This window comes from Phyllostomus discolor, chromosome 1 (genome assembly GCF_004126475.2).
Source record: "Phyllostomus discolor isolate MPI-MPIP mPhyDis1 chromosome 1, mPhyDis1.pri.v3, whole genome shotgun sequence".
NCBI lineage: Eukaryota > Metazoa > Chordata > Mammalia > Chiroptera > Phyllostomidae > Phyllostomus > Phyllostomus discolor.
In genome coordinates this window covers 189,480,371-189,623,182 of record NC_040903.2, presented here as the reverse complement: position 1 = coordinate 189,623,182, position 142,812 = coordinate 189,480,371, and the positions used below count along the sequence as shown (strand labels likewise).

The window sequence follows — 142,812 nt, the reverse complement described above, 5'->3', positions numbered from 1 at the left end:
CTGATGCCTGCAAAGTTATGCTAGGTCTTTCAGAAGAGTGGGGAAACTCAGTGCTATGAACAGATCTTAGATATTTTCACAGAATTTTTAAAAATAAAATCTAGACATGGCAGCTTAATTTCTGTTAATTGTCAGGCATTATTATCTTTATATGTTCTCTTGGTTTTTCATAAATAAGCTTCATTCATGTTAACTTCTTCAGCTCTATTCAAGGAGTTTTACTCATGCTTTCCCTGGAGTGAATAGGGGTGCATTTTCCCCCTAGGCTCCTAGACAGTGGGGAAAAAAGAATCAAAATGGAAAGAGGTTAAAGGAAAGGCAAAAACTCAGGGGCAAATATACTTATTCTGACAGCTAAGCATCAACCTGGCTCAACTCTCAGGCAAGGGTTCAGTCTGGATCAACTCTCAGAATATAGCTTTCCTTTTTGCCTCCCACGGTTCTCCCTCCTTCAAAATCCACCTCATGGCAGGACCTTCTGGCTACGCCCATTCGTCTGGTCTCTCTGCCTTATCCATAGCCGGTCTTTCTTTCTTCTCGTGTCCTCAAACACTGTCTTTTTTATGGCTGCAGTTTACTCATAGGCATGTGTTTCTTCTATGTTGTTTGTATAAGTATTCTGTAACGCGGCAATAATGCTTACATTGTTCTATTCAATTGGAAGTTCTTTAAAAGTGAACAGCTTCTATCTCCTTTGTGGCAATATCATTCTTTATAGCAAAAGGATTCAGCCCAGGTTTCTGTCACATTTATATTAAAAGGTTCATCAAAAATAAAAATTTTTATTGTGTTTTTTCAAGTGTGAAATTCTTAAAAGTCCAGCCAGTAAAGAAAGTAAGAAAATTCATAATTTCATCCCAAAGAGAGAACATCCGTTAACAGTTTAATTCATCCTCCACCGCGCCTTGGTCTATGCATGAACATAAATGAACAAGAAAGGGATCGTACTTCATATTACATTTCACATCTTTCTTCTTTTATTTTTATGTCACTACACAGACCTACTTGCTTTCTCTGAATAGGAATATAATATTCCAAGGCATAGATATTTCATAAAGTTATTTGTTTATTAATAGATATTTAGATTATTCCAAATGGGCTTTTAGGTCACGAGAAAGCTGTCAAGGATGACTCCCTTGTTTCAAGCTGGAGTTTCTGGGTAGATGGTGGTAATACCAATCAAGATAGAGAATACCAGGGAAGCAGCAGGCCTCGGGCAGATAAACTGTTTCTTTTCTCTGATTATGTTTTCTTTACGATAACATAACCATTGAAATCAGGAAGCAGCATCTCATTGTCATACCCCATCCACTTTCACTGACTGTCCCAATATCATTCTTTATTACAGCAAAAGGATTCACTCCAGGGTCGTGCGGAGCATTTAGTTGCCATGTCTCTTGCATTTGCTCCAATCTGAAATAACTCCCCAGTCATTCCTGATCTTTAAAAGCCATGACACTTTTGAAGATTCCAGTCCAGGTGCTTTCTAGAAAGTGACTTACTTGGGTTTGCCTGATGTTTTCTCGTGAATAGATTTAGGTTATGCATTTGTGTCAGGGTTATCACCGAAGAGATGCGGGGTGCTTCTCACTGCATTCTACCAAGAAATGCTCAGTGTTGCTGTCCCATTGCTTGTGATGTTAACCTTGATCACTTGATTAGGTGGTGTCCATCGGGCTTCTGCACTGTGTAAAGTTTGCCTAAAGTTTCCCTTTTTCCTTTGTGGTCATCAAGCATTTGTTGGGAGGTACTTTGAAGCTATGCAAATATTCATTCCTCATCCAACATTCATTCACTATGTCTACTATCCCTAGATGGTTCTTGACTGAATTATTATTATTATTATTTTGGTTGCCAAAGTGATTTTATAATTCCATCATTATTTTAAATTCATTAGTTGACATTCCACAGTAAGGAAAAGCTTTCTCCTCTCCCCATTTATTATTCATTCATTTATTTCAGCATAGACTCATTGACTCCCATTTTATTACATGGGTTATAATCTGTAACTAGCCTTATTTATCTTGATGCTCAAACTGTACTGGATTTGGCAAGCAGGAGCCCCTTCAAACTGGTTTCTATGTGCCCTGACCAGGAATCGAACCAGCAATCTTTCACTTTGCAGGACGACGCCCAACCAACTGAGTCACACCAGTCAGGGCACAGTTACCTTCAATTTCAGTGTCAACATCATGGAGTCCATCAATTCTAGTAATCTTCCTCTCCATATCATGATGTCTCTCTCTGATTAGGAGACACTTGTCTTTCATTATTCTCAAAATATTTATTTGATCAAGGGCCTTGTATGTAATGAATCTTTTCTTGCTACCATCACACCCCTGCACAGATGCCCTTATGGTCTCACCTGCCCTGGGCCCACCCTCACCCCCCTACACTGTCACAGAGGACCCCCTCACTCAACTCAGACCCTGACAACCCTATCAGGTCATCACCACCCTGCATTCATAGGTGCTGCCTCACCCCATTTGGGTTCGTGTATCTGTGACAGGCAACCCAACCCCCACTCATGCATACTTTGGCCCGTGCTAATAGTTTTATACTAACTTTTTCAGAAAGAAGGGGAAGAGGGAGAGAGAAAAAATTTCCCTGATTAATTTTTAATTTAAAAAATGTATGTACAGCCTTGACTGGTATGGCTCAGTGGATTGAGTGCTGGCCTGCAAACCAAGGGGTCACTGGTTGATTCTCAGTCAGGGCACATGCCTGGATTGCAGGCCAGGTCCCCAGTAGGGGGAGCATGAGAGGCAACCACATGTTGATGTTTCTCTCCCTCTCTCCCTCCCTGCCCCCTCTCTAAAAAAAAAATAAATAAAGTATTTTTTAAAAATGTTTGTACATATCACTAAAGAAGAAGGAAGTCTGAGAACATTTTTCTAGAATAAAGGAGACTACAGAGACGTGACAGCGAAATGCAGTATGGAATCCTGGACCAGAAAAAGGCCATTATTGGGAGAGTGGTGAAACCTGAGGAAGACCTATGAATTAATTAATATTAATACCAATATCATAATTAGAATCAATATCAATATCAATTTCCTGGGTTTTATCATTGTATTAGGATTATGTAAAATGTTAACATTAGAGGAGTCTGAGAGAAAGGCTACATCGTGTTACATTACAATACTATGCTATGTATTGTGTTATAACCTGCTTCACCGTGTCACTTTTCATTGTGGACACCATCCCATTGTTTATCAGTACACACAAATCTCTCCCATCTCCCCGTCAGTACATCCTGCTGTAAAGGATAGAGTGGGCTTTCCGTAAATGTGGTTGACCTTCTCCACTTGCCACGAGTCAGTTGGCTGGAGAGGGTCGGCCTGACCGACAAGAAGAGCAGACTTACTCCAGCAGCTGTCAGCGTCCAGAGGACACTGTGTTCTTTGGACCTGTGACCAAACCAGCCAGGTCAGTTTCGCCTCCTATTTCAAAGCAAATTTCCTCTCATTCTCCTTGAACTGCCACAGCGTTTGGCTTGTAATTGTGTTATATAGGTGCAAGGAGAAGGGAAGTGTCACCTAGAAGATCTTCCTAGAAACACAGAACAATTGTTTGTACTTTATCCTTCCTGTTTCTTTATTCTAATCAATGTGCTTAGAGCTCAAACAGTTCAGCTGATCCTTGAAAGACGTGGTCAAGGTTTCACAAGCCACTGGCAGTGACAGGAAGGAAGAGGGGGAGATGGCTGCATTGTCTTCAGCCAGCAGACAGGCTGCGTCAGGCACTGCCATCCCCAGGACGACCAGGAGGGAATGGCAGGAGTTCAGGGTTCAGCACTGGCTGTTGAAGAGAGGGCTAGAGTTTTGGAAAGTCATATGACAGCTTCAGCCGCATTTTCCACACTTGCCCTTAGAAAGAGCATCTGAGTGCTCGAGGCACCTGTGTACTTCACAGCCTCAGGGAACCAGCATCTGGAACTGCTGCCCTTCACTGCCCTGACAGCCCTTGAACTCCTGTCTCTGCCAAGTGCATGGCAACTTCAGGCTGTGCTGACTATGCAAGGGTCTCAATTCACATAAGAAATTCACAAGCTGGGGTTCTCCAACTCACTATTCTACCAACTGGAGTAGGCATGGAGCTTATGTAATTTGATAGAGATAGCAGTAACTAGGCTGGGCTTGATTCAAAGGAGTAGTTTGGTATCATGTGACTAGGTCCTTTCCAAGGTTCCTTTCCATTCTAAAGGTCTCTGTTATGTTCCTAATCAAGGCAGCAGTGCCATGGTGAAAAGCACACATTTCAACATCAAAGAGACTTGGGTTCGGGTTCGGGTTCTGCTCCCTACCAGCTAAGTGATGTCGGGCAAGTTCCTTGTCGTTGCTCGACTTCAGCTTCTCCATCTTCACAGGGCTACTGGGAGGGGTCTGTAACCTGATGCAGGGCTAAGCACGGCCCTGGCGCAGCAAAGATGCCCGATGCCATGGCTACGGGTATCACTCTGGTTAAGAAATTTACCTTTCTGGGAAAACAGACAGAAAGTTTTTCTAAAGACAAGGATCCTGCCCTCTAAAACTGTTACTGAATAGAATAAAGGAGGATGTGATACTCTGAAGAGGAGGACTGGTCAAACGGTTCTTTTTATTTTTTTACTTTAGAAAGTTTAGAGTGGCAACCATAAGGAACAGTCCTAGGAGGTAATTATAGAAGAAAAGTGAGATGGGAGATTAAATGATTGCCCAGGATCACAAAGCTTATTAATCTGTCAGCCTGTCCTTAACCACAACTTTCTCCTGTGTCTCGGTCAAGTGTCCCACTTGAGGCACCACCCCGCCTAACTCTACTGTGCTCTGAAAGATGCTGGTGTGAGGAGTGTCGTTTAACGACCCTGGGTTGTATTAATGTCAAGCTGTCATTTATGAGCACTTACAATTTGCCTGGCACTGTGCTCTACTCATGGTTCATTCAGTCCTTAAAACACCCTGTGCATAAGTATCGTGTCCCTGTTTTATGGGAGGAGAAACTGAGGCACAGAGAAGATAATCACCTTGCCCAAGGTTACTCAGCCAGTAAGTGGCATTGTCAGAATTCCGGCAGCAATTTAATTCAGTGGGTCCTGGAAGTCAGAATGTGTGGGCGCTGGGGTCTCTGAGCTCTAAATCACTGCTCTGAGGATCTTGACTCAAGGCACTCTGAGGGACCCAACACTTGAGGCACAAGATGATCCCCCCAAAACTCTGTGTCTTGTGCTTCCATATGGTGGCGGGGATGGACTCACATCAAACCAAGAGCTGGAGAGGAAGAACCAGATCCATCTCTTGGCAGCAGACTCTCAGCCCGACCTTCCCAAACTGGGAGAGAGCGCTCATTCCGCTGGACTTGCCCACATTCAGTTAGATCAGCAAGAGGCTTTCTTCCTAGAAAATTCTCCAAAGACATGATTTGTGACTTAACAGCATAATCTGGGGACAGCCCGTAAGGCTGAGAGCTGATGGCTGAGTCTGGCGGGGAAGCCCTGTGGACTCAGACTGAAAGAGCAGAGTCAGGAAGGCTCAGGGTTACCTGACAGGAAGCTTGGTTCCCTGGTTTGGAATCAACCAGGGAGCTGGAAGCTTGGCCTGGTTTTTATGTGCAAGGAAAAGCAGAAAGTACAACCTGAAGAGTGTTAATAACTTGGAATTATTAGTGGTTACAAGGTCAGCATAGGAGAGCAGTTATGAGGGTACAGTGTCTGGAATCCAACACACATGGATTTTATCCCCTGATAGAGCTCGTATGATCTGGGTTTCCTTTAGTGTGTGTGATTTACCCTCTCTGGACCTTGTGTCCTCTCCTGTATTGTGAGGATCCTTGTAAAACAAGAAGCCCAGTGCCTAGGGCATTGTAAGTGTTCACTAAATGTTTGCCACTATTAACTGATTCTAAATAAACAATATTTTTTGCAGCATTGCTTCCAAGATTAGGTAAACATTCTCAACTGAATTCTGAGGTCTCTGTTGGCCAGTTGGGCAAACCAAATTGTCTCTAAGTTGCCCTTCCCAATCCTGGGAAAATTGCTTTCCACCTGCCTGTAAAAGTGACATGTAGAAATTTTTATTTTCTGAAATATTATCTCATCACTCACACATTACTGGTGGAGATGCAAAAATGGCACAGCCACTTTGGAAAACCAGTTTGGCAGTTTCTAATAAAGTTAAACACACGCCTACCATATGACCCAGCTGTCCCACTCCGAGATTTATTCCAAGAGAACTGAAAACTTACATTCACACAGAAACCTGTATGCAAGTGTTTACAGCAGCAATATTTGTAATTGTCAAAAACTGGAAACAACCCAAATGTCCTTCAAGTAGTGAACGGATAAACAACTAGCAAGTCCATCAGTGGAATACTACCTGGCAATAAAAAGAAAAAAGATCTGGTGATACATACAGATCTGATAACAACTTGGACAAATCCTAAATGCAAAGGGAAAGAAGCCAGACCCAAAAGGCTACATGCTGTCTGCTGCCACTTCTGTGACGTTCTGAAACAGGTTACATTACAGATATAGAAAAGAGGTCAGGGGTGATCTTCAGTGCCTGGGAATGGCAGGAAGTATTTACTAAAAGGGGGCACAGGAGAATTTTAGCGGGTGAGAGAACTGTTCTATAACTTGATTGTGGTGCTAGGTTGTGTGACTGTATGTGTTTATCAAAGCTGGCAGAAATGTGCACTTCAATATAAAGACTGAATTTTACTTTATGTAAATTAGACATCAATGAAAAGAAAACCCCAACAAAATATTGGTGCATACATAATCACATTGTATGCCCCTATCTCCATCACCTGGGGCAAATCCTCTCATTTTTGCTATGGGAAGGTGAGACATCAGAGGAAGTGGTACTCCGGTGGAATCAGAACCACTGCCCAGCCCCCACCTGCACTCCTAACCTGGAGCTATTCCTCACTGATCAGGTGACGAGCTCCAGGATCACAGACACTTCAGTCAGTTCTCTCTCCCACCTTCCCTTCCCCAGGCATGCTTAATGTTTGAAGCCACCAGTTTAAATAACACCAAGAGTTCATCAATTAATTTGTGGATGAAAAGCTTGGTCATGGGTATTTGAATTCCACAAATATGGCTTCTAAGAGCCATATTTCTTCCAAGGTCCTGAGCTTTGTCATGGGGAGGAGACAAAAGACGCCTCTTTGGGGAAACCACGTGCCCTGGCACATGTTCCTCTAATATAAAAGGAAGTGGGGGGTTGTAGGCAAAATACTCTTGCTACGGTAAGCAAGAAACCAGATCAAAACTGCAGAATCTGTCACACTTCCCAGCAGTGACTTCAAAACTGCCCTTGGAATATGTTTTGCTTTTTGGAGAGCGTCACAACGAACACTGATTGAGTTACTATTGCTTTAAATAAAAGGTATTGTCCCGTTCAGCCTCAAACATCTCCGTTAAAGATCTGTGGTTTTTGTTTGTTTGCTGTTTGTAAATTGGGCTTTAACTACATGATGGAACGTTTGTACAATCTTATTCCATTATACTGAAATTTCACCAACAAAATATAAAACCTACTGTATATCTCTAACAGTAGTGAAAGGAATCAGTGAAACAACTTCCATCACCACATTTCAAACATCTGTAAGGAAACTAACCCTAATGCTAATGCACAAAACATCCTCTGCTGGCTCTTCCTTACAAAAGCTATGGACGAATGCCTTTGGTTTTCTGACAAAGGAGACAAATTAATTCAAGGACTACAGGCAAGGTATAGGCTAAATACAAATTGGCACTTGACATAATCCCCTCCCCTCCACCGTGACCCCTAAGTCCTCAGAATTGTTGCAGCCCATTTTGAGGAGAATTCAGAGTGGGGCATTATTAGCGGGGACAGTCCTGCCAAGCACACTGTGCAGAGCTGGACCAAACAAACAGCCTCTTTGTTCTTCACCAGCCCTTGGATGTTTATGTCTGGTAGGGAAGTGCTACTCAGCCCCTGGCAAAGGTAAAACCATCTTTATGATGTTTTTTCCTGGTACTTCTAGAATTGAATTCACATTTATGAACGCGGTCCAAAGTATGACAAGATTGATATAAACGATTGCAAGGTTCAGTGCCACAGTATTTATAGTGCACCGACCACACACCAGCTACCGTACTGGGTGCCAGAAACTTGGAGAAAAATGGGCACAGCCCTGACCTCATAGAGCTTCTGTTCTAGTGGGGTGATTGTCCATAAATAAGTAAACAAACACCAAGTTAAAACAGATGCTGATTTGCTTAGTCCATTTGTGCTGCTATTACAAAACACCACACAGTGGGTGGTTTATAGCAACAGAAACCTACTACTCACAGTTTTGGAGGCTGGAATTTCAAAGGACTGGCCAGTCCACCCTTCAGGGAGGGAAAAATAGGGGAGGGATACTCTGACATCTCTGCCCCGCTCCTCGGTTCCCTTTGGGGGAAGAGTGACTCATCAGTTTGGCAAATGTGAAAGGTAAAACTTGCTGCCTGTGGCTCAGTGCATTCTCCCTAATCCAGCCTTGGAGAATCCAGGAGGACTTCTTGGAGGATGAGATGATGGCTATGCTGAAAAGGATGAGAAGAAAAGGGAGGTAAGTGGGAATAGTTCGACGGACATGCCACTCAGGGCAGAGGGAACAGCATGTGGAAATCCCCGGAGGCAAAAGAAAACATAATCCTTTAGGTAAAAGGAAAGAAAGGATTTCTCTCCTGTAGAGTGTAAGAGAACAGGAGCTACAAGATGAGATCAGTGCCCTGGCTGGTGTGGCTCCATGGATTAGGCATCAGCCTGAGGACCGGAGATGATGGGTTTGGTTCCCGTCAGGGCACATGCCTGAGTTGCAGGCCAGGTGCCCAGCTGGGGGCGTGTGAGAGGCAACCAGTTGATGTATCTGCCACGCATGGATGTTTCTCTCCCTTTTTCTCCCTCCCTTCCTGTCTCTCTAAAATAAATAAATAAAATATTTTTTAAAAAAGATGAGATGGGCCAAGGGGCCAGATTATGAAGGTTCTTATGTGCTAAACTCTGGAGTCCCTGTCTTATCCAGAGAACACTGGGATGGATGGAAAGGCTTAACCAAGGGAGTAAAGGTATGTCCTTCCTGATAGATCATTCTGGCTGCAGGGCAGAGAACAGGCAGGAGGGGTGGCCGTTCCTAGCCTCCCTGAAAATGTGAGAAGAGGTGGAAAGGGTACTTTGCTGTGCCTTAGAGACCTTCCTTTTGGCCTGCCAGATCCAATCAGCCTGGGCTCTAGGTCAGAGCTGCAGTCAGAGGGCCTTCGGCCCAGCTCCGTAACCACTCATGCTCTCCCCCCTGCCGGCCTAGGGATGGGCACAGAGCGGTACTGCACAATCCCTGATAGTTTCTCTACACCCTGCCCACGTAGTTGTAAACCACATTGTTATTAAAAACTCCTTGAATGATTCTAATTTGAGTGTAGCAGCTGGTTCCTTTTGGAAACTGTAAGGTTGTACCCTCTCCCTGCAAAAAAGAAAAAAGCAGGCGGAAGTGACCTGAGAAAAGCATGGAAGTGTCTTCCTAAGGATTGTGGCTTGAGAAGTTTGCTGCTTAGGAAAGATAGTGGACCTATTAACATAGTGGCTGTCTTTTAATAGCCCTACTCTTTTGGTGAGAATGATGCTGCTCGTTTAAAAAGAAAAAAAGGAAAGAGAGAGAAATATCATTGGAAATTCCACCTCCCAAAGGCAAATGCTATTAACATTTTTGCTGTATATCCTCTACACATTTTTCCAAACATGTATACGCAAATAATAATGTTCAGTTTTATATGGATGAATCGTACTCCAAATGCTTTGTCAAACCTACTTTTTCTCACTCACCCATAAGCAGTTGCCTGTGGATTAATCCAAGTAGATGTGTCCAGAAATACAGTCTTGGAGTCACCAAAGCCTCAGGAGCAGAGGAGCCCACCAGGCAGAGAAGCAGGAGAAGAGCAAGGGCCACCAGAGTCCCTGGAACTCAAACACTGACTGGGCGAGAAGAACCAGAAGAGGCAGGGAAAGAGCAGCCATGAAGGCAGGAGGGAAGAAGTAGAGTCCTTGGTCTTCGAGAAAGAGGAATGGTCAACTGTAAAAGGCCATTGTCAGATCAAATAAGATAAGGGCTTTGGATTTAGCAGTAAAGAGGTAGCTGGTGGCCAGGATAAGAGCGATTTTCAGTCAAGTGGTAGAATGGAAACCAAATTGTGAAAGAGGTGAGGAGAAAATGGAGGCAGTCTGCCTGCCCACCGTCCCCACCTACCATCCCCCCTCCTCTCTCATCAGAGCTTCTCCAGCGCTAATGTGCACATGAATCATTGGGCGTATTGTCACTGCACAATGCAGATCTGTTTTAGTAGGTCTTAGGTGGGTGATGAGCTCCCTGGTGATGTGGGTACCACTGGACCCAACTTGAAGAGGCAAGGGGCTAGACCGGGCAGCCCGGTGATGAGACCCAGTCTTGATAAGCTCACATGGCACTTTACCAAAGACACTCAAGCACGCAGAGATAAAAATGAATTCCTAGGGTCCTAGATTATTATTCATATCAGGAAAAAAACACTAAAAAGGAAAACTAGAGGAGATTTCCATTCTTGTATTCTAATTCTTTCCTGTATATATGCCTTGCTCATGAAATCCCTCCATTTGAGCCACTTAAAAGTGCTTCTTAAGTTTCAAACTTATGAGGATCTTCTAGTTATCTTTTAGGTATTAGTTCTACTTGAATTGCATTAGGTCCAAGAACTTGCTCTCTAAGATCACAGTCCTTTGAAATTTAGTGGTGTTTGCTTTATGGCTCATAACATAATCAATTTGTGTTGATATTCCATGAGCACTTGAAAGGAACATAGCCTACAGTCAATTGTTGGGTGAAGTGTTTTCTGTCTCTTAGGTCAAATTTATTACCTGGGTTGATAGGTCTTCATATTCTATCAATTACTTTTTAAAAAATGGAGTAAAATCTCCAGGACTTCTACCTGGAAAGCCTTTCCTCCATACCTCTGCCTCCTTCTCCAGACCTCCATCCAACAACTGGGGATTCACGATTTCCAAAACCTGACCTGGTCTATGCAGCCATCCTTGCCCTGATGGAGCTGATAGCCTAAGAAATCTTACCCGATCACGAACACCTACCCAGCGCACCTCAGACCTGGAAACATTTCTTGCTCCTCTGAGCTCTTACAACATTCACTGCCTGTGTAGCCAATTTAGTACTTAGTCTGTTTTCATTGCAGTTATTTGTATTCATAATTTACTTCCTTATCAGGTTTAGACTCTAAGTGGGCAGGTTATCCTATTTTTTATTTAACTGCTTTATTGAAATATAATTATTGACAAACCATAAAATCCACTCTTGTAAAGTATACGATTCAGTGGAAGACTATCTTATTTACCTTGGATCCTTTATAGCAGTGGTTCTCCACCTTGGTTGCACGTTGGAATCACCTACCGAGCTTTTAAAAAATACTGCTGCCTGGTTCTCACCCCCCAGAGGTTCTGACTTAATTGGTTTGGGGTGCAGCCAGGGCATTGAAATTTTTAATAGCCCTGGAGTGATTTTAACTTGTAGCCAAGGTTGCCCTATAGTGCTTGCCACATAACTGGCACCCAATAATTGTTTGTTGTAATCATGCCTGAATTAGCCCTAACTTCTAATATCTAGCTAATTAACTCACCCAAGAGCTACCTTCCCTGTCTCCCTCATGGCCCATCCGGTCTTATAACATAATATTCTGCTTATTATGTTTATCTCCTCCACTTAGTATGAAAGATAACTAGGAGACAAAAGCATTTAGAAAAGATGATTTGATAACTTGTAAAGACGTGCACACTTCAGCAGGATTGGATCACTGAGTAAGAAATACAGCAGAATATGAAAGAAATATAAATGTGACATATTCCCAAATTTCTGTATTCAAAAGTCAGGGATACCATGGTTTTCCATAGGGAATCGTGGATTTATAGGAAAAGCTCAAGATTTCATTCATTTTGGAGACCAGATGTTAAAGTAGTTCTGCTACTTTGTTTATGTCAGGGCTGAAAGTGTCCTGTTATCTTCTTCCTGTGGGGCTCAATGTTCACTCTTAAACTGGTGGCAGGGCAGTCTCATTTTTGTTTCCACAGCTGGGAGCAGCATGAAGGCTGGGACTGTTCCAGTTCTATACATTACGGCATCCCTGTGCTGGCACATGCTAGGTGTTCAATAAATATTGGTGGAATGGATATGATCACACCTCATGCCACCGCATTTAAATAAGATTTTGACTGCATAGGGAGCTTCACGAGTTTCCTGTTGCGGATGGAAAAAGGGCTTCTATGGAAAGTAACCTCACAGGCTGATCTGATCATAAATTCCTAATTGGGCAGTTCATGGTGGGTCGTCATGTCCTAGGCATAGAACTTCTTTAGTAAAAGGCTTATCTTGGCCTTAAGCAAGCCCTGTGCATTGTTTCTGTGTATCTGTGGAAAGGATAACACATCTTTGAAAAGTCCCCTTTCAGACCCCTCCTAAAGTGCAAGATTAACCAATCCCTGCCTAACCCGGCCTCAGTTTCTCCCACCTTCATGTAATCTTGTTTCACATTCTCTTTTTAATCTCAAGGGCATAATTTGAGATTATTCTCTGGAGTTTTTGAGCTCTTGCTCCCTTGCATATGTTGTCAGTTTGGCTCAAGTAAACTCTTAGAAAAATTCTCTATAGGTTTGGGTGTTTCTTACCTGGACACCGTTTTGATTTTTGCAATTCTTAGTTATGGTACTCTGAACTGGGCCACTTCTTAAACTGCCTGGGCTACAACAAACTCAGAAGAGGCTTTTACTTCCACATAAACAGTTGTTGGGGGTGGGCGGATGTCTGTGTAAGTAGGAGCCTCATGTGTGGAGCAAGGATGATCAATCCTGATCAATAAATACAAGATTCTCACGTCTGGGAGCTGGTCCTCAGCGAGGCGGGTCATCCTGCCTGTCTTGTAACACCACTTAACACCTGCCATTTGACACCTCCCCATAACCAGATCCCAAGGGTTCTCGTGTGCACCCGAGCCGCGCCCCCTGATCCTCCACAGCAGGATCCCCCCCAGCTGGTGATTACGCCCCAGGACACAGTGCAGGGCGACTCAGGGCACTCAAAAGACAAAGTAAAACCAGTCACGCCAAGCAGAGGCTGCGTTATTTAAGTAGCAGGCTACTCCCCCAGAGCCTCCACCCTATCCCCTGGGCCGGGCGCCCAGCACTCAGACGGTGCCCGGCTTTAGGAGCCCCAGCTCCCTCCACGTGTCCTGTCTTCCCAGCAGCCTTCACTGCTGCCTCTGGAGGAAACCTGACAACTCGCGGTCTAGGGACTACGACTCCCAGCAGGGACTGCGGCGCTTCTCTCCGCCCTCCCCAGCAGGGGATACGCAGGCGCCCTGGGCTCCGTCAACAAGCAGGGCTAGCGAGGACTGGATACAGTTTCTTATGGGATTAGTAGTTTTCCTGGCGCTAACTGGGCCGCCAGTCAAAGGAACAAGAACTACAAGTCTCAGCGGCCACAGCGGGAGGAGCCCGGTCACGTGTCAGGGGGCCGACCGGGCGTGCGTGCCGCCGTTTATCCGGTGCTGCAGTGAGGAGGTGGTTCTCGCCGTGTTGTGAGTGTGTGTGAGTGAGAGAGCGAGTGAGTGAGTGAGTGAGTGTGTGTGTGTGGGACTCGCTTGTTGTTGTCGGTGACTTCCCCCTCCCCTCCACCCTTTCCCCTTCCCTACCGCTGCTGCAGTGGCCGCTCCCTGGGCCGTAGGAAATGAGCGATAACGATGACATCGAGGTGGAGAGCGACGTGAGTCCTGGGGCTTCTTCCTTCTCTTGCGGGTTGTCAGGCGGGGACAGCGGCCCAGACTCTCAGCGGGGCGACCGTGGCAGGGGGCCGGGCAGCCGCCGACTCCTTCTCCCCACCCCGGGGCTGGGACCGCCTCCGTCGCCCTCCTGGCTTGCTCCCCTCCGGGCTCCTAGCTGGAGCGGCCTTCTGGGACGAGGTGGGGAGGAGACATGCGGCCTTTGGGATCCCTGCCTCCCCCCATGGAGGAGGGTGCTGAGGCCTCCAGCTCCCACCCTATCCCGCTCAGGATACAAGGGACAGGGACAGGGTGCGTCCAGGATCCCATTGTCCGGATTCTGGGGAAAGGGACGGCGCCTAGGACTTGCCCCTTGGGTCCGTGATCTCCCTCCTCCCTTGACCTGCGGATCCCGGGGGTTGAGAGTAGACAGATAGGGGTTGGAGTGCCCTGATGCCCCGAGCTGGGTCCGAGGTCCGGAGATAGTGCTCCTACCCACTCCGGCCTGAGTCGGATCCCGGAAGGAGGGGCTGTGCTCGGGGACCCCCCCTGTCGCGCCGCCTGATCCCGCTGGGGGTATGGGAGTGTGGGGGAAGGAGGGGGGGTCGGGCTGACTCCCCACCCGCCGCTTCCTCCGCCGCCGGCATTTTCTTTCTTATTATTGAATATGAAGTGTAAAAATAACTTCTGTATTTTCTATTTTTTTTCTCTCTTATTCCAGGAAGAGCAACCGAGGTTTCAATCTGCGGTACGTCTCCTACTCTCCATTTCATTTTCATTTCCATTCAGTTCTAGTCCTTTTTGGGGTCAGAGAGAAAAAAGATCATTCTGTTATTTTTAATATTGTAGTAATCTCTCCTATTAACCGCTAAGGTGAGGTGGGGCCTTGTTCTGGGGTTCTAAGTGGGGGGAGCGGGTTGCAAATCTTACAATTCTACATTCTCAGGTGATAAGTTCCAGTGACTGGGTGAGTGAGAGGAGCTGTATGCAAAGAAATGAATCATTCTGTAGCTTTCAGATGGGGGAATCTAGTTGTCACTATTTATGTCGGAAATGAGAACTAACATTCGGAAGTAAAGGTATTGTTTCAGGGCAGGGTGGTCGAAAGATTTGCTTTGGAACAAGTAGATTCTAAACTGTGTCTACGTAGTTGAGTGAAGCTGAAGCCACAGGCAGTAATCACCTTTAACCAAAGTCATGTGACTGCTGTAGACCCATAGAATTTAGTGTGCCGTGGTATTCGTCTAATGCAGAAATCGGAAATGTAGAGGAACCAAAGGTTGAATATGAAAGTGTCACATACAGCTTATTGTGGTCTGGCTATATAGGAGTTGAAGGAGAGGTATGAAGAATATAGAAAAATTGTTGAAGAAAAATGGCATTGCAGAGATAGTTTTGCTAAAGGGTGATGGTTGAGACCATACACCGTTGTCAGTAATATCTCAGGGTTTTGATACTGATTTTCTCAGTAGATGGTTTTGTGGATATAGATATGAATATTGATATGGATATAGATATACACTAATTTCATGGTTTTGGAGAATGAGACGGTGCTGTGGGCATTTCATGAATAGCTTAGAGAATGAAAAAAACAGGCAAAATAAATCAGAATCAGAAAGGGAGAGAAATAAATACATCACTGCCTAATATTTGACAGCTGGGAACACATGAAGTGTATAGAACGGGCGTCAAGCATTTAGAGGCCTCTGGGGGACACAGGCTGTGAGATAGTCAGGAACAAAGCAGAGAGCGGAGGTGAGGACCGGGGCGCTGGAGAACACATGCCTCCTGAAAAGGCAGCCACTACACTCCAGTGAGTTGTTGTAGGGGAATGAGGGCTTAGTGTTGCCAGGCCTTTTTATTTTTTAAGAAACATTAGAAACCCTTTATGTTATTTTTCTGATTTTTAAAAGGATGTGTGGGACAATCCAGTTGTTTGGGGAGCTTGTTAGAATTTGTAGGATGTCACTTTCATACCTGTGATCAAAGAATTTAATTACCACAGGATAAAAGTAAGTCCTCTTACTTATATCTTCATTTGAGCAAGCAAAGATTCTGCTGTTTGTCCAAGCACATAGGCATTAAGAAAAATTTTATTTATTGAGAACTAATATTTTCATAAAATCTAAGGATGCAGTTGTTCCAGGGGTTTTAAAAATTATCCCTGGCTAAAAGCCCCTGAAAAGAATGTCTCTTTCTCCTTGAAGTATTGTCAGATACTTAATGTTTATACAGATATTTGAAAATTCAATTACTTTTTTTCTTCTTCTTCAGCTGCCTACTTTATCCTTAATATGTGGATGTAGCGTTTCATGTTTGGGACCCAGTCTATTTAAACATTTTTTTTCCAAGTCTACAATGATAAGGTGTGCCCCGGGGCTTGATTGGGGTAGAAAGATGGGGATTGGTTAGGCATCCTTTGCAGAATCATTATTTGAATTGGAATTACATTGGCTTTCCAGTGAGAGAAACATTTTCTTTGTGAAATTTTGGCTTGAATTTTGAAAAGCTTTCTGTTTTCCATAATATTCATCTACATGGATATTGATGTAAATTGCTTTCTTAAATTATTAAAGTGTTTCCACTCTCCTAAAATGCTAATCTCATTGTTCTGTCTAGATATTTTTAGTTTTGTGTTGAGGTGCCTAGCAATTTTCTCTTTGATTTGGGGGAGTGGGTAAAGGGAGTGGGTTTGACATTTTGTTCTTAATTTGACATGTCTACTTGCTGAAACTTCTAAATACTGCCTGGCACAGGATAATCACAAGAGCATGGAGAGAAGAAGCAATAGACAAATTTTTTATTATATCAAACCATTGTCATAAATATGTAGGGTAAAAAGGATTTCATTATTTTTCTCTGAATACATCTGTTTAGTTCCTGATATTTAATATAGATAATATATTTTTTAAAATTAGGAGAAACTATTCTTAAGCTTTGCCTAGTTCAGAAGAGGATGCAGACTGTGAATAAACACATAGTTAGGAATATAGAACTTTTACAGAGTTACTTGGGAAAGGTTTTTACTGGGTCCTAATATGAAAGGAAACATTCATGTTTTGTAACATCACTACAATAGCTACAGACGTACTGCGCAAGAGAGCAAGAGACGTAGGGCACTTCACAAGGAAAGTTAGGAAGTGAAGCTAACTCTAACAGAAAGTGAAACTGATTCGATAAATTTTTGTTGTTGCCTCAGTGCAAACGGAAAACAGCTTCTTCAGTGACCAGTAAGCTGTGTTAAAGGAAGTAACCCCAAACAATATATTTATTACCAAATTTAATCCTCCTCAGAATCCCACTGGTGTTATTTTTAGTATTTTTTTTTCGAATTTTAAAGATAATTTTCTGGAGCAAGTGTATTTCTTGCAATGTGGTCTTTTAATTTTACCTCTGTTTGGGGAAGCCCTTTTGGAAAGAACAACAGTCTACTATAAATGTCCGGTTAGTGTGTTGGACAGAAAACCCAAGTTCTTTATCAGCTTCTCATCCTTCGAGACAGTGGCACGCTGCAGTTACAGTGTACCTGTCCGGCGTTTGAAAAGGGTTTGTGCGCTTTCACTTCTGGACCTTTATGGTGTGAAATATTTTTAACTTCTCAAGAGCTCTTTGCTTCTTTAGGAATTGCAGTGTATTCAGAAGGGAATGAGCTTGGCTGCCTTTGAGACTGGAGTTTACTCTGGAAACTACTGTTTTACCTGGAATTAGTTGCTCGGTAAAGCGCTGTATGATGCGTGTGCTTTGTGTCTGCTTAGAGTGTTGGCAGTGATACAGAAATGCCAGGTTTGTTTCATAAATATGCTTGCTAGATTACAGGGTGTTCTTACATTTATCCTTTTTCAAGATGCCGGTGGTATTGAAATAATTGAAATAGTTGAAATGGTGAAATAGTTGATCAAGGAATCCAACTTGGTTTTCAATTAAAATTTCCTGATCAAAGCATTCTTACTCTCTTAAAAGGCTATAGTACGGTGGCATGTTTGGATAATAGTGTTACCAAGTTCTTTTAGGCACCACATGATTGTTTTTAAAAAGTTTGAAAACATTGTATTTATTGGATGTTAGAAATGTGTAACGGGCTTCAAGCAGGAGAGGTGTTGGGAAGTTGAAACTGACAGCTTCCTATTAAGGACCTTAGTGAGCATCTCATTCTGGCTGCCCGTTATTTCGTGTTCTGTTTTTTCATGTTGATTAAAATGAGCTCCTTAGAAATTCCATTTTATTTATTCTAGCCTCTTCCCATCTATCAGATGAAATAAATAGAACTTTTCTGATAAGCATTTTGAGCCTATGTGTTTTCAGTGTTACTGTGTAATAAGAATAGCTATATAACTATTAATAACTATAAGCAACTCTGGTTCCTTGTGTGCTGAGAAATTTCTGTACTGGAATTGAGAAGACTCCACTTACAGAAAGGGTGGTGTGAGGTAGCCTGCAAGAAATGGCATTGTTCTGGAGAACCTGTGCATTCTTCAGTAATGCAGTATTTATTTCCCCATGCTGTTTGCCTACCTAGAACTTACAGAAAGTAAGGCTGCTGACTGATGTAATGCCTTGGATGAAGGTGCATTCTCTATGAAATAAGTTGGAATGAAATAACTTAAAAAGATTTCTCTCAGTTTTGAACAGACCTCCTTAGCTTGAATGACCTCCTGCCAGTTTAGCAATTTCTTGGCTAACAAAATAATGTTTGCTTTCAACGTTTAACAACACTTAAGATACGTGTGCTTGTTAGTGTCAGAGATGGACAAATTGTAGGTGAAGATTTTTATTCTGGCTGCCAGTGTGGAAAGTTTGGTGGAAATAAAACTGAGAGGCTGAATAAAAATCTTGGCAGAGATGTCAAAGCTGGAAGCGATTTGGTACTGGAGTTCCTGTAGAGCATCTGTGGGCCACTCTTCAGGACCGCTCAGCCTTTTAGTATTCCTGCTAGCCCGGAATGCCCTGAAGGCAGGGTTTTCTGGCGGAAACCTCAAATCCAGTATACTTGAAGAGCAGCAGCATCCAGCCATTGCTCGTATATGGTGCGACGGAGAGGAATGTGGGGGCCTGTCGTGCAGCCCAAGAATACCTCTGTTGTCTTCCTAGAATTTGTTTGGTACAGCCCACTTTTATAATGAAACGTCTTAGTACCGGTGAGAGAAAGCTGAATCATCAGAGTTAAGCGTTATTTGTTGCAGACACAATTGTTTGGACTTCTTTTTTAATTTAGTTAAAAAAAAAAAACAGCTATAGTTTCAAGTTTATGGGAGGATTTCAGATGCCTTATACTAGGATTCTTCACCCAGTTTTTGATTCTCAACTCTGAAACCTTAGCCCTTTTCAAAAAAGGTTGCCATCAAGTGAAGACAGTTAACAAAGCAGTGATAAGCCTGGCACCTGGCCCTCCGTTTGGATGAATTGGTTGCAGGGGGAGTGTGTTATCTGGCTGGCTGGATCTGTGGTTTGGATGTGTTTCCCAAACAGAATTCTCTGCCTTGTGTAAAGGTTTTTCATATGTTCTTTCAAGCCAGTAGAGGTATCACTTGGTTCAGAGTTGCCTGGAATTAGGCATGTTAGTTCTGCATATTTTTAACTTGCTCTTTCAAGTGAGGCTTGGGGAGGAGAAAAATACGTCATTGCTGTGTCTCTGAGAGCTTTAAAATTGACTCTGGTGAAGTGTGGCCGCTTGGGATGGATATGGCAGCAGGGATTGGGCTAAGATTCCATTCTTATGCTAGTTAAATTGGACCTGGAATCACCACAGAAATTCCATCCACTACTTTGAGAACAACAGTCCCCAGCCCAGGCTTTCTACCAGGCAGTGGACTGCTGCCTTTCCTTGTTGAGCCAACTTCTCAAACTTGGCTGGCTCCCCAGATGAGAAGCCAAGATTTCTGCTGATGGTCCTCAGCCAAGTTCACTTACAATCCTCTAACCAAAAGACTTGTCCATTTGAGTCCTTTCAGGGCTCAGTGAATGGGAAGGGGGTAGTGCATTGTGGGGACAATTTCGGTGTTAGGTTATACTTAGCTCCACCTCTCTAGTGTAGGCCTGAGTGAAACCAAGTTCACTTGATTCTAGCCTTTGGAGATTTGCAGGGCTCTCCCAGAAAGAAAACAGACAATTAGAATTTTATTTGTATCAACAAGAGGGATTGTGGGTAACTCTAGTGTCACTGCTTCTGTGCACAGCTCTTAAGCTGGGAGGAGGGCCAGGAATCGGGGTGATTTAGTAGACAGGAGTATCTTGGGCTGCTGCTGAAGACCAAAGCTGGGCGATTAATTTGCATGTAAATAAACCAGCTTAGGGAGTATGTAGCAAACACAGGAGAGGCAGACATGACCAAATGCCATCTCTTAGCCTTCCAAACTCAATGGGTATAGTCCAGGTTAGAATTTACCTGTGTAGGTTACTAGAGAGAACAGCAAGCTAGAAAAGGGCTACATACTTAAATATGTTTAATTCTTCCAAGCTATTTCATACTGCTGTCAGAGGCATCTGCAGTTTTCTTGCTCTAATATTGTATGATATAGTGTACTACCTCTAGCCTCAAGTTATCTGTCTAAGCTTGATCGTTCCCTCAGTTTCCTCACTCATTTTACAGTGAATTCAGACTTTAAAATTTAGGATGGCTTTAGAAGTACTCCAGGCGCCTGCCCTGAAAATGAGTGCTATGTTCTGGAGAACCAAGGCTGTGATGGGAGCCATGTGTCCATTTAAGCAGAGCTACAGGTGAGGTGCTGTGTTTGAGAAACCAGGAACTAAAATTACTACAGCTGCTCCCAGCCTCCTCTTCTGTAGTGACTCAGACTTCTAGGGTTAGATAATAGAATTTCAAGTCCTTTCATTCCCACAACTCTTGCCTTTGTGGATTTTTGTCAGTGCAACTTGTGTAGTACAAGGATTCATTTGAGGCTTTCTTGTGCTAAGCAAGCTATTTACTCTTGGTGCTTCATTTTTAAAATTCCTGTGCTCTGGATAGATTAAAGCTACCTGAACTTTCTGTATAAGGGTAAATTCTCAGAGTGTATTATTTTCCATAATCCTTAAGGTGTAGGTGTAATGAAGTTCTTGCTTAACTTCAGTAAGCATTTGTGTTTCATTTGGAGGGAATGCCCCTTTAATGGGGACTGCTGAAGCTCTCTTGCAGTGTTCTCCAGCACTGTCTCTTCTGCCTGAAGCCGGTGCCATTCCTGATTTGTTGGCAGTCTTCACCCCTTCCAGCTGATTGTTCTTAGAGTTCGTTGTGAGTCTAAGCAAGACAGGATAAAGACCTTGGTTTGTGGGTATTTAGTCACTGCCAAATAATCACGAACTGCCACGGGTGCCCGAGGATATTTATTCAGAGCTTGTGCATGTCAAAAGTTGCTGCCTAAGAACTACCGTACAGCCTACGTGAGGGGAAGCCCGTGGCAGGGTGGCCACTTGGATCCACTTTAAAAAGAAGGGATCTCAGAATATAGTTGGCGTCTATATTAGCTTTGTCTTAATGATCTCAGATTCATGCATCCTGGTTTTCCAGAGGTTTTAGTTTCTGTGGTATGATTTGGTAAGAAGGTCTTAAAGTAGTACCCTTTAGCAAGCCGGAGACCAGAACAGACTCATGGTGAGGCTTCACATGGAAAGAGCACTACACCAATGCCCTAACTCTGTTCTTGGGCACCCACTATGGGGTATCGCTTACTCACAGTGAGGTTGATCCCACCTTATGAAGGAGTCCACTGGAGCTTTCCCGTGGCCACCATGAACTGGTGGTTTTTCTGTCGTATAAGTAAGTTGTAAGAAAAGAATGATGCTGTAGGAGAGTCACACTTTGTCCCCATGAATAACTTTTATTTTACTTATGCATGAGCTGGATGCATCGAGCTACTTTGGATGTTCCTGTCACAAGGCTTGCTCACCCCTTTCTCCCCCTTTAGCAGAGCCTAATTCTGGAGACTCCTAACTGCCCACCTCAACAAATCCTTCCCAGTCCATTCACCAGGGACTGCGCTGACAGCATATACTTCCAGGCTATAAGCCACCCACCTGTCCTAAGCAAAAGGAATGACTTTGCTAATATGCTCTTTCTTCTAGGCTGACAAACGGGCTCATCATAATGCACTGGAACGAAAACGTAGGGACCACATCAAAGACAGCTTTCACAGTTTGCGGGACTCGGTCCCATCACTCCAAGGAGAGAAGGTGAGTTTATTGAGAAAGCTGGTTGGCCCTCACTAGCTTGGAACCTGCTGTGGAGTTTACCAGTGCATTCACCTGCCTGGAGAGAAATGGAGGCAGGGATATTCAGGTATTATGGTTTCCTTAATTTTTATTCTTTGGAGGATCATCACACACCTTACCTACCTTAGGAAACAACGTGAGATGCTTGTAAGGAGGCATCAGTAGGAGTTGTCTTAATTTAGTACTACTTGTAATGAATTACTCATTCAAAAATTATTATAACAGTACACTATAGTATAGACAGTAGCCTCCAGTAGTTTGCGATGACACAAAGGATTCCTGCGGTCAGTGATTCCCTACACCTCCATAAGAATTTCTTTCATTTGGCTCAAAGTTAATGCTTATCTTAAATGAAACGTCCCAGGAATGTATGTGAAACAGCCTGGACACCAGTGATCTCTCTATTCCAACAGCTGTTATTTCAAAGGCATGTGAAGAGCTTTTTAAGCTATGGGACCAAAAAAAAAAAAAACAAAAAACCCTTAAAGAACTATATTCATATGAGATGGAAGAAAAAAATTACTGATTCTCTCCCCCCACCCCCCGTCACCTACCCCACACTAGTGGCCTTCCAGAGACTAATGTTCTCCCTGGAGAGGGAGGTACCAGGTGTTTCTACATTTGAAAAAGTTGGAGGCTTTGAGTGAAAAAGCCTATGGTTAGGTTCACTCCTTGGGATTGGGAGGAAACTTCTGTTTGCAGTTAGTTTTGTCCTCGACACTATGTATTGACTAGCTTCCACTTTCTGCTGCAGTTCAGTGGTATAAGTGGCCAAGCTGAGAAGACAACCTTTGTTTTTTTGGTTCAGTGATCTGATGTTTCAAGAAGCAGCCATTAGGAAAAACTTTGCTCTCGGGTGTGCTTTAAATGGGTCTCCTGATTTAGCTCTTTGGTGGGGGTCCTGGGTTGGTTTGGTTATCCAGTCAAATTTGGAATCACTTTTAGTTTCGTTTTTTGTATGCTGCCACTCTGGTAAGCCATATACTTTATACCTCTGGTAAGTCATATACTTTATATCTTATCTGAGGTGTGGCTTTCTGGGTGGCTGAAGCATGGGGTAGGTCTGACCTTTATGAAAACAATAAAACAGGCCATGTGAATACCTAGTATTGCAAAACCAGAATTTACCATGGGTTAGGCCTACTTACTATAGACGTGGTTTAATGGCCTTGGACCAAGGTTCTTACCTGGAATAACAGCATTCCTGGGCGCAACACTGTCTAAAGCACCACAGGAAATCTTTATGATGGGGACAGAGACTCACCCTTTTAATCAAAGTGCACACGTGCAAAGGATTACCGTCTGCATGTCTGAACCGTTGATAGTGCTTATGCTATGCCCTGGTATCACTTAAAATGGCTTTGGTGAGCTGAACGGGCAGAACTGCCTTCTCTTAACTTGCACGTCTAACCAGGAGTGGTGCCACGGCAGTGTTTCCAAGATGTGGCCTATGGACCACCCACATCAGAATCACTATTGAATCAGCCTCTCTGGAGGCAGGTCTGGGATCTGTTTATTAATAAGCAAGCGGTCAGGTGACTCTCAGACACTCTTAAGTTTGAGAACACTTTTGAAGAAGCAGGTCATGGGAGTTCAACTATGCCTTTTTTTCTTTATCCAGCCTATTTCACATTGCCTTTACATTCTTCCTTAAGTCCTTAAAATCACATCATCCTAAATCCTGTGTCTCCTTTCTTCAAGGAATTGATGGTTTGAATTTGGTAGTCTTACATGCTGAATAGTTTGTCATTAATTTTGGCCTTTTTGTTTATTCACTTATTCACTCACTCCATTCAGCAAATATTTATTGGAGATCTGCTACATGCCAAGCACTGTTCTAGAATGCAGCAGTGAACAAAATAGACAAATAGAAGTTCTTCTGATGAAGAAAAGATAGAAAATGAACTAATAATTAAAAATACTGCTGTGAGTGGCGTGGCTCAGTTGGTTGAGCATCGACCTGCAAAGCAAAGGTTCACTGGTTTGATTCTTGGTCAGGGCACATGCCTGGGTTGCGCCCAGGTGCCCAGTTGGGGCATGTTCAAGAGTCAAGCAATTGATATTTCTCTCTCTCCCCCCCGCTTTCTGTTCTTTAAAATCAATGAACGTATTCAATATTCTTGGGTGCAAATTAAAAGAAATACACACACACACACACACACACACACAGGATCCAGCAGAAGTAATGCCATTGAGTGTGGTTGGTAGGGTATGTGAATGTCTCACGCAGGACGGACAGCAATTTGAATATTTCTCCTAAAATGCTATATGGTGTGCTTGAGTGTGATATTGTTATGTTACAGAGTTACATGCTTATGATTTTGTAATAAAAGACTTAGTATAGCTCATACCAAAAAGATTTAGTATGAGCTATAAATCAGCTTATAACACAGGGACTTTATTTGTGCCAGACCCTATGTATGTAGTCAGATAAGTGCTATGGAAAAAGTTGTACAGGGAAGAAAGGGTTGCCATTTTCATTAGGGCAGGCAAGAAAACTCAATGTCAAGGCAATATTTGAGCAAATATTTGAAAGAAGTGAAAGAATTGTGCATCTGTCTGGTGATAAGCAACCACTGGCAGAGGGAAGGTGAGTGTACTAGCCCAGAGGCAAGAACCTTGGAGCATTCCTGGGCCCAGCAAGGAGAACAGAGGTCGAAGTGGTTATAGTGGAATGAGTAAAGGGACAGTGGCAGGAGGTGAGGTCAGAGAAGTAAGAGACTAGGGGAGGGGAGTAGAGAAGGGGCCGGGTTTTATAGAGCCCGTCAACAAAGCCCCAACATGGGAGTTTACAGGTGCCTTTCCCATTTCAGAATCCTGCCCTGTGTTTCAATTCACATATTGCACACTGAGAGTGCATAAAGGAGCCGGCTCTTAGCTCCGGTGGAACCCCGACCCCTTCTCATCTAAATTCCACAATCTTCATTAATCTCCTTATCTGCCAGCACTGTTGCACAAATCTGCGGGGAGTCTTACAGAATAACTTTGGTCTCTTGACTTCCGAGTTTTCACTAAGTGTTGAAACTTTTTTTTAAATGTGGTATTTGACCCAAAGGAAATTGGCTAATTCTTGATTTGGATTGCAGTAATTAAGGTTATGACATTGTGTGAATAATCATGAGTGATTATTTTACCCTGTTTCAGGGATATTAGATTCTTGAAGGGAAAGCCTCTAGTCTCCTTTGTGACTTCTTGAGCATTCAGCCTAGCTGTCGTACGTGTCTTAAGTCTTTTGTTTTATTAAAGAGAAACCAGTGCTTGGTTTGGATTGTTTGGATCCTAACAAAGATTGGGGGATTCTTGTATTAAAAAAAAGTTTGACATGTAAGACTTCAACCCTGTTTATCCTTTGTATCCTGTATTTCTATTAGGACATAAACATTATGAAGAATGGTCATCTTTTGCCTAATTTAAAAAATTATTGATAACTGACATCTGTATTGCGAGGTAGTTAAATCAGCACAGCAGTTTCATGAGGTATTATATTACTATTGTAATTGGACAAACACTACTGCTGCTTGCTCCTGCCATTATTACTGTATCAGAGGTGAGGATGCTGGCTCAAGATCATGACTCCAGGGGCCTAGATTATGGACAGGGACTAGAACCCAGCACTGCTGATTGCCAAGTTTTATCTTTCTACCACACCGTAGGGGTAAGCAGTTTAAGGATACAGGTGCTTCTTGGCTTATGATAGGATTTTGTTCTGATAAACTCACTGTAATTTTTCATAAGTCAGAAATGTATTTAATACACCAAATCTACTAAATATCATAGTTTAACCTAGCCTACTTAAATATGCTCAGAACACAGTATGCAAAAAATGCTGGCAACAGAGTGCATGTAGAGTATCAGTTATTTGTCCTGGCAATCATGTGCCCAACCGGGAGCTGTGGCTCACTGCCACGGCCCAGCAGCATCATGAGAGGATCGTGCTACATGTGACTAGCCCAGGACAGGATCAATACATAGCGTTTTTACACCATCTCAAAGTCAAGAAATTGGAAGTCAAACCATCATAAGTCAGAGACTGTATTTTAAAGAAATTTTTGCTTAAATATTTATATCTTGTTTTTGGGAGGCTCCCCTAGTAAAACCAGTAATCTTGGCATACCTAGGCTGCTGCTTAGATACTCTGCTCTGGATTGGCATGTGTAGGTAACACTGAAGTGCAGAGAGTTGGGGATCATTTAAAGTTTAATTTTTCTGAGTCCACATCACTTCTGTGAGTTACAGTTGACAGTCCATTTGGGTTTTCCCATAGACTCCCATGAACAGAATTATTATTTGTTTTTACAGTCCTAGATTGGGTACTAGGGAGTGCTGACCAAAGGCTTGCTGGCACTGAGCTCCCCCAGTTTATGTGGGGGACAAGACCTGGTGGTCAGCCCATCAGTTGCCTTTACATAAGGATATAATTCTGCCCTCCACCCGGTAAGTTAGCCCCAGCACCTGAACCCGAGTGACCACATCCAGTAACACTGTCTCCTTAGCTTGGCTGACTTAATGATAGAAGATTCTTTTCCAACATTGCCATTTGTAGCTGTGCCATGGTTTGTAGAGATTTCTCATCTTTTAAGTCTCTTGCTAAATGCCTGTTTGTCATACTTAATTGCTCTCTCACGCAGTTGCGCTCTGGATTTCTCCTTTCTAGATAGAGTTGTGTTAAAAAGAGGGAGTATGACCTAAAACGAAAATAAAGAAAAACAGGTTTCTTCTAGCAAGTATTAAGTTCAGAATTCCTCCATTTTGGGTGAGAATATGAGGGCACTGCTTCTGTCAGCCCCTGTCCCAGGCCCTGGCACATGGTAGTTCCCAGTGGTACCACGGAATGAGTGCGCCAGAGGAAGCAGTGGGCCTGCTGAGCCCTCTCACAAAAACAGCACCAGCTGACATGGTTGTGTTCACCTGCTTAGTTAAGAACCATGTGAGTGCTAGAGTGGCTCAGAAGGTACAATAGATGGTGTCTACTATTGAGGGTCTTGCTCTCGTTGGGAGAGAGGATTATTCCTAACAATTAACAATAATAAGATAACATTCTGAGAATCAAGTAACAGGTTAAAACACTGAGCTCTGTAACCTGTTTCATCTCCATTAAAGCCTGGTTTCCTTAACAGGTAGATATTGGTCATATTTCTTCCTTTGGGGCAGGGCACACGGTAGAGTGCAGAGTGAGTGTTACCTGAAGGAAGGGCTCCTCCGTCCACCTGGGCCACGTTGCACTGTGAGAGGCTCATTCTGGTGGACACCTGTTAAGGCAAGCAGTTTATTCAGCAGCACTGTTTCTACATCATATCTGGGCTGTAGGGAATATCTCGTAAACGAAATGCAAACCGCAGCCCTAGCCATTTCACCTCATTACTCATTAAGGTTATTACCTGGCTAGACTCCAAGTTGAGCAATTATATTCTTCTTAAATTTTCTACATCTTGAATTATTGTTTATAGTTGCCCAAGTCTTCCTTAAGCTCTGGGCTCAGCAACCGTAAATGTACTGATTTAGTGAGCTCTCTGTAAACTTTATTTATGTGCTGCTGAAAACCTCCGAGGTCTTTTTAGTGCCCATGGAGGTAAGGACTGGCATTCCATGTTCTCTAAATAAGGTACCCAACTTGCCCTCCTGCTTTTTCTCCTTCTTCCCTTATTGTGGAGGTGTATACATCTTCCTGTCTTTCCCTAGGAATGTCATTCTCAGTTTATCTGCATTCTTGCCTTTCCTCAGCGTCCAACTCCAGCCTCACTGCCGAGAAGATGTTGGGGCTCCCTAAACTATGCATGTTTTTCCTGCTCGTGTGCCTTCATGTGTATCTCCCCGCACACCCTCAGGCCTCATATCAAACACTTCATTGTCCGGAAAACCCCATGGTTTCACTCTCCCTTTAACCTCATTGGCCCTTTGTGGGGCCTCTCCTATGTTTTTCTTCTTTCGGGATGATATTACACCTAACTAGCGGGCGTACTACCTGAGGGCAGGAGCCGTGTCCATCCTTCTGGAAGTCTCTGTAGTGCAGAGTGGGGAGGGCTGGCTCCTGTGGAAAGGACTAGAGAGCCAGGAAACTCGGCCTCATGCCTTCTCCAGCTTGAGATTTGGAAGGATAGGGATTGGTTATAAGGCCTTTATTCCTCTAACAAAATTACAGAAACTGCCCTGGCTGGTGTAGCTCAGTGGATTGAGCACAGGCTGCAAACCAAAGGGTCTCCAGTTTGATTCCCAGTCTAGGGCACATGCCTGGGTTGCTGGCCAGGTCCCTAGTGAGGGCCACGTGAGAGTCAACCACATGTTTCTCTCCCTCTCCTTCTCCCTCCCTTCCTCTCTCTCTCTAAAAAAATAAATAAAATCTTTTTTAAAAATTAATACATTTTAAATATAATTTAAATACAATTAAAATTTCTGGCTGACGCAGTAAAAAGTAAAATAACAGGCAAAATTAATTTTAATAATATATTTTATTTAACCTAATATGCAAAGTAAGGATGACCTCAATGTGTAATATATTAAACATTACTAATGAAATATTTTGCATTATCTTTTTGCACTGTCTTAAAAATCCAGCATGTATTTTATACTTACAGCACATCTCAATTTAGACTAGTCACATTTCAAGTGCTAATTAGCCACATATGGCTAGTGGCTATTGTATGAGACATTGCAGTTCAAAGATGCACAGATACATTCTCCACCCCACGCCTATTATAATGTGACTGAAATTGGGTGCCATCTTAAAGTGGATGTCAAGAAATTTGCGTCCTGCCCTGGGTGGGTAGCTTAGTGTATTGAGTGCTGGCCTGCAAAACAAAGGGTCTCCCGTTCTATTCCCAGTCAGGGCACATGCCTGGGTTGTGGGCCTGGTCCCCAATAAGGGGGCATATGAGAGGCAACCACACATTGATGTTTCTCTCCCTCTCTTTCTCTCTCCTTTCCCCTCTTTCTAAGAAATAAATAAAATCTTTAAAAAAAGAAAAAGAGAGAAACTTGCCTCCTTTTTGTTTCTTCCCACAAAAGCTACTATTATTAAATTCATGGGTTTATTGATGGAATCTGAAAAGCAAGTAAATGATTGCGTGTATTTCCTTCTGGTCTCTCTATTCATGCTTTACATGGACTAAATGTTACAGCTTACCATTTTTTACATAGCATGATTTCCACCCCCAAGTGATGGAGTGTCTATATTTAGTCATTAGGCATCTTTCTGTTGATCATTTAGTTTGTTTCCATTTTTTTATTTTTACAAATAATGTCATGATTACCACCTTGGTGTGTGGGGCTGTTCCCATAGATTTCCAGAAGTTGGATTCCTGGGTCTAGGGGTAAGAATGTCTGGTTTTGCTGTTTGTTGCCAACATGCTTTTCAGGAGGATTGTTTTTATGTCTTCTTTCTTTTATTTTTCAAGCAAATTATCCTTTTGTTAGTGTCTTTTGAGAGTACCAATTTACCAATACTGGAAATTTGGAGGGTGGGAGGGCGCAACTAATTTAGTAGGCAAAGGTAGTAATTTTGTATTTTGTTGTTGCTTGTGAGACTAAATTCTTTTCCACATGTTTATTTGCTAATGGCATTTCCTCTTTGGGTAACTGTGTGCTCCTGTCCTTCATAGTTAAAGTTTGTTGGGGAAGAGCCACACCTTCATTTCAAACTACCAAGGGCATAAGAATAAAGAATAAAGGTTTGAAACATGATTTGTGTTGACCCTTAAACTAATGCCTGACTCCTGGCTTTAACTGGCCCCTTAAAGGACACGATAGCTCTGCCTTCCCCTTGTGATGACAACACAGTCTTTCGGGGTGGCAGCAGAAAGCCTTGGCGGGGCGTCGCTCGGCCATGCTGCTCTGATCCCACCGCCTTGCAGCTTTTCTTGTCGGCATCGATGGGGCCTCTGCATTGCAATGAATTTGATCCAGATGCAAAATTTATTCTGCAAAATCTTTCATTTTTTTTTTCAAAAGATGGCTTACTCAAATAAAAATGTCTCCTGGCTTCGCTCTAGGCCTCCCTTACCTTGATGTGTGTACAAGCTTGTGCAGATTTTAGAAAACGATGACTCTATTTTCTATAAAATAACTAGTGCACAGTAAAGCAGGTGTCAGTTGGTGAGTCATAAGTAGTTCATTCCCCAGGATGTGGCATTTTGGTCTCGGCGTAACAAGGCAGCTGTAACGTCAATCCAGTAGGATCAGATTTGGGTAGTGAGGAAGAGAGAGTGATAAACAGAACTAAGATCGCTGTTTCTGGAGTCAGCGTCAGGACCCTCAGCAGCAGCAGTGGTGTTCCTCATGTTAGCAGTCGAGTGCCACTCTCCTCTTCCTTGTCTCTCCCAGTCTGCTTTCTAAAACAGCTTGGGAGTTCTACACAAGTCCAGTTTACTGTAGTGGGACTTACAACTCCAGCAATTGGGGAACTTTTACCTTATATGTAAAGTTTTGAGGACCACTGCCTTAAATGGCATTTAGTAACCTTAGTTGTCCTCCTAAGCATCAGTATTAACTACTTTAAGAATCATTTGAGTTAAAATAAAAGAACAATTTATAAACTAAAGTAAGCTGAGAAGAAACAAAGAAACATTTGGGGCCTTAAAAAGCTGCTAATTGGAATGAAGCTCTTAAGTGTGGGGCCTTCAGTCAAATATGTGGTTGATTCTTGCTGTAGCACGTGAGGTGGGTGCACTCTGTTCTGTCGGAGTGGGCACCTCTGGAGGCTGCGTTGACCCTTTGCTGCAGTCTCCTTGTTGCTGTGGGCAGGGATGCAGGTGTGCAGGCAGCTGCAGCACCAGCAACAGGGACAGGAATCTGTTGGGCCCCATGGCCAGACCGAGTTTTCTCCATTGTCCATTTAGGTTTTACCCTTCTTAGGTAATGAAGCCACAGCACTATGGGGACTGTCATTCCCCTTCCCCCAGAGCCAGGTTCAGACACTTCTGTAAAACTATCTTGCATCTTCAGGCTCTTCTCTGTTTGCTACTTCTCTGCTAGAAGCCTGTTTGGTTTTCATATATCTTTAAAAGAAAAAGGAAAACAGCTTAAGACTTGTCTTCATATTTGCTTCAGCTTTAACTCACTCTGCACCCATAATCTGTGCAGATGATTCACCTAAACTCTCACTCCTCTGAGAGTACTACCCTCCCCAGGGTCTTCATGGACATCCTTATGGATAAATCAGGTGATTCTTTTACAGTCCTTTTCCTCCTGCTCAAACTCTCCTCTTCATAACAGTTCTGTCCCTCTAAGTCTATTGATGTTTTTTATTAGTTTCATAGCCTCCCCTTTTTCCCAAAATGGGGGTGTCTTGGAGGCCTGGGTCAAATTTTGACTCTACTGCCTAATAGTTATGCAACAAGAGGTGAGTTACAGCTCTGTGCCTCAGTTTGCTCATTTATAACCAAAGAGAGGAAATAATATATCAGCAGGTTGTCTGAGGATGCCTAGCATTTAGTAAATACTCAGGAAGTCTTAGCTGTTGTCATTATCATCATGATCATTTGTATTAAATGTGCAACCATGGCTTTGGGACAAGACCTGCAAGGCTGTCCAGTATCCTTTTGCATAGCTCCCAGAGGTGAAGGAGAGGCTTGAGGAGCCAGTTTGCATTAACTCACACTGCTATGGAGAAGGTCCAGGTCCTCTTGAGTCTCTTTGGCCACCATTATTCCTACCTCAGGGTTGTGTCCAACCCATTGAAGAGATCTTTTTCTGCTCAGAAAGTCAGGACAAGAGTTAGTGCCTTATTTTAAAAACTAGCAGGAAAAAAATGATTCAGGCCCTTACTGGTTACCCAAAGATAAGTGTCAACCCATGCACATGGTGACAGCCTGTTCTCTCTCTGCTCAGTCACAATCACACGAGGATTGCCGACTCAGCTAAATGACCCTGTTGCAGAACACAGAAACTGAAGGCCCAGGGCCACTCCAGTCCATGCCATAAAGCCCAGGGCTCTTACTGGTCTCATAGTGCACTGTTCACATGGTAAACTCATAAAAGCAGGGAAGGGCTTGCCCACACCTTAATCCTATGGCTGTTCACATGAACTTACATGATTTAGAACGCTGGGAGGAGGGAATTCTGGATGAATTGAGCACTTTCTGGCTTCAACCTTACACTTTTTCTTCCCTGGACTATGTGTACTTGTAAATTTTCAGGAGTTTTATATTTTGTGCTTTAAATTTTTCTTACAAGATTTTACTTGTTGTATACCTTGGGAAGAGCAAACTTCAGTTAATTAAACCATTCTTTTGGACTTGCTAAGGAGTCGGGCACTGTGAGTGGTTGGCATTGTCCTTTTGGCAGGGAGTGGAGGAAGGGCTGTGCTTAGCCTGCTGGAGGCCTGGTGCTGGGTTTATACCAATCCAGCCTCCTTCCAAGGCCTCTTGTTCCCATGGCATTCTGTGTCAGTCATTAAAAGTTATCACCCCAAGCATTTGCAAGGAAGTACTCTTATCATTCAGAGATTTTGCTTTTTACCCTTAGTCCCAGATTCAAATGAGTAGTTAAATAAGAGCTAATGTTACTTTCTGGAAACTGTTAATTGAAAAAAAAATAGGCAAATTTAAAGCGAGTCCGCCATGTCAGTATGCACAGCACTTAGATCAGTGACAGAGTGCGTATCATTTGGAGAGCTGGGTAGGGTCTGAGGAAAGTTCTAGTCATAAGGATTTGCCATGGAGAGAAATAATTGCATTGGTAGGTAGAGCCTGTTAATGACAGAGCCCAGGGAGCACTCTCTCCTGGATTCCCAAATTCTTCCTTGACGCTACCGCCTACCCTACAATATTTATTTTTAATCACCATATTTAATCACCTAATATAAGTCCCCCTTTGGCAGAAATGAGAAACAGCATCTGAAGTGGCCTTGCAACCACAGTTGCAAGCCCCCATTGCTAGGTCCTCTCATTTTTCCTACATAAGCTGACTGGCTTAACTAAAAAAAATAAGCCTGGCTTTGACTGTACCTTCATGCCCTGGCTTGTGCTGTTCCCCTAGCCCAGAGTGACCCTTTTCCCACATGCCACCCCAGTCTAACCCAGGGTTCATTGCTTCAGGGGGCTGCGTGTGTGTCTGTGTGTTCGCATGCATGCAGAGCCAAGGCCAGTGCCTGGCCCGCAGTAGGTCATTGCCTCCCTCGTAGAAACCATCTTTCCCGTGGCCTTCCTAATCTGCTTAATACCCCGTCTGTACTACCCTGTGATTTGTCTGTGTATAGATATGTTTATCTCCTCAGCTAGATAATACATGAACATCTGGGCGAAAGAAACCATGACTAATAACATTTTGTTTCCCCACAGTGTCTGCTCAGTACCTTGCACATAATTTGCACCATATAAAAATGGTTAAATATGAACAGTATCCTTTTGAGGAAGTTGCCTTAAGGGTCCTGTAAGAGGAAAGCCTAGAAATTCTTGTTCCTGTAAGGACTGGTAAATAAACCCAGGCCTTGCAAACTTCTCTACCCAGCCCAGCCTGAGGTCTATAAATTGAGATTGTCGGGGTTTAATACAAGTGGATTTAAGTTTCGCTAGCCTGAGTACAGATGTTTTCTTTGCCCCTTTCCCTCTGCTGTGTGTGCCGGTTATTTGGAACCCTGTGGGGTTATAATACAGAATTGGTCAAGTACTGACTGCCCTGCCCCGAGTAAGAAGTTTTGCTACTTCTCAGGACCCTGGGTGGCATGAATGCTACACGTGAACTACTAGACTACCTTGCCGTGGGCTTCATTTCTCTTGGCTTTGTACCATTCAACCAGTTCAGCTGGTTGGCTGCCTGGCCGTGAGTAACTCTGGCTGTGTTCGCACCCAGAGGGAATCATCCAGGCAAGTGCGCCCCTCCTACAGGGGCAGAGTGACCAGACAGACATCTGTTTTATTGGCTTATTAACTTACTCCTCTGACAGGGCAGTGCTTAGGCTAACCGTGGCCATAGTATAGGTGTGGCTGCTTCCTGAAGTGGCCCAATCTCATGCCCTTCCTGTGTTGACATCAAACTCTGACACGATAGTACTTTCAACCAGGAAGACTGAAAAAGTGACACAGCAGCATGGCTTAGTTGGAAATAGTTCACAGTGGGCTGGGGGTTAGGCTGAAATCCAGGACCTTGATGAAAAACTCTGTATCCACCCCCACTCTGAGCCAGCCCTAACTGAGATCTTGCTCTTACCTGCCTGGGGCAGCTGCCTGTAGTCAGGCCCTAGCAGAGACTGAGTGGCACAAGCTCTCAGTTAAGTAGTATTTTCATGTTTTCAGACATAGCCAGGCTGAAGACTTGAAAGCAACGTAAAGAACCAAAGGGGATGGGAGGAGTGGAGTACAAGTTCAGGAGTCAGACGAACCTGAGCTTAAATCCAGGCTCTACCACTGTCTAGCTGGTGATTTTGAATAAACCAGTAAACTTCCCTGGGCCTCGGGTTCCCGTGGAGCTACCTCTGAGTGCTGGTGAGGTAAGCTGTTTAAAGCACTTGGTAGCTTGACAGGCACAAAGAAGACTCAGCTGCGATAACTTTGTTTCCTCAGCCTTGCCCCCCCTCACCCTCCTGCTTCCCTTCCCCCATGCTGCTGTTACAGAAAGACAGTTTCCTCACTGCTTGGACTAGGTCTTTATTATGCCCCCTCTGCTTTCTCTCATATTGCAACAGGCATCTCGGGCCCAAATCCTAGACAAAGCCACAGAGTATATCCAGTATATGCGAAGGAAAAACCACACACACCAGCAAGATATTGATGACCTCAAGCGGCAGAATGCTCTTCTGGAGCAGCAAGGTAAGCACCTGAGCTGGTGGGGCAGCTGGCCCTGCGATGCTCTGGCCAGGCCAGGGCTTTGCACCTGGGCCTGCAGAACCAGAAGCAGTTGTGGAGTGTGTGCTCCTAAGCGGCCACGGCCCTGCTTCTGAGTAGTTGAGTGTTAGTCATCCTGAGGAAGGATCTCAGCTGCCAGTGAGGGAGCAGTGGAGTCTAGGGGTTGGACCTCTGGAGACTTTTTTCTGACCTGATCTCTCTCTCCTCTTGGGGCTTAGGTGTTCTGCCTGTAGTAGGAGTCACACCTGGCATCAGGTGTCTCAAAAGAGCTAAGGTCCTTGGATTGGAGTGTGCTTTGTAAGCACCAGGAACTCCAGGTGTTCAGGGACAGTGAGCTCTCCCCAGTGCCAATGGTAGTCCAATCAGGGCAGCCTATGGGCCAGGCCCATGCTGTTCTCCAATGCTCACATCCGCCTTTTCCTACAACCACAGGGGAAAGCGAGAGCTGATCAAGTTCTTTGTTCCTGGGGAATTCACTTCTCTTCCTCCCTCATGGAAGATGCAAGTAAAAAGAAATGCAAGTAACCACTTGGGTTAGAACACCTGAAATAAAATGAAATTAAAATAAAATAAAAGGGTTGACCTGGCAGGCTCAAGATGAGCTGAACTGAGGGATGGGCAGAGGGAGGTGGCAGCGGGTTGGTTACCAGGCCGAGCAGCCTGCATGTAGGGGCTGTATGTCGAAAGGCTCAGGTATTCTGTGTGTATTGGTGACTTGCTTGCAAGTGTCCAGCTTGTCTTTCCAAGTGGATCTTGTACATGAGAGCTAAGCCAAAACTTTTCTTTGGATGATACATCTCATGTCATCCTTTCCTGCTGTTGTGTGGCCTTCACACCCCTATGGATCCTGGCATTGCCAGGCCAGCTTCTCCTCTGTCACTGCACCATTGGGTCCCCCAGGGAGCTTGTGCTCCTGTCTCTACACTGGGCTTCCAAGGCAGGACGGTAACATCACACACCTTCTCTTTAGGGTTGGGTGGCGTTGCACAGTGGCTGGCCATGTCTGTCTGGTGGGCTCCAGGTCTGGCTTGGAAGGGAGGAAGGAAATGAAGTGTGCTGGCGGAACCGCCGCCAGAAGGGAGTTATTTCTGAGCCACCCTGAGCCTCAGCAGCCAGCAACCCCTTCGGAAGAACAGGCTGGACCCTGACCTGAGACTCAGTTACTCCCCCAGTCTCCAGAAGGCTGTAACCCGCTCGCTTGATTGCCTTTCAGTCCGTGCACTGGAGAAGGCGAGGTCGAGTGCCCAACTGCAGACCAACTACCCCTCCTCAGACAACAGCCTCTACACCAACGCCAAGGGCAGCACCATCTCTGCCTTCGATGGGGGCTCGGACTCCAGCTCAGAGTCGGAGCCCGAAGAGCCCCAAAGCAGGAAGAAACTCCGGATGGAGGCCAGCTAAGCTCCGCGGGGCAGGCCAGCAATAAAAACTGTCTGTCTCCTCCGTCGTCTCATCCTCCTTTCAGTTCATCCTTAGAACCCTCAGAACCATCTAAGAGACTCTATTTTTTTTTCCTTTCTCTTTTTTTAATTTTATTTTTACATAGAAGCTCTTGGACAACAGCTCTCGTTCTCCTTCCCCATTTCCACTATTTTTTTTAACGTTTCCCTTCAGGGATTCCCTGTCCCCACCAGGAATTTTTAAACCAAAACACCCCAACTTGGCAGCTTTTTCTGTGGAGGACAGACGGCCGGCCGGACCTCTGAGCACATGGTGTCCTGACCACCTACCAGCTCCTCCAGCCCTGCTGGGCACAGGCCCAGAGGAGTCCCGCCCCTCCCAGGCCTCTCCTCCCGGGCCACCCTCACCTCTGTTTGATAGACTTTGTGAATCTGTGGACTGCTCTACTTTAAGAAGATGACTGGTTTAAGAAGTAATCAGAGTTACCCCCTCTTCTTTTTAAGGATTTTTTTTCCTAAAAAGCTATTTATCGCTCCTGTTGAAAGACCAAGACCAAGTCCTTGAAGAAGTTTGTGGTGTGAGAGGAAGTGGGGACAGATCCGCAGCACAGAGTCCCTGGCCTGTCTCCCTCCTGCGTCTCTCAGCCAGCCGCGGGGAGGGCGGCGGGACGCTCGCGTGGTACGCGTGGGGCTCGTCCGCAGTGGAGTGGGAGCCGCCAGAGGCCGCTAGGGGGTAGGGCAAGGAGGGGGGACTGGGCGGGGTAGAGGTTTTGTATTGAGGGCCAGTGATGATGTTTTGATATTTATTTCCTGCTACTGAAATTTGAATCTGAGTGAATTGTCCCTATTTCTGATGACGTCGGTATAGCAAAGCGACAGATTCATAAAGTAATGATCAAATCTTTCTTTCGTTCGTGTGTATTTCTAAGAAATAGAGCCAACTGATTTTGTATGTAAATACCAAGAGCAATTTACCTGGTACTAAACCCGCACCCCAGTGCGGCCCCTTCCAGCCCTCACCCCACTCCGTTTCCTCCTGTTCTGGAACCTGTCCCTATTGTGTGATCCAGCCCTGGTTCTGGCTGCGGTCAGCAGATCCCAGTGAAGGGTTTTGTGTGTTTAGGCCTCATTTCTTTGTCTTTTCCTACGCTGTTCCTGGCATTTGCTGATTTCTAGTGTATACTCTGTAGTCTCAGTCCGTGTTTGATTCCATTCCATGGAAATAAAAAGTATGTTGTACATACTGCCGAAGAATTGTCTTGCAAGATAAGGCTTCCCCCTTTACTATAAGACTATAAATAAAAACTTATTTTATCCTTCTTGGTGGTGGTGTCTTCTTGCCCTTGCACAGGCCAAGATAGTTAAGAGAAGAGCCCTGTGGAGGGGAGCAGTTCCCTTTTTGTTCTAAAGGCTTGGCTCAGCCTGGGCAGGGCAGGAGGTGGGTAAACTGGTGGTGGTGACTTTGCTCATTGGATAGAAGCATTTCAAGTTCCAGCAGGTTATCCAGGGCAGCATTTCTAGATCCCGTTCCTGCTAAATGAAGGACCCTGGGGGAGTCAGCAGCCCAGAGCTGTGGGTTTGGGTTTCTCCTGGGAAGGAATGCCCAGTTCAAAGGTGACCGGTGTTCTCTCGGACCTTTCCGCTTCTAGTGTTCCAGTCTGGTTAGAGGAGGCAGCAGAGCTGGCAAGGGCTGGAAGTAAAGGAGGCTTCAGCAGCATCAAGTTGACTCGGCTCGGGCTAGGGACCAACATGAGCCTGAACCTGTTTGACCTTGAAGAGGATTTATGGCCATAATACAGCTCAGTTTTGGTGTGTTGTTTTTTTTTTGCGGGTGGGTGTCGGGAGGTCTGGCTGACAGGAAATATTGTTGTACCTGAACCAGAGGCGAGAGTAAAGGCAAATTAGTTCTTTGCTTTGTCCCTCTCTTTAGAATGGTAGTGCTGGGGCCCCTGTCAATAGGATGTCCAATCTATAGTATCTCTTTTTGATTAATGGGAGTTGACAGGTGGGTCATGTTTCTACAAGAGACATTTTGTAACAGGATCAAACCAATCCCACCCCACCCCCAACCACAACTGCAGTGAGGGCAATAAGGATGTTGCAGGGCAGGGGGGGCAGGGAGCATTACCCTATTGATTAAAGGTACTCCATTTCAAGACAAAAGAAACAGGAATACGAAAATTGAAATGAAAAGTTGGGTGATTTCTTAAGCCCTCACAGTTAGCTTGCTTTCTGTCTCTTTTTCATTGCCCATGACTACATCTCTTTGTATGTCTGACCTTAATTATAAACTCCGTGTCACACAGTTGGCTTGGCCAGGGTAGGCATGAGAACCGAGCTGTGGACTCTGAGCCACGCTGGTGAGATGGAAGGAGTGTAAAGCAGAGCACCCGGTAGGCAGAGAGCAAACAAGAAGGGGCATTCGAGCCAGCGTGGGGATAGGGGACGTCCCTGAGAGCCAGTATATTGGTGGGACAAGGGGTTCAGTTTTAGGCTTCTCAAAATTTCAGTAAACCAGTCGGAAGGAAAGAGCCACAAGGGATAGCCGATTCGCCCGGGACAGCTGAAGCACGTGACTGACCGGCTGAGCAGACTGGCAAGTGGTGGAAGAGAGGTGGTGCCGCTGGGAGCAGCTGCCTGGAAAGGGAGGCAAGGTAAGAGACCCAAGCTAGAGATGGTGCTTTCTAAATGGGACAAATGAAAGTCACAGCCAAGTTCGCTCTGGTATGTGTGTTTGAGGAAGCCAGTGTCCATACCCACCAGGACACCGGAGTTTGACCGTGGTGTATACAGCAGTGTTGTTCTCTGGTTTGTCCTCTCCGTTGCGTTCTGGACAGTGCCGCATAAAGCCAGAGAACCTGGTGATTTGCTTGGTTACTAAGGCAGGTAGCTTCATTGAGGGTCGTGTTAAAAGCACCTCTTTCTCTTACGCGGTGGTGAACTTGATATTTTCCGACTTTTACAATTGCTGCAAGTGAAAAAATACTTTAAATGGCCTAGCTTTTTAAATTCTTTTTTTAATTCTTGATATGCTCATCTCGTATCTAGAGGAGCAACAACTTCAGCAAAGAATTACCTCAGCTCACAGAGCTATCTTATCTGGGAAAGGCTGAAAAAACAAGACTGAGTAGGTGATAGAAGAGAGAGGAGTGTCCTCTGCGTGGCCTCTGAAGCCAGACTGCCCAAGTTCAAAATCCTGGCTGTGTCCGTCATAGCTGGGAAACCTCCGCTGAGTCACTCCCCTCGCCCTGGTGTCCTCATCTATAAAATGAGTGCAATAATAGTACTATTCTAACCTGGCTCCCTCGCCCCTGGGAACATTCCAGCACTTTTCCCTCCCGCTCTCCCCCTCGGGCGCATTAACTTCACCTTTCTCCTGAGTTCCAAGGGCCCCTTCTTTGGTCTCTGGAACTTGTTTCCTGAGCCATTTCTTCTATAGCTCACTTATACCTCTGTGATGTTCTAAATAAACTTTATCTTATTGCTTTAGAAAATGCTACTAACCTCATAAGATGGTTTTGGAGTTAAAGGAAACATGCTTATAATGTGCTTGACCTTGGGACCAAGTGAGCACACGGGTAGGGACCAGCTGCCATTATCTGCGCAAAGCTCATGACCAGGGCTGAGTCTGCACGGTGGAGAAATGGAGCCCCTGCAGCCTGCTCCGGAGTGTGTGAGCATGGGCTTCTTGGGATCTCGCAAATGCTTCCCACTGCTGAGATGTGCCCTATCCTAACATAGCAGAGGGAATAAAGAGACAGCAAGGGAACTCCAGGACTGGACTGACGCACTCTTAAAAACCAAAGGGGCTCCGATGGCTGCCTCACTCAGATCTGGTGTGAGCCTGAGCGAGGCTCTGCCGTTCCCTCCTCCCGCCATTCAGCGGCGTCTCTGAACTTGGGACATTTGACATTCTACCCAGGAAGAATTGCTCAGAAGCCCCCATCATATTGCTACTCGGAGCGAGGTCCTTGGCCCGTGCCCAGGGGTGTTGGCTGAAAGGGCCCCTGGGCACCTGCTCCCCTGACCTCGAGCACGCTGTGGCCCAGCAGCCCAGAGTCAGTTTAACAAGCTCTCCCAGGCCGTTCTCATGCACCCAGGTCTGACTCCGCAAAGTAAAATAGGCCAGGGAACAAAAGGAAGATGTTGAGGAAAGTGACACAGCCCTGGCTTCCTGAGGCATAATATGAGGACTGTAATAGCACAAAGGTGTGAAGGCGTAAGTGTGAAAGCCCTTGTGCCTGACAATTCCTAGGTCTGTTTGCCTTCATAGGTCCCGGGCAGTGCAACCACTCCTGTTTGAGTTTTGTTGGAATATGGAGTGAATAAACGCCATCCTTCAGTGCATTAAAGTCTCTAAAGGGGAAGTAAGTGTATGTTGAATACCAAAGGGTGGTAACCAATAAATAGGCTTTGCTTGATTTGCAAGGTCTGAAGGAACTGGTGACAGACCTTGAATCTGTTTGGAAAAAAGCTGGATTTAGGAAGTGAAATACACCCTGCTGGCTGGATTGGAACCATTAACCATTACCGCGCTGCATACTCGCGCTGTTCTCCATCCCAGTTTCAGTTCATGTTTCTGCAGTCCCTGGTGGTCCGCACCATGCTAGGCACAGGGATGACTGCAAGCCTGTCTCGTGCCTGCCCAGCGGTTCCCACCGGGGCCTGGTTGAGCTAGGGCTTGAGCCCTGGCTGGTGTTGCCCCGTGGGTTGAGTGCCAGTCTGCCAGATGAAAGGTTGCCCATTTGATTCTGTCTGGGCACATGCGTGGGCTGTGGGCCAAGTCCTCAACTGGGGGTGTGCAAGAGTAAACCAATCAAAGTTTCTTTCTCCCCACCTTCCCCTCTAAGAAATAAGTAAAATCTTTTTAAAAATACATAGGGGTGAAACCCTCGTTACTCAGACTTTCCGGGGTGAGGGGGGACCAACTTCCCCATTGGCTCTGTGTGGTCTGAGGAGTGGGCCCTGCGCCGTAGCTCGCCCTGGCTGATGTGCGTGTGCCTTGTGCACATGTGTGCGCACACGCCCAGTAGGACGGGCGTGTCTAGAAGAGAGCCAAACAGGTGGCCCTGGACAATTCACAACCAGCCAAGCAGGTTCCCTTTTGTGTCCTGGGCCGGTGCCAGCTTCCCCAGCAGGCCCCTCTGACTGGCAGGCCCCGTGCAGGGTTGTTTTCCTCGGGTGTCCACTGCAGGGTGGGGCCCTTGTGCACCCACAGCCTCCGCTGGGCAGAGTCATTCAGCAGGGTCTCTGCTGTGAATTTTAAATGACAGAAGAATCAAGGATCCAGTGTTAAATCCGTGCCAGAACCTTCCACTCCAGTGCTGAACATGGTTAAGGTTTGAGTCTCCTGCCAAGAAAAACACACCTGACGGCTACCGTGGCAGGCCTGTCGGGGAAGGTGCACTCTCCACAGCCAGCTCCTGCCGGGGCCCAGTGAGCTGTGCCGAGTCTGGTTCAAGAAATAACCGGTATGGTTTTACTCCTCTGTGGAATCTAAAGAACAATATGAACAAACAAAACAGAACCAGACTCACAGACACCGGGAGCAGACTGATGATTGACAGAGCTGGGGCGGGGCGGGGAGGGGAAGGGGACGGGACTTCGAAGTACAGACTGGTAGTTACAGACAGCCACGGGGAGGTGAAGTACAGTGTAGGGAAATGGTCAGTAGTGTAGTGAATGTGTACCGTGCCAGGTGGGTACTAGAAATGTCGGTGGAACCCTTTGTAAAGTATGTAATTGCTAACCAGTATGCCGTACACCTGCAACTAATACAAAAGAATATTGAATGTAATGTAAAAACATACATACTCTGGGTAAAAAATAACCAAGAGGGTGTGTAGAGCTGCCACCCATACCCGTGGTCACTCATCACCAACCAGAGGAGTCCAGCTGGCCATGTGGCTCCCACACACATGCTTGAGAGCTTCATTGTGTCATAGCTCCCGGTGCCATCAACAACTTGAAGGTGGCAGGGACAGATCTGGGGCTAGAGGACAGCGGCCAATGGCTTTGGGCCAAAAGGCCACAGCAAGGCCAGCCAGCTAAGAGAAGGAATGTCACGTCCACAGCACATACCTACTGCAAGGCTAGCAGTAGACTGCCCGTAGGGGAACTCGGGTTCAATCAGCCTGACTTCCTCACCCAGGAAATGGGCCCAGGGTCCCCTCCTCTGCAGAGTGCTGCCATGAACACACTGGCAGGCATTCCAACTGGGAGCTCCCATGAGGCCAGGGCTGGTCTTTCGCTTGTTGCTGCACCCCTAGGATACTTCCTGGCCTGCCACAGGTACCCTGTATTTGCTACAACAGGTACCAAATACACAGGTGTGTGTGTGTGAGTCAGTGCACCTCAGTTCCCCAGTGTATGTTCATCTCTGCACTTTGAGTTCAGCTCTGGAGTTGCCCCTGCATGAGTTCAACCCACGGTAATCGAGCATCACGTATTAGCCCAGCACTCTGCCAGGCACGGGGAGTTTCGGGGCAGCTAAGGAAGCCAGGGCCCTGCCTCCAAGAAGCTGAGAGTAGACAGAGAACAGATTTTTGCACATGGCACAAAAGTGCGTGTCAGGGCTCTGATTGCCAGCAGAGTTCAGAGGTTGGGGCCCTTAATGAGAGAGCGCTGGCATATGGGAGGGACAAGGAACAGGGCTAGGCCATAGCTTCTCGAGCTCTCGTTATGCTGTCCTTCCTTCCTCCCTGTAAGAGCCCAGCCTCGGGCTCCCTTGCAGCTGGCAGGGAGGCCGGGTGGAGGCTGTTGATAAAGGGAAGGTGGGTCAGAGCCTTTGCTCTGCATGGGCTGATCACCCTTCACATTCCAACACGTCACTGGCCTCCTCGGTGCCTAGGCCCATGGCAGCCACTGCTCCTGAAAGAGGGGAAGTACTCGAGGGCAGGAGCCTAGCAAAGCATCAGCCTTCCTGGGGAGCGTAGCATCGATCTCCCAGGTTCCCATTTCATGATCACCATCGTCATCCCTTCAGCAGTGACGCTACCTGTAGGGCACTCACCACTGGTCTGCCGGGGCACTGGCCAGCACGCCTGGGCATCAGAGCCCCTGCAGCCCTAGGGTCTACCTAGCCTTCCTCTTGAGAGAGCTGTGACATGGATCCTGCTGACTCTGGTAGCTGAAGTCCCAGGGCCCTGTCACCCTCTTCGTCCCTTCTGCTCAGGTACAGCAGCTGGGACACGAAGTCTCATATCCAAGATGACTAACATGCGGTACTTTTTACTTGGAAGAATGTAATATGACCAAAGGTTGAGAGAGTAGTACTGAACCCTAATGCCCTCATTGTCCAGTATCAGTGGTTATCAACCGGCAATGCTTCCTGAGAGAAAAGGGGTTAAAAATGTGTTATTTTTACTAAGAAAGTATGGGTTTGTCAGAGAGACACAAACCAGTTAAAAGAGCACCTAATGACCAAAGCCAGGACAATCTGAGCAAAAAATAAACCAGTATTGGAACATATCTCAAAGTATAAAACAAATATTTATGAGTCCATAGTAATGTAAATACATGCTTGAATAAATGAGTAAATGGAGAATAAACAAGCCTCCCATACAGAAGAATTCCAAATAATTTACATAGCTACGCCCCCGTCGAGGGCGTAGGCGGAGCTCCCCATTCCCTAAGTGTGGCTGTGCGCGAGGACTTTGTTCTCTGGGAAGGGGGAGAAAGAGGAGCCTGAGGGAGGGCGCCTGACAAACACTAGCTCAGCCAGGTGATTCGGGTGACACCATCAGTGACCAGCCATGCCGATAGCGTGTCGCCCTTGCCAGGATGCAAGGAGGGGGCATTTCCCTGGGGTCTTCCCCCAAACCCAGAGCTCCAGTCTAATCACGAGGAAAACCACACAAATTCCAATTGAGAGACATTCCACAAAAGCCCTGACCAGTGCTCCTCAAAACTGTCAGGGTCGCCCAAAACAAGTCTGAAGAATTGTCACAATCAAAGCAGCCTTAAGGAGACACGACAGCTAAATGGAATGAAGTAGCCTGGATGGGATCCTGAGACAGAGAAAGGACATTAGGTAAAAGCTAAGGAACCTGAATGAAGTATGGACTTCAGTTAATAAAAATGTATCAATATTGGTTCATTAGTTGTAACAAATGGACAGTACTCGTGTAAGTTGATTGCAATAGGGGAAACTGGCTAAGGGGCGCAGATTGACAAAAAAATGTTTATTTAAAAAAGTGCGTTACTGTTCTTGTTATTTTGTAAGAGCTGTGTTTCCACGGGGGAAGGAGGGGAGTGGAGGACAGGGGGAGTTTTCTGTTTAGTGGGGTTGGCGAGGAGTATTCTGTCGCACCTGCCCAGTTTTGTTCTTGGATGTGCCTGAACACTAGGAGGGAGGAACGTCAGCTGCCAGACCCGTGCTCTGGACCTCCTGCACCAGCTGGTGGAAAGCAGAGGCAAGATGGTTATTGCAGGGCAATGAAAGAGGATGTCCAGGAAATGGTCAGGCGTGCCGGGCCAGCCTGGAGAAGGCTGGCTGCCACTGGGGCTGCGGTCGGCTCCCAGAAAGACTGATTCACCATGGCCTTGCTGTGAGTCGTGCAGGGTCACCATCTGCAGCGGAGTGGCACGCATTTAGTGCAGGGAGCATCAGTCTATGCCAGAAACTTGGCAGAAAGTGGGAGATGGGTTAAAAGGGTGACGTGAGCCCACCCCTGCTGTTTGCTCACCCCTGCTGTTTGCTGTCACCGTCCTGGTCCAGGTCAAAGATGGGGCTGGCCTCCGAGGCCTCAGTCACCCAGCCCTGGAGCTAACCCATGTATGTTTAGCTATGTTCCTTGCCCCCCCCCCCCCCGAGACCACCCATTTCACTGTCCTTTAGAGAGAGCTGGAGTGGTGGAAGGGCATGGCCTTGGAGGCAGCAGGTCTGGGTTCAGGCTCAGACTCCACGACTCGATACCTAGGAAACCTTGGGTGATTCACGTAAGCTCTCTGACCTGTTTCTCTAGTTGTAAAATGCAAATAATACACCTGCCTCGCCCACCTCATGAGGTTGAGTCAAGGATGACGTGAGGAGAGGAACAGACCAGGAAGCATTCTCGTGGGGATGTTGTTTGGGTGGATGTGGCAAGGATGGCCATTGTTCAGTCACCAAGTGACAGCCTTCCTGCATAGCCAGCTAATCTGGGATCAAGTTTTGTATGACTTAGGATGTTTTGCTTGCAAGTAATAATAAATCCAACCCCAACTGGCTCATAGTTGAAAACCCAGAGGCAGAGGAGACTGCAGGAGCAGTGTGGTCGGGGTTTGGTCATGTTTCTCAATCTCTTGGGGAATCTTTGTATATGAGCTTCTAAAGCTCGTTTGCTTTTAGGTAGGAAAATAGATTTTTAGCGGTCCCAGGCCACACATTCCACCATCACTAACAGGAATAGCTGCTTTTTTTTTTTTATCATAACATGTCTAGGGCTCCTTCCTTGGGTCTATTTCAGGCCACCTGCTTGGCTCTGAATCAGTCACTGAGGCTAGGATGAGCCATGTTTATTGGCTTAGATCTGGGTTATTACTAAACCTGAACAAATGAATGCAGCAAAGAGAGGTGGATTAAAATGATTGGCTTAGGCCAGTCAGGGCTTTGCCCTGAAGGTAGGAGGGGGTCAAATCCGTGCAAGCCTATTGTCTGCCACAGTTGGGAAGGGGAGGAAAGGGTGCCAACAATAACCACTACAGGTTTTTATCGCAGTAAGAATTCTCTGTGCTGGAGAACAAGGGTGATTAGCCAGCTTCTCCAGCTTCCTTTTCCCCCTTTTGGCTACAACTCTTAATTTGCATTTTGGGCTCCATTCTTCCCAGTTCTTAGACTGTGTTCCTCTTGGAGCTCTGTTTCCCGCTCACCGAGAATGTGGTCAGGACCCAGGGCCATCAGTGCACTGTATCTGGCCATCGGACTGCTTCTCGGACAGGCTCTTGGTTTGAGCAAACCAGGGAAACACAGTGATGCTCCCTGGGAAGGAAGACTGGGACTGTGCTGGCTGCTCTTGTCTGTAAACTTGCCCCTAAGAGGATGTGAGGTCTGGAGCTATTGCTGCTGCCATTTTACGACCACATGGAAAGAGCCTGAAGCTGGAGCTAATACAGAGAGACAGAGCGAGGGGGAGAGACCTACTGAAGTCACTCACACAGCCAAGCTAATTCCTTGGAAATTTCCGTTTACCATCAACACATTTCCTCTTTAAGCCAGTTTGGGTCAAGTTTTCCAAGTTGCAACAATGTCTTAAATCATACAATTCTCCTTCCTGTTCAAAGACAATGAATGCCCAGAGCAGTGCATGTGGGTGGCTAGAGCATTTGCCCAACTTCACCATTTGTCATTTGACACTCACATCCCATGGAAAGCACCCAAGCCATGAAAGAGTGAGTATGGGTGAGATTTAGTCTAGATCAGGGGTCAGCAAACTGCAGCCGATGGGCCAGATCAGGACCCCACCTGTTTCCATAAAGTTTTATTCGAGCACAGCCACACTTTGCTCATGACTGCTTTGCATTGCAATGGCGGAGCAGGGTTGAGCAGTTGCTCACAAAGCCTAAAACAGCTAGTACTTGGCCCTTTACAGAGGAGGTGTGTTGCCCGCTATGTGTGTCCCCAGATGGAAGCAACACTGAGTGGCCCTCCATCAGAGACCTGTGTATCACATTAACACCAGGTTCGATTATCAGCACTAGGAAAGCAGACTTTCACAGAACCGAACCTGTCCCAGACAGTGAATGAGAGACATCCTACGTCTTGAAGGTTTGGTTTATGCAGTGCCTACCTACATCTTATTAGCCCTGGTCATCATGTCTCAGAAGCCTATAGGCGTACGAACATTCTTTTTCCACTCCAGGCCATTACCCCTCCCCCTGAGCTGGAACGCAAAAAGCTACTGGCATATTCCAGTGGTAGCCCAGTGACCCCCTTCCGTCAGGAGGTAGGATCGATGTAAACAAGGTGGGAATAGAAGTTCTTCAGTTTTCATGCTGGAATGGCAGCATCGTTATCTGTGCATCTGCATCTACAGCTGATGGATTCTACTTCTACCAACAATACAGTTCACCCCGGGGGCAACTGGGCAGCTCCATTTTTCCTTCATTCCCGGCTGTCAAGCCCCCACCAGAAGTGCAGCATAGACAGTTAAGCTTGGTGAAATAGCCAAGGTCACCCCCTTGGGTTGTCTAGACTGAATCTCGCTGCTAAGTTAAATCACCAGGAAGCACCACGGCAAGGCCTCAGGCTAGCCCTCAGTGGAAGGCCGTCCCAGAAGAGTTATTTAATACGACCTCTGCTTTTGTGCCACGTCTTCCTGAGAAGTGGCTTCCTTGAGAGCACCGCTGGATTATCCACACGCAGTGGCCAGAATCCACTCGTGGCTTCCAGCTCCTTGCAGAGCAGGCAGTGTAGGAGCGAATACTGCCGACTGGGACAGTATTGTTATCTCGGGGGAGCGTGCACTGGCTTGTCCACAAGGCTCCCCTTCTGCCCCCGGTAGGGCCTGGCAGCCTTCCCAACTTACACGGCACTCAACCTGGGTGGGAGATGGACCCAAGGGGGAAGTCGGGGCTCATCTAGATGAAGAGATCTGTAATAGTTTTGTGTGTCTTTACTGATGGAGGACATATTTGTTAGGAGTAACCCACCTTGAGTGCTATATGAGTGCCTTCTACTTAAGGGTCCACGTGATAAATCTGAGAATTTACCTGAAGGTCTCACTTGAATGCTGTTCAGGGCAGGAAGCCCTCCCAGCAGCGGGGAGCAAGAAGGAAGTCCCATGGATGTGCCAGGAAGAGTCTTATTCTGAGGTAAGAGTACCAGTAAACGACCCTCTTTTGTGTACTTGGCCAAACTTTACCTGCCTTTTGGGACCCAGCGCAAATCTTCCCTCCTTAGTGTAAAGCCAGCTCACACTGAGGATCCCTCCTGCCTTCACCACACCCATTACCCCCGCAGTTTATCTCAGAATACCTTGGGGCTGTTGACTATAAACCAAAAGCCAGATATTTCTCCAGCAAAATGGGCTCATTTGGGAAAAGCAATCGTAATCCTGTGTGAGAGACAGGAAGATAAGACTGTGGCAAGCCACCTGCAAGTGAACAGCCGGCTAAAACAAAAGAGGAAGCGCTTTCGCAGAGGGGAAAGGAGACTGGGAAGGGCGGCGAACACTCTGGGCCTTGCTCTCTGCGCCCCACGTAGGGCATGAGAGCTCCCTCTCCTGGCCACCCTGCTTCACTTTAAGTGAGGTTTCTGTTCATTAATTTTTTACGAGGCTGCTGGCACACTGCACGGACAGCAGATAGGAGTGGAATTTTAGAATCTCTGGTAGGGTTGGTGTTTTTGTTGTAGCGATGGGGGTGATGCATTTCAATATGTTGCTCTGTAGTCCAAACCCTTTCTAACAGAGCAAAAATAACATGCAGGCAGGAACTGCATTCTAGGACGTGGATTTGGTTTATGCTCTGCCTCTGAGGACAGCCTCTTCTTGTCCATCAAGGAGGGTCAGGTCACAGAGCACCCAGCTGCTTGGTCTCCCTTGGCCAGAGTCTCTTGCCAGATGAGGAAGAAAGCCGGGTGACCACAGGATTCTGACCTGTCCCCGTAACAGCTCCCCTGCATCTGGCCAGCACACGCACCCACCCACTCATTGCCGAACGCCTGCTTCAGGACTCAGGAGCACAGTCCTGCTTATAGTCACGTCGAGGAGACAGACCCCCGGAAAGACCATGAAACGCAGTGTGCTGAGCGCTGGGACAAAAGCAAAGCGAGCCGCTCCAGGGAGCCTGGGGACACAGCTCTTCCCAGTCCTTATTGGGCCCGCTGTGTCTCCGGCCGGAGAAGGTCTGTGAGGGCGGAACCCGAGTCGGACCTCCTCTTCGTCATCACGAACGCGCCCGGTGTGGAATCTCGCTCTCAGGAGGAGACTGGTGATGGTGAACAACCTTCAACAACTCCCAACACTGAGCATTCTGAAGGAATTTTCTTAGTGCCAGTCACAAACGAGAGACATCATAGAAAATGTTATTCCTTTATTATTTCAAGGGGATAATACATAGTCCAATACACCAAAGCAATAGGGAATTAGAGGCAGCAAATGGCCAGAGTTTTTGAGAAGAGCCTCAGGCTGCATCTTGGAGCTCTCATCTGCCCACAGCCCATGACTGCCTTTGTGAAAGCCCGGTCAGCGACATGGAGCTTGCTGTGACCGCAGCAGTGGACAGATGACCCAATTCGACACCCCAGTGACCAAGAAAGGGTTCCGTGTGAGCAGCAGAGGGTGAACACACCAGGTGGCACTCAGCCCTGCCACAGCCAGGTTCACATGGCTTCCTACCGCTCGAGTGTCTAGTGCTTGATTTGATTTCTCTGAGCCTGGCGTGGGCAGAATGTGAATAAATCCTGAGTCGGAAATTAAGGTGAAAGACTTAGTAGTATTAATACTCTGGATGAGAGGAGACAACACTGTCTTTGAAGAGCATGGACTGGGGCTCTGATGGAAAAAGATGGAAACACGCAGAATTGGCCACAGGCTGCGGGAGCTGCCTTGCAGCCATCAGAGGGGCTTTTCATGGTACATGATGGGGTGGGGTGAGGGCGTGGGCGCTGGGGCTGCTTCCTCTGGCACAGAGTTGAATTCGACGTTAATTTTCCACTCATAATTGGTTTCCCACACCTGGGGCTGAAGCAAATCCCGCCCGTGCACCGAGTGTGGCCTTCCAGAGACGTGTGGCTCAGTTCTCCCGTGTGGAAGAGGAGGGATCAACTCAAGGAGACAGCTCACCCCCAGCCTGGCTCTTTTCCACTGCAAATGAGGAAGGCGGGAGCCTTGGGCTCCTCCTAGTGAGACCCCACCATGGTTCCTTTCTCTGGAAAATTCGTCTTGCCGTGGAGCAGATTTATTTGCCCGTGGGAGGGCACCATCCTGGCGACTCGATGGTGGCGTGCAAGCGGGAATCACAGCGGTAGATCCTCATACTCGTACTCATGGACGTCGTTCGTCTCCCTAGAACTGTCCGGGCTGGAAAGCTGGAGGGGAGGGGCTGCTGCTTCCCAGCGCGTGCTGTTCCCCAGCCAACCCTGGCCAGGCCCAAGTGGGTTTAGATGCTGCACGTGCTGATAGATTTTTGGTTTGTCGGGAGTGGAAGGAATTTTTTTAAAACCATGTCACTGTGTTCTCCAAACCCAGAGTCATAGGTTTTGTTCTGTTCGACAAGAACGGGCAGTCACAGCTCACAGTGGCCGAGGCCTGTGCGGCACAGAGTGCAGTATGTATCGACACGTATAATCCTCGGCCGGAACAGGCGGACACGGAGCTACGGTGAACACAGAGACTCAGGACCCTGCGTCCTCTAGTCGGTGGAAGGCTCTGCCGTTGCCTCGCCCTCGTGCTCCTCGAAACCTGGGACCGGCTTCTGTAGAAAGTGCATGGTGGCCTGGATCACCTTGTCCGGGCCAATGTTGTACACAGGGTGAGTGGGCTGCTGCAAAGAGAAGAACAGAAGCCAATTAATTGCCCTGACAGTCCTTGGAAATGTGACCCATTAAAGTGCTTGTAAGAATCTGACGTAAGGAATCATCAGAGATTCACACAGAGGTTTATCACACAAGGCCCTAATGTTCAACAAGAGGGTACTGATAAAAAATATTTTATAGTACATGGGACATAAAGGAATATTATAGAGCCATTAAAAACATGCATTAAATAGTTAATGATGTGGGCAAATGCTTATATTAAGTAGGGAAAACAGTATGCACAATATTATTCCATACTTTTTAAAAATATATTTGTAATTCTGAGTTACAGTGTGTGTAATTCAGGGTAAGGACATGTTAGGTACACCACTTGGGAAAATGTCATTTTCTGAACAATGTTTTATCAATCTTTTATGTCTATATTTTAATTAAAAAGATACACTTAAAAGTAAAAATATATAAAAAATGTTTTTAATAGATGTGATGTACCTGGATAGGCAAAAATTGGTCAAACACCAAAATAGGAAGAGTGACATAGTGATATGATTGATTGTTTTTAATTTTTCTTATTTAAACTTTTATATATATTCCAATTATTAAAGTAATAAACATGTATTTACATTTATAATAAAGAAAAAGAACCACAACCCTATTTCACAGCAAAGGTGTCAGGCCATATTAAATTCTTTTGCATTATTCCCCCACATCACAGAAGCCCACGAGAAACTTCGGGTCTGAGCCCGGACACAGCCCCAGCCGGCAGTCAGGACTCCCCTCCCCTCGGAGAGCGTGCAGATGGGGACGTGGCTGCCGGGGAGATGTTAAAGTATTTTAAAGGATACTGTGAGCCACCCTATGCCAACCATATAAAACTTCAGATAAACTGAATAACTTCATAAAATTTCAAAAATGACTTGAGAAGAATTTCTTTAAAACCTATGTAAATACATTAAATCAAAAGTAAAACTGCTTATTCTGCTACCATCAATCCCCCCAGAAAGCACATGGGGCCTGGGTGGTTTCTCAGGCAAACACTATCGAACCTACGAGAAACAGGTGATCTCTAACTGACACGACTTTTCTCAAAGGCTGAAAAAAGAAAGTGGGGGAAATACCCATCTAATTTTATGAGGCTATAATATTGTCCTGAAACAAACTGGAAAAGACAATGAAACAAAAATTTAGATCAATATTATTAACATATGTGCAAAAATTCTAAATAAAAGTACTAGCCAAAAATATTAACAAAGTGAATCCAGCTGTGTGTTAAACACACACACACACACACACACACTACAATGACCAAGAAGGGCTCATCCTGAGAACGTAAGGTTAACAACAGAATATTTATTAATTAAACATACTATATTAGATTAAAGGAGAAAAACCAGATGCAGAAAAAGATTCAGTAAAGTCTTACACTAGATTATGATGGAAATAAACAAACAAAAACAAGTTGACAAACCAAGAATAGAGAGAAACATCCTTAACCTGACAGAAAGTACTTATCAAAACCCCACGACCCTGGCTGGTGTGGCTTAGTGGACTGAGTGCCAGCCTGCAGACCAGGAGGTCACAGGTTTGATTCCCAGTCTGGGCCCATGCTTGGGTTGTAGGCCAGATCCCCAGTAGGGGGGTATGTGAGAGGCAACCATCAGTGTTTCCCTCCCTTTCTCCCCCACTAAAAATAAATAAAATATTTTTTAAACATTTATTTAAAAAAAACCACAGTAAGCATCCTACATAATGGTGAAATTATAGAAGCCTTCCAATTATAATCAGAAGCAAGACAGGAACGGCCTCTGTTACTACCTTTAGTCAATACTCTTGAGGGCGTCTTAGCCAACTTTCAAAGGGAAGAGAACAAGAAATAAAATTCTTAAGCTCAGGAAGGAAAATGCAAAACTGTCCTCATTCGAAGATGACATTACTTTCTAAATGGAAAACCCAAGAGATTCTATGACAGACTATTAACAAATATGAAAAAAGGTCAGCAAGGTTGCTGGATACAAAATTAAAATATAAATATCAGTAGTATTTCTATACATTAGTAACAACCAGTTACAAAATATAATGGGAAAATAAATATTCCAGAAACAATAAATGCAAAAATTATAAATTTCTTAGACATATATATATAACAAAAGATGTGCTAGTCCTTTATGGAGAAAAATGATAAAAGACCATTGAAGGACATGGTATGTTCACAAACAGGAAGCTTAATATTGAGAAGTCAGTTCTCTCCCACTACTCTTAAATTCAATGCAATTCCAGTAAAAATTCCATTAGATGTATTCTGTGGAATTTGAGAAGCTGATACTATACTCACAGGAAGAAGCAGAAAGCAAAGAATAGCTGATGCAGTTTTGAAGAAAAAGACCAAGGTGGATGGGCCCTGCCTACCAGTACCTAAGACTTCCTGAGGACAGTGCAGAGAGGCAGACAGACCGAAGGCACAGAGCCGTGTTGGGGAACATTCTCTCTGTATACAGAAACTGAGTGTGTGACCCACGTAACACATGCCAGCTGGAAAGGCTGCAAACTTCAATGAACGGTGTCGGTCCACTGGCTGTCCATATGGGAAAAGATAAAATTATATCCAACCCTCAGAACAGACAGACATTGATTCTGAGAGAATTAAATATCTAGATGGGAAAAGCAAAAGTTTAAACCATCTTGAAGGAAATATATCTATGACCAGAGCCTAGAGAAAAATTTCTTAGGTAAACACCTACCCCACAAAAAAAAACAACAACTAAAAAACCAACAAGAGCAAATGAAATTGCTCCCTTTAAAATTAAAATGGCCTATTCAACTAAAAAAAAAATCCCACTAAAAACAAAGTGAAAAACTGGAAGAGATTCACCACACACACACCACTGACCGAGGAGCAGTATCAAGAACAGGCAGAGAACTCCCACAAATACATAAGAAAGAGCAAACAATTCAAATTACAAATCAGGAAGAAAATGAGCAAAGTGTATGAGCTGGCAGGCAATTGACAGAGGACATGGCACAAAAAGACACAACATCTGAGGAGATGCTCAACCTCACTAGCACTCAGGGAAATGCAAAACACAACCGTGACAGCATTTCACATCTATCCATCTACCCAACGGCGGGAAGGAAACCTCTGGCTGTGAAGCCACTGACGGCTCTGTGAGTGTAAGACCCCAAAGCCGAGGCACCCTGCTATCCAGTGAGGATGGAGGCGTGGCTTTTCCCCAACCCAGCAAGCCTCTCCCAGAGAATCTCACATCAGAATGTTCACGGCCGCCGCACTGAGAGCAAAAGCTGAAAGCAGCTCAATGTTAACCAACAGGAGGCTAGAAGAATAAGTTGGGATACATTTGTACAAGGGAAGACCATCCAGGAGTTAAAGTGAATACACTAGAGCAACACATATGAACACGGATAAGCCTCAGAAGTATAATGGTTGATGAGAAAAGCAGTGCCGAGTAAGCGGCACAGTAGACACTGTTATAAAAAGGTTGAAAACATACACAACCACTCTCTGTATTGTTCAGGGATGCGAGCATTTGAAGTGACAGCACAGAAACATCAGCAGGTGTGATAAAGGTCAAATTCAGGGCAGGGTTAGGCTGGGAAGGAGCGGGGAGAAGATGGAGAGGGTTGCATAGGAGGCAAACATGGGGAAAAAATGTTCAGACATGAAAAAGCTAGTGGCCGTTAGTTACTCTGTGTGCTAGCCATTGGTGCTTCCCCTGTCGGGAACACGCATGACGGTCTGCACGGCCCGTCTGCTTAGACTCATGCGCCAGACTCTGGAGTGTCTCCGGACGCGGCTCTGAGACCAGGCGGCTCTAGGGGGGACGTGGTGTTGAACACCCTGCCCGTGGGAGGCTGATGCCTCCCGAGGGCAGCAGACAAAACACATTACACAGATTGTGATGAGCGCTACAAAGGGCACAGAAAGGGTGCTGCAGCAGACCATTTGGGAGATCTCATTTACAGACAGTGGGCTGAGCAGGCTTCTCAGGAGAGAGGGCGTGCAGGGGTGGGAAGGGCCTGTGGAGCAGGCGTGCTGAGCGCCCTCACCCTGCCTTACCAGAGCGTTTTCAGGCACACCCAGGACCACATCGTGCAACATGGCTCCACTGCCGAAGTGCTGAGCTATGGACAGGCCGCTCAGGCAGTAGCAGGTGTGGTAGAAGTCCCGCGACCTGCAAGCACAGGGAAGCTCTGAGTAGTTATCCCACTGCTCCCCGCCCCCCCCATCACAGCCTCCAACAGATGCAGACTCAGAGGCCACGCACTCACACGCCCCACCCTCCCCTCCCCGCGCAGCTCCAGGAAGCCTGGTTTTCCGCAGCTGCGTTTTCAAAGCCCCATCCCGCAGCCCTGCCGGATGGCAGAAAATGCCACTTTAGAGTCAGTCCCTCCGGCTGTCTTCCAGAAAGGGCTCTCCTGCGTGGTGCTAGCGCTAAAGTAATATATTCCTTAAAAAAGAAAAAAAAAAACACCACCAATATGTCTAGAAATGGGCCGAGTGCCTCCTGATACACTGCAGGGGACCAGCCTTCAAGTGGGCCTTCCGCTGGATGCTGACAGCAGCAGGTGCGTGCGTGCATGCACACGTGCGTGGCAGGTGAGAAGCAAAGGGAACAGAATTTATTTGATTTCCCTTATTTGGCACCTAAAGGTATTTAGTCTATTCTGTAATAGTTGTGATTATAATCTCTGATTATGATACTCAAGGGTTTTTAAACCCTATATCCTGTTCTGTTTAAAGCAGTTTGGTTAAAAGTAAAAAAAGAGGAAGAAAAACTACCAACCCAGCGATTTGTTTGCCTGTCTGGAGAGGGGAGTGCGTGTACGCTTGGGGAAAGGACCGGCGCTGGAGGCACCAGGATCAAGGGCACTCAAAGAGGGTGCTCCAGAGTTGGGGTGCTTCTTCCCACACCACACCAGCAGTAAGCAGCTGGATGGAAAGGGACACCTGCTGTGGTCTGGCCCTGAGTGGACCTGAGGTGCACACCTGTCTGTCCCCTCTCCACCCCTCGCTCCCCGGAGAGGAGGCACTCACTTGCCAGGCTTGTCCAGAAGCCCCCCGGCGGGACACTGGCAGCACATGAGGATGTACTCCTGCAGGGCCTGCTGGTGAAACATCCAGTGGCTCATGCTGAGGGCAGGGTCACCTGGAGAAAGGCAACGGATCAGTGCGGACCCAGGCCTGGGGAAAGTCCAGCCCAGTATCGATGACTCCTCTGTGTTTTATTACCCGTGACATGTCCCTTCTCCTGAACCCTGACATGGGTCAAAGAGCAGCAGTGCAGAGTGGCTTTTGCTTTGTTTGAAATGCACCCATTACCTTGGACGACCACCTTCAACCACGTCTGTGGCAGGCACGGACTAGCTCGTTAGCTCAGCTTTCCAGACTGATCTCTGTCGCTGCTGCTGGCTTGGTCCACAACTCCTTACTCTGGGCTGCTAAGATATTTCCTCTAGCTCATCTCTGAAACTTGTTACCCAAACTCTATTTAGCTAAGAAAACTCTTAACAGGGCTGGTAATGTCTGTTTATTCTACTTTCCTAAGCCTGAATTTAATCTACCTCCAAAGGGAATTCTCCAACTTTTCTCTTGGCTCAAAGATGGTCCTGAGAAGCATTGCTAGGAACTGCCGTCTTGCATCGTATCGGCAGTTCTGGTAATCATGCTGAAGTACTGTCAAGCACTGGACTTCTTCACTCTGAAGCCCAAGTGGCACTGTCAAAGGATTCTGTGGGCCACATGGTTTTCAAGTGGGGAGGAGGGACAATTCACCAGAAGACAGATGTGCGCAGAAACCTTTACATGGGGATTGATTTCTTAAAAATACACATATGAGATGTGCATGAAGTCCTTGGTCAGTTTTACACTTTGATACCTGGGCTACAAAGACAGCAAACAATGGCAATTGAAAGCTATTTTTTTCTTTCTTCCAGGCATTTTTTGGTCTCTAAGCAATTTTCTATATATTTACTGTGCTTTTGTACAATATCTTAACTTTTTCATTTAACATTATAGGTATCAACCTTCCTGTTCCGCTACATAATCTTTATAACCATCATTCTGAAGAGTCACATAGTATTTCATTAAGTGGAGGTACAAGGTAACTGTATTAATATAGGCACTGGACAAAAATTCATATATATGAACAGAGAGTCTTCTATGGTAAAAACTTGTTAATGTTTATAGTAATTGCACTACATAAAGAGAGTAGGTAAGCAAAATATGCAATTGTGGGATATATATATAGAGAGAGAGAGAGATCTATATCTATCTATATATAGAGAGAGAGAGAGAAAAAAAAATATACAGAAAAATAGTTTTTAGATTTCTTACATGAGAATAAGAGATGGGGCAGTTGGAAAGTGATTGCCATTTCTTGGTTTGAGCATGAGATGCTGTGCAGTGGTTGGCTGACATTTGGGGGTCACCTACAGAAACCACTCATCCTCAACGCTCATGCTGAGCCTCTGGGACGCGGGACCTGAGCCCAGTACAAGGAGAGCACTCTCAGGTCCCTGTCTCAGGCTCACTCCATGCCCAGACACATGCTCTCTGAAGCACTCACACTATGTTCATTACCTCCCTCTTTCTTCCTTCCCCACCTGTGAGCACAGCGGACTTTGAAGAAGATACACAGGTCTATGATGGGACTTCACCCTACCTCCCTTTACTTATTTCCAAGGTTGTTTCAAGTTCCTTGCAATTGTTAAAAAAGGTTGCAATGCATATCTCTGTGAGTCTTCTCTATGTTAGGATTATTTTCTTCCAAAAGATTCCCAGGAGTGGAATTATTCAGTTGAAGAGAATAAACATTTTTAAGGCTTTTAATAGATACTGATAAGCTACTTGAAGAATTTATATAGCTGGCAGCAAAAATTAAGATGTTCTGGTGCTACTTCTAACATTACTTACTTAAAAAAATCATCAGCATTTTAAATGTTAAAAAGAAACAGTACCTGATCATTTGTGTTGATTTACATGCTTTTGATTACTAGGGAGGGTGAAACTGTCCTATAACTTTTGTTTGCTAGTTGCATTTCTTTTTGAGAGTGTCTGTTGTTTGTTTTCCAAGAATCAATTTTACCAATCTAGCTTTCTATTATATTTACCCACATACTACACATACTTTCACCTTGTTTGGGTATATATGTTTTAAAGAAATTACACATGCATGTATAAAACCCACATGCTATAATCACACTGTTGATTTTGCCTTTGTAATTTCTTCTTTAGAGAAGCCTATTTAATGGGTACAGAGATTCTTGGGAGTGGGGAATTCATGAAAACTCTAACACTGATTATGGTGATGGTTGCACAATTTTGTATATACACTAAAAACCATTAAATTGGTGAATTATATCTCAAGAAAGCTGTTATTTTTAAAGACATATTTATTCAACTTCAGGATAACAGCATTAAGCATCTGTACAAAATATACCTTTATTTCATATCAAATGAGAATTAAAAGATCTATTTTAAGGTAAATGATAACCCATCACAAAAATTGGAATCTGAAAAGAAAATGCTATGTTTACTATTGAGTGGATTACAGAGAGCTTCAGTTACTTCCTACATTACTGAAGTCTGCAAGCTCGAAGTTCATAATCTCGATAAGGGACTGCCAGAGACCTTGAGTTTGCACCCCAGCACGCAGCATCATACTGAGATGAAGGGAGATAGGACTGCAGGGCGATACTGGGCACTGGAATTAGGCTGTAAGTCCTTCAGACCTCTGCCTTCAACCACAGAGCCCCATTATAATGCCAGTTTGCATTTCAAAGTTTCCTTTCATCTAAGAAATCAAAAGTTTTTCCAAACAGTAAGTGACAGGTATAGCTCAGTTTCACAGGTGGACAAATGTACGCCTGGGGTATGTCCCAAAGACCAAGCAAGCAACCAGTAACTACGAATCCAGACAGAAACTCACAGGCCTGCTGCTTCCCTATCCCTATCCCTCCGCCAGTACAAAACAACTCACGAATTCAGTCAGCATTTGATATTCCTGAGATACTAATAATAACTCGAGCTTCTGCTCAAATGCTGTCTTCTACCCACGTTACAGAGCCCACCCACGGGGAACTACCAACGACGGCCTCTCGCAGAGTCAAGGTCCAGCCTGGGTTCACCGGCCAACGTGTGTTGGTCCCTTATTATCTTTTCAGTTAGTGGTGTGATCATCGCCTTTTAAAAGTGTCGTGTATTCATTTACTGAAATAAAAGTAGTAATGCATGTGGCCCAAAAAAAGGGCAGAGCATAGAAAATTTAAGAAGGAAGTGCCCTCCCTCCGAGTCCTCCCCTCCCCCAGAGGCACCCACTGTTAAAGGGGCTTTGTGTCTGCTTCCAGGGAAAGCTGTGTGCATGTCAGCCTGTGAGCAAGCACACACGGCTCTAGGCCTGGCCTTTGGTGCTTTCGGTGTGTCCTGGAGAGCTCTCTGCATCCGCCCATTGTCAGCAGCCACTGTTTGAAGAGATTATAACTTATTTAACTTTTGACCTTTTCATGGGCAGTGGGGTTGTTTGCTATTAAAACTTCCCTTCAGCCCTGGCCACTGTGGCTCAGTTGGTTGGTTCGGTTACATCATTCCGTAACCAAAAGGTTTCAGGTTCAATTCCTGGTCAGGGTGCATGACTTGGGTTGTAGGTTCAATTCCTGGTCTAGGCACATACGAAAGTGACCAATTGATGCTTTTCTCTCACGTTGATGTTTCTTTCCCTTGCTCTCTCTGAGAGCAATGAAAAAATGTCCTTGGGTGAGGATTAAAAAAAAATTTAAACTCCAATATGCATCCTTTGCTAATATCTCTGCAGGTAATGTTCTGCCAGTGCACTTGCTGGGTTCAAAAAATCTAAACAGATGTCTCCAAACTACCCTCCAAAAAATGATGCACCTATTTCCACCCCTACAAACAGTACAAAAGTGCCTGTTTTTCCACATTTTTCCCAACATAGGGTATCAAGGTTGCTAATCTCTGTCAGGCTGACAGCAAAAATGAACAGTGTCCCACTGTTTTTATTTGCATTTCTTTAACTACCACCTTTTCGTTTGATTAAAGGCCATCTGTGTGTGGTGGTGACAAGCAGGGCGCTGATGCTGTTCAGGTAGCAGTCAGGTATTTATAAAGCAAGTCACTCGTCCTGGTGTACTTGTTTCCTCAGCTGTAAAATGGGAATAACAACAGCACCTCTTTCGAAAGGTTGTTCTGAGGGTCAAATGAGAAAACGTATGCCAGTCCCTGGCACAAGGGAGTGCTCGCTAAGTCTCAGTGGCCATAGTAGCCCCAGTTGTAGAAGTAATAATAGTAGCAGTTCTTTTTCTGTCTGTTCGGATCCTCTGCCTGTTTTTCAACCAGGCAGTTTGGTTGTTTCTTATCGATTCAGATGACTCTCTCAAATTAGAGACATCAGCCCTTTGTCATTTGTCAGAAATATTTTTCCCACGTCGCTACTTGTTTTGCTTATATCATTTCCCTTCTCTTTTTAAAAAAGATTTTATATATTTATTCTTAGAGAGGGGGGAAGGGAGGGAGAAAGACAGGGAGAAAAACATCGATATGCAAGAGACACATCAATCAGCTGCCTCTCACACGCCCTCAACCAGGGACCTGGCCCACAACCCAGGCGTGTGTCCTGACTGGGAATAGAACCAGCAACCTTTAGGCACTCAATCCACTGAGCCACACCAGCCAGGCCTCCTTTCTTCTGTAAAATAACTTTGGTGTTTTTCTTTATATAAGAAATACAAAGTAATTGTAGGAAAATTAGAAAATGCAAACAAAAAAGAAAAAAAACAAACATCTCCTGTCATTTTACAACCCAGATACCTTTTACTAGATTTTGGGAGCCAACTCTTCACTAAAACTGGAATTATATGCATACTGCTTTGAAACGTAACTTTGATCACAGTAAATGCTAAATATCTTTCTACACTGCGTCACCTTTTGACTCCCAATGTCATTATTTTGCCCACCATTCAAAATGCTTCCCTTAACGCTTCCCTTCTTCCAGACCCTGCCTGGCCCGAGCCCCCTGCTTCTGAGAAACAGCGGTGGCAGGCCCAGCGCGGGCCTTCTCCCGGCAGTGGAAACGGCCAAAGCCCCGAGACACTCAGGCAGCCTTTCCCACAGGCACGCTCTGATGTGCCGAGTCCTCTAGGACGTGTGCTGCAATAAACAAAATGTCAGCCCGGGCCCCCCTTGGAGACGTTGGCAGGTGGTGCTCCTGTTACAGCTCTCTCCGCATTTTCCTGGCAGCCGCGGGAGGACTGCATCTCAGCCCTGCCAAGGACAGGTTTGTGAAAGGCTTTACCAGGGGCTCAGTCTCCAGTTCCAATGAAAAGATCACTAAAGCCCCATGTTATTTCTGGTTTGAAAATGCTGGACTCTAGGGAAGTTCCTGACTTCCCCACTAGAGTGGTCCAGCCCAGACTGGGTGGGCTCAAAAGCCCAGCCCCGGCCAAGGGCTCTGAGGACAGGCTGAGACAGGGAGAGAGCGAGGACAGGCCACAGGCTCTGTTCACTTCAGTTCAGTCTCAAAAGTGGCCACAGCTCAAATGAAATTAAGAAACCGAAGAAAGAGGCTCGGAAAGAACAGCCAAACAAAGAGAAAAAGTGTGTGTGTGCTGGGGGTAGGGGTGGGCAGCAGAAAAGAATCTCACCACCGGTCTGCATTTGAGCGACTGATTGCCCAGCTACAAAGTCCAAAGAGAAGCTTCCCTGGGGCCAAGGGATCTCCGTCCAAGAACAGAGCAGCGCCCAGCAGAGTAACCAGGCCTGCCCGCCCCCGCCCCCCACCCCGCACTGGCTTCCTCAGAGACATCCTGTTCTCACACAAAATAACTGGGAAAGATAACTCAGGATGCAGCAGGTGGCCTGAGATTTCAAGAGATAATATGGGAAGGCTCCCAGAAGCTTTGCTTGCTCTGCTTTGGTTTTGCACTCCCATCAGAGAGGCCACAGAAAACACATGTGCCTCTCCACGCAAGTAGTGCAGGCAGAACAAACTTCCATTTCAGATTCTTCAACATTTTAAAATACCACATTTCTTATGGTGGCAGTTACGCAGCCAGACAGATACGGTGGGTCTTTTCTCTGTGGGTTCTGGTTCTCTGCCCCTTTATACAGTTCCCTTTTCTGTCACTGCTGTGACCACGTGCACGGCATGGGTTTTCAGTTCTGATATGACCCTTTCAGAGCACTGCATCAGAAACTGTGGCTTCACACCCAGCTGAGGTGTCAGTCAATGTGGGGCCCGGGACAGGCACCCACCCGCTCCCAGCCACAGCCAGAGCGAAGCAGCCTCAATCCCTAAACCACTGGAACTAACTCCTAGTCTGCACATGCATGCCCAAGAGAAGGTTCCAGGCCGGCAACTGAAATGCCAGGATAGACAGAGCTATTTCTATCCCTCTGAAAACACGCTCTGGCTTCCTCACTTGGTTAGCAGCCTAGGGAAATCACCTAGCCCCCACCCCCACCCCCAGCAGGTCCCAGCTCACCTTGAGCATGCAGTGCCCGGTGGAGGAGGGGCAGGAGCCCTGCCTGCCAGAAGGAGTAGCAGCCATCCACCAGCTTGTTACAACGGCCCTGGAATCCACCTTCAAACCGCATCTGCCGGCTTGTCACCCATTGCTGAGGAGGAGACAAAGAGGGAGTGGTCGGCTAAAAGAGACACAAAGTCCAGCAAGACCAGTTCTCCAGAGGCTGATCTGGGGCGGGAGAGCTCCCATCGGAGTTATAGCGCTTTGGCTTCTCACCTCCTTCCCCGCACTGCCAGACCTTGAGTGGAACATTTATTTAGGCCGACCCTCCCGAGGCAACCAGCACTGATCTCTGCTCAGGGCCTAACACAATTTAACCACCTTTTCCCAGGTTCCATATGGGTGCTAGTGCTGAGAGCATAAAGAGACCAAGCTGGCGTGTAAGGATACCTGCAAATGTCTCTTAATGAACAGGGCTTCACAAGGAAATTTAAGGCAAGACCACCAGGAGTTCATTTCTAATCACTTTCCCTGCTCAGGGAAGTTTATTAAAAGCAGGAATTTTGTGCTATATGTCATTGGATGACCTCAAACTGTTTCTGACTTTTACTTGGCTCCTAAGGAAACTCATCCTAGGTCTCCAAGTAAGTCACTCGCAGACTGGAAGCAGGAGCGAGCCACTAGTTCCGATTAGCAATGACGGCTCTGTCTGTCTAGTCTGGCCTCTCTCCGGGGAACCTGGCTGGCTGATGGAAGAAACTCTTTTTCTTTGGACCTGTAAAATGGCTCCCGGTGTCACTCAGTGGTCACGTATGATATTACCATCTCTCACTTATCTCCAAGTTTTCTAAACACACTCTACTACTGAGACCAAGATCGTCACAGGTTGGGCCGCTCAGAGGAGCAGAACCAGCTGGCTGAGCAGATAACGACGTTCCCATTTCCCTCCCGGCCCCGCAAGGCAGTTGAGGCCACCAGCCAGGGACTCTCGGTAACTGCCTTGGTAACTGAACGGCACCAAGCAGGGTATTCCCCCTGTACCTACATTCTCACTAGACTGAGTTTCTGAAAGCAGTTACAAATGACCCTTGCAGAAGGGGAGGCAGGGGGAGCAGGTTGCAGCCCTTCTTTAAGTAAATGGTTGTAGGGTTTAGACTGTATCCCTACTTAAGGTAACACCCACCCAGAAAGAGTCACAATCCCAAATTCTTAAAAAGAAAGACAAAAAAAATTGCATGGCAGACGTAGGCACTACGTTATCCCCAGTGTTCAATGAGCCAGTGCTTTGGGGCCGATGCCGTTTAATGAAAGTAAGCTATGCATTACTCAAGAAAAGGGATAATTGCCACTATCGTGGGAAGTCCATGCTTCATTTTTGCTTATCTCACATATTAAGTGTTTTTAAGCCAGACCAATTAATTTTTTCCAGTGTCTAAGCCCATGGATTTATTCTGTTGACTCTATAAAATCCTTCAGATATGAGCCCTAGTTCTCCCAAAGCAAATGGAGGGGAAGGAGCAGTTTGGAGAAGGAGGATACTAACATTCACTGAGCACCTACCATGTGCCAGGCTGTTTATATAAGTGCTTTCCTTTAACCTTCAAGGTACTACTGTCTCTGCCTTACAGAGGGAAAAAAGGTGAAGTGAAAATAGATTAGACAATTTTCCCAAGGTCACATGGCTAGGAAGAGTAGACAGGGTTCAAATTTTAATACTGTCTTTGTAACTGGGGAGAGAGAAAGAGAGAGAAACCTTAATTGTTTGCCTCTCTAATGTGCCCCATCCGGGGACTGAACCTGCAACCCAGGCGTGTGCCCTGACCAGGAATTGAACCAGTGAACTTTCACTTTGTGGGATGACACCCAACCAACTGAGCCACACCAGTCAGGGCAGGAGGAGATAAAACTTTTATGTTTCATGCCTTGTTAGTAATCAGATTTTAGTGGATGTCAGAGTCCTGTGCACAAAGCTGGCCATTTCATCATGAACCATCAAGCCTTTCACAGCCTTCAAAAAGAACATGTTATAGGAAGCCTCCAAAGAATGAAGACAAAAAGCTGCTGGTCATATCTCTACAGAGTGGAGCAGAAACTCTCCAGGGAGCTCTCAGTGGGTCTCCTGACAATGCCTACGATAGGAGCCTCACACATGAACCTGGAGAGAAGAGACAAATATCAGCTGCACCTGTTTGCTTTAAGGTCCGAGTCAGGGAGTAAATGCTCCCCAGAGACATCTGTCTCCTGGGCAGCTGTGCGTGTTTGTGTGCTAGTTCTCTGACAACAGTTTAATGATAATCTTGTGACCCCTCGAAGCTGACAGCTTTCTGAGTTCATGCGGAGTTTTGGTCAGGAGCTTGGAGTCCCAACATGAACGTTTGGACCGCCTGCTCAACGCAATTGCCCAGCTCTGCCCAGCACATTTAGATGTAATTATTAAAAGTTCACTTGTGTGGTAGGAAATAAAAGCTTGGCTTCAAAATGCCTCAAAGCTTTTCTCATAACTTTTTCTCTTGGGATATTCTAAGACACACGATAACCCCTAATTTTAAGAGACTGAAGCTACATTTTTCTTGGACGTCTGAGGAAGGTGACCTGGCTCATACCAGATGTCTGAGGGACTCAGGAAAACTCTGGCGTTGGCCTAACACACTGTGTAGGAAGTTCAGAGCAGGAAGATGGAGAGGCAGGAGGGAGGGAGCTGAAACTGGGAGCAGATGTTCATTTCTTCCACTTTCTCCGAACAGCGTGAGCACCCTAACAACTCTATGTAAAGCTTCGGTACAGGACTCCTCTCTGGGTTCACCAGCTCCAGGCAGGAGCTCTGTGAGCCCCTCCCATAGCCCGGCCTCCCCCAAAGCCTGAGTAGTCACATGGCGGGGGCGGGGGTCTAGAGTCTGGGAGGAAGACAGTCAACAGGCACTTACCAACAAGTTCTTCAAGTTTAAGAAACGTTCCTTCTTGAGGATGACCAGTGCGGCCAGGCCACAGAAAGTATAACCACCGTGGGCTTCCATCCCTGGCACGCCGCCAATTCCCCCTTCCCAGTTCTGACACCTAGGATGAGATTGAGAAAAGGAGATCAAGGGGTGGGTGTCAACCAGTGAGCAGCCGGGTTGCACGGATGCGCACACATGCAGGACCCTGGGAGACAAAAAATGTGTTCACTCACATAAAGGCATAGACTATCACAATTATGAATGGGAAGATGTCACCTAATTAACTTTCAGAAATGCTTTTCCTCAAAAAAAGGAAAAAAAGGAACCTCAGCAATAGTCTACTTATGTAACATATATCTCACCAACTACTTTTTAGAAAAAAGTTAGAAAATCATATATGCAGTATGATAACCATCAAATTAAAATAAAATTGAAAAATAATTGCTAATTCTGGTTATCTTTTAGTATAGGTTTATTGCTAATATTTTTCCTCTTTATTTTCCTATATTTTCAAGAGTTTCTATAGTAAATAAATATACCCTTATAACTGTTTGAAATAAACTTTAAATGATAATTTTCTATATATTCAAATTATTCACTTATTATTACAATTATTATTACTTGAAGTTAGATTATATATTAAGGGTATATTTCCTTGTCATTAAATCCTATTAAATCCCATCCTAGGCATAATCTTTGGCCCAGAAATATAGGGTCATTTCTAGGAATTAACCCTACAAAATAAGAATACTTCCAAAGATCAAATTAGAGGAATGTTCACTATATTCCCATGTATAGCAACAAAATACTAGAAACAACATAGGAGCCCAACAGTAAGAGCCTAGTTATACACATTATGGTGTATCTGTACAACAGAATACTACAGTCATGTAAAATGCTATAGAAATATATTTAAAGATGTTCCAAATATATTAGGTGAAAAAGTTTTACAATGATAATGTACTATATGATTATTCTGGAATTCTGGAAAGACATGCACTAAAAGAATTGTTGGTAGTGGGTTACAAATGGTGTAAATTTTCTTCTCTTTGCTTTAATGAACATGTTTTACCTATGAAATAAAGAAACTTTCAGTATATTTTCATGTAACAACAGAGAATTTTCTTCCAATGATCTTAAAGTATGTACATAAGAGCCATATTCCCTGCAGGTGCATTTGCCTCACAGTACAGGCGCCCAGGTGGGCGAGCACTTAACCTAAGAGCCGGCGGAAACTCCGGGTAGGAGAGAAAGGAAGCAGTAATACCTCCTGCCCTCCAGGCCCCTCTCCCTGGGGCCAGGCATCCTGGGAACTCACAGACCTTTTACAGGGAGGCCACAGGCCCAGGGGGATCACAGTGCAGACACAGTGCAGAGCCAGACACTGGCTACCACTCCCCGTACAGATCCCTGAGCACCACCCAAAGACACACTCCAAGTTTTCTTCCCACTACATTTGGCTGCATGAAGCATAGAAACGGCTCAAGTTAAAGTTCTCATGAGTATAAAATACACACACAAAAGGCCTCTTAAAATTTTTATCTTAACATATTTTTAATTACAAAAATTCAGTTTAAAAATAAACAATGAAGAGTAAGTCCCCTGCCCATCAGCCTCCTAGTCCCTCTCACCAGCAATGACCTCTGTCCGTTTCTGCATCCCAGTCTCTCTCTCTCTGCACACACACACAAACACACACACACACACACACGCATACACACGCATACACACAATATGCATTCCACTTTCCCTCCTTTTGTTTTCACATGCATAGAAACAACTTAGTAAACTTCTTTGGGAGTGTCTTCTAGCTAAACATAACGGATTGAACACAAGAGTCCAGTAAAACAAAAGTAAAGCAATTTTAAAAGGCATAAAACCACCACAGTAAAGAGAATATGAATACAAACAGGAGCTAAATTTTGAAAGCTACAAAGGACAGAGAGAAGAAGTAACTGACTCAACAGAATAGAGAAACCTAAACCAGCCCAGGGAGTGGGGAGGAGACAACAGAAAGTAAGGTGATTACCCAATGAAAGGCCCAGGGACCGGAGACACAACGTGCCTCCTAAAGTGGAATGCGTGTTAGACAAGTTGATTGGCTGCTCATTTATATAAGAATCAGACCTGCAGGTACCCAGCAGGAGTACACAAACCCAGCAGAAGATGGTGTTTTGGGGGGATCTGAATTCAGGATTTCCAGAACAGCTGAGAGCAAGAAGGAGGTTCTATTCTGAGCAGGGGGTTGAGTCTACAATCTGAACACAAAGACCCCTAATTTCTTTCTCTACTAGTATTTCACAAGGCTGGCTGCCAACTTCATACCCCAACCAAGAATTTGGAAGATTCTTCTCTAGAGAAACTCATATGCTCAAGGGAAAAACCTAAAGATATTGATATATGAGAATTCCCCAATGAATGGCTGACTCCTAGCCCACCCTGGCACACACAGCTTCCCATCAGATTTTAGCACTTGACGCTAAATCTGAACACCAGACATTTGAGCAAAGTCTCCAATATGAAAGAGAGAGACCAGACAAACAAACAAAAATAAATTGGAGTAAATAATGTAGGAAGCAGAAATAAACTGTTTAAAGTTATATCTTTAAATAAAATATAATACAAAGTAAAACCAGTGTAGGTATAAAATATTCCTGAAACAAGAACAGGAGAGTATATAAGAAGCGTTTTTTTGTTATAAATAAAGATAAAATAAGCTCTCGAAAGTTTAAAATAGAATTGCAAAAATAACAACAGGAAGATTAAAAGATAAAAGGTAAGGGAATCTTTCAGAAAGTATATAGAAAAATTAAGAGGTGAAAAATAGGCAAAAAAAAATGTTTGAAAAAGTAGACCAACCCTACTAATAGGATGTTATAAAAAGAGCAAATACAGAAAATAAAGGGGAAGAAATTATAAAATAGATAATATAATAAAGTTTCTTAGAACTGAAGAATACAGACTTCTGGTCAAGATGGAGGCATAGGCAGACACGCTTTGCTTCCTCAGGCAACCACAAGAAGAATTACAACTAACCTCAAAACAAATAACACTCAGAACTGCCAGAAAATCAAACCGTTTGGAAGTCTGACAACCAAGGATTTACAGAAGCTACATTCATCCAGACTGGTAGGAGGAGTGGACGCAGAGTCGGGGCAGAGAGGTGAGGAGATGTGGCGTGGCATGAAGAGACAGTGGTGGAACAGGCAGTCCCACATTCACAGGTGGTGGATAAAACTGGGAGGGATACCTTGGGAACAAGCAATCCCAGCCCCAGGCCAGGCTGCACAGCCAAGGGTTTCAGCACCGGAAAGATAAATCCCCGTAACTTCTGGCTGTAAAAACCAGTGGGTGTTGGGGCAGCAGAAGAAACTGCTAGATTTTCAGGAGACCCTGACTGAAGAGAGCACATGGACTTAAAACATGCACAGACCCACCCACTCTGGGATTCAGCACCAGGGCAACAGGGTGCCAGCTGTATACAGAAAGTGGATAAAGTGACTGGAAACAGGATGAGTGCTGGGGAAACCTCCAGAAGCCAGGCAGCAGCACTGTCCCCTCTCCAAGCCCCTCCCTGCCTGCCACAAAACCACAAAGTGGTGAAGCAGGTTGCCTCACCCTGGTGAATACCTAAGGCTCCACCCCATACAACTTAACAGGTGTGCTAAGACAGGGAGTCAAAGCAGCTCTGCCTAATATACAGAAACAAACACAGTGAGGAGACAAATTGAGGAGACAAAGAAATGTAGCCCAAATGAAAGAACAGAACAAAACCCCAGAAAAAGAACTAAATGAAACAGAGATAGCCAACCTATCAGATGCAGAACTCAAAACACTGGTGATTAGGATGCTCAGAGAACTCACTGAGTATGGCAACAACATAAAGGAAGAAATGAAGGTTACACTAAGTAAAATAAAGAAAAATACACAGAGAACCAATAATGAAAGGAAGGAAGCCAGTATGCAAATCAATGTTTTGGAACATAAGGAAGCAATAAGCATTCAACCAGAACAGCAAGGAGAAAAAGAATTAAAAAATGAGGACAGTGTAAGAAGACTGTGGGACATCTCTAAAAGTGCCAACATCCAAATTATAGGGATGCCAGAAGAAGAGGAAGAGCAAGACATTGAAATTTTTATTTGAAAAAATAATGAAAGAAAACTTACCTAATTTGCAAAGGAAATAGACATACAAGTCTAGGAAACACAGAGAGTCCCAAACAAGTTGGACCCACAGAGGGCAACACCAAGACACATCTTAATTAAAATGCCAAAGGTTAAACATAAAGAATCTCAAAAGCAGCAAGAGAAAAGCAGAGAGTTACCTACAAAGGAGTTCCTGTAAGTCTATCAGCTGATTTCTCAAAAGAAACTTTGCAGGCAAGAAGCATTCAAAGCGATGAAAAGCAAGGACCTACAACCAAGATTACTCTATCCAGAAAAGCTATCATTTAGAATGCAAGGGCAGATAAAGTGCTTCCCAGATAAGGTAAAGCTTAAGGAGTTCATCATTACCAAGCTATTATTACATGAAATGTTAAAGGGATTAATTTAAGAAAAAGAAGATCAAAACTATGAATATTAAAATGACAACAAACTTACAACTATGAACAAGTGAATCTAAAAAACTAAGAAAAGGAACAGAATCATAGACATGGAGATCATTTGGATGGTTATCAGCTGGGAGGGAAAGAACGGGGGAAAAGAACAGGGAATAGGAAACATAATTGGTGGGTATAAAATAGACAGGGGGCTGTTAAGAATAGTACAGGAAATGGAGAAGCCAAAGAACTCACATACCTAGATATTCAAGATACCTAGATGTTAAAATTACCAGACAAGGGTTTTAGAGCAGGTATTATAATTATACATTTACCTCAGTGAAGTGAAGAAAAATACATTTGTTATGAATACAAAGATTGCAAATTTCAACTGAGCAACACAAAGTAGAAAAAATGACCAAACTCAGGCAGTCTAGCTCCAAAGCCTATACTCTCCGTCTCTAAACTGTAGCTACCCCACTAGCGAGTACTACATACCGAGTCCTCAGTAAATGTTGGTTATTGTTATTATCAGCCTTTTAAACAGTGACACCGGAAGCCAAAAGATAATGGAGCAATGCTTAAAAATTCTGAAGGAATACGATTTATACAGTTTCCAGTTTAGAAACCTATAACCAAATAAACTATCAGTCAAGTGTGAGACCAGAATAAAGATATACATAAAAGTTTAAAAAATGTATCACCATAACCAATGTCACCCCAATAAATTTAATTAAAAAAATTTTTTAAATGTATCACCCAAGTGCTCTTTTGGAGGATCTCCTGGAGCATGCACTTCATTGAAAGGAGTTCACAAACCCAGAGAAAGGAGGGTGGGGCTTCAGCACGGGGGAGAAGTGGAGTGAATCTCGTGCTGAAAGGAAGCACCTGGACGCCTACGGCAGCCGGCCGAGCACAGTCTGTCCAACGGAAGCAGGAGGGCAGTGCGCTCCAGGTAGGATAACTCAAAACACACACGTGTGTGTGCGCGTACATGCACACGCGCACACACACACACACACACACAAGAGAATCAGTATGTTGCCTGGAGTGTTTGACTGTATTGAGAGTAATTGTATAGCTCTGCCAGAAAATTTGGGAATGAATTCATGATACATGCATTTTTAAAAAGAGGTAATAATTAAGTCTAAGAAAATTAAAGTTATACAAAAAAACCCAAATATTATCGTAGTATATCATCTGGTTTAGCTATAAATTACATTTTCATAGTAATAAATATACTTCAATAAAAATAAAAATGTAAAAACTAAATGTAGTTTGTATATCTTTTCATAATATACATATGTATCTACTATACGTTTTGTTTTATTTTTAATGATAAACTATTTGAAGCATCCAGGAAAGTATAGGAAATAATATATAGAACATACATGCACCTAACACCTGTCTTTCATTTAACCATGTACATTGCAGGGCTTTTAAAAAATATTTTGAAGGAATGAACCATTAGAGATACGGTTCAAGTCCTCAGTGGAGATGTGCAGGCCTCCTGAGTCCCATTTCCTCTGCTCTCTCCCCAGATGTAACCACCACCCTGAACTTGGTATTTATCTTTCCCAGGCATGTTTTTATATTGTTATGTATGATTCTTTCCATAAACAATATAGAACTGTTTTGCATATTTTTACATTTTAAGTAAATATGTTGATTGGTATGTTTAACAACCCCCCCTTTTTACCCAACATTGTTGAGATCAGTCCATATTGACACATGTAGCTCTCATTCACTAATTTTTTAAAATCATTTTTTAGTTTTTCAATTACAGTTGACATATATTAGTTTTGGATGTACACCACAGTGATTAGATATTATATAACTTACTAAATGATCATCCTGATAAATCTCACACCCACCTGACACCACACCTAGTTATTAGAATTTTAGTGACTATATTCCCTATACTGTACTTTACATCCCCATGACTTTTCTGTAACTACCTACTTATACTTCTTAACACCTGCACCTTTTTTACCCATCCCCCTAACGAACCTCCCATCTGGCAACTGTCAAAATGTTCTCTGTGTATGAGTCTGTTTCTGTTCTGCTTACTAATTTTGGATTTTTAGAATCAATTGTTGATAGATAGGTATTTATTGCCATTTTCTTTTTCATATTTCTTTTTTTCTCTTCTTCTTAAAGAAGACACTTTAACATTTCATATACTACTGGTTTGGTGGTGATGAACTCTTTTAGCCTTTTCTTGTCTAGGAAGCTCTTTATCTGTCCTTTGATTCTAAATGAGAGCTTTGAGATTCATCCACACTGATACATGTAGCTTTCATTCATTCATTTTAATGGCTATATTATATTCCAATGTGCCTATATCAAACCCTACTGGTCCATGTTGTGCTTATGAACATTTAACCTGTTTCCAGCTTTTTGTCTGTCTCTTTCACGCATCCTCGCGAGAGTTTCTGCAGGAGTGGGATTATTGGGTCATCAGCAAGGGCTACTTTGAGATATTACCAAGTTGCTCTTAAAAATGGATAAATCCACTTCGACTCTCACCATGACTGTCTAACCAAGTTTTTGACCCTTGCCAATCTAAACTGTAATACGACATTAAAGAAAGTTTGGTGCGGGCACCTTTTAAGGTAATTTTGAAACTTACAGTGTTACAACCCTAATACATCTCTTGTAATTTTATTTTCCCTTCCGGTCTTTTTTTCATTTTCTTTATTTTTCAGAAGAGTTTGGCCATAGCTGTCTAAAAGGCCAGGACAAACCCAGCTCCTCTCACCTTGCTATCCATTCGGCAGTGCCCTCGAAGAGGTCTGGAGTGATGATGTTGGTCAGAGAAGCTACCGAGGTGGCACAGTACGCACTTCTGAAAGCACAGAAATAGAGGGGAAAGTGTTAAGCTTTAAGGAAGAGCCTAAATAAGGCTCAGTGAACTTCTTGGGCAGATTGCTCTCTCTGCCTAGTAAGCTGTAATCACCTCCTGTCCTCACTCTTGGCACAGGGTCAGTCCTCCTGGGTCTCCAACCGAGAGGTTTGACATTCTGTTTGGATAGAGTTGCTCACAGCATGGCTTCAGTGAAAAGAACATGACATTCTATTCTCCCTACCTCCACATGGTCAAATCTACATCAGAGGAAACAACAGCCATAGCGATTCATGTCAAAAGTGACTGCGGCTCTTCTTTCAAAGACCTATAAGGGCTCCCAAAATTCCATGGTGTCGTTCAGGTATTTCTGATACGCTCACTCACTCAGATGTCAGTCCTGTTTCAGATCCAAGATTTCTGTCTGTTTATGGCATGGAAACATTAAAGCTTGACTACGTATTTTTTTTCTACAACACATTGCAAAGCAGGCCGCCAGGCCATGATGGCTGCTTAGATGAGAGAGGGCTGAACAAGCCCACTCAGATACCTTTCTTAAGCCTCTGGAGAGAGAAAAAAAAAAACACCTTGATTTCAAGCACCCCACCAGTACAGACACACATACACACACGTTTTTAAATGAAAAAGAAAGAGCACATGTTTTTATTTTCGTAATGCTGTCCTACTTGATTTGGAAGGATTCTGCCAGCCCTAATTCTTCTCAAAGCATTTACTTCAGCGTCGCCCTCTATGATGGAACACGTCTACAAACTGTCCTTTCCTCCCGGCTACCGTCTTTTCAAATGCCAGCATCTCAGCTCCATTTTATCTTGAAGATAAAAATTCTGCTTACAAATCCTTTTTCTAAGACCTCCTAAGAAATTACAAAAGGGAGGAGTGAGAAGGGTCTAGTTTCTGTATTAGTCAAACTTAAGTCAAACTTACTGAGGATTTCCAAAGAAATCCCTGCAGAAGCTGTGAGCAGCATTATCCTGTCAGCATTTTTACAGCCTGTTCACGCCGGCCAAAGGCACCGCAGAGGCTGAGTTATGCCAGCAGGCATCGGAAGCACGCAAAAGTCCTAGGTGCCAAATGTTGCCGTCTACCAGAAGCTGACTTCGAAGGTCTGATCTAATTTCCTTTAGGTCTTGAGCCTCTCAACAGGGTTCAAAAGTATTTGCTCTTAGCCCTGGCTGGTGTGGCTCAGTGGACTGAGTGCTGGCCTGCAAACCAAAGGGTCGCTGGTTCGGTTCCCAGTCAGGGCACATACCTGGGTTGCAGGCCAGGTCCTCAGTAGGGGACATGTGAGAAGCAACCACACATTGATGTTTCTCTCCCTCTCTTTCTCCCTCCCTCTCTCTAAAAATAATAAATAAAATATTTTTTAAAAAAGTATTTGCTCTTGAATCCTAATGTAACCTCTGAGGTAGGGAGGAGGCCAAAAACATATTTCATCTCTCATAAATGGAAGAACTAAGGCACGGTGCCAGAAGCCACTGACTGGTCCTGGCTGGTCCTAGATCTCACATTGAGATGGGGAGGGAACACAAACACATCTTTTTGGGGGCTTCCTACTGCCTTTAAACTCTGGGCTTCTTAAGATTTCAGGGCCCCTCACCTGTTCTCCACAGGTGCTTCCAGCCCCCATCCTCCCACGGCCCCCAGGCCTTCTACACTTCAGCAACTCGGAATTCTTTCTGGAACACACTCAATGCTCTGTCGTCTAGGCATGTGATAAAATGCCAAAGTGATCTTGCCAGGGTTTGTTTGCTTTTGTCTAATAATCTGAGAAAGTTTTAAAAAGCTGAATTTCAAGACTGTGCATATTTGATTGGAATATCTATAGAACTGGAATGAAAATGTAGTGACCTTGAAGGGAAAAAAATCTTGTAATTTTTTCCTTAAGAAGCATCAACACAATACTGCATTACTTTTCCTCAGTAGTTATATTGGCTTTGTTGAACTATACAATGTTTAAAAAACAAGGTAAGAGGCTCAAAATGGAGTCACTTATGCTAAACCAATACTGACTTATAGTCTGGGCTTTCCCAGACGTGGAATCTCACACCAGTCCATCAGGAACTGCATGATCAGCACTGGTTAGGTCATCTGCCTGCTAAGTCCCCACCGTCCCCCAAAGTGACCTCGCCATAACCAGCCCACCTTTGCCGAGTGCCCATTCCTTGTCCCCGCTCCCTCCTGCCTATAAAAGTACTTTATTTTATGCAGCTCCTTGGACTTCCTTTCTATCTGCTAGGCTATGTGCTGCCCAAATCAAATTGATTTTTGCTGAAATAAACTTAGAATTTTTAATGTGCCTCAGTTTATCTTCTAACAATAGATACTGAGATATTGTGATATAGTAAATACAAATGTGGTCTTCTGCCCAGTTCCTGGCACAGTGGTCCTAAAACCCTTGGAATATTTTGAGTTATAGGCGTGATAGGAGAGTCTTTTGTTTTTACAACAAGCCCCATTCCGCTGCATCTGAGGTGACTCCTGGAGGACGGGGACCAGTGGCCAGAGGAAGGAACGATGTGATTAGAAGGTCAGAACTTTCAGCCCCACTGTCCAGAGGAGGCTGAAAGGGCTGGAGATTGGGTTAATCACCAATGGCCAATGATTTCATCAATCATGCCTATATAATGGAACCCCCATAACAACCCTAGATGAAGGGATTCGGGGAGCTTCTGGACTGGCGAATGCAGCCAGTGCCTGCTGGCGGGTGGCATACCCCAACTTCACGGGGACAGAAGTTCTTGCACTCTGGAAACTTCCAGACCTCTCCCTATCTACCTCTTCATCAGGCCACTAATTTGTATCCTTTATAACATACTCAGAATGAACCAGTAATAGTAAAGTGTTTCCCTGAGCTCCGTGAGCCATTCTAGCAAATCACTGAACCCGAGGAGAGCATCACAGGAACCCCCAATTTGTAGCCATGTCAGGCAGCAGCACAGAAGTATGGATAACCAAGGGACATGACATGCCACTTGTGAGTGGCGTCCGAAGTAGGGGCAGTCTTGTGGGACTGAGCCCTTATCCTGCGGTGTGTGTCCTCACTCACATTCGTGATATCACAAGTGTCGTGAGTAGAGAAACAGTTTTTCTGGTAGACACCTATGCTAGTTTTTTTATTTGAGCTGGCAAGTTTCAGATAGAAGGAAGTCCTTTACTGGAGGCCTCTGCAGCCCGGTTGCCTACTTTTATCCGCAATGTATTTCATGCTCCACAACCGCCATGGAGCGGTTGTTTCTCTTCCCCTACATTTTCAAACCAATGGCTCACCCAGAATGTTAATCCACTCGTGTAGAAGCAAACACATTTACAAAAAGGCAGTAAGATAACTTTGATATGGAAACCTCATCAAAATGTATTATTCAGGCTAAGTAATAAGACTTTGGTATAAAATCTCAATGATCCGCTGCCATTGAGAAATGACTTGTTCAGTGAATTCTCTCTACGCTTCATTAGCAATCACCTGCCAGGTGAATAAGCTGCTTACTAGGTACATCAAACAATTCTTAAGTTAAGTAATAATTTTGCACCAACTCCTTCTAAGCAGTTAATGCAAGTCTACTTCACTGCGCTCCGCTGGCCCAGAAGGGTTCTGCGCCTCCCGAAACAGTTCTCGTGCGGGTGTTAAACGTTATCTCGATTTTATCAAACCCATTCAGAAAACATTTACTAAGTCCCCACTGGCGTTTCTTCTCCCTTCCTATCCCAGAGAGGTGAAAGATTACATGACACTACATGGTTGTTATATATCATGGTATAGCCTTTTATGCCAGATGAATGTATTTTTAACTTTTAAAACAAGAGCAGTTGATTCTGTTTCTGTCTTACTTATATTTTGATATTTACGTAAAAGACATCGAGTGCTCATCACCCTGAGGGTGTCTGTGTCATCTCTGCAATGACTGTGATACTGCGTCACCAGCAAGTCATTCTGCCTGTCATTCTGTGACAGGGCGGCAGGTCCACCAGGCTCCTCCTTGGATCTGGCGCCTCTAATGCCAAGCCCTCACACCCACCGGTGGGGCAGCCCGAGAAAGACCCCACTCACCTCACATCCACCTCACCTCCAACGTGCATGAGGAAAGAGCCGTCAGGTTGCTTCAGAGAGTACAAATACTGAAGAAGCTTCTGTCTGCGAAACGAATGGGAGAGAGGCCAGAGACGGTGAGGTCAGTGCAGTGTCAGCAGGAGGGGCACCCTTCTGCGTTTCCGTCACTGCTGGCTTTGGCCGTACCTGTTAATGACGTCGTAGGCCTCCTCAGTGCCAATGATGCACAGGGCATTGACGGCTGCATACGTGGGTGCAAGGTGTGGGTACTGGCCGGGGCCCCCTCCAAAGCCACCGTCTGGGCTTTGACACAGCTCCAGGAACTGACACACACTAGGTACACAGCCAAAGGGAAAAAGCACAGTCAGGCATTGATTTCCAAACACGAAATTCCACCAGAGCCCATGCCTTTCCAAAGGTTCCCCAGTCCCTCAAAAGGAACAAGAAAAAAGCTCTCCTCCCACCTACTGAACATATATGAAAAGCAGTTAACCCCCACGAAAGGCCTCACTCTCTACCCTGCTCTCATCGGCACTGTATGCCTTCCATCTGAGTTTCACATTGAAACACGTGCCTAGCCATGACGCAAGAACATAAGGCAGGGCAGAAACAGACAACCCATCATAGGGCTGGAGAGACTGTCATGCTTCTTGACCCAATCTTTCCCATGCTTCTCATTCAGCTGCTTCTTTCCACACTGACCACCCAGGTTTAGGCCCATCACAAGGCCTCCCAAGAATATTTAAAGAGACGTCTTCTCACTCCCATTACCACCCATGCCCCAGTGGGCTAGTGATTTTTATTCCTTTAACCAACAAGAAACAAGCTTTTACGAAGTCTGCCTCCGTGGTTAGAACCATGCTCACCTCCACTGGGGAAACCGTAAGTACTGCTGACTCGTGTCACTGAATGCAGCCCCATCTATGGGTTCAAGAAGAGTTTTTCACACAGTCCACAGAGGACCCAGCTCCCTCCTGGAGGGAGACTGTTCAGTGAGGGCTGGCCTCCAAGCCCGTGCCAACAAGCCCGGCATCAATCAGTTTGCCCGGAAGTCACATTCTTGCACCAGGTTAAACCAAGAAAGCCCCTATTCGACCAAGGTCCTCCAAAGTCCACCAGAAAGGGGTACCCCAGGAAAGTTCTGGTCATCGAGTCCTTTCCCCACAACCCAGCTGGGACCACAGGCTTCGTGTGAGGACAGGCCTCCATGTAAGAGGACGAACTGCAAATCTGTGGCCTTCTAGTGCTCAGGCAGCCTTCTCCTCCTGGGCTCCCCCCATTCTCTCTTGTCTACGGCTGCCAGAGAGACTCTATGTGTAGAGTCTAGTTAGTTTCCACCAAGACTCGGTTTATTGCTGCTTTTCCACAACATGTCTGATTTCAGATCTTCCCTTATCTGGGCAAGGGGGCGATGGAAAAGGCAGCTGACTTGCTACTGAGGTCCTGAAACCATCGCAGGTCAAAAACAACGCACGTTACATTCTGTTTGCACCTACAATTTTGCTGTGAGAAACACAAGGATGGAAACTGAAGTTGACAATCAGAGAAGGAAGACAGTTTTGTGGCATGTTTTTAATAGCAATTACTTTTAATAGAGAAAACAAGTTGGTTGCTAACATATTTTCCAAACCGTCCTTAGTTTTTATTGCATTTCCCAGAAACAAATAGCTAATAAACACATGTCCTGACAAAGCCTGGCTGCACCAGCACATAAAAAGTGTTCTTTGTCACAAACGGTTTTAGCTGATATACAACTTAGCACATTAAAGAGAGAGAGAGAAAAAAAAAAGCAGAGTCACCTAGTTATCCAATCGCTTTCCCAGCTCCCGAGATAGAATGATGCCGAAGGCAACCCTCCTGACCCAGTAGCCTGGAGGGCCGAACGAGCTGGGATCAGAATGTACCAGACACTTCTAAATCCTCCCTCCACGCCAGCCGCCGTCAGCTGACGGGCTGCATCTGACTGTCCGTGGGGCTGTGCTGGGGCACGAGGGCTTGGGCTTTTCTTGACTTCCAGACACTTCGCATTGTGGGACATTCTGATCCAGAGGCCAGCACCTTAATGAACTGGAAAATTGACCTTGAAGCTACCAGCTGTCATCAGCAGGATTCTTAGCAGTTCTGAAAACCAAAGCGTGACGGGTACTTCTATCTCTCAAAAGGAGAAAAACTTAATCTTAGAGAGAAGACATTCACCAACTCACACTTTGTAAAAAGCAAGTATTCATAAGTCATTCACACAGTTGTATGACTAAAAGATCTAGCAAATCAATTTTCTTTCAGATCAGCAAAGCACTTCATTCTAGATTACATGACCAAGATTGTGGGACACTATCTTCTAGATCAGAGATTTTCTTTTTTTTAATATGCTTTATTGATTATGCTATTACAGTTGTCCCACTTTCCCCCCTTTATTCCCCTCCAACCTGGGCACCTCCTCCCACCTGCATTCCCCCACCTCCTCCTGTCTACCTTCTACCTACCATTTATGTTACTTATTCTCTGTACCTTTTCCCCCTCTCTCCTCCTCCCACTCCCCTACTGATAACCCTCCATGTGATCTCCATTTCTGTGATTCTGTTCCTGTTCTAGTTTTTGCTTAGTTTTTGTTTTTGTTTTAGATGCAGTTATTAGTAACTGTGAGTTTGTTGTCATTTTACTGTTCATATTTTTCTATCTTCTTCTTCTTAGATAAGTGCCTTTAACATTTCATATAATAAGTGCTTGGTGATGATGAACTCCTTTAACTTGACCTTATCTGGGAAGCACTTTATCTGCTCTTCCATTCTAAATGATAGCTTTGCTGGATAGAGTAATCTTGGTTGTAAGTCTTTGCCTTACATGACTTTGAATACTTCTTTCCAGCCCCTTCCTGCCTGCAGGGTTTCTTTTGAGAAATCAGCTGATAGCCTTATGGGAACTCCTTTATAGGTAACTCTCTCCTTTTCTCTTGCTGCTTTTAAGATTCTCTCCTTATCTTTAATCTTAGGTAATGTAATTATGATGTCCTTGGTGTGCGCTTCCCAAGGAAGAAGAAGTTGGAAGTCCCAACTTCTTTGGGACTTTCTGAGCTTCTTAGAGTTTCGGGAAATCTATTTCCTTTGCCAGACTGGGGAAGTTCTACTTCATTATGTTTTCAAATAAGTTTCCCATTCCTTGCTCTTCCTCTTCTCCTTCTAGCACCCCTATGATTCGGATGTTGGGACGTTTAAAGATGTCCTGGAGGTTCCTAAGCCTCTCCTAATTTTTTTGAATTCTTGTTTCTTTATTCTGTTCTTGTTGAATGTTTCTTTCTTCCTTCGGGTCCACACTGTTGATTTGAGTCCCAGTTTCCTTCCCGTCACTGTTGGTTCCCTGTACATTTTTCTTTATTTCACTTAGCATAGGCTTCCTTTTTTTTCATCTAATTTGCAACCATATTCAAACAATTCTGGGCACATCCTGATTACCAGTGTTTTGAAGTGTGCATCGGATAGGTTGGCTATCTCTTTGTTGTTTAGTTGTATTTTTTCTGGAGCTTTGATCTGCTCTTTCATTTGGGCCATTTTTTTTTTTGTCTGGGTGCACCTGTTATATAGTAAGGGGCTGAACTTTAGGTGTTCACCAGGGCGGGGCAACCCTCTACGTTGTGATGCTGTATGCAGGGGAGGGGATCGAGAGGGAACAGTGCCTTGCTCCGCTCTCTGCTGGCTTTCAGTCACTTACCCCACTTTCCACAAGCAAATTGGGCCCTTCTGGTGTTGATTCCCGGGTGGGTAGGTTTGTGTACATTCTAGGACCCTGTGGATCTCTCCAAGGAACTCTCCTATGAGGCTGGGAGTTTCTCCCACTGCTGCCTCAACCCCCACAGATGTTTTCAATCAGAGGTTTTAGGCTTTATTTCCCTGCACTGGAGCCCTGGGTTGCAAGGCCTGTCTCACTCCCCAGTTGTTCCTCCCAGTTTATCTGCATGCAAATGTGGGACCTGATCCACCAGCTGCCGCCTTGCCAGGACTCCTCTCTGCTCGGCTGCCTGTCTCCATCCCTCCTACTGGTCTGGATGAATGTTTCTTCTTTAACTCCTTGGTTGTTGGACTTCCATAGACTTTGATTTTCTGTCAGTTCTGGTTGTTTTTTGTTTTTAACTGTGTCATTGTCCTTCTTTTGATTGTTTGAGGAGGCACAGTGTGTCTGTCTACCTACACCTCCATCTTGGCTGGAAGTAGATCAGAGATTTTCAAACCCAAAAAGTGTGCATCAGAATCACTGGAGAGCTGGTAAAGAATACACAGACTCAGGCTTGCTGAAGCAGGAAAGCGCCCAGGCTGCCATAGCTTTCTCAAATTCCCAGGTGATTTGGATACACACAAAGTATGAGTACCACACATTTTTGCTGAGAATTAGAATCACCTGGGGGATGCCCAAAGCCCAGGCCATGCCTTACACCAATTAAATCAGAATCAGTGCAATTGGGACCCAGGCAGCAATATTTTTAAAACTCCCCATTTGACTCTAACATACAGCCAAGGCGCTAGTAAGCGCCTCTGAACTTGAGCATGCGTAGAATCACCTGGAGATCCTGTTAAAGTGCAGATCTAATTCAGTAATGCTAGATGGGCCTGATGGCTGCGTTTCTAGCAAGCTTCCAGGTGATGGCAATGCTGCTGGCCTGTGTGTCACATTTTGGGTAGCAATGTGACAGATCAGCACTGTCCAATAGGTAGACACTAGCCATACAAGGCTATTTAAATTTTTAATTTAAATAAAATTTAAAATTTAGCTCCTTGGGTCACATAAGCCACACTGCAACTGCTCAATAGCTACCTGTCACTAGTGGCTGCCACAGAATATAGGACATTCCCAGTATCGCAGCAAGTTGCACTGGACACCGCTGCTCTAACATTCAACTATTAAAGGGTGTGTAAAACTTACAAGAGGGTCAAGTTCAAAGCAAGGGTATCAAAGACTTATTGGCAGCCTCACAAGGAGTTTACTCCGACTTTTAGGGGACAGCTGAGGTCTGACCCAATGTGGTCGACTCCGGACATCACTGTCACTACTAGCTGGATGACGAACTCAAAAGCACATACAGTGAATAATAAAATAATACAAATGGGCAGAGAAACACCTCCACGGTGAGAATTAAAGTAGAATAATGTAAAACAAATCAGAAGGCAGTTAGAATAAAACATACGAAATAGGTATCAGTAGCAATGTCCTTGCTTAGGGATGCAGGGGCGGGGATGAGTGACGTGTACAATGTAACATGGGAAAGGACCAGGAATACAGCAGAAAAGGGCCCGGGGTCAGAGTCCATGAGCTGTGAACAGTAACAAGAGCGCCTGTGAAAAGCATTATAAACACAGTATTGGTCAGAACTGCATCTGGCTCCAGCCTCCATTTTCCAACTCAAAGGAAGTTTGGATGAGAGTTGTAAAAATGGCCAAATATAAAAATTATTAAAAGGCTGAATATTACAGGCAACCACAGTAGCAAGTTACCCAGCAACATACCTCAAAAATACAAAGGGTAACTATACAAACTTTCTGGTAAATAAACAAAAACCGAAGCTAATCTGCAGCAAGATTTTAGGTTAGATGTAAGAAAAACGTCAGCACCAGAATAGGTTACCACAGACAGACTTAGGGTGTAGGAAAAGTTACAAAGATTATAGCTTTGGAAATAGGAACGGTCATCCTCGAGCAGAATGGCGCAGGAGGAGACGCAAATGCAAGAGGAATGAGTTCACATCGAGCTGCTTCTAGCACGAAGCCTTTCAGATTTCATACTTAAAACAGCTTCCGCTTACACTACAAGGGAGAGGAAAACTCCTGGCCTAGGCAGACCCACAGCGATGAACAGGTGAAAGGCAGGCAGGCTCTCACTGATTCCAGGAGGCAGGGCTGACCCCTCATCAAGCACCGGCAGTGCCCTGGACGCTGCTGTTTGGGATGTGAGGTCAAGTCTAAAGTTGGTTATTTTACAGCAGGGTTGTTCCACCTTGGTGCTATTGACACTTTGGGCCGGATCATTCTTGGCTGTGGGGACCGTCCTGGGGAGGATGTTTAGCTGCACCCCTGGCCTCCACCCACTAGATGCCAGGTGCTGCTGGCAAAAAAAAAAGCCCAGAACACAGATAAGGTACCCTCACTAAAGGTAAAGAAACAAATCATAGTTAAATTTAAAAATTAAAAGGAAAAAATATTTAAGGAGTTATTCAGGGGAGAAACTGTTAATAACCTTTGGAAAGGGAAATAATAAAACACTGATACATGAAAATTTAATTTTAATCTTTGGGAAAACTTTACAAGTGGAAAAGTCCTAAAACGATTTTTAAGTTAAAGACAATTTTTAGATCATACAGAAGCTAAAACTCTAACTCAAGGGTGCAGTGATCTCCCTGCGGTTTTCATTTTTTTCCGTACATTTTATTAAAGTGGCTTTCAATAACAAGTATGGGATTCTCGTTAAAGAACACTTCCTTTGCCCTGGCTGGTGTAGATCAGTGGACTGAGAGTGGGCCTGTGAACCAAAGCATCACTGGTTCAATTCCCAGTAAGGGCACATGCCTGGGTTGCGGGCCAGGTCCCCAGTAGTGGGGCGTGAGAGGCAACCACACATTGATGTTTCATTCCCTCTCTTTCTCCCTCCCTTCCCCCCTCTCTAAAAATAAATAAAATCTTTAAAAAAAAGAACGCTTCTTTCAGTGCTAAAATTGTGAACAAAAGCAAATATACTTAGCCTGGTTCCCAAATTTATTTTGGGTAAACATGTATACATTTGTGGATACAATGTCCTGAGAGAGGCAAGCCAAATTCCTACCTATGAATACACTATTCTTGAGAGGTCTGACAGCCGCAGTAAAAACTGGCCTTGCTGGCCCCAGTCAGCAGTCCCAGTAGCTGACAAAAGTGATTTTGTCCACTAGAGGGAACTCAGCGTGGCAGTTTTTTCTCCTGAACAAATAGAAGCACAACAGTGAACAAAATAGGAAAGAATAAAGTGTGTGTATGTGTGTGTCACATACTAGGTGAGGGAGTGGGGAGAAAAGAGGACAGGAAATAATAAAAATCCAGAGTTAAGCTCAGCCTCTAGGTCACCTTAATGTTTGCACAAGGAAGAAAAAAGCCGGTGCACATTTTCAAAGCAATTCCTTCCCCTGTGCAAAATAAATAAGAAGGCAATATCCTATATCAGGCAGTCTAAAAAACAAATCCCCATATTTTTACAGACGTCATTAAGATTTCTCTGTATCTTAATAAAAATCTTTCCTTATAGGTCAAAGCCACGAGGCTCTGTCCATAACAAATGTTATCAGCACCTAGAATTAACTGCCTGCTAGGAGAGGCTAAGTAATTCTTTGAGAGTTCGTTAAATCGATGCTCCGCAGAACGACAAAGCTTTCAAGGCTGCCATGAAATCCTCACTCATTCACTGTCAAGTTGTTCTTGAAATCAGCTTTTCAGTTTTAAGACATTCTTCAACTATAAAATGAAGGTTCATTGTAGAAAACGCAAATATGTTTAGGAGAAAAGAGAAACGAATCACCTTTAACCCCACTATCCAGAAACAACAACTACCATGTGTATATACATCCTTCTGGCTTTTCTGTGCATGTAACCACCTATATTTTTAATCTAGAAAAGTGAAATCTTTTAAACTACCTTTTGCACTTAAATCATGAACACCTCTATAAATATACTAATTTTATATACAAATATATACATTTAGATATAATTTTTATTGAAGTGTAAATGACTTTTAACATTAGTTTCAGGTGTACAACATAGTACTTTGATATCTGTATATATTGCAAAATGATCACCACAGTAAGTCTAGATTAGCATCTGTTAACTTTTCTGTCTTCAAGTGGCTGCATAGCATTTTACTGTATGCACTGCATCATAATTTACTTCAACTTTAAATACGCTTTAAAGCATCCCTTACTGTGACTATTTAGGTTGTCTCCAATTGTTAAGTGTGAAAAGCCTTTAAAGGGGTCCTCTCTTCCTATCAGATGCCACAGAAGCTGCTCTGACACTTATTTCCTCAGAAAAGGCTCACAACCCAAGCTGACCCAAGGAACCCCTAGCACTATCCTCCCTCTTCAGGTTGGTCCGTATCTTCCTCTAGGGGGCGCCGGTGCTTTACTCTCACAATCCCCACGTTTCCTTTTTCTTCTCTTCTATAGGACTTTCCCATTCCCCTACCGAACATCCTGATTGTGTATGTGTGGGGGAGAAACTTCCCAAACAGGCCACATCCCCCAGCTGGTATTTCAAAAACACACGGCCTTTATTTTGACAATTAAATTCCTAGTGCTGCAGGAAATGTATCCAACTCCACTTTGAGCTAGAAGCAACGAGGCTGGTAGCAGCATCACGATGGGGAAGACAATGCATATTTTTCCTCTCCCTCGCAAGGCATCGTATATATCACAAGGGTTAATGGTCTAATTCTTTATTATCTTCCCTATCCACATTCATCACAAGACACCCTGCCCAGGAAGGCAAGAATGAGAGGTTATTGTTAAGACAGAATGAATGAGACAATGTGCAGTTCTGTTCTTCTGACCTGACAGTGTGACCCAGGCAGGGCACTGTGACCAGGGAGGGGCAGGGGCTAGCTTCCACCCATCCTGGTACAGCCACCCCTGTGTGCTGTGGGAAAATGAACCTGGCTGGGGGCCTCCTCTCCCGGGCTCCTCTCCCACAGGAGCCCCGGGGGAGCGGATGAACTCAAGTTGCTGGCGATGGGACGTGTTCTCTGTCACTGAGAACTGGGACATTGGCTCCAATTCCTGGCTGCCCTCTCCTCCCCCAGGTATCCCTAAGACTACATGGATGACCAGTTCCTTCTTCTTGAAAACATATATTTCACAAGCTTCTAAGGATGAGGTACACCACACTGAGAACACCATCTGTGCCAGCAGTTCGGGAAGGCTCTTAGTTGCTTAGATCTCTGATCGTAAGAAAATTGTGAGTCATGGCATCTGCACACCAACACAGCAACCCTTCCAGTGCCAACAAGAGCTTCGTCCCCTAGGCACTGGCGGGGAGGGACTTCTGTGGAGGTGTTTATGGAAGGCAAAGGCATTTTTGTTCACTGGGTTGGCACACACTTCCCCACAGAAGCTATTCAAATGCATACTGTACTTTCTGGCAAAGTCACGTCTCCCAGAGTTGATGATAAAGACTTTTCTCAAAGACCAGAACAAGAGCCAAAAGAAAAGTCCATAAAGAAATCAGAATCCTTCGCTTGGGAGTTCAAAGACTTTTTCTACCCACGAGCTTACAATGGGCTCCTAAAGTGGAGGAGTTTCGGGAAGTTACTGGAGGGCGAAAAAAGCATGGGTTTCTTTGAAGCACTCTGTGATTTTCATTTAAAATAAACAGAACCGAAACAAAACGAGAAGCACCCGAAGTACAATTCTGGAGAGCAGCCTAGATGGCCCCGCAGCCAGACTCACTCTGTCGCCACCATCTGGGGGATGGGTTCATCCAGCAGTTCCAAGCTGTGCAGGATCCAATAGCAGAGCCATGGGCGGCTGGCATCCAGACACTGTGAAAGGCACAGGGGAGAAAACACACCCTTTATTCAGAATCATTCCGAGACACTGCTGACAAGGAGGCATCTGTCTCATTCTGGCAGGCTGGCAAGAGCTTGGGGGAGGGCACCTGACAAACAATCAGTGAATGAAGGACACTTGGCTTTATGGCCTTAGCGAGGAGCTGAAATAACCCTATGTGAGGAAAGGACAATGGGACATAGACGTTTACCTTGAACCCAATGGGTCCTTCCCTGACGGGCATCTAAGGAAGGCTGAGCAGAGTAAGGAAGTTCTCACATGCAAGGAAGTTAGGTGCTGCTGTGTTCTCAGTGTAGACCCAAGAAGAGATATAATCCCAGAATAGAATTTCCTGGGTTAACTCACTCACTGATGATGAAACGAGTATTTAGTAACCATCTACTTTGTGCCAAGCACTGTATGAGATGCTGGGAGCACAATAGTGGATAAAATCCTGTGATACTTAGAATACAGAATGTGTGTGGTTACCTGCAGAGGAAGAGGGCCCTAGACAGACACATCAGTACGAATCACCTTCTGTCTTTCTGGAACAGGTGCAATATAGCACATGTGTGCATGTACCTGGGCAAGTGGGCAGAAACAGCCCCGAGGAAGACAGGTAAGAGACTGGCTGACTCTCCTGGAGAATCTGGGAAAGGTGTCCAAAGGTGACTTGTGACCAGAACTTTATCCTAATTTGAGCCATAAACATGTATGGAGCATTCAAGGCCAGGCAGACAGGTAGTATTGCTGCCCCCGATTTACAGATTTAAAGTATATAAACGAGTATATAAACATAAAAGTATATAAAGCATATAAAAGAGAGACGAACTTTTTCTAGATTACGATGACAGTAAATGTCAGAGACGAGACAAGCGCCCAGGTTTCTGGGCTCCCACGCCAGTGCTCCTCCCACCAGTCCAAGCTGCCCTCTTCATAAATGGGCTGTGACCAGCTGCCACCTGGTGTGGTGACCGAGGACACTGCTACGGACTTGGTCTGCCTGGGTGTGAGTCCCAGCTCCTCCTTTTACTATAGCTATTTGCCTGGGAACAAATTACTTCACCTTGTCATGCCTGATTCCTTATCTGTGAAAAATAAATAAATAAATAAAACTAACTACTCCAGGAGGTAGTTAGTTGTAAGGATAACAAGGAGTTGGGATAATTAGATGAGATAATGCTCAGGAAGCTTTTAGCACACTTCAGTGAGTTGCTAGCTGGTATGGTATTAATTGTATCGGGACTGACTGGACCCTAACCATGGAGGACCCGAGTCAAGGACTGAAAGCTTGGAACGCAAGCCCAACTCCAGCCTGCGGATGTGTTCTGCTTGCTCCAGTAGGGTTTTGTTCGCTTGTTTATTTATTTGGAATTGGTTGCAACATTTTAGCATTTGGAGAGTCACATAAAAATCTGAATTTCTGGCTTCATTTGGGAAAGAGAAAGACGGGGGGAGAGAGAGAGATCTGGCAACCCTGGTCTGCATTCCTGGATGGCAGCAACGGGCAGGAACAGAGCAAAAATGTGGGGCTTCTGATTCGCTTCAGTCTCCCCGAGCCCATTTCCCCCATGTATGCTACCTGGTTGGGTCCATAGGCATTTGAGTTGGTCAGTCCCTGTAGTAAATAATCAAATGTACACACCCCAAATAAAAAGCAAATTGAAAGCAGGGCTGCTCTGTGCAAAGTGGGACAGGAAGACTGGGCCCTCCTGTTCACACTCACCCTCTGCCCGCCACTCAAGCCCATTCTCAACACCCTCCCCCTCCTCCACCACCACTGCCTGCCCCTTGAGGCCCCTCCGTGGAACCCCAGGGACTGAGGGATAGGATGTTTACAGTGGGCATGTTTGCAGTGGGCATGTTGCAGTGGTATTCTCTGGGATTTATATACTGATCTTTTGGCCAGCCTAGGAATTAGATCGGCCTATAGGGCAAAGGGTTAGGGATGAACAGGTAACAACTGCCTTTTAGCTAGATGTCATGAGTTATCTAGAAGATAGCACGCAACCCCTTCGGCCATGACTTAAGAGGAAGAAAGCCATCTGGGTGCTCCATGAGCTCAGAGGGGGGACAAGACAGGAAGAGATCCAGCTCTGCCCTTTCACAAGTGGGAGCCCCTGCTCTGCATGGCCTGGGTTCCCGTGCACCTGGTCTCTGCCAAGGCCACATGTACAAGTGAACGCGCAATAGGTCAGGTTCGTGAGTCTTTTATGTTCAGTAGGAAGAAGGGAGAAAGATCTGGCTGATAATTTGACAGGAAGAGCTCCTGGACAGTGTATTTACCTCATAGGCATCGGTCAGCTGTCGAAGGCCTCTTTTCAGGTAGTGGAAGTGCTTCTCCCTGTGCAAAACCAGCCTGGAAAGACAAAGAGCTTGTAAACTTATTCTAATAGCCTAGGCTTCCATCCCACTACAGAAGAGACATGCACACACATGTGCACACACACTCACTCTCAGCTTCAAGACATCCCGCCTTATTCAATGAATGGGTAACCAGCCACTGCTTTAGCTCCAGGGGCGGCTAAATCAGAGAAACCAGTCCGGCATCTGAACAGCCTGAAAGGGTCTAAACTGTGCTGGCAAATGTTTTGGGAGTGATCATCCTCTTCATGGCAGGTGACTTTGGGCTAAGCGAAAAGCCACAATGAATTCATACACCAAGGCAGTGACAAGCCACCCAGAAAGTTTTTCCAGGGTCCAACTCTGGCTCCCCGTCTTGCAAGCAATTCAAATTTGAGGCTCGCCACTTCCCTGACTTGGTTAGCCTCTGTGATTCCAGTCATTTCTCCTGGGGTCACTTCTCTGAGGTTTGAAGTTTGCACTCTGCCTGCCCCTCAGTTATCCATCTATTATTCCCGCCCCGAAATTCCACTCCTACATGCTGACCCACAGCCCTGGCCAGAGGACGGCTGGTATTCTGCAGCCAGCTGCTCTCCTGGGCTCTGATGTCAGCAACAGAGGCTCCAGGACGGAATGTGCCACCCATGGCCACCTGCACAGGCAGGCAAAGGACGGGGGCTGCGCTTCGTGCCTCGTCTCACTGAAGAGGCCTGTGTACGTACAAAGAAAAGGGGAAAGGTGGGGTGGCGAGGCACTCACTGTGCTTGCAGATTTCAGAAATAAAAGAAGAACCATTCTCTTTTCTAGGTACTCAATTCAACAATTGTCTATTGAACTCCCACTACACTGTGCCCAAAATAAGGGCATGAATGTAGTCTTTACCTCAGAAAGTCCTCCAGTTCAGTATCAGAAATGAAATAAGGACAAGAGCAGTCACAATGTAAGGGGAGAGTGGGTAGGTCTCATAAAGAAACACAGATCAAACCCCATGAGGCTGTGCAGGGCACAGCAGCTCACTAAGGAAGGAGTGACCGGGAAGGGTTATGTGGAAGAGGGGGAACACGAGGTGGGCGGCCCTGGAAGGGGGAGAAGTTTTACAGGTAGAGATGGCCAGAGGGGAACAATGGTGGGAGGGCGGTTCAGCCGGGTGGGGGAGACGGAAACGCTAACATACAGACCAGAGCTGTCCAAAGGGCCGTCGGTGGTGACGGGAATGACATCTGTGCTGTCCACGAGGCAGCCACCAGCCGAGTGTGGGTATTGAACTGGAAATGTGCTAGTGTGACTGAGCACCTGATCTGTAACCTTTGTTTAATTTTAATTCATTTACATTTAAATCTCGGCTGGGGGCTAATGGCTACTTACAGTGCAGCACAGGTACAGCGTGTAAGAGGAGTGGCAGGTCGGGCATTTGGCCTCAATATTAGGAATGAAAGCAGAAAGAGTGGTCGGAAGGCAGCTGAAGCCCTTCTTACAGAGGTTGGGGTTCCAGCTGAGAAATTTCTACCCAAATTAATAGGCAAACGGAAGCCCTGCAGGTTTTGAGCTGAGGAGAGAAAATGGCCAGAACAGTGCTTTGAAAACCTGTCTGGCAGCAGCAGTAGGTATTCAAGACGTGTTTACAAACTGGACTCAATGAGAGCACTAAGTGCGGAGAGAGATGAGATGGGGAGACTGGTGGGGTGAGGCGGGAAAGAGGGGAACCATTCTCTTTTCCAGGCATTCCGTTCGACCACTGTTTACTGAACAACTGTTAAGAGTCAGCCAGGTGAGAGATACTTAGAGTACTTAGGCTCGAACTAGCATGGTGATTCATGATACGCTGACTTCTGGACAGGTGGGCTTTAAGGCACTGCAAGTACATGCAGGTGAGGATGTCAGTCGCACTGTTGGAAACACATGTGAGACTCAAGAGCAGGAGCCAGGTAACACAGGCAGACTGGGAACCGATTACCTGCACGCACATGACTAGGGAAGCTGCAGGGGTGGAAAACAGAGCAGACAAAGTCTCAGGGCAGAACTGGGGGATGGCCCATCCTTGCAGCAGGACAAGGAGCCAGAGGAGGCAAATAAAGAGAGTTACATAAGCTGGGGAAGGGCACAGGCAGTGCTGGGTCACAGGCAGTTCGGGAGGAGGGAGTTTCATGGGGTATGTAGCAGTGGCAAACGCTGCAGCAAGACTGAGGAAAAAGAGAACAAACCACAGAGGGGCTGGCGACCTCCAAGAAAGGCCAGGGGCCGATGGGAGCAGATTCCAGATCACACAGAAGAGGAGAAGGTCAGACTCCATTGCTCTTTCAAGGAGGTGCAGGGGCCAGGACTCAGTGAGCACCCACTCTGTGGGGGCCGAGGGGCCGGGGCCGGGGTGGATGCTGACAGCATCCTAGAGCTGCGGTCTGGAGATGAACACAGGCAAGTCAGTGGCAAGTACGGGCCTGTCCGACAAACACTCTGATCGAGAAGGCCACAGGCTCTGGCAGCACACGGGAAGGCACGGAGGGTCAGGACAAATTTCCTGAAGGACACAGCACTGAGTCAATGAACGAAGGACACCCAAAGGGTGTGATTCAGCTGGGCAAAATGAAGGGGACACTGTGGCACATCCCAGTGAGTTTGGTTTGGTTCAGCTGGAGCCAAGGCACACGGGAGTGAGCGGTGAGATGTCAGACTGGAGGGCTACAGAGGCGGACTTCCAAGTGCACTGGGGAGGGTGATCTTAAACTGAAGGGCAAACAGGAGCCGCTGCGCTACCACACGGATGGCCCTTGAGAACGCTGTGCTAAGTGAAAGAAGGTGTCATGAAAGACCCCATATTGTACAATTCCGTTTAAAAACATGCAATGTCTGGAATAGGAAAATCCTTAGAGACAGAAAGTAAATTGTTTGCCAGGGGCTGAAGGCAGGGATGGGGAGGAATTGGAGGGTGAGAGCTGATGGGTTCTTTGGGAGCCATGAAAACATTCTAGATTAACTGTGGTGATGGTTGCACAACTCTAAACGTACTAAAAACCACTGAATTTTTACATTTTAAGTGGATGAATTATATAATATGTGAATTAAAGCTGTTACCAAAATTTTTTTAATAAAAATGTTTCAAGAGAGTCACTGAGATATTTCAGGCACGGGAAAGACACGGCGAGATCTGCATTTTCTAGATCACACTAGTTTCAGCGTACCGAATAGGTTGGGATGGTCATAAGGCCAGTGGCGGGAAACCAAACCCACAATCTAAGTGAGTCTGTGGTGGCTGTAACGGAAGAAAGACAAGAGCAGTGGCCTGGAGGGTGAAGACAAGCGGTTCCAACAGAGGAGAGGTGAGGGAAGGGGAGAAGCTGGAAATGCAAGAGCCCGGACAAAATCCACCAAGGAGGGTTCCCGAAGAGGAGGCAGGAGGGGTGGGATGGAGGCTTCAGTAGGGCAGGTGAGTTTGGCAATCAGGAAGGATTCTGCATTCTTGGAGACAGAAATGATGGGAGAGAATGTTTGGTTAGATTAATCTAGGACTCTGAAGTGGGGAAAAGGGAATCCGTGGACATGAATGGGGGACGGCCTCAGTTTTCTCAGGAATTGGGAGACAAGACCAGGGAGAGCTGTGGATTGGCCACTGTGGTAAGCGTGGTTGGGGAATCTCCATGAGATGAATGAAAGGGTAAGGAAGCAGTAGTGAAGGCCCAGCTGAAGCTAAGTAGTATCAACTTTTGGTGAAGCCATTCTGCTGGCTCTGTGATATGGTTCTGTTTCCCTGGAAACCTTGCTGGGACCCATTAACAGAAGCAGCAATGGGGATGCTGTGGTGAGGACGGGTAAGATGGGAAGAGCAGAAAGGCAGAGTTGTGAAGGAACTGAATGAGATCAGAACTGAGGAAATAGCTCACGATACGCGCTGGCCCAGGCTCAGCAGGCTGCAACTGCTGAGAAGAACCAAGAGAAGACCATTAATGAGGGCAGGCAGGGATCCACTCAAGAAGAGAGAGAGGGCTGAGAAACCCAAGCTAGGTGAGGGCAAGCACAGAGCTCTGAAAGGACCAATTCACTGGGGGGTTTTCTATAGGTCAGTTCTTTTTACCTAAAAATCAGGCAAAGGAATTTGGATAGGCTCAATACCTTGTGATGCTAAACCTCAAAGGGAAGGAAAAACACTCAGTTCCAAAGCAGAACACTACTCACTTCATTTAGAAGTGTCAGGATTAAAGGTGTCTTGTAAATAAGCATAACACTGGCAAAAGGGCCAGGCGAGACGGGAAGGTGCTGGGTGGAATTATCTGTGCAGGGCGCCGGCCTAGCCCGCTGCCTGTAACCCTGTGAGCCAGCTCACATCTGTCTGCAGCATCTGTGCCTAGCACAGAACAGGTCTCAACAGCTATTTGTCAAATGAGCAAAAGAAAGGACAAAAGAATGGTAAAGTAAGTTTCTAACCAACAAAAAGAGACTGTTTTTCCTGGACATACGTCCCTCAATATAAAGAATGATGAATCTCTGAGGGAATTTAAAATGCAATCAAACAGAGAGGCCAAGGAGAGGGGTGATTCGTCTCAGGAGCGTATCAGCTTGGGCTCGGGGGGCTGGTTTGTCAGTTCTCTCCCGTGTCCGTCCACACACACAACACTGCAGGACACCCATCAGCCAGAGGTCAACCTTTCCTATGGGAATTAGCACTTTTAGTGGGCTGAATTAGGCAGCCAAACAAGAGAACCTCTAGATAGTGCTGCTGAAGGAATGAAGGAGTGAAAGAATGAATGAGTTTAAAGGAATCTGGCATGACAGCCAGCGCACTTCCTCTCCCTAACCTGGACCGTCCCTGAGAACCCTGCCTTTGGCTGTAACAGGAGAGAAGACAGGGACTCAGTCCATTGTTGGCTCCTGGGAAGGTACTAAACCCACTAAAGCCACGGGCACCTCCAGTCTGAAAGTAAGCCTCTGGCACTTAAGTAATGAGTCACTTGAGGGAGAGTGGGAGGGAAGATGAACTTGTTTGTAAGGAAGGACCTTGGGCAAAGCAGTATGAAGAGCTGTATCTTCTAAGTGATGAGCACTTGGGGAGTTCTAAGACAGCATCACATACAGAAATGGCAGAAAAACATGGAAGCAGGGCTTGAACTCAGAGCATTTCACCTTCGGGGCAACTGTCAACACTCAGCGTTCACTGCTCTGCTAGCACAGGCCATTAGCAATATTCCTCAGGTCCAAGGATCACCAGGCACTTTTCCCAAGAAAAAAAACCACTTTAAAATTATATCTGAGTTGGGGGTACAGGGAGAGAGAGAGAGACGGAGAGAGAGAGGGACTATGTGTGTTTAGTTTATGCATTTCAGATTCCTTACTAAAGGTAATGTAATGAATGGAAAAGGGTCAGTTCATAAGTGTGTGGGACCGTAAGAATAACTAACTGTGGAGAAGGAGAACTTAACTACCACAGGAAAGCGGGATGCTGCTAAACGAAACTATGAAAACAATGGTCAAAAAGCTCCTTGGGACAGACCCACTCATCCAGGACAGCGTGCATGTGCTTCACAGTCTTACAGAGAGACTAAAATCGCTTCTGGGAAGGGGAATAACTGTAGAGTGTACTGACATCCAGCTTCAGCCTTGAATTTCAGCCGGATCTGCTATTTGGCGGTGCCTCTGGAAAGCTGAATAGGCAAATGCCTCCCGCAGCATCATTCCTGGTATCCCTGGTCCCATGTGCAGCCAGAGGTCCTGGGAGTGTGTGTGACGCTGTCACATCTGATCGGCATCATGACCTCAGAAAGACTAACAAGCCGTGACATCCAGACTTACTGCTAACACCTACAGAATCACTTTAGCTGATAATAAAGGCTTGTTCCTACAATATAATGTCAGACTTTTGAAATCTGATGACTGAAATGTTAAATACTGGAATTGTGATTGTAATTTAAAGTTCTGATAAGGTTTTCAGATTTATTCTTATATTCTATAAGTTTGTTCTGTGATGGTGATATTTGGCTTCAACCTTATATTGATACATTAATTTATATACTCAGACATTTGGCCAAAATGTGTAATATCTCTAATATTAATTAGCATGTGTAACATAAGATACTCATTAGCATCCTTTAAAATAATCATTTTCAAGGCAACAATGATGAAATAAGCCCGGAGCCCAGATAAATTCTGTGTCCACAAAGGATCCACACCCAAGAGGAGCATTTCTGTTCCTCTCCCACATCTGACCGGAGACGGGTCCTCTTTCGTCCTCTACCCTCACTCGCAAAGAACCACCTCGTGCTCCCAGACTATACCTGCCTTTCCCCCTCACAGCTCGGTAAGAACAAAAGTCCACCAGCTCTATTATGATGGTGGGTGAACAAGGAATGCCAAATGGCCAATGGTCCCTTTGGCCACACAAAGTACCTATGCTCGCAGAGCTGAGGATGGCAGACAGTGACTCAGAGCCCAGCCAGGTGAGTCACCGGGGATGTTCCTGCTACCACAAATCCCTTCCTACGGCAACCAAGCGCCTGATCGTCAAGTCCCAGCACCGCGGTCTGTATTGGGCAGAGAGTGTGTTCTCTCCAAGCTATTTAAACAAATGGTGTCATTTGCTAATCCCTGGCTGTGGCTCAGGGGGAGAGCAATAACTCATTATTCAGGTTTGAGCTTTGAGTAAATGCAGAGATTCAGTTTAGCAGTTTAGGGAAAGACTCCTCTTGTTAATTGACATTTTCCTTCTTTCCTTCTCCAGGGAAGAAAGATAAAGATAACATTTTCACTTATCTTTCCTTTTTTCCAATTTGCCTTTTCTGATGATTTTCTGCCTTGGCTAATTTTCTCAGAGAAAAAAATTTTTTCAAGGAAATAGTGGCAAAATAGAATGGTGGCGAAAAAGACACAAAGTTAACTCGGGCTAGAATCACTTGTAATGGCCCAGGAGGCAGAAGATCCCAGAGCCCAGCCGGCCAGGAGGGAGCCTGCTGAGGAGGTCTCGGGAAGTCAGGAGACAGGACACAGGCAGTTTGGCTGGACATGAGACCCCCAGCTTCCCATCCGGGGTGAGCCAGCCAGCGGCCTAACCAGCTCTGTTCAGAGGCTGTCGAGGGAAAGGGCTGCATCCCTGAGATAGAATGAGGACCCCACGCAGTTTGGGACTAATCTGTTCTGAGGGCTGGAAATATGACACGGGACAGTTTGGGAGAAATAATTTATGACTAGAAGAAAAATGCTAATAAAGGAATGATATAACCTCATGCAATTCTACTGGGATACATTACAAAACTAGAAAAAAGCAAAAATACAGGTTCACATTCCACAGGGTCCGGCAGAAGTAATGCCTGCATGAGTGTGGTTGGTAGGGTAGTAGTGTGGGTGTCATAACTTATAGTTTTAATTTGAACATTTCACTTAAAATATCATATGATATGCTTGAGTGTGACAATGTTATGTTACAGAATTACATGCTTATGATTTTGTAATAAAAAAGGGGTGTTATTTGTGCCAGACCCTGGATAATAAGTTTCTGCTTATAATCCCTTTTCTAGAATTTCTGACATCAAAGAGCTTAGAAGACGTCAACCTGCTTAGTGCTGGAGAAAACAAAAGGCCTTAGATTTCCCACTTGAAATTTCATCCTTGGGATCTGCTGCACAACTACCAACAAGGGCCAGGCTGGGAGAAGCTCAAACTTCTCACAGTTTCACAGTCAAGTAATAACATACATCAAAGAATCCATCATTTGCCATCCCCTTGGACCCCACATCTGTTTCAGAGTGTAATATGAAAAACCTGACAGTTCTCATCTGAACACCAGCAAGCAGCTCACAACTAGGCAACAGAAACCTGAACTGCCTCTCTCCATCTTCAGCCCACAGAGTTCGGGCCTCCAGGGGCATCCCCACATCACACCTGCTGGCTCAGTTCAAGTGGAGAATCTCTCAACTGCATTCTAATAGAGGGAGAAGTTGGCATCATAAACACATCCAGGGAGCCACAAGGTCAAAAAACCCCAGTCTTGCAACAGACTCATCCCCTGCAGCTGGATAAGCTCACAGTGGAAAGGAGAGCCCTGGGTGGGTGGCTAAGCCTGTTACAGTGTCATCCCCATACCCCAAGGTGGCGGGTTTGATCCCTGGGCAGGGCACAGACAAAAATCAACCAGTGAAGTGGAGCAACAAATGGCTGTTTCTGTCTGTCTCTGTCAAATCAACTTTTAAAAAAGGAGGAAAGAAGAAAGCCTCCCACAGGAGGTGGTATCTCCCAAATCCTCTCAAACTGCCAATCACAGCTTACCTTGGTACAAGGTGGTTGAACTTGTAAGCACTGAAGACCTCTTGGATCCTTTCTTCTACTTTTGCCTGGGAAGGATGCAGGGGTTGAGAGAGAGAAAACAAACACAGATGAGACCTCTATCAGCTTTTTCTTCCTGTTGCCACGAAGGCCCACTGGCTGAGTTGCTCGGGATGGTTTTGTACTTCACAGCACTGTAAGGCTGCACGCAGCAGCCCTGCGGGATGACAGGCGTGCACAAGGAGGGAGAGAGAGAGAGTGCCCTGCACCATGCTGGCATCACAATTGACTTTTCCAGTACACTGATCCGTAATGTCCAAACTAACAGCAGTCTGGCTCCCTGGTACCGGTTACCCAGGGTGCGGACAAAGACAGATACATATTGCTTGAAAGATTATTCTTGTCTGCTCGATGAAGTTGTGTAGGTGTTCCTTTTACTGGCCATTCTCACATACACAATTAGTTTGTGCTAAGAATCATACTTATTATTGTTTAAGTACAGATTTAAATATAGAGTGAACAGAATTCAAATCCCCTAAGGGATTTAAAAGAACATCAGTCATAGACACCCCAAAGAAATACCGTATCTGCTCATTGGTTCCACATCACTCACAAGGCTAAAAGGAAGGATCTATGAGAGCCAGATCACCAAAGAAGCCAGATCACCTGTGTCCTCCGCAGCCCACACCATAATGTAGTCATACAGGACAGCTTCTGTAAGGAACGGTACGGCAGTGTGGGGGGCGGCGAACAGAATACAGGGTTTCACCTTCCTCGGTGTCCCCACTCTGAGGGAGGTATGTCCTCGCGGAGATTTCAAGATACATAACACATTGTATGCGGGAAATGTATTTATACGTTTTACATTGACTGGTAGTAGAGCGCACGATAAAAACTATCCGCAAACAGTGTGATAATAATGTCCTCTCTGGGAAATTTTTTAAATGCATTATTTGTTTCTGAAACACCCACTGAGTCAGGACCTCTCGTCCCTTTGACAACTGTGCAGAGATGATTTGTGATGACAACGGCAGCAATGATGTGAATCATCTAATACAGCAGCCAATCTAAAATTCATTTATACGTGGTTTTAGGATGTACTATGATATTTGCCTTTGAAGAAAAGTCTGAGGGATGATCTGGCTAAGGACGTACAATACTTCAAAAACCGGCCTGAAGTCACTGTGAGAACTTGACTCAGGAGGAATAAGAAAGTCATCCCAGATTCCTCATCCTTTCCCCATTCTGGACACTCGCAAAGTGTAACAAGATGCAGAGTGAGGGGGGATCCCTAGAAAACCCTCACAGCCCTTAATTGGCAGATGTGCATTACAATGGCAAGGGGATAGCTGTGTCTTTCCTAAAAAAAAAAACCTGTAATACCACCTCGGGGCAATAGGTGTGTATGTGACTTTCAGAATGTATGGTGACTTATGACATAGCCAGGGGTTTGTTCAGTGCCTGTGCAAGAGGCAGGGAGGCGGTTCCCCCTGCATCACTGAGTCATGCTTGTCCTGACTAAAGGTGGCAGGTAGAACAATACAGGGAAACTGGCAAATGTAGCCCATTGTGGGAGGGGTCAGAGAGGAAGTCATGCAGGAAGCTCCGGGTCAGGATTTAAACTAAGGGCAGGCAGCCATGAGGGGAGAACCACGTTGCTGGCAGTGAGCAGAGCAGCTATGTGGTTTGGAAAGGGCGTAGTAAGCAGGGAGCCATGAGGAAGGAGAGCAATGGTGTAGCAGCCATGTGGAGGGAGGAGTAAGCAAGCAGCTGTGTACTTTGCAGTCAGGATCCCACCACGCGCCCTGGTACAGTAAGGAAGGGGACATGCTGCCGCTCTGATGGTGCCCGCCCTAGCTGCCTCCAGAGCCACTGAGGACCCTGCCTTGTAAGATGCTGACCTGTTGCCTCATGGACCCAGACTCTATCCAGACTCTTGGGACTGGTGCCTTTCCTGGACTTCACCATGGTCCCATGCCAAACAGCACATGTTTTCCTGGACTATCACACGGAGGCTGATGACAACGTACCCCAGATCCTAAAGGAGGGAGCTTCTGTGAGACTATTTGCACAGCCGGCTTAAGCACAGATAAGGATATGGGGAACTTTGAGGGCTTTGGCTTATAGCCTTTGGGGGAGCAAGGGAAGGGCTGGGTCTCATAGGAGAACAGGGCTCTGAGCTGGAATTCTCCCAGCCCCCTCGAGGTTGGAATGTTGTAAATAAAAACCTGTTTCTTCCCATGCTGATTGTTGGGTCATACATCAAGGTGGCACGTGGATGGGCCCCTGTCTACTCGGTTACAATGGGACCAATACAAAGCACCAGCCTAAGGGGAACACAGACTGCATTTCTCAGCTGCGCCTTCCTTAACTGAGAGCTGAAAGGGACAGAAATGCATACAAGAAAAGATGTACTGGTATAGTTAAGAGAATTGATGAATTCTGAATGAAACAAAAGCAAGTGGGCAGAAGACTCACTTCCTCTACTCAAATACCAGCTGATTCAAATCCATAGGACTTAATAGTCAAAGGCTAATGGATGAGACCATCTCCTCCTTAGCATTTTGACACTTAGACGCCTGGGAGGAAAGCTTCCAGCCAAGAACTCCTTGATGAAAAAACTTCAGTTCCTACTTGGGCAACCCCAGCAGCTAAGTACTAGATGAGGAAAATGGAGTTTTATTTCTAAACTAAGACATTTAACAAAAACACAGAGGTATGTCATAAAGCAAAGTGGAAAATGCCTAAAATATTCCCAGTAGGTGTCATTTCTTCATGATTTTCCCTCATCACATTTCCTAACCACACTCTTCAGAATGAACAAGTGCTAGTCCCAGGCAGTTAGCAACTGACTCGGGTCTGAAAATCTAAATCATGAATTCTATTAATGCCTCAGAATTACAGGTCAGCTTTTCATAATGGATAAAAAAAAATCACTTTATTTTTCTTAAGAACTGGTATGATTTTCTAAGCTTTATGAGATAAAATTCACGTACTATTCAATTCACCCATCTAAAGTGTATAATTCAATGGCTTTCAGTATCTTCACAGAGTTGGGTACCCATTACCCCAATTAATTTTAGAACACGTTCACTACCCCAAAAAGAAACCCTGCTCCCCTTAGGACTCACCCCAAACCTCCGTCCTCCCAGCTCCTCCCAGCGACTGATCTGCTTTCTATCTCTATAGATTTGCCTATTGGGATGCTTCGTGTAAATGGAATCACACAATATGTGGTCCTTTGTGACTGGCTTCTTTCAGCACGATGTTTTCAAACTATCCACATTGCAGCATGCACCAGTACCTCATTTCCTTTCATTGCTGAGTATTATCCCATTATGTGAATACGAGCATATCCCATTTTGCTTATCCGTTGATCGGTTGATAGGCATGTGGGTTGCTCCCTCTTTGGGGCTATGATGACTAATACTGCTGTAAACATTTCATTTCTCTTGGGCATATACTTAGAAGTGGAATTGCTAGATCACATGGCAACTCTGTGCCTCACTGTGTGTGGAACTGCCAGGCAGTCTTGCACAGCAGCTGCACCATTTTGCACTCCCACCAGCAGTGCATGAGGGCTGTGACTTCACGTCCTCACCAACACGCGCTATTACCTGTCTTTGACTGCAGCCCTCCTGCGCTGGGAAGCAGTATCTCATTATAGTTTTGATTACCTTTTCCTGCTGGCTAATGATATTGAACATGTTTGGGGGGGTTACTGGACATTTGTAGATCTTCTTTGGAGAAATATCTATTCACATACTCTTCATCTTTAAAATTGGGTTATTTTTTATTACTGAACTGTAATGTTACTTTATATATTCTAGATACAAGTCCCTTAATGGATACATGACTTGCAAAAATTTACTCTCATTCTACGTATTTTTTAGGAACTGGTGTATTTTTTCTTAGAAAAAGATCACCTAAGAACACACAGTGTAGGTTTTAGAGTACAGCTTTACAAATAACACTTAGCAATAAGCCTGAATTGGTTTTTGACAAATAGTATTGGATTAATATAGAAATTTTAAAGTACTCATCTGGGGAGGAAAATGCCAAAGTAATCGCCAAAACATGCAACATCCTTTTTTTTTTTTTTTTTGCCTCTACTTCTCCCCATATAGCCTGCCAGTGTTATATAAAAGCATTCTTTAAATGTTCTGATTTGCATAGCAGGAGGAAAAGACAAAAAAAAAACCCCAATAAACCAAAACTAGCTGAATATAAAAGAGTTAACATAGCAGGCCTGAGGTTGCTGTTTGAAAGGCTGGCCCGCGGCTGGTGTCCGGGAACCTGGGTTTCAGCAGAGTTCCCACCCTTCCCCAGACTGCAAAGGGCGGCTCACTGCGCCTAAGTTGCGTGAACACGTGGACTGCGCTGAACAGCTGCTTTTCTCCCGGAAGCACAGAATTCTGAGAAGTGCTAGGCGGAGGGCACCTGTGTGACGGACCTCCAGTAGAACCGCAGGCACCAAATCTTTTTTCACAAGCCACCCTGGTAGACAGCACTTCACATGTGTCCTCACCATTCACAGTTCAGCGGAGGGATCAAGCCCGCCCACTGGGCTGCCCGTGGGAGAGGGCTCCTGGAAGCTCGGGCCGCATTTTCTCTGGGCTTCACCCCATGAGCCTTTTCCCTTTGCTGATTTTGCTGAGCGGCTTTTTGCTGCAATAAATCATAACCGTCAGTATGACTGTATGCTGAGTTGTCTGAATCTTTGTATTGAATCACCAAACCCAGGGAGTGGCCTTGGGGACCTTCATAACGTCAGTAAATTTAGAAACTGAGCCTCTGGGACAGAACTAAGGGAATTAGTCATAACAGCTGCACAACATCTATAAGCAAAACCTATAATTAAATTCCTTTAAAAATTATCAAAATCCTCACTTATAGGAGAACTCAGAGCTATTTAAAAAAGAAAGCTAAGTCGTGACAAGCTCTGAATACTAGATAGCTCTCTAATCCGAACTCAGAAAACAAAAAGCAGCTTCAGTATGGGGATGCTAAAGCACGGCCACTGTCCCTGGGCTCTCATTTTATCTTGAGTTTCCATGCTTCCTTTCCATCCCAAAGGAATGGACTATTCTACCCCAGCTAACGTTTCCTTTCCGCACCAGAACCCTCACAGGCCAGGCGGTTACCAACTGGGAACAACACAAAGGCTGATTAACAGCCCTATAACAACAGATAATTTTCTTTTGCATAAATAGCAAAGGGCCCATAGGTTCATTTCCCGTGGGCACGGGACACACATAGTTCATGACCATCTTTTTTTTGCTTTTTGTTTTTTGGGGGTTTTTTTCCCCATTACCGTTTAGCCCCCTTATTATGCACCCCTATCACTACACTCCTATCCAGGTCCATGAGTCCTTTTTTCCTTTTCGCTCAATCCCTCCACCTCCCATCCCCAGCTGTCATTCTGCTGTCTATGAGTTTGTCTCTATTTTTCTCGTTAGTTCAGTTTGTTCACTCGATTCCACATATAAGTGAGATCATATGGTATTTGTCTTTCTTTGACTGGCTTATTTCACTTAGCATAATGTTCTCCAGGTCTATCCATACTGGTTTGCAAAGGGTAAAATTTTCTTCTTTTTTACGGCTGAGTAGTATTTCATTGTGTAAATGTACCATTGTTGTTTTATCTACTCATCTACTGATGTGCTGTTTTTTAAAAATCCTCAACCAAGGATATGTCTATTGCTTTTAGAGAGAGAGGAAGTGGGGTGGAAGGGAGGGAGAGAGAGAGAGAAACATCAGTGTGAGACAGAAACAGGCTGGGCTGACAGCTTTGGGGGTGGGTGGCTAGGGGGTGGAAGGATTGAGCAAAACAGAAAAAGCGTTCATGAACATGGACAACAGTGTGGTGGTTGCAGGGGGAGGGGAATAGGGTTTACAGGGGATAAATGGTAACAGAAAGAATACGATAAAAATAAATATTTTTTAAAACAGCAAATAAATACAGAGCTTATGAATCTATAAAAGGATTAAAAATGAAGAAGTAGAAGTATTTACAGTCAACTCAGGATAGAAGTTGCTCCCAGAAAGGGTGAGGGACAAAATGTTAATTGTTTTCCTTCAAACAAACAACCAGAATAAAAAAAGTTAAGGTGTTAGCAACTGCTTATTCTAGGTTATAGGAAAATGGCTATTAATTATGTTATTGTTCACTTTTTGTTAACTATAAATTTCTCTAAAAGAAAAAGAAAAGAAAGAAAGAAAAAGATTTGAGCCCTGACCAGTGTGGCTCAGGTGGTTGGGCATCATCCCGCAAAGTGAAAGGTCACAGGTTCGATTCCCAGTCAGGACACATGCCTGGGTTGCAGGTTCAGTCCCTGGTTGGGGTGCAGGTGAGAGGCAACCTCAGGGTGTGTGCGAGGCAACCACTTGATGTTTCTCTCTCACATCGATGTTTCTCACCCTTTCTTTCCACCTTCCCCTCTCTCTAAAAATAAATAAAATCTTTTTTTTTAAGATTAGAAAGTGCTTAGTTTTATGATGCCTTATCTCCCAAGCTTCCCCACATCCTACACGGATGGGCCACAACAAAGAAACTGTGTTCTGAAAGTTCAATGGTAAGTCAGTCATTTAGACCTTATTTGTTTTGCCATCCAAACAATGTCATGCCAAACCGGTTCCAAGCCAGCCCTCCCAAACCTTTTAATGTATAACATAACCGTTCATTCTAACTGTTAATTCAACAGCACATCTCATTTTCTCCAGTCATGAAGCAATTGGTCACCTAACACATGGTAAAAAGGGGACACAATGGTTCCGAGTTAGAAGTTTACGCCTGCTTCTGACTGGACGCAGGCTAGGCGTCTCTAGGCACAGAATGTTTTTAAATTTGCTAAAGTCAGATTACACGCTTTGAGGGGTACTAGAATATGCCTTCCCAAAATATACCTCTTTGGCATATGGATTATTTTGAGGTAAAGACCATTTGATAACCAAGAGACACAGGAAAAGCTCTAAAAACAGGGCATAAAATTTCATATTGTAAAGAAAATTTCCTTTTGTAAAAATATCTCCCTCTCTATACCAGAAGTGGAGAACTCTTAACAACTCTAATCAATGGAAAAGACTCAACGTAAATCTTCATAACAAATCTTACTAAATGACTCTTGTCTACCCCACTTTTCCTGTTCTCTCCCCATAACTTAGCTCTCCTACCCAGAAGGCCCATTCCCCTTTTCTTTGTTTTAGCCTAAAAGAATATAAAACCCCAAGTTCTAACCACCCCTTTGGGTGACTCATGGATGAGTGCTACCATGTGTACTTACAACATGCACATGTTAATACACTTCTGCTTGTTTTTCCCTCGTTCACCTTCTTCGGCTAGTCTAGTTTACAGGGCCCCAGCTGGAGAACCTAAAGTGGTAGAGGAAAAGATTTTTTTCCTGCTCTACTATATATTTATATTTACATAGTCATACATGCACATATATCTTTAAAATATATAATGAAACTAGTAAATATATACCAGCATGTGTATGTGTCATCTGTACACATGATAGAAACTAATATGTATATTAGTGTGTGTTTTCTGATGATAGATTGCGTCAGAATCGAGGGTCCAGAGATAAAGTGATGGCCTCAAGTCCACAAGACAGAAGGGCCACAGCAATAAATAAATGCAGATCTAACCATCTATCTTCACTCTTGCCAGCTCTGTTTAAAAGATACTTTCTGAAATTTTTCTAGAAATCCAACCAACAGAACCACAGAATAATCTCCACTCGTAGGTGAGTCATAAAAACCAGCTAATGCATTTGGGGCTTTCTCTTTCACAGGTTCTCTCTGAAGCCTGTCTCATGCTGCACCACTGACTTTCATATCACGGACCATCACTTCTCTTCTTCCTACAGTTCTCCCTCTCTCCCAGGGGAGGACACTTCCAGAAAGCAGGTTTGATGCCTGAGACTCATGCTAGTTCTGGAGATGTGGTAAAAGAATCATTAGTAAGTGAAATATAAAGCAAGGATTCTTCCTAAAAAAAAAATCTCTGGGTGGGGGGAAGTCACTTGATAAGCAATCTTTACAAAGTAACTCTTGCTGTGGTGAGTTCTTTCAATTCTTTATTTGGAACACAAAGTACCAGTTGAGGTTAACACATCCACCTGAAATAAGGTCTGGTCATGGCTGCTTGCAGAGGTAAGCTGAGTTTACCTTTACAGAAGAAGACAAATTAAACACAGATTTAGTCATTATTCCTGGGGATATGAACTCACGCTTCCACATGTAAGTTGCCATTATAAAATCTTTTAAAGATCACTTTAAAAAGTAATAATGTGGTTGAATTGCGGCGATCACAGATATACACAGACTGGACACATTGTAAGAGAATTCTAACTGTAACTTGTAGTAAAATAGTCAATGACAATGCCTCACCATACTCACAAAGGGTGAATTTCAAAAAACTGCAAGTATGGTTTGGAAAAACATATCAGCTCATCCAAAATGTGGCCCCAGTAATGATAAGAATACTGAGGTCAAATATGGATGTGAAGAGTTTGAAGAAAAGTATTATATGAATAGGAGGAAGAGGAAAACAGTATTTCCAAATTAGTGTAACTTTGCCCTGGCCAATGTGGCTCAGTTGGTTAGAGCATCATCCCATAACGGAAAGGTTGCAGGTTCGATTCCCCATTCCGGAGTGTACCATCCCCGGTCAGGGCATATGGGAGGCAACCAATCAATGCTTCTCTCTCACATCGACGTTTCTCTGTGTCCTTTTCTCTCTCTCTAAAAGCAATGGAAAAAATATCCTCAGGTGAAAATAAAAAGAAAATAAATAAAAATAAATTATTGTGATTATTACAGAGTATGTGATTTTAAATAGATCTATGTACCTAAATTTAAAATGTAAATTTTGTAAGTAGACATTTTATTTGTTTGCCTACATACCTAAAAGTACATGTATTTTCAAGTTGACCCCCAAAAAACATTTCGGGGGACTTTTTAATAGGGAAGAATGAGGAAATTTTTGAGATTTGAAATTGCCTTACAGTTGGCCAATATATGCTAAATTTAATAAAATAAAATTGATTCACATAGCTACCCTACTGACTACCTAACCAAGCAGAGCTCTTTTTCCTTCTATCAGATGCAGAAAAAAAACTGGTAAGTCTGATCATATTTAGTGGTTTGTTTCGCCTCCGTTTAATAATCTTTTGGAAGCTACGGCTTGAAACAAGTCAACAGCAAGAGTCCCTCCTTCAGGAACTGCGGTGGCGCAATGCCCATCACTTCAGGCCGGGTCTTCGGCCTGGCTCCCGTCCCACCCCACCGCCAGCAGCCTCCCGCCTCCAGCTAACCCAAGTTCCCACCACAGCCAGCATGCACCCTCCATTCAGTCCCAGTAAGTCTTCCTTTACGAAGGCTATTTTCCACCGGATGGCTCCCCGACCCTGGTCCCATGAAAGGAAGTTTTCTAGAGGGCCTCAGCCCACAACAGACAGGCTGCAGCCCCCTGAAATCCTGGAGCAATGAGGTCATAATTTAGCATTGAATTACATGTTTTTATAAGTGACTCCGTGATTGCTTCAGGCATATGGTTATTTTTTCCTCTAAGAGAAAAAATTCTGAGAGTAGGGACTAAGACGAATAATTCAAGATTTCCCTCAGAGTTGATTGTCACTTCACTGAATGTTGTCTAATGACATCATGCCATTTCAAGGGGAGGATGCTTTTACCCCTGCTCAAGGGAAAACTGCAAGAAAAAGACAGGAATAATACCTTCAGTAAACAACTGCTTTTAATAAGCTGCTACCTCTGAGACTGCACCAGTGTTGACCTACTGACCTGAATCACAGAGCATTTGCAACGGGGTGACAGCAGATGGGAAAAAAAAAAAAGAGAGAGAGAGAGAGACAACCACTAACAAAACAACTCCATCTTGCTTTAGGAGCTATAAAAGGTCCCCCACGCCTCAAACCCACCAGTAAAACAGTTTGTCAAGGTGGAGTCATTCAAAGAAATACCCAGAACCTGACGTGAGACACTCTACAACACCAGCGTTCCATTGCCACGGCCCTGAGCTAAGCAGCTATCATCTGTCACCTGCAGTACTGCAATAGCCTCCTAACTAGTTCCCCTGCGCCCTCTCCTCCTCACAATCCACTTCCCAGCAGTGACCTAAATGAGCCTGATGAAATGCTAGTCAGAGTGTGTCAGAACCCTCCAATTGTGGATCAGTCTGGGAGGTAACAGATGGCACATTCAAAGTGGGTGCTTTGAGGAGATCTTATGAAGAAAGGAGTTACAAAGGCATAGGCAGGTGCAACGAAACCACAAAAGAGAGCGCAGTACTCTGGGGCTGGCAACACAGGGGTGCTTGGTTCCCCCTCCCCCCAGGCCAGAAAGTATGAAGAGAAGGAGATAAACACAGAGAGCCCCACAAACAAGGCACCTTATAGGAGATGTGACCTTAAGTCTAGAGACACACCAGCCCACGCGACCCTGTAGGAAGGGAGTAAATGTGCGATCTCATTTTTTTCCCTCTCTGTCACCCCCTATCCATTACTGCCCTGGCCAAACACAACCAGGAGCTGTAAGGCAAGGGGGCCTGTCAAGCAGGTGCACCTCCTAGGGCACATCCACAGAGCAGGGTGGAAAAGGGTAGAGTGAATCCAGGGAAGGAAACAGAAGCCATCCAGCCCAGTGGCTTCCCGTCTCAGTCAGGGTATTTGAAAGTACTTATATAGGGCCCCCCACGGTCCAAACTCATCTCCCATCCTCCTGTTTGCTAACCTCGCCACTCGCAGTGGCTTTCCACTCAGCAGGCACACTCTTGCCTCAGGTCCTTTGTACTTGCTGCTTTTTTGCCCAGAATGCTTTTCCCCACAGACACACATACGGCATGCTCCCTCGCTTACTTCAGGTCTCAGCTAAAACATCAGGTCATCGGAGGTTTTCTCCTGCCACCTTATTTAAAAACTACCCCTGCTTCCACCCCACCCATTCCTGGCACACCCTGTCTCCCTTATCCTGCTTTTTTGTTCTCTGCAGCGTTCCCCTCCAATTAACATATCTAATAAACGATAGATAGATAGATAGATAGATAGATAGACAGATAGTTTACCCTTTTTAAATTAACTGCATCCTGGCCTAGAACACAAGTTTCATACAGCCATCAACTTGGCCTCTTTCCTTCACTGCCTTATGTCCAGTGCCCAAAACAGTGCCTGACACATAGAAGGCACTCAATATTTGTTGAATAAATTAAAATGAGTTAACAAAAACAGAAGGAATCATCACTACGGGCTCTTTCCACTACTTACAGGTTTAACTTCAAAATCAAATTGTTTTTTAACAAATAAAGTCTGCTGGTAATCAGATAGGATGCAGGTGATAAGTGTTTGTTTTATTGGCAATGGCACAAAATTGAGCTCTGACAGTAAATCTCTATGAATAAATTGTTCAGTCAGAACCAAAAGAATGACAGTAGTGCCTTCTGTAAGCAACTCCTCCTCACAAGGTTGGTACTTCTTATTCATATATCATTATCAAACTCCCAACCTAGTACTTCTCTAAGCCCCAGTCTTCTTGCCTGTAAAATGTGTAAGGACTGAATGATAGGATGTGTGGAGGGCCTTGAGCACGGTGCTGGGACGAAGTGAATGGGCACTATGGTGATTATTCAAGCACTGAGGCAACCATGAAAATGAGACACTACATTATCTTCCCACTATCTGGAACTGTTTATCCTACACTTTTAAAATGAGAGCTGGAATAACAACAAAAGGAAATCTTTTATTTCCTTTCAATCTACCCCACAGTTGGGCCTGCCTTTGAAAGACACCCTCTAATGCTCCATATCTGAATCTAGCAACCACTCCCGGCCCAAGGCTTGGCCCAGCCTTTTGCAGACCAGAACCTTGTACTCATTTCTGCATCACTCACTTTTGCCTAGATACTTAGAATGTAAATGCTGGTGTTTTCCTGGTAGAACTAAGCAGGGGCACTCTACTAAAATAAAAAGTAGTATAGAAAAAAAGAGAAAGAGCAGATCAGTAAGGCTGCTGATAATGTTCCTTTTTTTTTTTTTTTTTTTACTTATCCCTCTAACCATGGAAGTCTCTGTTCTGATTTCTAAATACACAGGCCAACATCTATTCCCTTTTCTCCACTAGTATTCTATCCACAGCCTTATGTGCTGGGTCACTTCAATTAACTACATAAAAGTTGACCCAATAGTCTTAGGTCAGATACAAAGAAAAACGTTTGATCTGAATCAACTCAACAACTCATCACTTAGGACTACTGCAAAGATCCTATAGGTTTTTTTATTGACAGGAGATTTCTTGGGTGTCTTTTGTAAAAGACTTCTATAAAAGGACACACTGGTGGTCTAACTAACCTGGGGGAGCTAGGTTAAAAAGATAAATGTTTCCTTTTCTACCCCAAGTTCCCTGAAGCATAAATCTCCAGTATTAACATTCTCTCTGCTTCTACATGTGTAACTGTGTAGTTAGTCAGGCCTTTCCTTTTGTTTAAACTAATTTATAATTATATCGATAACCATAATATACAATATAACAACTATCACGACTAATTTTGCCTCAGAGGAGGCTTTCAATTTCAGATATGAAAGTCCAAGCAGGTCCCTCCAAGATTAAGCCTGAGATTGATCTTACTAAAAGATCTTTTAGTCAGCAGCCTGATGTTTACTTGTAAGTAATAAAAAGAATCACCCTGACCACTTCTCCTGGTGACAGACGGGTAAACATTTCCACAATAACTTGAGAACAGTTGGGGAATGAGAAGAACAACAAAACTATAGTTCACTACTCATTCTCTATACACTTTTCAAAGCAGTAGGTCCAGTCCTACTTCGAGGACTCAGTGAATGAGAAGTAGTCCAAATTTTATACTTTTATTGTAAACACTTTCCAAACTATATTGTTTTCCTGTCTGTCTTCCCCAAGCAGGCTGTGCCATGCTCATGGTCGGACGCTGTTTTATTTCTTTGCGTTTCCAGCGTTGAACACACTGTGTCCAACACACTGCTGGTGCTCAAATGATTGAATGACTACTCAAATGACTACACACGAGGCAGGCCCCAAAACTGGCACTGGAGGTCAGAAATTAAACAGATCGTGAAGTGGCATGTCCTCACTCTGGCCGCTTCTCTTCCACTCTGTCCCCAAAGTACAGGTAAGGTGGGAAAAGTGTACTACCCATCCGAGAACCTCCCGATGTCCCGGCAGAAGGGAGTGGGCTGTCTGACCCGCCCGAGTTGCTTGTGACCTCCAAGCACAGAACACGATTCTCTCCGCTCCCTAAGACAGAGGGGACCCAGGTACTGTCCTTTCCGCCAAGGCCAACCCAGACACGACCCCTCCCCACAAACGCTCCACTCCCTAGACCTAGCCCCGGCGTCCAGACCTTCCCAGAAAAGAGGCTCCGCGCTGCACTGTGGGAGTCGTAGTTCTGCGATAAGTTCCGTACACCGGCGGCCCAGGGGATGGGACTCTCACTCCCAGAAGACCCCGCGCGGGAGCCTCACCTAGTCCTGTCATCTCACCTGTTCTATGGACGTGACTGTTTCCACCGAGTCGTCCTGCAACCGCTCCCTCGCGTGCTCGGGCCTTAGAGAGTACAGCGGCTCTGACCAGACAGGAGAGGAAGATGGAGGGCAGTAGCAGGTGAAGGAACTCGGAGTAGCCATGATCAGTAGAGCAGCGGGTGGTGTATAGGGCTCAGCTTCGTCCAACAACTACGCGCATTGAAACTCGAGCGGGTTAAGGCGCTACGGCGAGCGGTTAGAGTCAAAAAGATTTTGAACGCGAATCTCTCTCTCAACCTGCAAGTCTTCGGGGAGTGAGTTAATGAGATGCTGCCGCCCCCCAATGGTTAGAGTTGCTGCTGCAAGAGGCTCAACTTCCTGGAGGGCAAGGAAGGAAGGATGTGTACAATACTTCTGAATTTCCTTTGAGAGACGGTGGAAGATACCTGGTTCGTTATGCAAAAGAATACACACACCAACATTCTGCTCATTCTCAATTATAAGCTGTAGTTTGGGTGCCCAAAGAACCCAAGGATTGTAACTTTGAAAGCATTTCTGACAGCTCTCCTTCCTGATTGCCTCAGTCACGCTATTACTAACAGAATTATTTACACCTTTGGGTCCGTGACAGCCTCCCCAGGAGAAGTCAGTAGCTTCCCAACAAAGGAACTGCCATCTCAGCACTCGGTGATGAAGAGAAGGGGCATTGTAAATCTCTCCTATTCCCTTGGGTGTTACAGTGCAGTAGCAGGAACTAAAATTCAGAAGAAGGAACAAGTATAAATGAAAAAACAAAGGCAATATTCTATTCATTCATTTATTTATCCATTTTTATAGAGCACCTACTCCATGTCAGGCACTGCTAGGTCCTGGGAACACAAAAGTGAAAAGAACAAACAAGGTCCCTGCTTTTGGGAAACTTACAGTGTAGTGGAATAGACAGAACTAAGTGAATGAACACATAAATATATGAAGACTTGTGATAAATGGTATTAAGAAAAACAGGGTCTATGAGAAATTAAAGTAGAATGGGACTAACTAGATTGGGTGGTGAGGCCAAGCCTCTTCACATAAGTGACATGTAAGCTGAGACCTGAAGGATGACAAGGAGCCATCCATGTGAACAATATGCGGAAGAGTTCAAGAGGAAGAAACAGCGTTTCTTGCTGTTTATTGGAGACAATATGCCATAAATGTACATATGTATGTTTATATTAATTCTGATATTTAATCTGAAGGTATTCAGAATTTTAAAAGCCCTATTGAATGGGAAAAATCATATACACCTCCATAAAAATAATTTGAAGTTGTGACATTGGGAAATCCCTGGTACCTTTGCACAAGCAATAGAAAAGAATCTTTCAGGGCCCACATCCAAAGGACTACACCAAAAATATACGACCAATACATTAAACTATCCAGAGCACAGGGGGTTGTTGGAGGATGGGAGAAGAGCAAATGACAGACTTCCCACATAGACTTGGACACAAGCTCCATTTCTTGCTCAGAGCATTCCCCTCTGTTCCCACTCATTTCCAAGTCACATGTCTAGGACCCAGGGAGAGGTGGTGTGGTATTGTACAACCAGCCATTCCCCTGTTCTCAGTCTCTGGTGTCAAAAAGAAGCACTCAGAAAGATTCTAAGGATGAGGCCAGAATGACCTGAAGGCCTCAAACCATGTCCATTGTGAGGGAAGAAGAAACTTTTCTCTACTTATGATTTTTTCAGCTGATCTAATAATTAAATTGAGACATATTAACAAAAGAAAATGACCAAATTTAATTACATATGTACACATGGGAACCTCACATACAGAAGAGATTTAGAGACAGTTAAAATGGGGCGTGTATGGCATTCCGAGCTAAGTATGAGGCAAGGTGTCTTGGGGCTTCAAAGGGTCATTGCCGGACAAAAAGAGCAGATGTTCAGTAATTAGTAGTTATTCCTATATGTATCTATATAGATACATTTTTTAAAAAGGTTATCTCTGATCACCTGATTCAAATTCTTCTAGGTACTTAAAGGGGTCGGGGACAGAAGTTTCTCTTGAGCCCTCAGGGTCACAGTTACCCTTAGCTCAAAATAATCCACATACCACACAGGCATACTTTGGGGTGACTCCTTCTGAACACCTATACCATTTTAGTGCTACTAATGTCAAGTTAAGTCCTAGAGGTAGTGGAATGTTATGAAATCTGAGAATAAGTGAGACTGTGTGGGTTAAGGTCACCAATATGGCTGCACTATACTCCCCTCTGTACTGGCAATCTACTGTCTTTCCCTTAGTTCTGTTTTGGAAAAAACTGTCTGACAGAGGTCCAGGTCATATCTAAGGATTCAGCCTTCTTCCCCGAGTTGCTTTGCTGGCTAGAAATTTAAATTGAGCTATTGAAAGAGTAGCTGGAAGCATTTTGTAACAAATTGTTACATCTATATCACAGGTGTTCTTAAAGCAACTGCAAATTGTATTCAAATAGATTTCCATTTCTGAAATGCAATCTCCTCTGCAGTGCGGTCTGAAAGATATTAACAGGGGTATGCCAAGAGTCACCTGCAGTATAGTATCTGTTCATTCAGTAAATATTTATTGAGTACCCATTATGTGCTGGGCACTGAGCTAAATGCTGAGAAGACAGTGGTGGACAGGCCAGACACAGTTTCAGCTCTTATGGGTCTCATGGTTTACCAGAAAAAACAACCATTACACAATCATTACAGAACCATTTAATTGAGGGAAACAGTATGAGGGAAAAAGAAGCACAGGGTGTTGTGAGATTGCATAATAGAGGGGACTACAGGCAACCTGGAAGACCAGTAAAGGCTCGCATGAGGAAAAGAGTTAAACTAACCCGAGGTGATAGGCCATCCCAGGAAGAAGAAACCCAGCGACAAAAATCAGGTGAAACAAGGAATGAAAAAGGTGGGGAATTTGTGTTCTGTGTAGCACCAAGAAGACTAGTCAGTGCTGGATCGACAGTGGCCCACCAGTTGTCCTTCTTCTGGGGTTAATAAAACCATTGGTTGAAGAAGCATAATGAACACAGTCATTGGCTGTATGGCAGAAAATGATGTACTTACAGGAGAAAGTCTCAGTAATGATAATTCATAGCAACTCCAGCTTGGACTGTAGATGATTTGAGTTTATGTTACTAAAATGCCTGATAGTTTCCTGAATTACACTGTGAATTATAATTGTTTTTGTAATTATACAAAATTATATGGATAGTGCTATTTTGTACCTCCATCAAGAGTAAAAAAGAAAAAAGAAAGAAATTAATGGCCTAAATGAACCACTAGAGGTCACTTCTGACCCTAATGTAGGCCTATAAAGCCAGCTTCAAAACCGCTCTCACTGCAGTAACTCGCAAGGAGACCATAATGTCAGCATGAATTGTTTCTTTTAATATCTTGTGGAACTATGCAATGCATATCTTGGAAAGTTTGAAAAATGGAAAGAAATCGTCTATTATCCCACTAGATAATTAATTTTCTCCCATACAGTTGCTCTTCCACCAGCCCAGACACAATGACTTCCCAGCTCCTACCTGGGGCAGGCCCATCCCCCTCCTCCTCTTCCCCTTCCCTCATGCCCCACCCCAAGACTTTATTCCACCATTTCCCTTCCCTTTCCCAAAAGATCATATTGTCCCTATACTTGATCATTCCCATCACCTTCAAACAGACTTCTCCATTCTCGGTGGGGCCAGGGGTGGGGGGAGGGGGGAACCATTTTTAACCCTCATATTTCCACTCCTCCTCCAACTACCTCCCCCTTACTCATCTCATTTCCTCCTTACCAGCGTCTCCATTTCCTCTCCTCCAATGGTCTCTTGGACCCATTCCAGCCTGGCTTCCCCATCAGTTCTTGTAAAGTCCCCGTTGAACTCCACATGGTGAAATCCAAGGGCCAGTTCTCAGTCCTAATCTCAACTTCCTAGCTGACTTCCTAGCAACATTTCACATAGTTGATCATACTATTCTCCTTTAAATACCTTCTTGAGTGTCTTGTTCTGGCTTTTGCTATTTCTGCAACTATCCAACACCTTAACTTTGGAGCAGCCCAGGGTCCTCTGTCTACAGTCATTCGCCTATGAGTCCAGGCAGTCTCAATGTTTTAAATACCACCGGCAGGTTGACAACTCCCTCATTTATTTCTCCATCCTGGATCTTTCCCCTGAACTCCAGAGTTTGTGTCTAATATCCTCCTTGCACTTCCACTTGGAGGTCTAAAAGGTATCTCAAACTTAGCATGACCACAAGAGAGCTGCTGGTTTCCATTCTCAGTTATGGCAACAACTTCTTCCACTTAACTCCAAAGATCTTGGAGCCATCCTTAATGTCTCTTTCTCTCATGCCCCACACATCTTGTTGAAAATATATGCAGAACCTGGCCATTGCTTACCAATCCCACTGCCAGTGTCCTGGTCCAAGTCACCATCATCTGTTACTTGGATTTTACATTCATCTCTCATCTGTTCTTCCTGTTTCCCACTCTTGTCCCCAGTTAGCCCAATACAAACTCAAAACCCAGCTGAACTTTTTTCAGTGTAAGCCATGCCTTCACGCAAAGGCCTCAGCGATGATGGAGCCGGTTCTTGTGCTCTCCGGCTGACTCTGCCCACCCACACAGGCCTCCTTGCTGCTCTGTGCGCGCTCCGGCTCCCGCCAGACTCAGAGCACGTGCGCTCACACTTCCCTCCTCTGCCATGCTCTGCCCCCAGATATGGGCAGGGCTTGTCTTCACTCAAATTCCTTAGTCCAACTCAGAGTCCTTTTCCTGGAAGCCTTTCCTGACCTCCCCTTGCAAAACTGAAACATGCTCCCCCTGACGAGTACTCTGTCCCACTCTCCCGCTTCATTTTCCTCCATGGCACCTACAGCAGGTGACGGATCCGGTATTTTAGGCATTTATTGTATTAACTGTCTGTCTTCCCCCCCGCTAGAATGTAAGCTCCCGGGGCAGGGATCTTTATATTATTCACTGCTTATTCTCTGGTACTTACATAATGGACATTAAGTCAAATAATTTTCAGTTGCTGTAATAAACATTTGAGTGCTTGTTAGTGTAACATACCTTAGATGATAACAACAATGAATATAATATTAGCCTTCCCCTTGAGGAGCTCACTAGTAATAAAAACAGAAACAATATATATATACAAAATAAATAAAATATAAAATAATATGTATAAATATAAACAAAACAAGACAATACTTACACAGATGCAGTGGGAATAACAGGGCAGGATTAATTGATTTTAATCTATTTAATGAAGACAGTCTTTTAATATACAATATTTTTCTTTAGTAATACTTTCAATAGGAGGAATATTCTCTGGTAATAATTTCTAAAGGATTGAATTATAATTTGGAAATTATGAAATTCTATTTTTTTCATTCTCATTTCCTGTAGCACACACACACAAATACAAAAAGTTTCAAAATCACTAAAAACAATGGCCCTTGGGGGAGCACTTGAGATATTGCTCCTTGGCACAAGCATGTCATCAGTGTCGGCCCAAAACAAACTCTTATAAACATCCCCCCAAAGTGGCTTTCTGAGGACAGTGATTTTATGGCACCAAGAACAACTATGTCATAAAACCATCAATTACACACAATGCATTGTTTCACTGTGACATATATTGATATAAGTTAGTCACATTGATACTATTAATCATTCCATATACTCTCCTATTGAAAACCCATACCAAAGTATTGACTCTTAGTCCTGGTTGAGGTTTAGCATGGTGAAAACTATTTTACCAGCAGATACAAAATTGAAGTCAGGTAAAGAACATTGCTCACGCTGAAAAATCTGATAAATGATTTTAAAAATTGTTGAGAGGTAATGCCAGGAATGGATACTCCAGAGGATATTGGTAATTCTCAACCCAGGCTGTGCCTTTAAAAATACAGACTTTACCCTGGCAGGTGTGGCTCAGCAGATTGAGTGCCTGCGACACAAACGGTCTCCTTGCCTTGACGGTTGCTGGTTTGATTCCCTGTAGGGCACATGCCTGGGTTGCAGGCCAGGTCCCCAGTTGGGGGCATGCAAGAGACAACTGATTGATGATTCTCTCACACATGAATGTTTCTCTCCCTCTCTTTGTCCTCCCTTCCTCTCTCTCTAAAAATAAAATAAAATAAAAATATTAAAAAATAAAAATACAGATTTTCCCAAGCACTAGTCCAGGCCTACTGAATCAGAATCTCTGGGGCTGGGGCCCAGGCAAGTGCATTTTTGCAAAGCTCCACCAGTGATGCTGATACACAGGTGGGGTTGAGAGCCACCACACAACTTCTGCTTATGTGGCAGAAATGCTGGCCGTCCACCAGAGTTCTGCTTCCCTTCCATAGTGGGGTTGTTGCAGCTGGGCAGTGGCTGCCCAGCAGTCCCCCTTGCATTTAGGCAGGGTGTTGTGACTGAGCTCTGACCAATGGAATATGGGCAGAAGTGATGCACTGCACATTCTGGCACAGCCCTTTAAAACCTTCTCTTCCATCGTCTATTTCCTCTCTTTTTCTCTGCCAGCGGAAGTTCAATGCCTAGGGCAGCCCTTCGTATTCAAAAGAACTTCATGCCATGTGATCTGAAAGTTAAAAATCTCAGTTCACAAAGAGATAGATCTCTAGTGTTTTATTCCACTGGACAGATGGCTTAATCCCTTTACAGATTCAAATGATTTTCTGGACAAATATTGTGACCTCTTTCAAATGTGTATGATACCACTCCTTTTCAAAAGCCATTTTGAAGCTTGCTAACTTGTAACTACAGGGTCAACGTCCCATCCACTGTGCTGGGTCCCAAAGCTTCATCTTCCCTACAGAGCCCCTCCTCCCTGCTTCCTACAAGCCAGTCTTGGAGGGGCCCTTAGGGATATACTGTTAGAAGAGAAAGCCTGCAGTCCTGATGTGTGAGGGACCTGGGATGCGGTGTTTCCCGACTGCTGCTTGGTGGGCATTCTCCACCAACCGTCTTGCATGTCAGCTCTAATGAAGAGCAATGTCTGGCTTTTAAAATGAGTCCCACAGTGTGAATCTTGTTGCAGAGTCTCAGCCACCCTGGGAGACCGAATGACTTTGTGGAACAAAGCTACCTGCCCCCACTCCCACCTCCTTGCTGCCCATTAGACTTTACATGAGCAGGAAATACATCTTAACAGCGTAAAACCCTGAGAATCAGGGGTTTGTCTGTTACAGTAACTAGCAGCACCTCAACTAATACTTACAATGACTCATGGTGCAAAGATTCCTAACTTCACGTTATGTTTTGTCTCCCAAAGGATAACTTTGACAATAAAAGTTCAATACAACGAACATTGCTTGGTTAGAGCTTGCTAGTCACGTCTCTCAGCTCCAGTCTCATAAAGAAAAGTATCTCTCTTCTGAGGCTTCTCCATCCCAAAACCTCCACATCCAGTCTAGACCACCAATCAAAAAGCCGCAAGAAAGACACAACTTTCATTTCCTGTTCTGAGAGAATAAAATCATTCTAAAAACTATCTGTGCACAGGAACTGTCTGCGGTGGCTCCTGGATTTGTTCCTCGTCACGGGCTGCATTGTGTCCCCCTGACCCAAATTCTTATATTGAAGTCCTAACACCTAATGCCTCAGAAGGTGACTGAAGGTGTTTTAGGCATTAGGGCCTTTAAAGAGGTAATGAAGGTAAAGGGAGATCATCTGGGTGGGCCCTAATCCAACGTGACTGGTGTCCTCCCACGAAGAGGAGATTAGGACACAGGCAGGCACCTAACCATTGAACACGAAGGAAAGGTGAACCTAAAGATGGCAGGTATAAGGAGAGAGGACCCAGAAGAAACCAACCCTGCTGACACCCTGATCGTGGATTCCTAGCCTACAGAACTGTGAGAACAAGAAACCTCTACTGTTTCAGCCACGCAGTCTATGGTGCTTTGCTAAGGCAGCCTGAGCAAACTAACACGGTCAGGAAAGCGGGGGCCAGGGAACCACGGACAACCCGAAGTGGCCCTGTGGGTCATTCTGTGTGAGCACAAACTACCATCAGGGTTGTCTTCCTTGGCCCCCAACCCCAATATGCACAAGTGTCTGACAACTTGCCCTCTTCCCTCTTTCCTTGTCATTTCAGAGTCCCTTTCCCCCTTTCTCTACGTATCAGAGATAGAAAAGAAAAAGAATGTGAATGGAGGGCAGTATTGAGAAGATGATGCTGGGAGTCTGTGCTGTTTCTTCTCATCCTAGATGAGGTGGAAATCTCTCTGCAAGGTGAGGACATCGCTTACAGCCACCCAGAGCGGGGAACATGGGCATGAGGCTAGAAGAAGCATGGGGTTTGCTAATGAGGAGTCCACAGGCCACCTGCGTTGAGTCTCAGCAGTGAGCTGCCTATCGGTTCATCTTTCTACTTATTCAGCTGTTGCTATGGCAGATCCCACAGTGATGCCTTTGCTGGGAGCATGCTCAGTATGGCTTAGCTGGGGGTGGTGAGGAGCAGGGGCAAGCGCTTATGTCCCTGGTAAAAGAATGAAAATAATGTAATTGGAAGACTCTTGTGAGACCTCCAGCAACCATTCCTCAGATATCACCCAGTTCTACTGAAATCTGCTCCAGTCCAAGCTGACGTCAACTGGAGAGGACGCCAAAATGTCCCACTGAGTGACCGAGGGAAGGGGATGGAACTAGGCATTTCCTTGACAGAGATCCTGGTTAGAGCAAACTTTTTTTTTTGTCTCCAGTAGCTGTGTGGTTCTTTTGCTAACACTGCCCCAAATTCTCAGCTCCAACACCTCATGGATGTGTACACATGTGCGCACGCACACACACTTGAGAAAGGGAGGTGTCTGTATGACAGCTCTGCAGACACATCTTTCCAATAGCTGAGCCAGGATGATAATGGAAATCTAAAAGCCTGGGCTCCTCGCCTGTTTCGTTATATATGCAATAGGCCACAAACAGCCAGACAGAAGAAATGCATCGGGTCAAGGTATGGGGGGGGGGAGGGGAAGCGTGGAGCTTCCTATGCTCTCTTCTGGGGCCCTCCCCCACTTTCTTAAGCAATGTAAGCTACTACATTTGAGCAGGATGACATGTCCTCCATTGCTCACGAGTCTGGGCATTTATGTCCCTGGATTTGTTCAGGAAACCTCATTTCCTTTCCTGCCTTGCCTGGGGAAAGTCATTTCCTTCAACATGAAGTTCTTTCCTGGACTAAGAATTCACCTGTTGCAACCGCTTCCTGGTCCCCCAGACAGAGGCAAGCGGCAAGCCACGAATGGCCCCAGCAAGGAGGCCTGTGGAGAGCACGTATCATCACAGGGCCAATCGATGCGATGAGATCGATGAGAAGGCCGCTGCAGTGCCCACGTGGGGTCAGGCTGCGTTGACTGTGCACTCTGCACTGTGTGTGTTCTGTGGAGGAAAATCACAGCAGGACAGGCCCGGGCCCTGGAAAACATCCCTGTACCACCCACATGTGCTCAGGGAAAACACTGCAGGGTGGTTCCCCACGCCCCCAGCATTTATTGAGTGCTGTGTCAAGTACTGCATGAAATCCTTTCCACACTTTATTTATCTTTCCAGCAATCCTGTGAGGACATCCTAACTTCACAGACGAGGAAACTTAGGCACAGGGGTTCTGTGACATGCTCAGGGCTGCACAGCTGATGAGTGGAGGAGCAGGGAGGGCACCCAGGGACGCCCAACAGCAGAGCCCTCAGCGTGCACCAGAAACCCAGTGTAAGTCCAAAGAAGAGGAACACACCCGGGAATCTTCATGGAATCCATAGGGTCAGTTTCCTTCGCTTTTCATGTAATCAAAGTAGCTGTCAGATTCAGAATTTTTTCCTCTTTATTATAAATTTAGACGCTTCGCCTGAAATACAATTATTTAAATAAATGGACTTACCGCTTTCCTTGACCTACTCCTGAAAAACACACTCTCCATCCAATACTCAGCCTGAAAACAGTTACACCCAAATACACATACACACACACTTTCATCACTTTTTAAAGATCTAATGGGCTAGACTCCCCTAATACTCATTCTTAGGAATAGGCAATTTTCTAGACTCCAGAGAACATTTATTTGCCTCTCACAGGCGTTAACACATTCAGCGGTAGTAAATTAGGTCTTGAAGGAGGCCCATTCATTCTTCCGTGCCATTGTGTACACCAGCAGAAATACTTAGTGGTTTGAAATAATGTACTGAAATCCTGAGCGCCTACCCTAAGCGGCTCAGACCCAAAACAGAGACTTTTGCCTGCACAACATTTCCAAACGATTTTGCATTTGGAAATGTTTTTATGATCATGTAGCTTTTCAGCCTGGTGAAGGAGGTCAGCAATTTTCCCCATTTAAAGAAAAACTGGGGTGGGGGAGGACAGAGAAGGGCAGACGCAGTCACACAGGGTTATGCGGAGGCCAGATGGCAGAGAGGGAGAATTCCAGCAACACTCTCCGGCGTTCCTGGAGATCCCGGCTTCAGGAGTAGATGCTGTTTGAATTGAATCCAGACCCTGATTAAGGCCTTCGACCGGGGAAGAACCCAGGTGGGGACCACCCTCTGCCCCCTGCACCAAGCTTCTGAAGGGGCGGGGTGCTGGGGGTGCTGGCGGGGCAGGCGGGGTGGGGTGGGGGCAGAATTGGCCTGTTGGCAGGTTCGGGATGGGATGTGGGGAGAAAAGATGAGACCCAAAAGCCGAGTTTGGTAGAGGTGGGCTTGGTGGGAGCTCACGCCAACTCACCCATTCAGAATGTCCGCAGAAAAACCAAAAATGTTTTCCCTGGGGTTTGGTTTCCGACAAAAGGGGGTTGGAAGGGGGCCGAGAAGGAGTTCAGAGGGAGTTGGGCCCCTCCCGGGTCGCGCACCCCGCGGGAGGGGAGCGCGCAGCCGCCTCGCCAGCGCCGTGGGGTCGCGGCTCTCCAGCGCGCGCACTCCGCCCCCTCTCCGGGCGGCGGCGGCGGCGCAGGGGAAGGGGCGGGCGGGGGCGGCCGCGGCTCTCTCCTCCCCCTGCGCTCCCGCCGCACCGCGCTTCCCGGCACTTCTGGAGCTGGGAGGCCGGCGCGGGGGCCGGCCCGCCTTCCTCCTAGCCGCCTGCGGTGTTCCCCGGCAGGCGCGCGCCGCGATGGCAGCGGCTGAGCGGGGCTGAGCCCGCCGCCCGCCACAGCCGTGGACTCCTCCGGCCCCAGCCATGGCGAAGCAGTACGATGTGCTGTTCCGGCTGCTGCTGATCGGGGACTCCGGGGTGGGCAAGACCTGTTTGCTGTGCCGCTTCACCGACAACGAGTTCCATTCCTCGCACATCTCCACCATCGGTAAGGGGCGGTGGCCGAGGGGCGCCCCCCACCCCGCCACCACCTGCCCCGTGGCCCCTTCCCCACCCAGCCCGGGAGGAATTGCTAGCCTCATCCGCTGAAGGTGGGGAGGCGAGAAGCTAGGACGAACGCATGAATCCTTGGGTGAGGGGGCCGCCGGTTGGGGACCTGAGCCTCGGTTCTTGGAGGTGAGGGGTCTCTGCGGCTGTCTGTGACTGGAGATGGGTTCTCCGGGCTCGCGCTGGGGAAGCCTTCCCACCGAAGCCGAGACAACCGGGGCGGGTGTAGGCCTGGGTACCCTGAGCTGGGGCAGCCAGGATCTTAACCACTGAAATGACACCCCCACACCCGCAGGTAGGGTGGAGGGGATTAAAGCTTTTGCGTGAGGAGTTCAGAGTGTGGAGCCAAGTCACTGAGTCACTGGGTACCCCCAGTTCAGGGGTGACCCAATGTGGAGCCTGGAGTGGGAAGAAGGGAGGAAGGGAGGGAGGGGCCAAAGAGATTGAGTTTCCAGGGCACAGCTGTGAAGGTAAGCCACAAGGTGGGACACCTGGAGAAGGGCGTAAATAAGGTGAGGTGCCCACGTTCTGCGAAACCGACACTTACTAGCCAGTTCTGGGAAAGCAGCTGACTGAAGCACCCGTTTTGAAAGAGGCTGAGGAACATCAGGACCACTTGTCCAGACAGGGGGTCCGAAGGCAGGCAGGACCCACCTTAGAGAATACATCTCCTTGATCCGGCCACGTGGAGCCTGTGCTTAGAGGGACAGGCCTCGTGGCATCCCAGACAGGACTCTGATGGGATCACTAGTTCTGGCAGGGGATGGAGGCCTTCCCTCTGAGGGGCGCCTCTTCTGGGAGGTCTAAGTTGAGGGAATTCCACCCACATCTAACAGGTCCCCTGACTGGTGTCCAGAGGAGCCTCAGCACTGCCCAGGTCGCCCTCCGCCAGCCAGGGCCCTAGCACTCCATTACTCTTGAAGCTTCTGCCCTGCCTCCCAACACACGCTTCTTGCCAAGAGGGAAGAGAGAGCAGGTGGCGCCAGGAGGAACAGGGCCTCGCAGTTAAGAGGCAGTCTTTGTTGTCAGACAGACCTCACTTCGGGGCAACATGACCTTGAGGATCACTTAAGCTTCTGACCTTCAGTTTCTCCTCTGTAGAATGGGAATAATAATAGTACCTACCTATCGAGGCGTTGTGAGGAATCAATGAGCTAATGTTTATAAAAGCACTTAGCACAAACTGAAACATGTGGTGAAACAGAATAATGCCGGTGTCATTACCATTTTCACTGACCTCCTAGGGGCTTATAAGCTGTAAGGTAGACTCCTGGAAGGTCCAGGAGTTGGATGAGAGACACCTCAGAGGGATGGGTGGGACACAGAGGCCAGGAGAGGAAGCCTTTGGGGAAGGCTCCGAGGGAAGAGGAGGCATTAGGGAAGGGCCTGTGCGTGAGCAAGGGAGTGGCTGAGAAGCCAGATGGGATATGAGGACAGGTGTGGGTTCGGTGTGGGGGCAAAAGGCAGCAGGTTAACACTCAAGGAAACTTTCCGAGATTATTTGGGGGGATGGGCTGGTGCCGGGAGCTGCAGAGCTATTGCAATGGGGGCGGTGGGCAGCCTGGGGGCCCCTGGCTTTTACCTGAAGAGCAGGAGTTTGCACCCTGGTATCCTGACCACATGCAAGCCCTAGGAGTGACCGGAGTTCTTCCTTGGAGAGCTTTACTCCTCCTCTACCTCTCTTCAGAAGCTCTTGGGCTCCTGCTCAGTGTTGTGGGGGAGTTAGTCTCCCCTAGGAGACGTGTCCCCCTTCCCCACAGACAAGTGAGGGAACCGCCGTTTCTGCCATACCGAGATGGCCCTTCTGAGGCTTGTTCTTTCCGTAGGCCCCTGACCCCCATACTGCTCATCACCAGCCGTTCTCCTTAATATACCTTCTGCCTTGTCTTCCCCCATCCTAGACATTTTTCCAGCTAGACAGGTAAACGTGATGCTTTCCGTCCAGGTCACAGGGACTTCCTCAGGTTCCCTCTGGGGCCGACCACTCTGTGGGCAGAGGAGAATCCGTGAACGGGCGGACATGTCTGTACAGCATCCCAGCCCCTCGGTTCCCACAAGGCCCTTGGTATATGGACCTAAAACCCGGAGACCATTCTCCTAGTTTTTTCTCAGCTTCTGATGGCTGCGTCCCCTGCCCCCCAGGCTGCAGAGGACTGTTTAGGAGTTTGGATTCTGTGGAAGAGAAAGAACCCTGTCTTTCTTCACATCAACCTTTTAAAGTCTGTTTCTTAAATGCATTCTCGTTGAAAGCTTATTCTACCTCATCTTGGGCGTATTTTTCAGCATTGACTAAGACTTGGGGAAAGGGCGGGATGATCAGAAAAAGCTGTTCCCTTTTCTGGATGTAGAAAGTTTTCCATAGAGAAGGAAGGGGCAGCCAGGAGGCAAATTAAGGAGCCAGGGGAATGGGCACTACCAAGTCATAGTCCTTCATTTATCTGGTCGAAATGGTGCGCGTGTCCTGTGGGGAGGCTCGGTGCTGAGACCTGGAGATTCCAAGATGAATAATGCACGTCACCTCTCTCAAGCTGCTCCTCGTCTAAAGGCACGTTTTTTTATCTTGCTGGCACTGATCTAGGCACCTTCCTTGGAGCTGCTTTTGTGCATGGAGAAAATGGGCCAACTCACCAAGCAGTGCCAAGACAGAGTTCAGATTCTTGGACCATGCTGGTATCACCTAGGCTGCCACTTCTGTGATTTACTACTTATGCCCCTTCCTGTAGGAGCCTGTGACATTCGGGAAACTGGTCTGCAGGGGAGCAGTGAGGGGACCTCCCAGAGAGGCGCTGACCACCCCTCTTTTTTCGAGTCAGCAGGTGGCCTGGTGGCCCTGCAGTTGGCCTTGTGCCACTGGTCCCATGATGTGGGGCAGAGGCGGGCAGCCAGCGCCCTAATGTGTTCTGCTGTTTCCCAACAAGACTGTCTCACCTGTTAAATCAATTGAACACTCACGGCAAAGCACCGTGCGAGGCATTTAGAGACGAATTGCTTTGCACCTTCGCCTGCTCACAGAGGCCTGTCATCTAGTTGGGGAGGCAAGACAGACAGAGCCTTGGCCACAAGATAACGTACCTGTGAGCACTTAGTGAAGGCTCGTCCAGGGTGGGGATCCATGGTGATCACGATTGCTACTGTCTATGAAGGTCTCCCGGTCGTTGTCAGCGTCTAAACCATGAGGTAAGACGGTCCGTGAGGCAGCCAGAGTGCCATTGCTACAACCAAGTGCTGGAGGAGGCCGGAGAAGCAGGGGGGCGACTCCAGGAGGAGGGGAAGCCGAAGCAGGGCCTCGCCGCATGTGGGCTGCATTTCAGCTCCTGTTGGGGGAGGAGCAGATGGTGTCGCAGCAGCAGAGACAACAGAGGTGGGAATTCAGTGGGTGTTCATGGGACTCTGGGCAGTCTGGTCGGAACAGAAGGAGTTTTAGGGGAAGAGGGAGAACATTCCTTTGTTTATCTCTCTGCTCCCAAACTTGAAGGTGAGACCAAATCTTATTCTTCTGTGTTTTCATAGTCCTAGTGCACGGCCAGGAACAATCTCCATAAATGTTGAATGAATGAATGAATGAATGAATGAGTGAAGGCATTGAGGGCCTGGCTGAGGGGGGTGGAACTTGAGCCTTCACAATAGTGTAGGAAGTTCCTGAGCAACTTCTGATGTGGTGAAAACGGCACTCAGGGTGGCGGCCAGGAGAGGGGACCAGACTTGCCGCAGCAGACCAGTCAGGGGCTATGGTAGTATCCAGGCACAGAGGAACCTCTCAGCCCCTTCTGCCCCCTCCCGGGGCACCAACTGCAAACTCCACACCGGCACCTGTTCTCAGTTCCCACTGAGCAACCTGGCGACTTCTGAATGGGCCTCAGGTGATGTGTGCTGCCTGCCTAGGCAGGGAGACCCAGGAGGGGGTGGGAGGGGCTGAGAGGTCCTATCTTATGTAGACATCTGTGTGCTGGGACTTTGGGCTTCCATTCTGCAGTGGCAGCTGGGGGACCGCCCATGAGTTGACTTTCTCCTGCCCATCCTCGGTCTTCCCTGAGTACACCTGCCCCTGGTCTCTGCACCTTCTGCTTTGAAGGCCACGTTCAGCTGCGGCCCGCTGTGTTCTGTGACTTTCCAGTCCAGCTGGTTGAACCACTGGGGCTTCAGGGCTGCTTTCTCAGGAAGTTCTGTTTGAACTGGAGTCTGGGCGCCTGGGGCAAGGACATGTGGGCAACTGAAGGGGAGGAAGAGGGCGGGGGCTGGCCACAGAGGAGAGATCTGAAGGTCCTGGAATCAGGCCAATGCCTGGGTGCTAGGGTCTGTGGGCCTCAGACTGAGGTGCTGTGTGCCTGTGCTGTGTGGCACCGTGGGAGGTCTGGGCCGGTCCCTGCCCCAGCGCCTGGGTGGCCTGAGACAGGTCTCCTCCCAGCAGTTCCCACGGCCCCCAAGAAAGGAAGGGAAGGTGAGGCGCCATGAGTAGAATGAAAGGAGCACACAAGGAAATGCGAACAGTAAGGAATTTGGGCCCCTTAGGGACCCGTGCTGTTAATTCATGAATGCTCTCTCTAAGTTCATGGGGGAAATTAGGAGAATGCATTTCTAGCCATTAGCTACTGCACTATAGGCAGTAAATATATACCAGCACCAAACTTCTCTGAGGGTGCTGCGGTGCAACCAGTGAAGGTAACCACACACAGGCGAAGGGTGTGCCACACCTTGTATGTAAATCAAGTCCATTCACCAAATTTCGAACGGATGTTTACTAATAGTTTTGTGACAGAATGTGAAGTGGGTAAATTAGATACCATTAGCATATTATTACTTAATGTATTTATCATTGGATCTTTTACATGCTTTAGTCTGGTTAACATATTTAAATTTGCTTTCTTTTCCTCTATCTGAAGGCTCTGTTTGTACTGTTTTATGACACTGTTGTAAAGTTCAACTATATCAATAAAAAACAAGTTAAAAAAAAGAAAGAAAAGAGCACAGATGAGCTGCATGAGATTCCCGTGGCCTTGCTTGCTCTGCCACCCTCAGACATTGATTTAGCGTCTCTGTGCCTGGGTTTTGCATCTGTAAATTGAAGATAATAGCAGAACCTTTCTTAAGGGTTGTTGTAAAGATTACAGAGGCAAAAAAAATGATAGCTGCTCTTATTATATGTTTATTATTATTTTTTTCCCTAGCTTATAAAAAGTTGCAGAGATGAATAGACGCATGCATTCGGTCACCGGTCACCGTTTACTGAACGCCGGTCTGTGCCGGGGGCTGCGTGAGGAGCCGGGGACAGAGCAGTGAACGGCACACACGGAATCAGGGCACCGTCATCTCACTTCCCAGGGAGCACGGGAGTAGCTCTGGCTTTCATTTCCACACCTGTGCCAGTTTCCCCCTTGCGCTGGCAGCCCTGGGGCTGAGAAGGAAGAGCTGGTGACCAGGTGTGAAGGAATAGGGAGAGAGGTGACCCCAGAGGGGTTGGGGGTGGGTCTGGCCCAAGGCGCTGGTCTCTGCCAGGTGTCACTCTCCCTCAGGCCACTGTTCTGCCCACTCCCTTCCCCGAGGTTGTGATCCCTGATAATGGCTCGGAAACCCTCAGAGGATTTCATTTCTGCTGCTCTGTGCACCTGTGCCACCTTCACAGCTCTGCAGATTCGCCCACGGCTCTGAGCACCCTGATTCCTGCTCCTTCCTCCTCCCCCCATCCTCCTCCCACTCCCCAGACAGCTTGGTGATGAGCTTTATAACATGAAAGTCGATATTTGGCCATTACCCTTCTACCCCGATTGCCAGCTCTTCTCAGAGTGCCTTCTTCTGTAATCTAATATTTGTGCCTGTTTCCCTGTGAAACTGCCAATTTTCTGCGGAGGCCTCTGACCTCTCCTTGGCTCTTCTGCCTGGGCAGCGTGCTTTGTCAAGGGGGCCACAGAACTTCCTGGACGTGTAAGTCCTCCCGAGGACAAGGAAGCAGCTAATCATCAGCCCTATTTTATAACCGGGGAAAATGGGGCCCCGAGATGAGTGATGACTCACGCGTTGAGTGCAGGTTGTCCAAACTTGAATCTCCTCCGCCACTCCAGTGTCTCCACTCTGGCTTTGTGCATGCCCTGGCTCGTCCTGGAAGGCCCTTCCACCGGGTGCCAGGCAGAACCTCCCGTGAGCCAAAGTGAAGAGGACGGGTGCCTCCCCGGCCCCATGTGAGTGAGGGCTCTGGGATGGAGGGGCAGCTGTGCCTCCGCTGCCGGCCTTGAACCGTCCCTCTGGGGGTGGTTGGGTGTGATTGAGGAGTCCGGCTGGGGGGCCTTTGAGGATGAGCCCTGAGTGTTGCCCTCGTATTACTACTTTGACAACATTTTTACTGAGAACTCAGTGACCAGGGCTCTGTGATCTACAGAGGGGCCAGGCCGTTGGCATTCTTCGTTGCTCTTCCTGATTAAAGTTTTCTGTCCACTCTTCTTTTCCCCTGGCAGGCACTGGTTTCATTTATTCACTCCCTGGCTCACTCATTCATTTTTTCCTTTCATTTATTCAATCTGTTGAATAATATGTAATGAGTATCTACCTTCTACCAGGTGACGAGAATATGAAGTGAATAGGATGCTAGTTTGCCCTCTGGGAGCTTCCAATGCAGTTGGGGAGTCAGGCTTCCAAACAGACAACCAGAATTTTGTGCAAAAGCAATGTCAAAATGCTTTGGAATCACAGAGGAGTGACAGACTCCTCCTGGGGAGGCTGGTGAAAGCTTCTCAGAGGAAGTGACATTTGAGTGGGGCCTTGGAGACTGAGGAGGCCTCCCCCGGGGAGAAGCAGTGGGGAGGAGGCGCTGTCTTCCGCCCAGCCGGGCCAGCTGGTGGCGGCCAGGTCCTGAGCAGACCAGCTTCAGTTCCACTCCTCTCGAGGCTCTTGGTGAGGGTGAATGCATCTGGAGGCCCTGTCCCCTCCAAAATGTCTGCTCCTGAGGCTCCTGGCTTCAGTACCTTCCTCCCTAAACTTTGTGCTGCCTGTCAGCGTGGCCCTGCCTGGGGAGAGGGGAAGGAGCAAGGGGTCAGCGCTGTTGACCGCCCAGCAGCAGGCTGATGCAGGTGAGGCCTAGGGCGGGGTCTGCCAGAGCGGAGGGGGACAGGGTGAGCTGGAGCGCACGGTACACGGCACGGAGGCCCCACGGAGGTCCGTGCATGCAGTAGTGGACATGGCGAGGGTAAGGGAACCACAGTTTCCTGAGCACCTCCTTAAAAAAAAGATTTTATTTGTTTATTTTTAGAGGAGGTGAAGGGAGGGAGAAAGAGAGGAAGAGAAACATCAATCAGTTGCCTCTTACACCTGCCCCCACTGGGGATGAACCCGCAACTAGGCACATGCCCTGACCTGGAAACGAACCAGCGACCTTTTGCTTTTTGGGATGACACCCAACCAACTGAGCCACACCAGTCAGGGCCCTGAGCACCTACATTGTGTGCCCACTATGTACACAAAAATAGTGTGCTTTATACACATGAGCATGCAGTGTAGAGGTATAAAGTGGGGGGTGCGAAGCCCTCAATCTGGCCTTGCTAGTGTTTGAGAAGTCTCTTGGTGCCTTCTTCAGGCCAGAGCCTGCAAACAAGTGTACGTGTGTGTGCACATGCATGCACATGTACACGTGTGCGGGTGGGTGCCCACGGGATCCGAGGAAAGGGAGGGGCCTTGCTGTGCTTTTTCTCTTTATAACAAAGGAAGGAATAATGTTGCTGCCTCTTGGTTTTCTCTTCTGAGAAACTGTAAGTTCGAGTGAAATGCATTCCTGTCTGAGGGATGTTTGCTGCTTTCCCTGCCTGGGCCCCTGATCCTTCAGATCTTCTCCCTGCTGGTGCCTTCCTGTCGTTCAGGTCTTAGCTCAAATGTCACCTGCTTTAAAAGGTCTTCTTTGACCAGCTGATCTGAAGCCGCTTGCACACATCTCTCCACTGCCTTCCCCATCATTCTGCTTTTGCCTCCTAACACAGCACTCTCTGAAATTACTTACTATTTATGTATGATCTGCTTCCCCACTCGAATAGAAGCTCTCTGAAGACAAGGGTCTTTCTGTGTTGTTCACTGCTGTGTCTGCTAAGCTTAGTTCCACTCAGTCACATAGTAGGCACTCAATAACTGTTTGTTTGAATGAATGAATGAATGAAGAATAAATTGAATGAATGGATGGATGCGTTTTCCTAGAGGACTTTTGCTCTTCCCTGAGAGAAGTCACAAACCCTATTGGTTTCTTGGGTCTCTTAAGACAGTGAGAGACTCACTGTGCTACATATGTTTGGGACTTAGAGGAAAGGGCGAAAGTCCTGGAAAGGTGAACTGTTTCCAGTAGCTTGTAGCTCTTCTGCTCAGAGACACGCCGGAGAAGCTCAGATGTAGGGGGGAGCAGGAACATGCTCCCTCAATCCCTGTGTGAGTGGGTCCTCTTTGCTGTGTGGAGAGACGAGGGGTTGGTATCTTAGGCTAAGGTCAGTCTTGCCGGTTGCTCGGGGTCACTACTGGTGTCAGATGATGCCCATTAGCTCAGCCAGGCTGCGGGAGAGATCTTCCAGGGCCACCTCACAACTGGGGGCTCTGGAGTGGGGAGTTCCTGGGGCTCAGGGACTGGGGATGTGCATTCCTTCCAGCCTCATGGGAGTCTGGGCGTGACTGGGAAGCCCTCCTACATGATAAGAGCCCCTGGATTCCTGGGTTTTTAAAGACCAACCCTTGAAGATTTTATACGAAGGGGGTAGCCTCTGGAGTTGTCCTGGACCCCATATTCACCACTGTCCTGTGTCGAGGTCATGTGTGTGCATCTTGAAAAAAAAAAGAGGGATAGAGTGTATTCTGAACCCTCCAGTCTTTCTTATGGATGGGCATCCTAATCAGATTGTTGGCCCTGGTGCCCCGGAGGTTAAAACATGGTCTTGGCATTGGAAGGTCAGGGTTCTGCCAGCCAAAGACCAGGGTCTTCTCTTCGTTTCTGCTTCCCATCACTGCCAGTGCAAGGTGGTGCGAAGGCTGACTAAGCCCTTGTGCAGAGAGCCTGGATGAAGCCGGCCTGAGGGGCCGTCAGTCTGCACCTGGGCAGGAGGAAGAAGTCAGTCGGTGTGTAGTCAGTCCCACAGACAGTGAGGCTGAAGGTCCCGGGCAGAAGGGAGGAAGAGGATGCAGCAGGTGGCAGGTCCAGGGTAAAGACGCTGTCCCCTAACCCCTCACCTAGTACAAGGGGCATTTGTGTGCCAGAAGCCCTTGTCTTGAATCTTCTCCTGAGCTTTGTCTCTTCGCTCTCCCTCCCTCGCTCCCCTCGGTATTCCTCCTCTCACTTGTCCCTCAGTTAGGGGAAATGGCGTTATGGGTCTCCACGTGCCGCTGGTCTTCTCTCTGGCTGAGAGGGGGTGGCTTTGAACGGGGATCACTCTGATGCCTTGTCTGGGGTGGCAAAGTCAGGCCGCCACCTCCCCGCAGGGCCCGCCTATCCCCAGACTTGTCCTGGGGTTGCTAGGGTGACCTCTTTGGAGGTGACTTCCTGCCACAGCCCGCGTGAATCCCACATGTCCAGCACATGCTGGTTTCTCGTGGGGGAGAGGCCCCGGGCCTTCCGGGTGTGGTAACCGGAGCCGGCGTGGCTCCAGGGATTGGGTGTCTGCCTTGGGTTTCAGGTGTATTAGGTTGTTCCTGTCATGGCATCTCGTTGCTCCTGAAAAGGCTCAGGTCACGCTGCTGGTCCTTCGGGCTGTGGCCGATCATGGCGATAATTTGGCACCCAGAAGAGCCCTGTTTCCACTTGAAGCATGTGGCACTTGGCAGACAGGCAGGTTGGCACCTGACATTAACCCACGAGGTGCTGGCCCACCCACAGGCACAGCCTGGCTTTGCTGGAATTTAGGTCGTAGCCGGACTCCTGGGGACCATCTGGGCTCCCTGGTGGGTGGCATTTCCTCTTTTTGTTAAAACGCTCCAGCTTAGTGCTAGCTCTCTGCCTCCCCTCCCCACTGTGAGCCCACCTACCCCCCCCCCAGCTCTCTCATTCCCCAAGCTGGGCCTCTGGTCCCCCTCGTCTCATCTTCCCCAGGGGAGCTGACATTTAATAAAGCTCTGTGTGTCGGGCCCTGTGCGATGCACAGTCCTCACAAAAACTCCCTGACGTAGGGACTGCCACCCCCGTTTGATAGGCAAGGAAACGGAATTAAAGAGAGGCTGCACGGCTTCCCCAAGACCACACAGGTAATCCGTGGTAGAGGCAGGGCTGGAGCCACACCCTGACCTCACGGCTGTGTTCTGGATGACCACACCACCCTGTTCTCCGAGCCGCACTTCCTCCCTGCTTTCCGGGGGGGCTTTCTCCGGAGACAGACAGCGAGGGTAAGGAGTGCGCTTTCCCTGGATGTGCCTGTTCCCTTCTTTCCACAGTCTTCATGGCCCCTCCACTGCTGGACCTTGGGGGCAGTCAGCTCGGCCCTTAACGTGGCATCTCAGGCCTCATCTACCACCTACCGGATCAGAGTCCACATCTTGACCCAATCCCCATGTATCTACTTGCACCTTAAAGTTTGAGATGTGCTCCCTTGGAGGAGCCAGGATGAGAGCACGCTGCAGGTGGAGGTGGATGAAGAATCTCTCTCATTGCCAGGGTTCTGAAGATGCAACGGCCAGGGGTGGAACTGTTTGGATGAGCTCCCAGCAGGGGCTGATGAGGACAGCTGAGGGGGAGACTTGGGAAGAGAAGAGGACCCTTCCCTTCCCAGAGAAGGTGGGAAACACAGGGAAATTCTGAGGAAGTGAGGTGGGCCTCAGAGAAAAGGCTTCAACAGGCAGCCTTCATCTGGCCCGTCAGACAGGGGCAAGGAATTGTCCTGAATGCCTCCAGCTGTGGGGAGGGGCGCACTGGGGCTGAAGCCTTCAGTGGGAGGACAGTAGCTGCGAGGGATGCGAGGGGCGAAGACACTTCGAATGAACAGGTTGCTGAGCAGCTGCGAGGGCCAGCCGAGGTGACAAAGCACGTGTCTGCAGGCGACTAAACAAGGCCAGTGTTGTGACTTCATCCTGCCGTGCTCGGCAATGGGAGAAACCAGCAGACACGCAGGGGCACAGAGGGGGCCACCGGTGGGCACAGGGCCCAGGGGGCCAGGGCTTGACTGCCAGGGTGGACCCAGTGGAACAGACCAAGTGTGTGGGAGTAGAGTAACGGTAATAGATTCTACTAGAAGATCCTTGGGCCGTTAATCTTCAAATGTAAAAAAAAAGATGGGGAGTGGGTGGAAGAGGAAAATCCGGCAGAAGGCATAGACTTTCTCTGTTTCTTCCTTAGTGCCTATGAAGAGACAAAATTGGAGGATTTGACTTCTCAGAGATGTTAAAACAAATTTTATTGGGTGGTCGGGAGGGCCTACGTTACAAGATGGTGGGGGTGCTATGAGCCCCCCAGAGTTCTTCGGCCTCGATCCCCGGCCACACAGCTAAGAGGTGGAGGAGGAGGGAGAAGGAATCCCAGCCCAGCTTGCACCAGCAGGGTCCTTGCGTTTCTGTCGTCTGCCCTGCCCCTGGTAGCAGCCTGCCTTCAGTCTTCGGGAGGTCCCCCTGGCGTTGGGGTCTCCTCCCCCAGCTCAGCCCTTCTCAAGGTCCTACAGAGAAACGGCAAACCAAGTGCAGTTAAGGCCTCCGTGCCTAGTTAACATACAAGTCCCCATCATTCCCTCCAGAAACAGTGAGGGGGTGGCGTGGGCCGTGGCCTCCAACAGGCCTCTGCTGTGGCTGTGCCGACCTTAGGGTGGTGATGTCATTCCCTGGGCCTGGGATTCTTTCCCACTAAGCTCCAAAAGGACCATATGTCATTTTGCCACTCTCTACAGCTAGCACTGTGCAGGGCACAAAGTAAGTTCCCACAGAAGTTTGTGAAATAAAGGACGTAAAACCTTCTATCTCCACCCCTAGCCCCTTTGTGATCGCTTTGCACAAACAAGGCACCGTTCTTGACCAGGCTTGCTGAGCTAGTGTGAGGACGAGCTAGGTTTATTCCAAAATGAACCAGATTGCTGGTCCTCCTGGGCGGAAGGCACTGTTCCATGAAAAACACAAGAATTTTTTGCATTCCCTTTGATGCCAGGTATTGAGGAGAGGCAAATTCTTGACAATGGTTTGCCTGGCGGGGCGGGCGGGGCGTGAGCATGCAGCTGCCCCCGCCAAGGCCAGCTGCCCCCTCCTTGTTTCACCCTCCTCTCCTCACCTCTCAGTGCACTTGGAAGAGTGGCTGCCAGGCATTGTCCGCTTGGAAAAGTACAGCTCCATAGATACGAATCAGCGTGGGCAGCGAGAATGATTCACGTCTGACCAATTCGATTTCGTTTAGGTTGTCCGTTCCGAACCTTTTTCTCCTTCTAATTAAATGATGATTGGCCTCGACGGTGGGAGAAAGGGCCTAAACTTAATCCGTCTGAATCTGTGGACAGCTGGGGATAGGATAGATAAGGGGAGAAGCGTTATTGTTATCAAAGGACCGATGCTGAGTGGAATGGATGCCACGGGGGTACTCTAGCCCCTCTGGGGTCTTCAGGGCTGCGCTGCGCAGCCTGGGAACAGTCCCGGACTCTGCCCTTCCCACGTTCTCCACCCCCAAAACTGGTTAACGAGGCCCATTCCTGACTTGTCTCTGGGGAGGGCACGGAGACTTAAGCTTAATTAACCTACTAGAGACAGCTCCTGAATCACCGGGCACGGTGCCTGGGCACAGTCAGAGCGGAGGAGAGGTGCGGTGATAAAACCTCTCGGCTCATCACTCAGGTTCCAGCGCGTGTGCTGCTGGGGGTGCTGACTTGTCTCGCTGCAGATTTCCCCAAATACATGTTCTGTCCTCGGCTGGTTTGCCAAATCCCTTATGAGTCCCATGAGCTGTGGCAGCTTAGCTCCTCAAGCCTGAGAACCCCATTTGTCTTCCTCTCCCTCCCCCAATGACACGCTGGGCCACTGCCTCTTCCTCTGGTCACTGGCAGTCACTCGAGAGCTCGCACTGGGACTGAGACAATGCTGGAGCACAACGAGAGCTGCAGTCGATTGAATAGCCTCCAGGTGCCAGGCACCATACACCACACGGTCTTCTCAGCAGCGCTCTGAAACGATTGGTAATATCCCTATTCTGCTGATGAGAAATGCAGGCTCAGGGAAGTGAAGTGCCCACTTCTTTGACTTATGAGTTAAGTGGCTAGAGTCAGAACTCAAGCTCAGGCCTGAGTTCAAAGCCCAGGCTCCTGGCAAACAGCAGTGCCTCCCACAGTAAACCAGGTAGTCAACTGCAGATCCACCAGCCTTCTCCCTGGTGCCCCTTTGCTGGGTGCCGAGGGCGTCGTACACCCCGTGGAGTGGAAACAGCCCTCCTCGCTCTAGGGTCCATGTGCCTCCCCCACGTGCCCCATAGCACTGTCACCCCTCCTGATTGGTAATAAGGCAGGGAGAGAGAAACCCAGGCCCAGGAGGGAAGAACGCAGTAATTCCTTCCGGAAGTGTAACTAGGGAGACATCAGACGTTGAACGGAGTGAGACACGTGTGGGTAAGCGAGGCAGCGATGGAGTGGATTCCCTCGTATTCACTGATACTCACTTCCTGTGCCTCCAGGCCCTTTACTGCTGGCGACTTTCAGCTCAGAGGGGAAGGGAAGCCCCATTCAAAGCCCCAGACAATTCCTTGGGGTCAGTTTCTGGTTCAAGAAGGCCCTTGCCTCATGCCATCTTTCTGCCAGTGTGAACCAGAGGAGAGTCCTTCAAGCGTGAGTGCCCTGGCCCGTCTTGGTCGGTTCTTGGGGGTTCTCAGTCCCTGACTCTCCCACTCTCTTCCTCTCCCCAGGGGTCGACTTTAAGATGAAGACCATAGAGGTAGACGGCATCAAAGTGCGGATACAGATTTGGTGAGTTGGGTGGGAGGGGAGGCCCTTGGGCTGTCCCCTGCCTGTCACTGCCGTGAGTCAAATCCTGGGCTTCACCTGGGACAACTGGCTACCTGATCGATGGAGAGAGACACAAGTCTCAGGGCCCATCTCCTGCGCCCATGAGCCTTACTCTCCCAGCTTGTTCTCAAGACACTTTGCAGGGTTAACCACAAGTCACCAAAAAATAGGAATTAGAAGAATTGGCAAATTAACCACTGTGGGTTTGTCTTAGAATAAGGCTTGGTCCCTGGGCTGTGCCGCCTTCTGGTAGGATTGGAAGGAGGAGGGCTCTGCACCCCATCATTCCATTTCGGGTGGGAGGCTGGTGCGAGTTCCTCCGGGCAGTACGGTGCAGTTCCCACAAGGAGCCACAGGGGGCTGCTGTGGCTCTCTGGCCTGCGCTCCTGGAGGCACTCACTGCCTTTGCCGACCAGGGGAGCTGTCTCCCAGTCTCAGATTGGTATGGGCATTGCCTTCAGAGTCCCTTAAGGATCTGGAGGTGTAGCCTTCCAACCAGTCTGGCCACACTGGCCACATTCTAGAGAGTTGTCAAGGCCCAGTCATGGTTGTGGCTTCTGGTGCAGACGTATTTTGACGAGGCGCCACGAGCCCTGTCAGCACTGGGTGGCCAGGCGTCTCCCCTGCAGAATCAGGTATGTTCAGATCCCCTTAGAGACCAAAGCCCCACCGATTTTTCACCCTACGGCTCCCCAGTTTAACTGCATGCACACCGGGTCTCCCAGCTCCTGTTCCTCTCCCTCACCTGCTTCTGTGGTCCCTGCCCTTCTGAGGGACTGGCTTTCCACTGCAGGGACACAGCGGGGGCAGGAGAGATATCAGACCATCACCAAGCAGTACTATCGACGAGCCCAGGTGAGCCACTGTTTTCAGGGTTCAGAGGTGGGATGCTCCCACCCACGTTCCTGGCTCTGGTGTCTGAGAGGTCTGTGCCACTCGCCCCCAAGACAGGGCCCTAGGATTGCCTGCTGGGGAGGGGAGCCTTGGGGCAGTCTTTGAGTTGTTTGTCAGCCATTCATTCATTGGTTGTTCCTTGAGCATTCAGTCCACCGGGTCCCCTACCCTCACCCCCAACCCTGGGCCAAAGACCCAGGCCAAAGTATGTGGTGGGAAGTTCTGTGGGGGGCCTATGAAGCAATAGCGTTGGGGGTCTGAGACAGAACAAGATATTTTTGTGTGCTGAGGGGTCCTCGTTATGCTAAGCAGAGAGCTTGGAGAGGGGGATGCAGCATTTAAGGTTCCACACCCGCTTCTGGCCCCTTGACTGTGCACTCTCCCTTTGTGTACCTACCTCCCCCATCTCTCTCTCCTGCGCGCGCACTCTCTCTCTCTCTCTCTCTCTCTCTCTCTCAGGGAATATTTTTAGTCTACGACATCAGCAGCGAGCGCTCTTACCAGCACATCATGAAGTGGGTCAGTGATGTGGATGAGGTAGGAGATGCTGCCTCCCTGTCAGGGCCCGGGAGAGGGGGGGCTCTCAGAGGGGAAGGCAGAGGGAGGGCCAGGTGGGAAAGGCCGAAGCTCCCGGGGTTGGTGAGTAAATGCTACCGGGAAACCTCGCTTCCACAGCCCGGGGGAGTACCTCCGGGTGAGCATGACATGGGGAGGAAGCTGAGCCGCCCTGCCCTCCGCGCTCTGTGTGCTGCCAGACTTGATTCTTCCCAGAAGTGAGTTAGGTCAGAGCCTGCCCTGTGAACAGTCTTTCCTGAAATCTCAGGACTCTGCCATGAAAGCCGTGGAGCCTTGGGCAAGCCATTTGAACTCTCTGGCATCCACAGTTCCTTATCTGTAGAATGAGGGATTGGACTCAAGCCCAATGCCCTTTCCAGCTCAGATACTAGTCGTCCAGTCCAAGGAAGCACCGGAATTAGCCAGAGTGTTTCCTTCCCTAAGCTGTCCCCATGGACACCCCTGTGGGACCTCTAGGGTCAGCCATGGTTCTTGGGGGAGCCTGGCACCTGCACCCAGTCAGCCCACCCTGTCTCTAGGGCTCTTAGATTTGGTGCTATTGAGGAGGGAGAGGCAGCACTCACTGGTGGTTCTGCCTGTCCTTTGTCCCTAGTATGCACCAGAAGGTGTCCAGAAGATCCTCATAGGGAATAAGGCCGACGAAGAGCAGAAACGGCAGGTGGGAAGAGAGCAAGGGCAGCAGGTAAGTGGGAGTGAGCTGGACGAATCCATCCCTGGGGATTTCTGCTACCTTCCAGTCCTGAGACTTGGGACCCAGGATTCTCTCTGCACCATCAGGCACCCTTACACCTCCTGTCGTAGCCTAAGGCACTGGGTGAGTTGCATCCTTGAGAGTTGGCTTTATCTCCTTCAGGACAGTGATTTGGGGTCCGTCCTGATACAAAGACCTCTAGGGAAGCAACTCTCCCGGTTCTAAGTCCCCCAGGGCACAATCACCTCTGCTTACAAGCTTATCCCGGTATTCGTGGTGAGGAAGGGCTTCAAGTTGCCGACTCTCTGACAGCGTGCAGGTGCAGCTGCAATCTCACAGTCGTCCACCCCCTCCACGCCCACTCCCCGTCCTCCTCACACTTGCAAGAGGTAGGGAGGTCAGGGAAGGAGTGAAGGGCACAGAGTCAGATGCCTTGGGGGCCGAGAGGGTACAAGGAGGGTGCTGAGGGGTTGTCAAGCATTCAGGGAGACCACCCTCCCAGAGAACGGAAGGAGAGATGGGTACCACCAGAACAAGAGTCACCCATCCACTCCCAGGGCTTCAAGAGATTTTTCCTACCTCTTCAGTCAATAGCATTCCTTTAGCACTGAAGATAAAACTGATGGTTTCTTTTACTATTAAAAAATACTACCTAGTCATTGAAGGACTTGAAGGTAGAAGCAGACCCTACTGCAGTAATAGTGTTTGTTGAGCGCTCTATGCACTAAGCAAGCGCTTGGAGGTGTGTGGCCCCATTTAATCATTTCATAGCCTTGGTTAACAGACACTGTCATCCCCCTTAACAGATAACAAAGCTGGGGCTTAGAGAGAATAAATATCTTGTCCAACGTCATACAGCCGCTGAGTGGCAGCACTGATATTCAAGTCAGGCCTCTTTGACTCCCAAGCCTAGGCTTTTCTTTAACTTGCCATATTGCCACAACATTTTGGTATCTGTGACTCTGATATATGATGTGTGTGTGTGCATGTGCTCGCTAGCCTGTGTCTTAGAAGGAGCTCCTAGCCTCAGCCAAGAAGTTACCTACTCTGAGAAGTTGTCACAACACAGCCTGGGCTGTGAGGGCAATGGCAGAAGTAGGTGCCTGGTACTATGGGCACCTCCCTTCCCTTACTGATTCCCTTTCAGGAATGTTCTTCTCTTGCAGCTGGCTAAGGAGTACGGCATGGACTTCTACGAAACAAGTGCCTGCACCAACCTCAACATTAAAGAGGTGAGGACTCTGAAGCCCAGCTGCCCTCTGTCTCAGGCTACATCCGGAGTGGGGAAGCCAGAGGGAGAGGTGGCAGCTGGGACCCAAGATGAGATGAGACCTTGCCCCTTGGGCATTACAGGGTTGCAAGAGGGAAAGGAGGAGAGACCGGACTAACCTGTGCCCCCTGGTCTTCCCCCAGTCTTTCACACGTCTGACGGAGCTGGTGCTGCAGGCCCATAGGAAGGAGCTAGACGGTCTCCGGACACGTGCCAGCAATGAGTTGGTGCTGGCAGAGCTTGAGGAGGATGAGAGCAAACCTGAGGGCCCAGTGAACTCTTCCAAATCCTGCTGGTGCTGAGGGTCCCACGTGGAGCGCCCACAAGTCCCCTCTCCCCTCAGGAGGCCTAAGGGCAGACAGGGAGTCTGGGCTTTGCCCTGCTTCTCCTCTCATTCGGGTGACCCCATGGAATATCAGTAGCTGCTGCTCCCCCCGCCCCACCTGGCCCTGAGAGCGACTCTGGAGAGACCAGGCTGTCGTCTGGGAGCAGCCTCTGCCCCAGCCCTGCCCCTGGAGTGGCATCTTCAGTCCCGTTCCCTGGCTGCAGGCCTGCTCCGCTCGGAGCCCCAGGTGCGCCTGAGCATCCGCAGCGCCCAGCTCCCCAGGCAACAGCCCGTCCGGAGTCAAGGCCACTTTAAGGCTCCTTCTCAGTGCATCTTGTCTCCTGTCTGCTTTTTCTCTCCTCTTCCCTCTTCTCTGTGTCCCCTCTTCTCTTTGTCCCCTCAAGCCCTTTTCCCTGTGCGGCCTGCTTTGTGGCTGCTGGCGCAGCATCTTCCTTTCCTTTCCTCCTGACCCCGTCCGAGGGAATGGACTCAGGCTCACGGGGATGTCCCATCTCTGCTCCTGGGAGACCCTCACCCTGCTTTGTGAGTGGGCCAAAGGCGATGGGTGCCTCTTCCCATCCTCTACTCCCCGCGCCCGCCCGTTCTTGTGCCATGGGTCTGCCCACCTGTGACCTGGGAAAGTGGAACACCAAGGTAGGAAGGAAACACCAACGCGGTCCTTCACTTGGGGCCGCGCTACCTCTCCCTGCCGCCCCCTTCCACTCCAGCTTTGGCCTTGCTTGCCCACCTGCCCACCTGCCTCTCGGGGAGCTGAGCTTGGAGGCAGGTGCTTCAGAGAAGAAAAAAAAAAGATGAGGGGTGGCAGGGGTAAAAAATCACCTCCATTCTCTACCTCCCATGCAGTGTGTACACAGTTTCTCCCACCTGGGCTCTTGAATTTAAAGACGTGAACCAAAGCCTGAGGGCACTGCAGGGGCAAGGAGAGCCCCGAGGGAGTGGCTGACAAGCCAGCTCAGAAAGAGAAGCATTGGGAAACGAAGGACTAGTTCCTATATATCGAGTTAATAGCAGGGGAGAGTGAGCCAGGGACAGCAGTTCGCAAACCAAAGGAAACATGGGCTCCCTGGGCCCCACCTTCCGGTTCTTGTCTAAGAAGAGCATTTCCCCACAACTCCCTGGCTGGTGAGAGGTGGGGCTTCACAGAACCCAGCCTTCAGCCCAAAGCTTTCCTGAGACCCAGAGTTCATGGCAGAAGAGCAGGGACTTGGTGGGAGAAAGGGAAGCAGGCCCTGCTCAGTTCTGTTCTCGTTGGCCCGCTAGACAGAGTGCTCATCTTGCCCCTCTAGTTCCTGAGGGGGAGCTTTGAGGGGCTGCCAGCCGCCCCCCTCCCGTGGGCACTGTGGCCACCCACGGTGCAGGGAACAGGACTCCTCCAGAGCTCTTTGTTCAGGAAGAAGTTCTTTAACCCTGCAGAGCCCAGGGAAGAAACGAGTGAGTTACCCGCCCTAGGAGGGCACCTCCCCCACCTTCCTCAGGAGGACCATTCTCAAGCTACACACTAGCCGTGTTGCATGGCTGGGGCTGGAGCTAAAAAAACCACTGGGCATTGTGCATTCACCAACTACGGACCAAAATTCAGGGCACACCCATGTGAAGGATTAAGAGCCCCACTTCCTTACTCCAAAAAAGTGGGGGGATGACATCATCAAACCTTTCCTCCAGACTCTCATCAAACCAGAAGGTGGTGGCTGAGGACGTGGGACTGGGCGACAGGTTGCACAGTGGAAGGAAAAGGAGGCAGGAATAGTTATAAGTCCGATGAGAAAGGTAGAGAGCTGACTCCAGGATGAAGTCAGGAGTGCGGCTAGGGATGCTTCCTTGAGGACTCCTCGGGTGTCAGGACAGAATCAGCATCGCCCTGGGGGTGGGGAGGGCGGCAGTGCCAGCCCTCAGCCCAGACTGCAGGGAGGGGAAGTCTACTTGCTTTGGCTTCACCCTGTGCGTAGGGTCGCAGCTGTCCCTGAAGGTCAGGCAGAGCACTGCTGCCGTTCTCCTAACCCCCTCAGCACAGAGGAACTCCATCTTAACTGTGTGCTGGGGGTTCTGGAAGGGAAACCAAGGGGGTCGAGAGTCTGTGGCCTGAGTGGCCCCATTCTAGGACCACAGCTGGGGAAGGTGTGGGAGCGGGGAGAGGGTCGGGCTGTTAGGGTGCAGTTACACTCAGCGGGTACCAGAGTCGGCCTCTCCCCCCTAACGTCTGCAGTCCAGGAGGTGGCCTGGGGTCTGGCATTAGGCCCGGACTGTGGAGCAGGTGCTCCTGCCTGTTTACTCCTCACCACCTCTGCACCTGCTGTCCTGAGACTCAGCCCAGCCCCCGGGCCCTCCGCCTGCTCCTGAGCCCCCACCATCTCCCTGTGACGGGTGAACTTTGTGTACTGTGTCTCGGGTCCAGTATATGAATTGTGAGCAGGGTTCATTATTTTAAACACAGATGTTTACAAAATAAAGACTATTCCAAACCACAGGTATGGGTGCCTGTATGCATGCGTCCCTGGGAGTGGGTCTCACTCAGACCCTGGCAGTGAAGGGGCAACAATGGCCGTGGGAGTGGCAAACGCCTGCCCTTTTCTGTCTTTTCTAGCGCCACCTGCAGGGAAGCCCCGAGCAAAGCCTCCCTTGCTCCGTGATGGGCCTGCACTGCAGAAATAAGACTGAGCAAAATCATTGAGGTGATGAATATCTGTGTCTCAGGGAGTCTCTAAAGCTAAGAAGGTTCTCACCTGTCAGATGGAGCCAGAACAGGCCTTCTTGAAGGCATGAGGGGGGATTCGGTCATCTTTCAGAAGTTCATCTTAGCCCTGGGATTAAGTGCTCTGGGGGAGCAAGGCAGAGTAGAGTCTCGCAGGTGTGTGTGTTGGGAGTGAAGGGGGCAGTGGTACCTATTGAATGCTATACCTTGGGATACAGAGTTGATGGGAGAGGCAGAGAATGTTTGAGGGTAAGGATCAATTGAAGAAGGAAGGTGTAAAACAAGGCAGGGTAATAGTCTAAGATCTTAACTTGCACCTTCCAGCTTACAGAGTGCTTGCAATGATTTGTTTCCTCCATCCCACCAGTTATACCTGTGTGAGATAAGGAGGGTGATTGTCCTGGTTCAACAGATAAGGAAACAGGTGCCTAAGGGCCCCAAGGAACTGTGGCAGAGTCCGGACTAGAGATAGCCGAATTGGAGGGGAAAGCTTTGCCACCTCTATGCAGAAAAGTCTCTATAAGCAATTCTCATTTGCCACCAGAGTTGCAAACCACTGCCCTAAGCGTTCTGCCTGCTAAGCCCCTGCAGTTTCCAGAATCACTGCTGTCCTTGTACAAAGCCATGGGAATCAAACACTTAGTGCATATTACAAGGCTACAAGCTTCTGGAAAGCGGGCTGTTTTGAGGTAAGGTTGGAGAAAGAAGAATTTTAGGAAAGCTTCATCAATTTTATTCAGTTGTGAAAGGTAGTAATCTGGTGGCTCAAAGGGCCTTGTGGTGTTCCTGGAGAAAGTGAACGGCAGGTACCTAAGGGAGAGGGAACTTCCATGGCCTTCCTGGAGGGGCCATGGAAGGGCAGCCAGTAAGTGGTGTCTGGAAGTCCAAAGAGTACTGGGAAAACGCTAGGCATGCACGTAAGTCTGGAAAGTTCATGTTAAAGTTTAGCCCAC

The 142,812-nt window shown here is 46.6% G+C and overlaps 3 protein-coding genes across 8 annotated transcripts; 2 read left to right on the top strand and 1 right to left on the bottom strand.

Annotated features, from left to right (window-relative positions):
- Nucleotides 1-13,515: 13,515 nt before the first annotated feature.
- Nucleotides 13,516-37,478, top strand: MAX (MYC associated factor X). Of its 5 annotated transcripts, none has more exons than XM_028505689.2 (5): nucleotides 13,521-13,782; nucleotides 14,499-14,525; nucleotides 21,836-21,943; nucleotides 34,599-34,722; nucleotides 35,972-37,478. In XM_028505689.2, exons 1-5 carry the CDS (start codon nucleotides 13,747-13,749, stop codon nucleotides 36,157-36,159), a joined length of 483 nt encoding a protein of 160 aa, XP_028361490.1. In that variant the 5' UTR covers nucleotides 13,521-13,746; the 3' UTR covers nucleotides 36,160-37,478. The 5 variants fall into 5 exon arrangements, with proteins under 5 accessions (XP_028361492.1, XP_028361490.1, XP_028361489.1 ...); XM_028505688.2 differs by having other exon boundaries at nucleotides 13,597-13,782; nucleotides 34,593-34,722; XM_028505691.2 differs by lacking the exon at nucleotides 14,499-14,525 and having other exon boundaries at nucleotides 13,516-13,782.
- An 11,679-nt stretch (nucleotides 37,479-49,157) lies between these two features.
- FNTB (farnesyltransferase, CAAX box, beta) lies at nucleotides 49,158-110,526 on the bottom strand. 2 transcript variants are annotated; one of them, XM_028505410.2, is made up of 12 exons: nucleotides 110,154-110,526; nucleotides 96,629-96,693; nucleotides 88,328-88,400; nucleotides 85,943-86,034; nucleotides 76,681-76,827; nucleotides 76,495-76,578; nucleotides 72,345-72,431; nucleotides 65,031-65,160; nucleotides 62,125-62,257; nucleotides 55,664-55,775; nucleotides 54,686-54,800; nucleotides 49,158-50,624 (listed from the first exon to the last, which is right to left on the bottom strand). In XM_028505410.2, the coding sequence occupies exons 1-12, from the start codon at nucleotides 110,295-110,297 to the stop codon at nucleotides 50,493-50,495; spliced, it is 1,314 nt and encodes a 437-aa protein (XP_028361211.1). In that variant the 5' UTR covers nucleotides 110,298-110,526; the 3' UTR covers nucleotides 49,158-50,492. The 2 variants fall into 2 exon arrangements, with proteins under 2 accessions (XP_028361211.1, XP_035866923.1); XM_036011030.1 differs by lacking the exons at nucleotides 85,943-86,034; nucleotides 88,328-88,400; nucleotides 96,629-96,693; nucleotides 110,154-110,526 and adding an exon at nucleotides 78,294-78,869.
- Nucleotides 110,527-121,169: 10,643 nt separating this feature from the next.
- On the top strand, nucleotides 121,170-141,634 carry RAB15 (RAB15, member RAS oncogene family). The gene is made up of 7 exons (XM_028505411.2): nucleotides 121,170-121,433; nucleotides 135,294-135,354; nucleotides 136,167-136,248; nucleotides 136,747-136,824; nucleotides 137,456-137,545; nucleotides 138,721-138,786; nucleotides 138,968-141,634. Exons 1-7 carry the CDS (start codon nucleotides 121,310-121,312, stop codon nucleotides 139,124-139,126), a joined length of 660 nt encoding a protein of 219 aa, XP_028361212.1. The 5' UTR covers nucleotides 121,170-121,309; the 3' UTR covers nucleotides 139,127-141,634.
- Nucleotides 141,635-142,812: the final 1,178 nt, after the last annotated feature.

Excerpts from the sequence above, each read along its gene's own strand:
- MAX (XM_028505688.2), top strand. The coding sequence starts at position 13,747 with ATGAGCGATAACGATGACATCGAGGTGGAGAGCGAC. Across the intron at positions 21,944-34,592 it reads CATCACTCCAAGGAGAGAAG|CAACAGGCATCTCGGGCCCA; the intron begins GTGAGTTTATTG and ends TCTCTCATATTG. Across the intron at positions 34,723-35,971 it reads TGCTCTTCTGGAGCAGCAAG|TCCGTGCACTGGAGAAGGCG; the intron begins GTAAGCACCTGA and ends ATTGCCTTTCAG.
- FNTB (XM_028505410.2), bottom strand. The coding sequence starts at position 110,297 with ATGGCTACTCCGAGTTCCTTCACCTGCTACTGCCCTCCATCTTCCTCT. Across the intron at positions 76,828-85,942 it reads CCCCAGATGGTGGCGACAGA|TGTGTGTCAGTTCCTGGAGC; the intron begins GTGAGTCTGGCT and ends CTGTGTACCTAG. Across the intron at positions 62,258-65,030 it reads TAAACTTGAAGAACTTGTTG|CAATGGGTGACAAGCCGGCA; the intron begins GTAAGTGCCTGT and ends TCTCCTCCTCAG.
- RAB15 (XM_028505411.2), top strand. The coding sequence starts at position 121,310 with ATGGCGAAGCAGTACGATGTGCTGTTCCGGCTGCTGCTGATCGGGGAC. Across the intron at positions 121,434-135,293 it reads CTCGCACATCTCCACCATCG|GGGTCGACTTTAAGATGAAG; the intron begins GTAAGGGGCGGT and ends TCCTCTCCCCAG. Across the intron at positions 138,787-138,967 it reads CCAACCTCAACATTAAAGAG|TCTTTCACACGTCTGACGGA; the intron begins GTGAGGACTCTG and ends GTCTTCCCCCAG.